Source organism: Solea senegalensis, linkage group LG1 (assembly GCF_019176455.1).
Source record: "Solea senegalensis isolate Sse05_10M linkage group LG1, IFAPA_SoseM_1, whole genome shotgun sequence".
Taxonomy (NCBI): domain Eukaryota; kingdom Metazoa; phylum Chordata; class Actinopteri; order Pleuronectiformes; family Soleidae; genus Solea; species Solea senegalensis.
In genome coordinates, this window is record NC_058021.1 from 11,926,166 (window position 1) to 12,066,044 (window position 139,879).

The 139,879-nt window shown below is 40.9% G+C and overlaps 12 protein-coding genes across 20 annotated transcripts in view; 4 read left to right on the top strand and 8 right to left on the bottom strand.

Annotated features, from left to right (window-relative positions):
• Positions 1 to 1,291: 1,291 nt before the first annotated feature.
• Positions 1,292 to 7,215, bottom strand: tal1 (T-cell acute lymphocytic leukemia 1). 2 transcript variants are annotated; one of them, XM_044043002.1, is made up of 4 exons: positions 7,076 to 7,215; positions 5,024 to 5,569; positions 4,119 to 4,237; positions 1,292 to 3,270 (listed from the first exon to the last, which is right to left on the bottom strand). In XM_044043002.1, exons 1-4 carry the CDS (start codon positions 7,132 to 7,134, stop codon positions 2,747 to 2,749), a joined length of 1,248 nt encoding a protein of 415 aa, XP_043898937.1. In that variant the 5' UTR covers positions 7,135 to 7,215; the 3' UTR covers positions 1,292 to 2,746. The 2 variants fall into 2 exon arrangements, with proteins under 2 accessions (XP_043898937.1, XP_043898945.1); XM_044043010.1 differs by having other exon boundaries at positions 4,149 to 4,237; positions 7,076 to 7,214.
• Positions 7,216 to 8,443: 1,228 nt separating this feature from the next.
• Positions 8,444 to 18,181, bottom strand: si:ch211-13f8.1. 2 transcript variants are annotated; one of them, XM_044042965.1, is made up of 10 exons: positions 17,794 to 18,181; positions 16,130 to 17,301; positions 14,660 to 14,732; positions 13,669 to 13,818; positions 11,623 to 12,791; positions 11,415 to 11,559; positions 10,903 to 11,122; positions 10,209 to 10,321; positions 9,921 to 10,111; positions 8,444 to 9,173 (listed from the first exon to the last, which is right to left on the bottom strand). In XM_044042965.1, the coding sequence occupies exons 2-10, from the start codon at positions 17,265 to 17,267 to the stop codon at positions 8,980 to 8,982; spliced, it is 3,393 nt and encodes a 1,130-aa protein (XP_043898900.1). In that variant the 5' UTR covers positions 17,268 to 17,301; positions 17,794 to 18,181; the 3' UTR covers positions 8,444 to 8,979. The 2 variants fall into 2 exon arrangements, with proteins under 2 accessions (XP_043898900.1, XP_043898892.1); XM_044042957.1 differs by having other exon boundaries at positions 11,415 to 11,562.
• Positions 18,182 to 19,705: 1,524 nt separating this feature from the next.
• Positions 19,706 to 34,281, top strand: rc3h1b (ring finger and CCCH-type domains 1b). Of its 3 annotated transcripts, none has more exons than XM_044042929.1 (20): positions 19,706 to 19,849; positions 21,105 to 21,534; positions 22,932 to 23,052; positions 23,476 to 23,715; positions 23,843 to 24,018; positions 24,363 to 24,563; positions 24,754 to 24,886; positions 25,003 to 25,121; positions 25,477 to 25,589; positions 25,727 to 25,972; positions 26,464 to 26,675; positions 26,782 to 27,194; positions 28,222 to 28,377; positions 28,541 to 28,696; positions 29,012 to 29,234; positions 30,352 to 30,448; positions 30,661 to 30,751; positions 31,034 to 31,252; positions 31,450 to 31,553; positions 32,214 to 34,281. In XM_044042929.1, exons 2-20 carry the CDS (start codon positions 21,304 to 21,306, stop codon positions 32,368 to 32,370), a joined length of 3,408 nt encoding a protein of 1,135 aa, XP_043898864.1. In that variant the 5' UTR covers positions 19,706 to 19,849; positions 21,105 to 21,303; the 3' UTR covers positions 32,371 to 34,281. The 3 variants fall into 3 exon arrangements, with proteins under 3 accessions (XP_043898864.1, XP_043898872.1, XP_043898880.1); XM_044042937.1 differs by having other exon boundaries at positions 30,355 to 30,448; XM_044042945.1 differs by having other exon boundaries at positions 31,450 to 31,557; positions 32,214 to 32,275.
• A 1,975-nt stretch (positions 34,282 to 36,256) lies between these two features.
• Positions 36,257 to 38,250, bottom strand: LOC122780219 (uncharacterized oxidoreductase ZK1290.5-like). The gene is made up of 7 exons (XM_044043083.1): positions 37,825 to 38,250; positions 37,286 to 37,534; positions 37,102 to 37,203; positions 36,897 to 36,988; positions 36,646 to 36,828; positions 36,462 to 36,521; positions 36,257 to 36,371 (listed from the first exon to the last, which is right to left on the bottom strand). Exons 1-7 carry the CDS (start codon positions 37,898 to 37,900, stop codon positions 36,276 to 36,278), a joined length of 858 nt encoding a protein of 285 aa, XP_043899018.1. The 5' UTR covers positions 37,901 to 38,250; the 3' UTR covers positions 36,257 to 36,275.
• A 61-nt stretch (positions 38,251 to 38,311) lies between these two features.
• LOC122780211 (glyoxal reductase-like) lies at positions 38,312 to 42,434 on the bottom strand. Its single transcript, XM_044043071.1, has 7 exons — positions 42,225 to 42,434; positions 41,220 to 41,468; positions 41,041 to 41,142; positions 40,838 to 40,929; positions 40,089 to 40,271; positions 39,906 to 39,965; positions 38,312 to 39,338 (listed from the first exon to the last, which is right to left on the bottom strand). Exons 1-7 carry the CDS (start codon positions 42,298 to 42,300, stop codon positions 39,243 to 39,245), a joined length of 858 nt encoding a protein of 285 aa, XP_043899006.1. The 5' UTR covers positions 42,301 to 42,434; the 3' UTR covers positions 38,312 to 39,242.
• A 283-nt stretch (positions 42,435 to 42,717) lies between these two features.
• Positions 42,718 to 47,283, top strand: extl2 (exostosin-like glycosyltransferase 2). Of its 2 annotated transcripts, none has more exons than XM_044043060.1 (5): positions 42,718 to 42,798; positions 43,838 to 44,283; positions 44,407 to 44,477; positions 44,773 to 44,888; positions 45,231 to 47,283. In XM_044043060.1, exons 1-5 carry the CDS (start codon positions 42,794 to 42,796, stop codon positions 45,634 to 45,636), a joined length of 1,044 nt encoding a protein of 347 aa, XP_043898995.1. In that variant the 5' UTR covers positions 42,718 to 42,793; the 3' UTR covers positions 45,637 to 47,283. The 2 variants fall into 2 exon arrangements, with proteins under 2 accessions (XP_043898995.1, XP_043898987.1); XM_044043052.1 differs by lacking the exon at positions 42,718 to 42,798 and adding an exon at positions 42,819 to 43,153.
• parla (presenilin associated, rhomboid-like a) lies at positions 46,396 to 49,963 on the bottom strand. The gene is made up of 10 exons (XM_044043032.1): positions 49,730 to 49,963; positions 48,843 to 49,026; positions 48,654 to 48,758; positions 48,430 to 48,562; positions 47,932 to 48,027; positions 47,660 to 47,809; positions 47,512 to 47,582; positions 47,314 to 47,415; positions 47,030 to 47,127; positions 46,396 to 46,839 (listed from the first exon to the last, which is right to left on the bottom strand). Exons 1-10 carry the CDS (start codon positions 49,810 to 49,812, stop codon positions 46,686 to 46,688), a joined length of 1,176 nt encoding a protein of 391 aa, XP_043898967.1. The 5' UTR covers positions 49,813 to 49,963; the 3' UTR covers positions 46,396 to 46,685.
• Positions 49,964 to 60,687: 10,724 nt separating this feature from the next.
• fgf12a (fibroblast growth factor 12a) lies at positions 60,688 to 84,825 on the top strand. Of its 3 annotated transcripts, XM_044043093.1 has the most exons (6): positions 67,256 to 67,495; positions 68,734 to 68,781; positions 71,142 to 71,252; positions 75,531 to 75,634; positions 82,168 to 82,366; positions 83,502 to 84,825. In XM_044043093.1, the coding sequence occupies exons 1-6, from the start codon at positions 67,300 to 67,302 to the stop codon at positions 83,615 to 83,617; spliced, it is 774 nt and encodes a 257-aa protein (XP_043899028.1). In that variant the 5' UTR covers positions 67,256 to 67,299; the 3' UTR covers positions 83,618 to 84,825. The 3 variants fall into 3 exon arrangements, with proteins under 3 accessions (XP_043899045.1, XP_043899028.1, XP_043899036.1); XM_044043110.1 differs by lacking the exons at positions 67,256 to 67,495; positions 68,734 to 68,781 and adding an exon at positions 60,688 to 61,041; XM_044043101.1 differs by lacking the exon at positions 68,734 to 68,781.
• A 6,853-nt stretch (positions 84,826 to 91,678) lies between these two features.
• LOC122780259 (somatostatin-1-like) lies at positions 91,679 to 93,512 on the bottom strand. Its single transcript, XM_044043127.1, has 2 exons — positions 93,024 to 93,512; positions 91,679 to 92,839 (listed from the first exon to the last, which is right to left on the bottom strand). Exons 1-2 carry the CDS (start codon positions 93,237 to 93,239, stop codon positions 92,651 to 92,653), a joined length of 405 nt encoding a protein of 134 aa, XP_043899062.1. The 5' UTR covers positions 93,240 to 93,512; the 3' UTR covers positions 91,679 to 92,650.
• A 1,986-nt stretch (positions 93,513 to 95,498) lies between these two features.
• On the bottom strand, positions 95,499 to 118,648 carry LOC122780103 (collagen alpha-5(IV) chain-like). Its single transcript, XM_044042906.1, has 52 exons — positions 118,375 to 118,648; positions 116,892 to 116,945; positions 115,579 to 115,668; positions 115,465 to 115,509; positions 115,314 to 115,358; positions 114,207 to 114,269; positions 113,658 to 113,711; positions 113,513 to 113,539; positions 112,556 to 112,621; positions 112,334 to 112,396; positions 112,210 to 112,245; positions 111,735 to 111,779; positions 111,536 to 111,616; positions 110,927 to 110,980; positions 110,731 to 110,796; positions 110,212 to 110,256; positions 110,078 to 110,131; positions 109,944 to 109,985; positions 108,492 to 108,576; positions 108,090 to 108,125; positions 107,804 to 107,980; positions 107,052 to 107,141; positions 106,865 to 106,948; positions 106,454 to 106,524; positions 106,191 to 106,379; positions 105,929 to 106,100; positions 105,742 to 105,831; positions 105,534 to 105,641; positions 105,308 to 105,402; positions 104,152 to 104,302; positions 103,965 to 104,075; positions 103,670 to 103,834; positions 103,294 to 103,380; positions 102,816 to 102,956; positions 102,233 to 102,331; positions 102,014 to 102,112; positions 101,681 to 101,820; positions 101,455 to 101,581; positions 101,291 to 101,371; positions 100,991 to 101,086; positions 100,493 to 100,540; positions 99,948 to 100,130; positions 99,512 to 99,642; positions 99,187 to 99,259; positions 98,818 to 98,892; positions 98,467 to 98,592; positions 98,172 to 98,267; positions 97,834 to 98,043; positions 97,568 to 97,745; positions 96,791 to 96,905; positions 96,523 to 96,695; positions 95,499 to 96,208 (listed from the first exon to the last, which is right to left on the bottom strand). Exons 1-52 carry the CDS (start codon positions 118,444 to 118,446, stop codon positions 96,088 to 96,090), a joined length of 5,025 nt encoding a protein of 1,674 aa, XP_043898841.1. The 5' UTR covers positions 118,447 to 118,648; the 3' UTR covers positions 95,499 to 96,087.
• Positions 115,616 to 136,091, top strand: LOC122780110 (collagen alpha-4(IV) chain-like). The gene is made up of 49 exons (XM_044042919.1): positions 115,616 to 115,680; positions 118,751 to 118,880; positions 119,058 to 119,151; positions 119,614 to 119,656; positions 121,406 to 121,477; positions 121,742 to 121,876; positions 122,042 to 122,086; positions 122,369 to 122,485; positions 122,710 to 122,775; positions 122,923 to 122,958; positions 123,150 to 123,212; positions 123,323 to 123,358; positions 123,448 to 123,489; positions 123,584 to 123,667; positions 124,063 to 124,107; positions 124,185 to 124,256; positions 124,346 to 124,390; positions 124,473 to 124,526; positions 124,605 to 124,668; positions 124,873 to 124,977; positions 125,110 to 125,268; positions 125,445 to 125,453; positions 125,543 to 125,632; positions 125,788 to 125,939; positions 126,030 to 126,102; positions 126,484 to 126,590; positions 126,710 to 126,893; positions 126,986 to 127,057; positions 127,290 to 127,397; positions 127,564 to 127,782; positions 127,894 to 128,058; positions 128,168 to 128,335; positions 128,513 to 128,656; positions 129,469 to 129,579; positions 129,742 to 129,920; positions 130,159 to 130,222; positions 130,381 to 130,455; positions 130,584 to 130,691; positions 131,493 to 131,600; positions 131,694 to 131,765; positions 132,787 to 132,915; positions 133,379 to 133,486; positions 133,587 to 133,742; positions 133,820 to 133,927; positions 134,113 to 134,250; positions 134,385 to 134,501; positions 134,767 to 134,955; positions 135,058 to 135,341; positions 135,425 to 136,091. The coding sequence occupies exons 3-49, from the start codon at positions 119,111 to 119,113 to the stop codon at positions 135,683 to 135,685; spliced, it is 5,022 nt and encodes a 1,673-aa protein (XP_043898854.1). The 5' UTR covers positions 115,616 to 115,680; positions 118,751 to 118,880; positions 119,058 to 119,110; the 3' UTR covers positions 135,686 to 136,091.
• Positions 135,998 to 139,879, bottom strand: part of nyap2b (neuronal tyrosine-phosphorylated phosphoinositide-3-kinase adaptor 2b) — a 17,683-nt gene continuing 13,801 nt past the window's right edge. For both annotated transcript variants that reach the window (XM_044042986.1, XM_044042977.1), the window contains exons 5-7: positions 139,385 to 139,879; positions 138,890 to 138,993; positions 135,998 to 138,370 (exon numbers count right to left, since the gene is read on the bottom strand). The exon at positions 139,385 to 139,879 is cut by the window's right edge and continues 870 nt beyond it. In XM_044042986.1, the coding sequence (XP_043898921.1) occupies positions 138,083 to 138,370; positions 138,890 to 138,993; positions 139,385 to 139,879 (887 nt within the window). In that variant the 3' untranslated portion in view covers positions 135,998 to 138,082. The remainder of the gene's footprint in view (positions 138,371 to 138,889; positions 138,994 to 139,384) is intronic.

The window sequence follows — 139,879 nt, forward strand, 5'->3', positions numbered from 1 at the left end:
GTGTGTGTGTGTGTGCGCGCGTGTGTATGTTAAAATGTTGTTTTTGCTTGTTTGTTTATAGGCCTATCAGTGGATGTGTGTGCATGTGTGTGCGTGCATTTATGTATTTTCTACTACTCTGTGAAAATATAAATAACTACCTTGGCGGTGTGTGCAGTGTAATCTGCTCCCAGCAGGCTGGGTTCCCACTGTGAGAAAGACAGTATATTGTTCCTGCAGCACCACAGATAACAACTCATTAGCATACTGAATCATTTGGCTGCAAGAGCCACTCTGCCACCCATCTGCACTGAGCTGATAAACACACACACACACGCGCCAGCTCAACAACACACACATACATAAAGATCTACCATACCCACACACACACACAGGCACAAGCCTCCTCTCATTCCCTCTCTTTCACTCCCTCCCTGCATCCCTCTCTTTCTGTGAGTCAGTGTCTTTTCGAGAGTCGGAAACACTGAGGCAGGTAAATGTTTGGCAGGCATTAACCTAAAGAGGCCCTCAGAGGCATCCCAGCACAGCCAGAGCAGAGCACACAGCAGAGGTCTCCAAACACCTGGATGTCTCTGATCCTCCCTGGAAGCAATTATAGGGCTTTTTTTTGCTTTTTTTTTTGTTAGAAATGTCCAAGAGCTGAAGCTGTTTTCATAATGGTACACGGTGGCAAATTCTGCTGTGTAAACAGTGACGATAAAGAAGTAGACTTCCAAGAAAGTTGCTGCAAGTAACGCTGCTAATTTCTTATTAATGACCACAAGATTTAGCTTTTCCACCACACATGGCAGTGGGAGACTGGATGAGTATGGCGGTTTTACAGTGTGTACAGACACACTGTAAAACCCACAATACAGTGTGTATAGACATAACAGTGAGCAAGCGAGTGCAGTGGAGGCTCTGAAAACCACTTTCACAATGGCAGGATATCCTGTAGGTCACAGAGCCACGTAAACCTCTGGGGGAAGTTGTCACTTGTGGGTAGGAAGTGAGGATTCCATCGTCTACTGGGGGACTTGTGGAGGAGCTTGTGGTTAATACTGCAGCTAAGGTGGGAAACAGCTGTATCATATGTCCTAGTCTATAGAGGAATGTGTGCATAATGGAGACCCTTATATGTGGGGGCAAAAGTACATTTTTCACTTTGAATCAAGTCATAGAAGTGAAGTGAGCTGCATTGGACCATGCCAAACTTGGGTGGATTAAATGTAATTGAGCTCAACACAACGCTAAATTCAAATAAACTGAAATTAATGCCACAGTATGCTCGAATAAAATCCAATACAAGGCGTTGTCTTCCGTGAGTTTTATTCGGTGGTTTTGTATAAAATTCATTGATTTGAACACTGGATATATTTATAGATACAACTATCTTACAACAAATATGTCATTACCAAACGTACAATGTCCCTTTACTGCAATCCATAAAATACCATAGTTACCAAAGGTACCAATAGAGACTACTGAGTCCTGCTGAAAAAGCAGAATAACCACCAACAGCGAGAAAGACTTGACTGTCTTTGACATAAAACCGCTGGTGTTGTTATTATTTGAACAGTGTGTGTGCATGTGTGTGCGCGTGTGTGTGTGTGTGCATGCCTGCGTGTCTCTGTTTAAATGCGTATTTGTGAAAAGCGGCAATGAAGGGATTTGTTTGTGTACCTTACTAAACTACAACTGCAATACAGTTTTTTTTGTTTTTTTTAAAAACACACTGAAAGAGACATTCATATCAAAAGGACTGTTCGGGTCACCTCATTATTTCATGTGACCCATATTTTGTACACTTTAAGAAACACACTCCATGTCTTGTACCTCCACAGCAATTTGAAATAGATATAATAACTAGTCTTTCCAGGCAGTGACATTGTTCAAATGCCTGCTCTCAATGCTGCATTTAGTGAAATGTCACCAAAGTGTAAAATAATTAAATGGTACCACATTTGATGTACGAGGTTTGGCTGCTTTTTATTCTCATTCCCTCTCGTTTATTCTCATTTCCTGTCCCAAAAAGACAGTTTTGCTAGTAAACCCATTGACAAACACACTACGGTACATCTTTAACCACATGACTTGAACTTGAGTCACTGTCATTACATTGTGCTGTGGAAATACGATGCTATTTACAATACATACGTAATAACTACGCAAATAGTCTAGTCTATTCATTTACAGCCTCCAACTGAGGCAAACGTATTTTGTGTCATTGTTCTAACACATTCAATTTGGGGGGGGGGACAAATCCATGTTTATTCAGGGCCATGCTATTATTTACCTGCAGCACTCTGCTAGCATGTTAGCTTGATTCTGTCCGCATTCTTAAATAATCAGTGGTGTCATATTACATCTTGGTGAAGCGTCTTTTGTTCGTTTTTGTGTCGTATGCTTATTGTTTCATAGTGTGTTTCGTAGCGTATCGGGTCTTTGGACTTTCAAAACATGGAAAGTTATAACCCACAGTTCAGTCAAAGACATTAGACATGCAGAATTTACAAGGATCTAAGTCAATTGAACCCCAATCGAACCAAGCTATATTCATCAGTGCTACCTCAGATGAATTGCAGAGACGGGAATGTACTCATGATCCATTGTGGACTCCACTATCTCACCACATGGTGCTTGATTCTCCTTCCTACTCTAACATCTCAAATCTTACAGGTCCTGAGCATATCCATCTCTGTTTTAGACGTTCTCATTGTTCTCTTTCAGCCTCAGGTAATGTGTCAGTGGTAGGACGGCATCAGCATCATCGGCGGCTGGAGCCGTCCAATGGGCGTCCATTGCGCCTCAGATCTCTAGCGCCGAGATGCAGCGCAGTCCCACGAGAAGCTGTTAAAGTCCTTGGAGCTGGAGGTGAGTCCTGGTCCTCCATGAAGCTCTCAGGACTGCCCTCAGCATCGCCATCAGGCAGGCTTCCACAGCTGGAGCCTGGCGACATTGTTTCCAGAAGGTCATCCCTGGCCAGACCCACCACTGTGTCCTGATGTGGTCCACTCGGAGGGCCCCCCTCATGGGATCCAACCAACAGCCCATTTTCCCCATCAGTTGTGCTGCTAACGTTCCTCCCTCCATCTTGGTCCTCGAGGAGGTTTGAGAGGAAGCTGATGTACTTCATCGCAAGGCGAAGGATCTCGTTCTTACTCAGCTTCTTGTCTGGAGGGTGAGTGGGGATGAGTTTGCGGAGCTCCGCAAATGCCCCGTTGACGTTCTGCTGTCGCCAACGTTCACGACTGTTGGTGAAGATGCGACGGACAATCTTGGGCTGTCCAGCTATAGTCGAGGAAAAGGGGAAGAGGATGGAAATGAAAAGAGTGAGAAAGAGAGAGGCACCAATGTCAAAATACACACAATAAAATGCTGAGTGGAAAGAGGAAAATGCGGTTAGTAACAAAAAGCCATTGAAAAACCAGACTTTAGCAGCAGGGGATGCATGAAATTATTCAGAAAAAAACTGTTCATAGATTATTATTATTATTTTAAAACCATGGCTTTTTAAATGACAGTATAGAATCTACAGAGCCTTGCAAAAAATAAATATTAGGCATGTTGCCAAGTACAAAGATACATGTTTGGGTTAACCTAACCCCATGTAAAGGCTGTCTGGCCCCCCTCATATGCTTTTTTTTTTTTACTTGAGGTATAATTCTTAAATATACCCTGATGCAGGTATAGTCACATCCCTCCACCCCCTACAATGGTGTCTTCCAGTCTATTGTCATCCTTGGAACACACCCAGTCTATCTTAATCCTTCAGCCCACTCTGCAGTAAAACCTTGGCATGGAGGCAGCAGCACCTCCATCCTCCACCCCTGCATGTGGCAGTGAGTGGGCACCAGTGGGAAGGAAGTGAAATAACCCCACAATCTTCCTGGAAAGATGCCATGCAGGTATATACATAGTTGACATATATTATAGGCACTCATTTATGCCATGAGCTATGGTGCATTTGTTCCTTCTTGGATGAAACTCTTATGCCGAGTGATCTTTGTTGCAAGACATCTTCTGCGACACTCAGATTAGCTATAGTACGGATCCATGTCAATGGATGGATGACAATGGAGATGAGGAGGAAGGGATATTTAGGAGCAGAAGGAGGACACAGCAGAAGTGCGTCTTACCATACTTATAAAGATCTAAAATGCGCCTACCCTCGTCGAGTTCAACCTCATATGGCGCCGGGCGGCGCTTTACCCTGTTGCTGGGGTACATGCTGTACTGTTCCGACTCCCCTCCAAGACTGTACAGTAACAGGGAAGAGAAGGAGGTGCACAAGTGTGTTAGAAGACATGGGGTCCAGCATGCATCATTTCATTTATGGCACATAATCTGCAGAACACCAACCATTCCTTGCACACACACACACATTTGTGCAGAGATTATTATGAGAACACTGCATTGACTTCCATTCATTTGTACAGCAAAAACCTAACAGTATCCCTAATCTTAACCGTAACCTTTACCTTAATAATCTAACCACATTTCAAATATTAGCCCTAAACTTAACTAGTTACATAGAAACTTCGTACTGTGTAGTGGTTTAGACCAGAAAATGCCCTACTGAATGAACAAATACAAGGATACAGAGAGGTTTGCATTCTTGTCAGGATTTTGCATTGACTTTGCATTGACTTTCATTTGGACAGCCTATAACCAAACCTTATCTTAACCATAAACAGCTATTAACCTGACAATTCACATCTTCAGTCTGACTTTGACCAGAGCCTCACAAATGAAGTTCTGCCTCATTAAACCCAGGCTTTGGTCTTCATGAGGACTGCTGGTCCTGTCAAGGTCAGTGTTACCAGAAAAGGTAACACAAACGACTGCACACACACACACACACGAATACACTAAAAAAAAAAGACCAGACAATCATCGTTTCACTGTCTCTTATAGGCTACAATAGAGCAACATCAAACTCGTGAATTCCACTGGTGAACACTCACAGTGATCAAAGAAATTGTGCATTCATTAGTAAAACGCTGTAATTTTTTTTTTCTCGATGCTCTTCGTCCACCTTTACCTGTTGATGGCGGCGAGAGGCTGCGCCAGGTTGTAGAGCATCGCCCGGGCCGGGACAGGAAACGCGTTTGGACTCAGTTGGACCATTCGAGCGTCGTCTCGGTGCGGCGGAGGCAGCGGCAGCGGTGGAGGTCTGCGAAGTTCCGTGATCGGCACCAAATGGCTTTCAGTCCTGCGCTCCACCGCTTTTATAGCGTCCCTCCTGGAGAGCTCGATCACCGGCACTTCCCTTTTCAGGTCAAGGGCGTTGTGAGAGGCAGTTTCCTTGGCAACGCCATTGATGATGATGCTGATGTTGGTCCCGTTGCTCGAGTTCTGCAGCGGAACGTCATCCGTCTCTTCTATCCTCTTGAAGCACCCTCCCCTTGCCTCCTCCCCCCTCTCCTCCCTCTTCGGCTTCGTGTCCTCCTTGCAGCCGTTCTGCCTGGAGATGATGGAGCGGTCCTCCCGCATTCCAGGACCGGACTCTGCATCGGGACTTCCAGGACCAGGACGTAGCTCCGGCTTCCGTTTTTCCATCATTTTCACCCGCTTCAGTCTTCTACTCCTGCAGAAGATTTTTTTCATTCGATGGATTTACAGCTCAAAAACAATTTGTTATATTTTAATACACCAATCTCATGTCTGCTTATACCAATAATTGTCCGATTCTTGAAAAACAACTTGCTTTTAAATACCGTGCTTTTCAAGAACTGGAGGAAACATGCACAACTGGACAAGTTGATCCCTCTCCACTCAGTTCAAACACCTTTAGTGTGTGAATGTGTGTGACTGTTTCTTGTCTGTCGGGTGTTTTTTTTTTTGTTTGTTTTACTGTTTTGATAATTCCATATAACGTGCATTATTCTATTTATTTTTTTTGTCTGGTTTTAATCGTCTTTATGTTGTATGTAATTTTGCAGGACGACCTTGAAGAAGATAGCTTGGCCCTTTCGTGTTTTAAATAAAGAATGATGATTTGCTTTGTTTGCATGATATGTGATAGGGAATAAATATTCAATTAGGCTATTATTATTATTGTTATTGCAGTCAAACTGAGCATCAATTATATTGTATTTTCTTTCAACTAAGATATCATCATTATTGAAGTGAACCAGTATTATTGTCAACTGCAACTTCAAATTTACAAAACAAAGAATGTCAAATATAAAATAAATACAGTTTTTGACTAGATACATTCTCATTTCTTTTACCAAATCAACGAATATTGTTTAATATTTTTACACTCCATTATAACTATTATGGCAGATACAATTATAGTAAAAAAAAATAGTACATGTAGGGATTTTATACAGGGTGTTTTACGTTATGGCTTCACTCTGGTGTGTTTTTTTCCCCTCTTTCTTTCTGTGAATCTCTTATCTACAGCCTGCTTGGCCCTCAGGACCGTTGAGGTCCGTTAAACCACACTTGAGATTCACATTGGATGTTGTGGAATAAACAAGTTAATTTCGACTGCGCCTTTTCAATTATTGGTGAAGCTGTCGTGTTACAGAGATGTTGTGAATGGACCAAGTATGGAGCCATTCTTTGCTCGAAATAACATATCTGATCATTTCATCCTATATCCACACAAAAACATCTAAAAAAAAACAACTGGAATTATTCATTGTCAAAGCCACAGATGTTAGAGAGATGGGTGTGATTTTTTTTCGTTATTATTGTGCGTGTTTTACGCGCGGTGAGGGCCATAATGCCGAACATCAAAGTCTTGTCATATTGAAGCCCAATAACATTCTGATGTTATTACCTGTGCGTTTCACTCAATACGTCGATAAATAAAACATCCTCACATGATCAGACCAACCACAGACCCCACCGTTGACAAAAACGGGCACTTTAATTTCTGTGAATTCTCCCAACAGGCCTCGCATCCGTTACTATATCCCGCACAGTCTCACCCACACGATCGGACAATGGCAGAAATATGTGCTAAATAATTCGCACACCGCACCAACGAAATGTAGACCATAGCAACCCGATCGCGGTCTCAATCGGAATAATGGATGTGCTGTTTTAAATAAAAGAAATGTATTATTTTGTGTGCACTTACCGATCCAGCCGTGTTGTTGATGTTACTGTGTAAGTGGAGCCATTTTGTGAGTGGGTCATCCATGTCTGAGCTTTTTCTTTTTTTTTTTTCCTGCCAGTTGTTGAGCGCTGTGTGTGTATGTGTGTGTGTATGTGTGTGTGTGTGTGTGTGTGTAGCCGAGTTATTTCTCGCCGCATCCAGTGCTCTCCCTCAGTATGGGGAGCGGAACACAGGCCGCAATGTGGCCGAGTGAGATAAGCGCACGGCAGCGGCCTCTTCATTCCCGATAAGCCCCTAAACCCATTATTTATGAAATGATTCATTATTATTTGGTTGTCGTAGGCTATACAGGCGTGTGGAGGGCAAAGCATTAAAAAAAAAGAAAAAAAAAAGCAAACAGCCACAGCGCAACGGCCTGTAACAACGTAAGGTGGTTTACTGTATCCTGAGCTCTGTGAGGTGTTTTTTTTTTTTTAATGTTGATGAAGAAAACAAAAGCTAAGGTTAAGCCTTTGACCCGTTGCTATTCTCAACAAAGCCCGTTTAAAATAAGATAAAAAAAACATTTATTTATTTATTTATCATCATTATTTTTTTTTAAGTTAAGTAGACTAAATCAATTAATATATCTGAGCCTTGAGATTAGATGTCACTATTACTAAGGAAGGGGAAACTACTAATTAACTTTAATTGGATGCATCAAATAAATAAATAAATAATAGAAGAAATTATGCTTCTGCTTGTCATTGTTTGTGTCAGAGGCTTTGGTCGGCGGTTCCCTCCGGGTCCGTGGGGAGTCATGGCTGCGGGAGATAAAAGAGCGCATCGGCTTCTGGTCCATCAGATAAACGCAGCAGCAGCAGCAGCATCATCATCAACGGTGACACGCTATCAGAGCACATCCAAGACACACTAAACGGTAACAGGTACACCCCATAACAGCGGGTTTCCCACACTGCTTTTCTTTTCCTTTTTTTTCCCTTGTCGACAGTGAAATGTACACATCTGACAAATAATAATTGCTCCAATTCCAACAACCAATTTCCCTAATTCGGTCAAATAAACCACCAAATGTGCACATTTAAGCACGTTTAAAAAAAAAAAACATCAAGTCACGAGTCACAATAGTCACGACCTTTAAGCAGCAGTCACGACCCTGATGCTACATCCTGTGCTGATACTCTGACCTTCTATAAATCTTCTTTATCCAGTGACGCCACTCACCAAAGCACTGACGTTAATGATTTTAAATGTGCACACTCAGCCAAGATGGATTGGACATTTAATAATAACTTACACAGCTTGAAATTAATTATGTTATTTCAAATCATGTTCATGATGTGACACAATTTCATTAGTGACACCAAATAAAAATAAAAGATAAAAAGGTTTGACAAAAGAAAACCATTTATTTTTTTTAGGCAGACATTAGCAATTGATGTTGCAGTACAAGTAAAGTAAAATGACCATGTAGTGCTTCATGCAGGACGATCTGATCTATAACAGCAAGGGATCATTTTGTTGCATTAAAGAGAAGGGCACTAATGCATAGCATATGTGTGATAAAGCTCTTCAGGGTCTCATGTGACCCTCCTTACACATGCCCGTCATATGAAATCCTCTATGTACAGTATATAATCATTTGTATTGTGAAGAGCAAAACCACAAAAAAAGCAAAAGCAGAGTTGGTAAATTCAAATTGTGTAAATTTGATCTCATAAAAAACCCCCAATATGCACAGAAACAAGTTGTGCTGAAAGAATCATCGTGAATGAATTCAGTGCATCACTACAACAGGCAACTTTCTGACCCTGTAATTTCATACTGTATAGCCATTATGCATAATAAAGTACTTTATAGCTATAGGTTCTAGTCCATCGGCAGTGTTTGCAGAGTAGCCAGGATTATGTCTGCCATGTGTCTGTCTAGCGCTGGCTGCGTCGCGCCGGCATGATCCGAAGTGAAGCAGTGCTTTCCCGGGTCATGAGCCGCGTCACCTGGTCCAGGCTGAGTCCAGCCACTGCTTCTCCGTTCACCTCCAGAATTTCATCGCCGACACCAAGGAGACCGACATAGGGCCCTTCGTCACTGCCGTCAACCACTTTCTCTATGTAAACACCTGTGAGAGGGAGACAATGGAGGGAGATGGGCAGAGAAAGGAGAGAGGGGATGGAGCTGTGTTTGGTGAGCTATCTGTAAATATACCACACAGTAATTATATCTGACTGTCAGCAAATTACTGTGTTTAAAATAAATAGCTTTCTCTTACTTTCATTGAAGGTTCCTGTATCATGTAATAGTAAAATGAGATTTACAGTGACTCCACATTTATGCCATCTATTGCAGTGGTTTAGCAGTATTTTTCTTAATAAAAACTGCATGTTACTGTAGTATTTACAGTAATTATACAATAGAGTGCCTGTATTATGAATAGTAAATTGACAGCTGTTTACTGTTAACTTCACAGTCATGCCATATATTATTGTGATTTAGTAGTGTTTTGTCTTTGTAAATACATGTATCATTTTATTTTACTGTAATCTCACTGTATTTTTCTGTATTAGTACTGTCTTAATTCATTAATTGTAAAATACCCACTTTAGATGAGTTGCCTGAAATAGCCACACTTAGGGCAACACAAAATCTAGCAATTATTTTGTGAATTATCACCATTAAAGCTGGTGAAAAGCCTGGAAGTCATTTACAGCACAGGCTATAATTACAGCAGCTTTACCACGATGAAAATCAATTTATACCATTTCACAAACTTGAATAGGGGAATTTGTGCTTAGTTATTGCTTAATGTGTTTTAATACATTTGCCTATAGTATATAATATAATGTATAATATGAAAATGATTTGTTACCTGTGTCTGGTCGACCTTTGCCTCTCGAGATGACAAAACCAAAAGGACCATTCGGGGGTCTGGTGAGCTCCAGGAGGAGGGTTCCATCAGGGAAAGCCTGGGTGACTCGGCCCACTGGACGCACTATTCTGGAGGCAAGTACATCGTCAACTCTCAGGGCTCTGTCCAGTTCGAGCTGAGGGCTATCAGGGCTATAGAAGCAGAAAACCACCAACTTGTCATTGCTTTAGTAAATAAAGGATTACAGTGTAATTCTTTCTCTTTACCTTACTTCTCCTCGACACTTACCTGGGCGCCAAGCCGTACGGTATCTGTACCTCTCCCAGTATTGTTAAACGCTCTGTTCTTCTCTCTAAACTCTGCACTGAAGAGGCTTTGCGAAGTTGGGCCAGTGGCAACACCTAGTGGCAAATATACGGAACTGTAACAAACAGTATATTTTCTTTGTATTTTCTAAGCATTTGGCTGCTTAACAAGCTCCAAACAATGCTATGGTTTTATGATGTGATTGTCATGGTTTGTACAGTGAGCGAGGTCTTTTATGAGTTATGTTTTTCAATGTTTTATGCTCTCAAAGCAAGATTAAAGCTAAATTACACGTTGAGTGTAATTTGTAACAAAGGTTTAATTTATTTCTATTGGATGAAATGGTCCACTTATAACTTTTAGGGCTCTAACAACCCAGTAATAATAACAAGGCAAACTTTGTTGCAGCAAACAACAACAATAATAATAATAGGTTCTCGACACTCAGCTGGCCACCACAGAAAATGTAAGGAAGCATGAAATTTGGAACTCAAATATTATATGACATGTAAATAAGATTTTTTTTCTCCCTGCATTCTTAAATTTTACAGGTAAAACATCTCATGTCAATGAGATGTGGTGAAATAAAACAAAAAAATAGAAAGAATAATATAAAGACTATTAATATAAAGGGTTACATAGTGGTCCATGAATTAACATGGTATCAATTGCTCACTGTGTGCAGGGCCTGCAGCGAGGGTGTCCTCTGTATGCGGATGGTCGGCTGTGGTCTGCGTGTGGGGCTTGGGGAAGCAGAGCTGGCACGGCCGGCAGTGGGGACACTGAGCTGCTCCATGCTGTTGGATCGGCCTCCTTTAACAAGTCTACCGACGCTGTTCAGACCAATGGAGGAAAAGAAGCGGCGCAGGAAAAGCTTTGGCCGTCCATCCAGCTTTCTGTTGAAAAAAAGGTTGAATGTATATTATTGTCAATTGTAAAACAGAATTACATAACTAACTGAAATGCAACATAGACACAGCTGTTGGTGCTTTTAACTTCCAGAAGAGGGCAGGATTGATTTATTATTCATAGAACACATTTAATAACATGGGAACTTGTAGGTCAGGGCTATAATCTCCTACCTGCTACCACAGGGATATTCAAGCCATTTTGGAAACAGCACTGGTGGAGGCAAGGAACCTTTTATTATTTAAGGTATAAGACAAGAGCGTTGTTGCCTTGTCTTACCTGGACCCATCAGAGTTTTCCTCCCACAAGGCCTCTGCTTTCAGATGTTCTGCTCTCAGCAGCTCAGCTCTGAGGTCCTCAGCCCGGGACAGGCCTCTTAGAGCTGAACGGCACTCAGGACCAGAACCAGAGTCTCCACTTAAACCTGCTGGTAGAAAATAATGTAATGGACTGATGTCATGAAGTAATTCATGTAGTCACCACTCACCAGTTCCATCTGAAGTGACATCCCAGTGTTCAGCTGCCGGCAGGTCCGTGTTGAGTCGGGCTGGCGAGTACCTCAGAGTGAACGGCCTGATACAAGGCGCCGGGTTGCTCGTTGCTGGTGTCCCTTGTGTCAGAGACACCAGACACTCCCTTCTTGCATCTGGAGAGTCCAGAAGAGCTGGATGCTGTACCCCAACCTCTTCACCTTGATTTGAAATAGTCTGGAATTGAACTGTGGACTGACCAGCGGCAGAGCGATTCCTTGAACTTGACTTTAAGGCTGACTTTATGGGGAGTGACTGTGCTGGTGATTCCCTCGCTCCACCAGATGCCAGCAAACATGGCTCAAGAGTGACGGGGCTGCCTGGATCAAATGAAACAGCTCTGCATGTGTTGATCCTGTTCCTGGGATTGGAGTTACGACGTTGAGCCCATGATGGACCGTAAGGACCATGGCCAGACTCCAGTCGACTTTCTCCTTTCCTGCTCCTTCTTCTAAGTTTCCCAAAACCTGATGACTTCCATCCTGTGCTACTCTCCTTATCTTCCCCCAGCACGTAGGCTCCAGCAAAAGTGACAGTTAGAGAAGCTTTCGGACGTGTACTTCCTTCTGGCTTGTTTGAAGGGACACAGCGAGGAGCAGATTTTCCCTGTGGGTCCTCAGGGTTTCCAGGCTGCTGTGGCTCAGTGTTCTGTGGATCTACTGGTGATAAGACTGGCTGAGGTTCCCTGACTACAGAACCACATGCCTCACATTTCTTCACCAGCACTATTATCTCTTTGATCACTGTTGTGGTCTCTGTGGCGTCTTCTTTCCTTTGTGGGGCCGGCATGGAGACACTTCTCTGGCTTCTGCTCCACTCTGAACCACTGCTACTAGAATCTGCATTGCTTTCTTTACTATTGGACATAGGGAACCCTGTCCTGCCGCGGTGTCGGACTCTGTCCAAGTACCGAGACTCTGCTTCTTTCTCGGATTCATCCTCAAAGCGTACCCGTGTGGGTGAACAACCGTATCGTCTCGATCGACCTCCATGGTCAACAGGGGAAGTGTCTCTTTGAGTGGGGACAAGAAGGGGACCGGACGCAGTTTGAGCTGAGGCATCTTCATTGGTTTGAACAGCTTTCTGCTCCATCACTGGGTTGGGAGATTTGATTTGCTGCTTCTTTCTGCAATAAGTACCAGAGCAGAAAATGACAATGAAAAGAAATTGTGAATATGAAATTAAGAACTCTCAAGTCAACAACAGATTGTAATTCATCAATCACAAAGGCGAGAGAGAGTTGCCTGAAGGATTTGCACATTTATTTCCACTTGCCGTACATCCAAGTTACCTTTCTATCCACATGTATCCAAGCTTCTCAAGTCAACAACACATGGAAATATTCCCTTGATGTTCAGTTTGTGAATGTAAGACAACACAACCTGCCGGTCAAAAAACCTTGTTACACCAAGTACAGCTTCTAAAACGGACACACCATTCCAACTGCTAGATCATTTTCAGTACATATCTTCCAATTCCTTTAACTATCATAGCCGTCAAAGATATCAAAGTGTCCATGGTAGCTTTTATCTAAAGAACAAAACAACATCAAGAAAGGCCACAAAGCCACGTTCCTTTCCTTGCGAGAATATTTAATTTAATCAAAGGCTTAAGGCCAACAGTTAACTACTTCAACTGTTAATAAATGACATTGTAACAAGTGTCAAATCTTGCATCAACCACCCGGCCTAACCCTGAACTGAATTAACTTAACTCTGGCTCCTACACTCCTGTTTGTAAATTTAGTAAATGCATCCAGCTAATAAAGGCCTACAGGAATTCCAGGAAGAAAAGTTTCAGTAAGGTTTCAGTCACATAGTGAGAGAAGGACAAAGCAGAAAGATAGATTGTTGAGAAGCAAAGGGAGACAAAGGAACAGAAAACAGGGAAATATTCAACCAAATACCTAAATAGTAAATGGAGCGACTGCATATATTGCTCTTATGTAACTTGTGAAGATGTCAAAGACGCCACAGCTCATGTAAGCATTGTAGACGACTTACACTGCGGATCTGTGATCAGAATGAACGCGTCTGCAGGGGCCGTCGCCTTTAACGTGATTGGAGCGAGCCTTGAGTCGCGCGCGCTCCAGGAGAAGCTTGGCTTGCTCATGTCTTGGGCTCAGAGAAAGATCGTCACTGATTATAAGTGACCTGAAAATCAAGAGAAAGACAACGAAAGATGCTTTGGTACGTGGATTATTCACTGAGATGACAAAATCAGAAAGGGAATGGACAGGTTAAAATCCCATCATATCTTCAAATGTGTTCTGTGAAATGTCTGCAACACATATTGAGGTAATGTGGTGGAGTGAGTGGATCAAGCTATGTTTCCAAAGCTGTCTTATGTAATATTGGACAGATATACTGAGGGGAGGGGCACCAGCGTTGAGCAGCAGAAACGTCATCCATCTATCCATCCTTACACTCAACAGATAAGCTGCTCTGCATTGTGCTTCATCGTCTGTACTTGTCTTTATCCCCTGGCCCAGTGATAAAGATAGCATGATACACCAGTCATGTGGATTATCCTTGTAGTGGACTGGGTGTGATTCATTCTCTCCTGTGTGTCAAGAGGAGAATACATGGTGTTTCAGTAGATTACAATTTGTCATGTTAGTGTTTCACCCCAACAGACAAATATAATAATGTATAATTAGCCATCTGTTTTGGTGCCTTGCAGCTGCTTCCTTTTGCAGTTTCTAATGATTATGAGCACAATACACATTGAAATCATCATCATAATAATGTCTGTAATCTAATAATAATCTAAAGCAATTTTAATTGTATATATTGAAAACATGAGAAATATGTTTTTAGTGCTGGCTCAAAAAAAACACATTGTTAAATGAATGTACCAAATTATTTATTTTTGGTACATCAGCTTTATCAGTTTATTTTTGTACTACAAGAAAAAGTGGGGATATTAATAGTGTATGGGAGTGGTGTGTCATCTAGCCTGCTCAAGTGCATGAAGAAGAATAGTGTTGCTCACCTCAAATAGGGTTCAAGTTCCTGAGCAACAATGGCTGTGTCTGAGCCGTCCAATATCCCATGGACACTTGCAACTGTCACAAAACAAAGGAGGGGAAAGAATGAACCTCAGCAGATGTGCTGATGCACTGAGCTGAAATCAAATCACCATATGGTGTAATTGAGGCAGCAATAACGTTACATTTTGTGAATCAAAAACCTTTAGATAGAAATGCTTCGAAAAGGGCTCTGTTTTACTGTAGGTCCACAGGGCATGTTTGGTTTCTAGTAGTCTTTTGCCATGTACATTGTAACCAGTGTATATTGTGCTATTAGAGTTCAGTTTAAATCTAATTCTGTGTCTTAAAAACCAAATTGGTGACATCTCATGTTGAGACTGCAAATTGTAACAAACGGAGGACACCTCCGCTCATTCTTCTCATTTCCGAGCACTTTGCTCAGGCTGTTGATTGTTGACATGGCAACGTAAGATGGCGGCATCCACAGAACAATGCCCTTGTGCATGTAAATGTACAATCTTTATCTTTAAGTGATTATACATGTATGCGAGCAATCTTATAGGCAGTCAATTATAAGTCAGTCCTAAATATTACACGCTAGACACTTTAAAGACAACAGTCAAAACATTCATCAGCCAAATTGTGACATTTTTGTGCGATCATAAGTATTTTCCTGACTCTTAACAACATAAGTTTTAGTGACAGTCTCTGTTATCTCTGACTGATCCTTAATGTGGTGAAAAAAACATAAATTATTCAACCACTGAGGCAGTGACCAAGACAAAAGGGAACATTCGCTTACTTCATGTCTTGCACTGACCTGCTAATACACAGCAGACAAACTATTACTGAAAAACAGCATGGGAAGCCTCGATGCACACAGACATCCATCAGCACACAGAGATACAAAGGCAGGGACACTTCCCCCACTGCTGATTACTAATAATAGCAACATGCTCTTGCACATCTGCACATATGACATCTGTTTAACACTGAGAATCAGCATGAGGTTTCAGTCAACTTTTCAAAATACTGCAGTGGGCTATATATGCCCAATTTATGACAGCCACCTTCACTACACAACATCAGCGACAAAATAACTGTGCCACAAATTATTCATTTAGCATGTATGATGAACAGTGGTCAACAGTTCTATTACAGACTAATATGTTACAGATAAACCAAAGCAGACTGAATAGTCAGTGTCATCTTTTCAATAACTTCTTAAGCAGAAAGAAAGTTTATTAAAAGTGTGGAAGACCAAAGATTTCGTTTCAAAGTCACACAAGATCCAACTTCGTCAGATATAAAATCCTTTCATCAACAAACTAATTATAAACCCAGTGCAGATGGAGCTAGTTCAAGATACTGCCTGTGATCCATTTCCAAGGTGATCGCTGAAACCCTTACATTTTCCTGTACAAAATACTGTATCAATATAAAATAATAATATTTTCTTTCAGTAGACTTACCTTTACTCTCCACTGTTGTGTAACTGTAACAGCTGGATCGCTCTTCTCCACTCTGCTCTCGCTCCTCCCTGCAGTGTTGCTGTCTTTCCCTTAACTTTGCATAGGCTCTCTGCTTCACCTTCAGCTTCTCATCAGCGGAGAGAAAATCACTCTGTGAAGACGTGCTCTCCCAACTGTCTGAACTGCACAGTCCTTTGTCACCAGCGTCTGCCTCCTTCTGCTCACACCTGTCCAGGAAATGCTCCACACTGTCATTGTGCTTGAATACTGGGGCTGAATTGCTGTCATCCACCTCCTGTCCGACAATGTTCATGGCACCTGATTCTGGTTTCGTCTGAAGCTCTTCCAGGGCCTGCACTTGAGTATAGTCCTTCAGTGGAACTGTGGAGGGTATTTTTTGAGGGCCTACGCCATTTAGAGGCAATGTTTCTGGTCGCACCACTCTCCAGAAGCCCTTGGGTGGTGCCCAGTGTCTGGTGGACATGGAAGGTGTCGAGGAAGATGATGTAGAATTAGAGATGGCAGCTGATCTCTTGGACAGCACTGGTGGAGAAGGAGTGGATGGTTCATCCTTACTATTGTTCGAGTTATCGGACAAAAGATTCTCCAACCTGGAGCCTTCCCTAAGGCCACAAGACTGGTCTGTCATAAAACTATCCTGGCCTTCCTTTCTTTCTGACAACTCTTTGTCAGTTTCCTCTCCACCTTGGAACACCTGTTCCCCCTGTGTTTCAGCTGGAGGACTGTGGATCTGCAACTTGACTTGCACTTCTACCTCCTCCCCTTCATCACTACTGCTCAGGTTCTTTGCAGCCCTCGATTGCCAGGAGGGAGGAGGCAGAGACACCTGACCTATTCCTCTGGGCCTCTGTCTCAGAGAGACTTCAGAGGAAATTCGCCCTATGGGACTGCTGACCAGCACCCCTTTTTCTGACCTCTCTACTTCCTTCTCTCTGTTCCTCCCTCTTGTCCTTCTCAATTTGAATGACTTCACATCTGTCTGTAGTGAGGGCACAGAGGTTGCATGCAAAACAGGCTCTGGGACAGGGCCTGTGATGAGTGCCCAGTTAATAGGAGCCCCAGTGGGTAGAGGGGAACTGGATTTTTCCTGGGTATTATCCACCCTCTTCTCCTCCATTGGCTGATCATGCACAGAGAAGTCCAAATATATCCTATAGAAGCAAAAAAAACCACAAGTATTCATTTAAATATATGCAGTCAAAACCATGTCTCTTACATCTGTTAAACATCTCTGTTATCAGCTTTTATCTGATCTGCAGGGAGAAGTGATATGTAATGTGGTCAGTCACGTTGCCTTATCCACTGATTACTTTGCAGTGGACAGGATAATCCTTTAGAATGAGAATAAGCAACTGCCGCCTGCAACTGAGCCCCCACTTGAATAAACAATATTACATGCTGAATCATTTGACAAGCAAAAATCATTGTCACTTCTTCAATTAAATATGCTTTTTCCCCCCAATGATTCGCTATTCAACATTCATAAATTCTAAATGAAATGAGTTGACTGAGCTGACAGAGTCAAATTATATTATATAATTGACAATTTATCAAATCTAATTCACATTCTGATCAAATTAGCACATTCAAAGCCTATACTTTCAAGTACACATCTAACACATACAGCAAATGGGTGTTCCTACCTGGCTATTTAGGGAAGATTTGTCTTTTAAAACCCGATTCCTGCGATGAACATCACGAGAAAGTTCACAAAAATTGTGAAGTGCAGCTGCACAAATGTACCATCCACGCGCGACCCACATGCAGATTGCATCGCCATGTCTCCGGCCAGAACAAGCGAGAATATGGAGCAACTTTCACCTCCGCATAAAAGAGACACTGAGAGTAAAGCTGTCACAGTGTTTAATGTTGTGCCTTCACTCACTCACTCAGCTCCCTCACAGGCAGAGGCAGGCGAACCAGTGGTCACTCAATCACGGTAGGTCCGGTAATCCCTTCAGAAATCAGTGGGATTAGACAAAAATGGAATACAAAAATGCCTGCTTTAATTTCGTCCTCGTCGAATGAAGCTCCCTGTTGCATAAGTACAGAGCGCGCGCGCACACACACAAACTTGTTTTGGGGTCTTAGTGAGGACACATCATAGACATAATGCATTCCCTAGTCCCTTAACTTAATCTTAACCATCACAACAAAGTGCCTGACCCTTAACCTAAACTAATCCTAAACATAACCCCTAAAACCAGGTCTTAACCCTGCACTACTTTAAAGTTGTAGGGATCAGACAAAGGACAAAGACAAAGATAGGTTTTTAATTTGTTGGACCTCATTGGATCTTTACTTGTCAATATACAGCTGACTCCCACCCCAATTAATGCCTAACCCTAACATTGACCTAACCACTATCTTAAATCTCAGCCCTAAACTTAACCAGTTCATCAGAAATTACATTCTGCAGTGTGTATGTGTCTGTCAGTGTGTATGTCAAAAACTTCTTTTCTACAGCCCTACAGAGGTAACAAATACAACTCACACACACAGTACATACACTTTACTTACGTTTTTAAATGTGCTGTAGAAATACATTTGGATTGGACTGTATTAACAACACTGATGAATAGTCAAAAATATGCCAAAGGTTTTGCCTAATAAAAAGGAAATAAATATAAGCACACACACATACACACACTGTCATTTTGGACAGTCTCTAACCATATCAGCCTATCCCCAACATTAACGATTAGTTAGTACCATTGTGGTACTGTTGTTTTCCTGTTTAATTCATTATTATTATTGTTATTATTATTATTATTATTGTTGTTGCTGTTGATATTATTATTAGTATTATTATTGTTGTTGTTTATATTATTGTTATTATTATTATTATTATTGTTATTAGTAGTAGGAGTAGTATAGTCAGTGTGTTTAAGACATTTGCAACTCTTAATATATATTTGTAGAAAAGTTTTACATTTTCTGTATTTTTTCTCTAGGAAATGAACTGAGATTGCAGATCAAAGGCAGCAGCATGAGAACTTATCTTTTTTGCTTTCACTCATCTATCGTCTATTTCAGCTCCCACATCTCTTACCACAACTGCACAATTTAGTGTTTTTTATTTAGAGTTTAAAGGTTTTTTTTAAAAAAACAAAATGTGTCCTCTTTCACACAGAGTGCTTTTTGTAGCTGTTAGGCATACACTGTTTTTGACTGTGCCACCTCAAGCGTACTGATGTCACCCTTTATTCCTCAAACACTCCCATGCTAATTTTGCTCACTGAGTATGAGAGAAACCTTAGAGGAGGGACATTCTTTCAGTCATGTTTCATAGTAGGTAGGTACACAAAATACACAAAGACAAAGTTACGCATCCTTTCCCTGGCCGATGGATACCTAAAAAAAGTGAGTGGAGTAATATACATCTAAAAAAAAAAAGTTGTGTTAATATGTTGTGGCATATTAACACAGAAATACATCCATCCATACAAATACAAAATAGCGTCAGTGACAGAAGTAGACACTAGAGGGTGCCACTGAAAACACAACACAGACACACAAGAACACACACACACACACACACACCGTGCTCAGCTAGCTGTAACCGGCTAACGAGCCTGTTTTCGAGTCGACACCCTCCCCAAACCTCGGCAGCAGCTAAGCTGCACAGTCGACATGGCAAGAAAATATGGCAACCGTTTTCTGAAAAAGGATGAAAATCTTCCAAGTGTTTTGGAATGAGTGAGTAGCATCGGCAACATATACATATTTTTCGGCTCGGGAAGTAACGGTGGATATTGTATATTTTGTTTTAGTCACATCGAATTGACGCATAGCTATGGCGATACTAGATGTTGCTAACACGATAGGTAGCTAAGCTAACAAGCTAACCGCTGCTACAGGGAGGAGTACGGTTACTTTGCTATCCTGTTAGCCCTCTGTGCTCAGTCCGGCGATGGTAGTATATATGTGGACTGCCTCTTACACTGTGATCAAAACACAATCATACTTTGATCTCGAACATTTAATTAATAACGGTACGACATTACTGCACCATGGGACAGAAATACATGTGAAGATACTTGGTTTGCTTTGTAGTTTCGGACGCTAGCGTTACATAATCTCAAGTCAAATGGCTACACTTCGCTGTCTCTTCTCAAGCTATGTTTTTTCTTGACCAAGAGACGGTATCGGATGTAATTCTTTGTCAGTGTAATGATTTCAAGTTCACGTTAACGTTCACAATACTAACATTTTCAACACTCAAAAATCATTGGTGTGATATTAGGCAGTAGTTTGTTTTAATCAAGCGACGTTTTGCTCGCTAACCAGTCTCGCAAACTAGCCACCCATAGCTTAGCTTGGTAAAAGTGAGCTAATGCTACCTACAAATTGATTGCAAAAGCTAATTTTAGATACATCAGTGATGTTTGTACAACGAAACGTCAGAGCGATAACAACCATGATTGCAAACCAAGTACCATACAGATAATCGGTGCTTTAGAACAATATTAGCACATTTATAACTATATTAGCTTCATAACAAGTTAGCGCGGAGGGACTTGTTCGTTAGCCTCCACAGGACCCTTTGTCCACAGTCATAGTGGTAACCAGCTCTTTTAAGTAGGCCACACATCAGTTGTTTTGGTTTTTCTTAATCGCTTGTTTTATCCATGTAATTTGGGAAATATGAGCTTCACATGGTTTAAATCTGATTTCGCTTTTTACTTTGTTGTTTCGATTGAAGAACGCTCAGCGTCGAGTAGCCAACGTCAAAATATACGTTGTAATACAAACCGTTTTGTTTTCATGTATCAGTGAGTGAGTAATCGGCAACTGCTGATGTACTCGTTCACACCACATCCACGTTTTGTTGATACAATCAGATACTGGCAGAGTATTAAACTCAGCACTTTGAAACTTCATGTCGACTTGCATGTAAAAATGTGAATGTGGCACAATTTTAATTAATGTTCTCCTTCTCTTTCCCCCACAGTATTCATCACGCAATGTGATCCAAAATCCACAATGTGTGAGGACATTTAAGAACGATTAAGTTCGGAAGAAAAATCTTGATTCCAGTGGAATCTTCCATATATATATATATATATATATACATATATATTATTATATTTTTTTCCTCTGTGTAAAAGCTTACATATATTTACACGCAGTCGTCCCATCAACATAAAACCATGCCAGTGCAAGCACCACAATGGACAGAGTTCCTGCTGTGTCCAATCTGCACACAGACATTTGAAGAGACTGTTCGCAGGCCCATCAGTTTAGGTTGTGGACATACTGTCTGCAAGATGTGCCTGAACAAGTTGCACCGCAAGGCCTGTCCCTTTGACCAGACAGCCATCAACACAGACATTGAGCAGCTACCTGTCAACACAGCCCTGTTGCAGCTGGTGGGAGGCCAGGTAAGCCACATGTTTCTGTTTATTTATACACATGTTTGGCAGTTAATGACAAGAGGTCTCAGTTGATAACATTTATATGGTACTTTTGTGAATGCTTGGCTTGGTTAGGAGTAACGGCTCATTGATAAATTTAGGCAAGATGATGATTTCCAATTATTATGTTGATAAATATTGCAATTAATGTCCATTAAAGACTGGTTTTAGTCCCTAAGCCCTGGGAACCCACAGCAACCAGTCAACTGTGGTTTTAGACTAATTTATTAGCAGGAAATGACAAAAAAAAAGAAATCAAAGAAATTTGTGGACCAAACAAGACGTTTAAGAACATCATCATTGTGATGTTTGGGAAAGGGCAATCAACATTTTCTGATATTTTTTGGACTAAACAATTAATCAGTAATTAAAACAATTCAATGATCAACAAATTATTTCATTATTAAGGTAATTGTTAGTTGCAGCCCTATTACCCGGCCCTGCATGTGTTTTGAGTCGTGACATTTTTCGGATTTATTCTTATCTTGACCTTATCTTATGTTGGTTTCTTTGATTACTGTTGAATTAGAGTGTTACACAAGTAATTCTACATGGTGTGCACAAAGCTCGGGAATTCCTTTTATGAGTCACACTCCCAACATTGAGCAATACATTCTGTATATTCTGGATGTTACAGCTGAATCTTTCCGAGTCAGTATTTGACCAACAGGGTGAGGCTCAGCTAATGGTGTTTTGTCTTTGAGGTCAAGTTTCCAGGCATATACCACATAATGGATAATGGCATCAATTATAACTGTTGTTTTTCTGATATGGGCTTGTCTTTCAGCACATTGCCTTGCATGTATGTGCACATCTTGGTTTGTAGGGTATACTATTTTTTCATCTGAGGGAGATGTTAGTCATTACAGTTTTATTACACTGTTAGGGTATTAGGGGTTAGGGGTCATTGTCTGTTACCTCTTATATCTCATGACAGGCCTCAGAGCTGCAGTTTATTTAGATGATGGTATGGTAGATTTACACTAGTAGTGACATTTATTGTCTGCTGGTTATTTGAATTTGCCTTTGCAAACCTTGAAAGGTATTACTTATTGCTACTAAATATGATAAAGCATAGTGTGTGTAATGATTTTGCTATTTCTTTTATTGCCATTTGTGTGTTGGCAGTTCAGCAAGTCAGCATGACCGATGAAGTTGTAATTGTGTTTATTTTTGTTCTGAGTTTCATATAAACTTGAGAAAAAAGCAGAGTGCTGTGTCATCATACATGGCATATGTAATTGAGAGGGTAGTTGTCTTAGTGAAAAGAACATTAAAACTTTGTTGAGACATAATTGTATTAAATCGTTTCAGCGTTTGCCATCTGTTGTCCTAATTTGTCCCTCATCTTTGTTTTGTTACAGGTTCCTAAGGCTCAACCAGTTGCCTTGATTACCAGTCCAGAAGACTCACAGCATTATGAGGAGGCCAGGCAGTGTGTGGAGGAGCTGGCCCTCTACCTCAAACCCCTCAGCAACACCCGAGGTATTTATACACGTATGAGTAGCACCCCTAGTTCTACCTTCTATTGTTATTCTTTGCCTTCAGAATAAACCCAGATGGTTGTTTACTACAAGTACTCAGTTGTCTGGGATTTTCAAGTGGCCTTAGATGTGAGAATACGGTTGCTATGGTGACCACTAATGGACATGGCCTTGCTTCCTTTTCAGATATGCTTTCAGTTAGTTTTTTCTGCATGTTGTTCTCATGTACAAAGGTAAAAGGAGAAGTAAAGAAAGAAAAGAAAAGTAAAGCAATCAATTAAGAACAGAATTGTTCATTACTCACTGGGGATGCAACTATGATATTCAACATTAATTAACTTCTTCATTATTTTCTGAATTTATCAAATAGTGGTTTGGTTCATGCAATGTCAGAATTAAAAATTAAAATTTAATTTCTCACCAGGTGTGGGTCTGAGCAGCACAGCCCAGAGCATGCTGAGTCGCCCCATGCAGAGGAAACTGGTTACCTTAGTCCACTGCCAGCTGGTGGAGGAGGAGGGCCGAGTTAGAGCCATGAGAGCTGCCCGCTCTCTTGGTGAGCGAACTGTTACCGAGCTCATCTTGCAGCACCAGAATCCACAGCAACTTTCCTCCAATCTGTGGGCTGCTGTTCGTGCACGGGGATGTCAGTTTCTTGGCCCAGGTTAAATGCTTTCCATTACTCTGCAAAGTGAAATTGACCTGTCATCTGTCTATATGCTCTTGTTAAATACATGCAAGTGTATTCATATTCATTTATTTGTGTTTGTTTTGTTTTTTTTCTCTACCAGCAATGCAAGAGGAAGCTCTAAAGTTGGTTCTCCTTGCTCTGGAGGATGGTTCTGCTCTGTCTAGGAAGGTGTTGGTTCTCTTTGTAGTCCAGAGGCTTGAGCCACGTTTCCCACAGGCCTCTAAAACTAGTATAGGTCATGTGGTGCAGCTGCTTTACAGAGCTTCCTGCTTCAAGGTAGGTCTCTGGCTCAGACCCAGAAGATACTTCCTTAATGAAATAGGTTCTAGCTGTTGTTGCTGCTTTACACTGGAACACATTGCTCTAACATTTAAGTTACCCTAACCTCACAGAGATAACTATCTTTGAATATGTATACAATTATATTATAGTAATTAAATTAACGGTATGAGGTGCCATTCAAGTAACTATGTCGGTTTGCATTATTGTTGACAATTACATACAGGACTAATATGTAATTTAAACTTAATTGAAAATGTTCCTTATTTTTATGGATGCAAAAGAAGTGACAAGTGTTTTTACTAAAAATGTAACGCATTTCTGCATTTATGGCTACCTAGGTAACCAAGCGCGATGAAGATTCATCCCTGATGCAGCTGAAAGAGGAGTTTCGCACTTATGAGGCTCTACGGCGTGAGCACGACTCTCAGATTGTTCAGATCGCCATGGAGGGAGGGCTGCGCATTGCACCTGACCAGTGGTCTTCTCTGTTGTATGGAGATCAGTCTCACAAGTCACACATGCAGTCTATTATAGATAAGGTGTGTACGAAAAGTAAATATTAGTTATTGTTAGTATCCCAGGTGTTCTTTCCCCGTTGTACACTCTGCATTAGTTCTGCTTTTTCATATATTAAACGCAGGTTCCTACATATTATTCATAATGTGGTCACCCATCAACCTACCAAAACATTAACTGTCCAATCTCAATCGCTCTGCCTCCCTGGCATAGCTGCAGACCCCAGCATCTTTCGCTCAGAGTGTCCAGGAGCTGACGATTGCACTGCAGAGGACCGGCGACCCAGCTAACCTCAACAGACTGCGACCACACCTGGAACTACTGGCCAACATTGATCCCAGTCCTGGTAACGATGATACTGATTTTAAAAAATTGACTTAAGGGCTAAGGCTGATATACTGTGTACAGTGTTTCTTTTTGAAATCTATAATCTTTGTTCATTCCATTTTTTCTTTCCTGCAGATGCCCCCCCTCCTACATGGGAGCAGCTTGAGAAGGGCTTGGTTGCAGTGAAGACAGTGGTGCACGGCTTGGTGGACTTCATCCAGAACCACAGCAAGAAAGGAGCTGATCCTCAACAGGTCAGTTTTTCCATCTTAACTTGAAAAGTGCAGAGAGTATAAATGTTGTTCTTCCATCCTATAGTTTCAGAGATATGTTACTACTGTTTACTTTTTTTCATTCACTCTCACAGTCCCACCTACAGTCAATTTAGAGTGTCCATTTAGCTGACCTTCTTGGTGACCTTCTTGCTGTGAGGCCAGAATGCTAACCACTGCCCTGCTGTGTGACCCCACAACACAATTTCGAAATATTTGATAAATTATATTGATACTGATACAGTATCAGCTATAATTGTATTTTAAACAGTATTGACTGTTGGACACAAACCTTTGAGTATTTTCTAATTCATTAACACACCGCGTCTCTTTTTAGCCTCCTCAGCACAGCAAGTACAAGACATACATGTGTCGCGACATGAAGCAGAAAGGAGGCTGTCCTCGTGGAGCCAGCTGCACCTTTGCTCACTCTCAGGAAGAACTGGAGAAGTGAGTTTGACAAATAACAACATAAAACACAACAATCATTTGTATTACATTTGACTTTAAACCCTGCTATTTTCTCTCTTGAATATATGAATATTTTAGCTTTTTTTTAACACCATGCACTGTGTTTTATGCTTCAGGTATCGTAAAATGAACAAGCGTCTGGCAGCTCGCCTCCCCGGCCAAGGAGGTCTCATGCCAGATGATGGCCTTCCTCTTGATGTGGCTGTGACCCGGAAGCCTTCACCCCTCCCCAATGGCAGTGTTGCGCCCTCTTTGCCCCAACTCATTGCTCGTGGCACTGACACGGTTCCATATGAGCTGTTGCGTAAACCTGTTAAGATGGATGGAGTGAATTCCAGTACCCCCGGATCACCACCTGATGTGTGAGTATGGTGTATTGATTTCATTTCCAGAAGAGGCTGCAATTAATTGAAATTGCATAAATATCATCAATAACACTTCTATAGTGATCTAGTCACTTGTTGCTTGTAAAAAAAGTAAGCCCCTGTTCTGTTTTACCCGACATTAACCACCAGCCAATACATCGAAAACTGAGTTTTGGAAATTGCCACATGCACATATTGCAATATATTTGATTAAACAAGAACATAATACCTAGTAAGTACAAAAATGGCATTGGAAATTTAACAAATGTCAGAATCACTTGACATTAAATAATTTATTCTATTCTATTCATCAGCTGTATTTCACAACACTTGAGCCTTGATTGCACTGTATTTCTTCCAACATAATTCTTTCCTTCATCTATTGAATAATACTAACGAAAGTATCCGTAAGAACAGGCTGGGATGCATCTTGAAATTCTGACCCTGAAGTATTTTAATCAGGGAATATGAAATTCTCATTCCAACAGTCTGGACTCTGTGCCGAAATCTGGTATGCCACTGCCACCTCATTCTCTGGGCCACAGCAGGATGCCAACTGACCACCTGTCTGGTGTGAAGCACATGCCTGTGGTACCTAGAAGTTCTCCTGTGTACTCACAGCAACAGCTCCCTGAGATGTGCTATGACCCTCGCCCACCACCTTCTGCTTCTCAGTATGAGCCACCGCAATACCCCACAGGTCAGAGTCTAGTGCAAAGAGCAATGCATATTGTTAGATGGTGAAAAAAATATTGCGTTTTTAAATTTTCTTTCACATAAATAATAACTTGCTGTTTATTTCTCAGGTTATCCCTACCAACCACCACCACAGTATGTTTCACGGGATTACATGCGTAATCCTCCTCCCCCAAGTGATTCAGGACCCCCCTACCAAGATCCCTACTCTGGTTATGGCCCCCCAGAGCGCTCATACCAGGCCCCTCACTCTGGCCCATCCTTCTCTTACCCCCATCCTCCTCACTACGACCGGGGGCGCCATGGGACCTACAGCGGTCCACCGCCTCCTCCACAGCCTTACCCATCTCAGAGGGACAACCTGGTCAGAATGAGTCCTGCACCATTAGATGTTCCTCCACCATCAGGTGGTCAGGCAAATTCACTGTACCACCAGGAGCCCAGTGCTAGAGATAGATACCCACCAGACAGCTACTATCCACCAGGTGCCCAGGCTCCACCCATGAGGGCTTATGTCAGCAGGGTGAGTTTGTTTGTGTGTTTTTTTATTTGCCTTCCAGCTCATTGTGTCATCCTTCTCGATGCAATAGTATTGTCATGATACTAGAGTTTCAAACTCGACACTGATACCCAGAGAAATACTCGATACCACAGTTCATATCACAACATGACATAAGACAGCACTGTAGTATTGATACTGCTAAATGAATATACACTGCCGGGCCAAAAAAGTCAGGTAAGAAGAGAGGCAGATGAAGAGATGCACCCATCATGAATGACCAGATTATTCCATCAATGGATTTTTTCTTCCCTGATGGTACGGGCATATTCCAAGATGACAATGCCAGGATTCATCAGGCTCAAATTGTGAAAGAGTGGTTCAGGGAGCATTTCACACATGAATTGGTCCACCATAGAGTCTAGACCTTAACCCCATTTTCCAGGTGGTCCAACTATCCCATCATCCATTCAAGATATTGGTGAAAAATGAATGCAGCACTCAACAGAAATAAATCTTGTGACATTGCGGAAGCTTATCGAAACAATGCCACAGCGAATGAGTGCCGTAATCAAAGCTAAAGGCGGTCCAACGAAATATCAAAGTGTGTGACCCTTTTTTTTTTAGACATTTTTGTTGTGGCCAGGCAGTGTATAATCCAGGGGTGTCAAACTCATTTTTGTTCAGAAGGATATTTTTACCAAACATGAAGTTTCTTGAGAAATATAAGTGCAGTTTCAACAATATCGTGCCCAAATGTACTATTTACACATCACTCTGGCTCTATAAAGGCACAAACATTTAGTCACAGGTACTGTATCTGGAAGAGATTTAGATTGTAATCGTAGTGTGAAATTTTAACAAATTCATCCTGTGGGCCGGATTGGACCCTCTGGCGGGCCGTATGTTTGACACCCCTGGTATAATCCAATACATGTTTGTATCATCTAATAATATCTAAGCAAGTCTTTAAACCTGAGTTACAAAACTATAGAAGATACATAATAAAAAATTAAGCGTATCAATATGTCTCTGTGTTTGACTGTTTTAGGGGCCATCATATAGTGGTCCACAACCCAGCCTGGACTACCTACACCGACGTCGGCAGGAGCTTTTGTCCCAGCTGGAGGAAAGGAAGGTCATCTCCCCTCCACCATTCGCTGCCTCTCCAACTCTTTCCCATTCCTTCCCCAGTGACTACCCTGAGGTGAACACACAACCAACTTCATATGTTTACTCAGATCGTACTCAAGCATTTAAAATCTCACATACAATTCAGGAAGCGCACTTGATGCTACTCTTATTAAATATTGGTCGACTGTGAATGTGTGTTAGTAATGCTTTTTATTCTTTCAATGTTGTGTCTGCAGTATGGTGATGAAAACTCCAAAACCATTTTGAAAGGCAGAGAGCCCGATTATACGGGGCAGTACTCACCCTGGTCTTGTGAGACCATTGGCTCCTACATTGGCACGAAGGATGCCAAACCCAAAGATGTTATGGTTTCTGGTACCATGGAAATAATGGTGAGTTCTAATGCTTCAGTCCATTTCCTGTGTCAACATTAAGGGTGGGAACACATGAGACTCCTGATTGGATTATTATTCTGTTCTAAATGCAACACAGTATAGTAACTGATTTAGGGGATGTTAAATTGCATAAGAACTGACATGTTGTTTGTTCATCTTTATTCATTATTCTACTGACAAAACAGTGTTCTTTTCCTCAGCATGCCAGGTGATAAAAAGAACATGTTGCTCCCCCCACATTTTTTTTTCCTGAGATCTGCCCACATCATAACCTCTTCTCTCTGCACGCTTCCCTCTCCCCATGTCTGTCAGAACGTGGAGGCAAAGAGTCTGAGGGAACCGTCGCTGGAGGCTCCTCGGAGGAGTGCAGAAGTGAAGGATGATGACCCCATTATCCCATTTGGCCCGCAGCCCACTGTATCACGTTTCGGTGCCATCTCCCGCACCTCAAAGACAGGCTATCAGACCGCTGGCCCTGTGCAGGCAATGGTCACCACTTCTCAGAACCCAAACTCTAAACACATGGCCATGCCAGGTAAGAAAGTGCCCGACAAATTATTAATAAATGATAAACACTGTTATTCTATTAGTATCAGAAGATACAGATAGTTACTCCAAACACACACATCCTATCCGGGACTTCTTGATGTTTCAGTGACAGTTTGTATAATTTTACTTAAGTAGAGCATGATATATAGAGTATATATGAAGATAGATTAGATAGTCCTTTATTAGGGGGGGGAAATTTATGTTGTCACAGCAGCAAGACAGTAAAGATAAATAATAAACATGCATTTACAAGAAAGCACACTATAGAAAGATATCAAGTACAACCTGAGGCACAGCAGAGCGGACAGCATCATAACACACAGAACTCGCTTTTTTAACAGCTTTTTCACGGCCACAGTCAGACTGATGGCAAATCAAATCCACTGAACTCTCTGTAAAATAACCAGACATTACCTCACCTTAACCATGTGTAATATTGGGCAATACACCCCAGTGCAATACTACATAATCTGCTGTATATCTGTATATTTTTTATTTTTATTTTTTTCCACATCTTCTCCATTTTTATTATTTTTTATACTCTGTATAGATTTTAATTTGAGGTCTACTTTTATACTTTTATATTTATGTTTATACTTAAGTTTGTGTTTCTGTCTCCTACAACTGACTCGTAGAACCCGCACAAGATTTCCAATGTGCCTGGACTGTCTGTTTAAGCACAAATGGCAAATAAAAACCTTGAACCTTGAACCTTGATATCAACAAGATAACAAAAAATTCAGAAAAAGACCAAGTTTTAAGGAAAAAGCTAGAAAATATCAAAGAACTGGCTGCCACACGGGAGGCCCCCATCTTGCATCAAAGCCGGATTTAATTAAAGTGACCCTCCATTAGCTCTTTAAAATATTAATATTGTATGATAAATCTTTTTTTGTCTCATGTCAAAAGTTATCAACATATTATGTGGTTCAGCCTATTTACTTAATACTTTAATTATAAAACCTTCAAGAATACTGACATGTTCATATGGGATATTAACATTTATTTGATCTGCATATGTTTTCACATATCTTTGGTTTTAAATCGTCTCAGTTTGACATAAAAACTTTTCTTACAACTAATGCCCCCACCCCCTTCACTAGCAGCAGAATATACGTATGGAAGCCATGGAGGATGGGGTGGAGCTCCATACCCCTCCCACCAGACTGCCACCTCCTCTCAGGGACACTTCAGTGAGCGGTGAGTTTTTTTTTCTTGTTTTTGTTTTTTTTTAATTCCATCATCACTATTAATATGAATATAAATAAGTCAAAGTTTTCCACACAACAAACAGTTGAATTAGAGATGTGTGTGATGGTTGTGAAGCCAAGGTCAATATTGTGACTTTGAGTGAAAGGTTAATGACTTTGAATACATTTTTTAACATCTCTTATTTTATGTCATCCTCACAGCCTCCCCCTGGCAGACAGAGAACAGTTGAAAATTGAGCTGCAGCAGGTCAACCAGCAGATCAACCAACAGACCCAGATGCACAGCATGGAGGTTTGTATTCTCTCTCGACGACATTGAAATGTGTCTTTCCTACCGTTACCATCACAACAATGAACACAAATTCAACTTATACTTGTCGTTTATAGTTGTAAAGATGCACATGTGTATTTCAAATTTGCAAACAAGATGACTTCATTTGTGTGCTGTCCTTCTAAATGATAATTGTAACAAAACCAGTATTTTCTATTTCACTAGTGTATTTCTCGGTTTCTCCGATTGATGCCAGAAATCACAAAATTGTGCACACATTCACGTCCGGTTTCACGGTTGCAGGCTGCCAGTAATTCTTTAATGCTGCAGAGGGAGGCCAATGCATTGGCAGGGCAGCCTGTGCAGCCCTGCCAGGCCCAGGCTGCAGTAGTAGCTCAGCAGCAACAACCCAAGTGGCCAACAGGGGGAGCAGGTGCTACTCCCGTCTCCAGTGAACAGCTAAGCCTTGAGCTCCACCAGGTGGAGAGAGAGATTGGAAAAAGGACCCGTGAAATGGCTATGGTAAGAAGATGCTTGGCTATACATTCTGGAAGTTGTATGAGGGAATTAGTATAGTTTCTTTAAGCTTTCTTTTCAACCCCTCCTTGAATCCCCTGTTAACCCTCCCAATGTCCTTTTCATAAACCACAAATTAAATCTATACAAATGCTTTTTCGGAATAATGACAATTCATTTCGTTTTACTCATTTCCAAACCAGGAAAACCAAGTAGCACATGATGTTCAGCAGTACAAGATGAAACCTACAGAGAATGGACAACCGGACCACAAGAGTCAGCTGGAAGAAATCTCCCTGGCTCTTGGGTGAGTATGTACATAATTTGAATTTAGGCTAAATCTGTCTGACTGAATTTTCATTTGAAAACCAAGATTTTCTGAGGGGGGGAAAAAAAAAACCATCTGTGTCTAGTCAAGCATCTACCAGAAGTCATTTGCATCCACATCAACACCCCACGTGACACTTCTGGTGCACTGTACATGCTAGTGTGAAGAGGAAGCTGTTTTTCTCCTCTGTGGTTGTGTACTCATATTGTGGAAAGTACTACTCACGAGACACCACACTTTTCGTTCACGGCTGATGAGAACCAATCAGAAATCAAATGAGGGGAAATGTGTCATTGTTTCCAAAGGTCTCCATTTTTTGCGCATCTAGTTTTTATTCGGTGCAGAATTGATGTGTTTCTAAATGAAAAATAAGTTGCATGGTTGTGGTCTCACTGTATGTTAACATTTCCTGATGATTGTATTCCCTAAATGCCTTTTTGTTGTACTCGGCATACAGTGGCATCTATGGTTAGGCAGCGTACAGTGAAAATGTCTGCATAAGCAGGAAGTGTTTGTCTATAGATACAGTAAACTCTACAGCAGTATAAGAGGTGTGTGTGTGATAGAAGTGGCAAGTGGGCTTAATTTCGCTGTCCTCTGTTTCTAATTCTCCCTCTCTCACTTTTGTCCCCATTACAGCGAGGTGTCAAATGGCTCCAGCAGTCTGCAAGAAAGTGCAGTAGGCGGGTCCATGCTGTCACTGACCAATAAGACGTCTGCATTGAGTCTGTGCTCTGATCCAGGTGCCACTGGTTCGGAGATGCAGAAGAATGGCGTTGTCCATTCCTGCTCTTAGGGCAGTATACACTTTTACACACACACACACACACACACACGATGCTCGATTGAAAAGCATGCACACATACACCCATTCGATTTAGAAGATGAGCAGTATCTGCCGTGATATGAATTTTCTTTCTTTTTGTTCTGTGAATGAGCTTTTTTAATGACTTTCCTTGCCTGGAAACCAGGGCATATGATAACATTTCTTGTGTGTTTCTTTTGCTTTTTTTTTTTTGTACTGGGATAATAAATTAACAAGGCTCACAATACAAGAGAATACCAGGAAGAGAAAATGGTTGTGATGTTGATGGTATTGTAGTAACGTCTTTCAAAAAGAAAAAAAAGGGAAATAACAATTTCCATCCTTTTTATGAATAACAAAAGTGTATTTTTGCATTTCATTTATTCCCCCTAAGTCCTCTTGACTTCTAGACGTGATGAAAATTGTCCCAGCATACATTGCAAATGAACGGTTAAACACAGAGGAGCAAAGTAATCGAGCACCCTTACATCACATGCCTTCTCATGTCGTGTGACTGTGCTGTAGGGAACAGCAGAGGTGTGTCGCTTGGTTCTCCCCCGCCCTCCCCAGAATCGTGAAAAGAAAAGTGGTTGCTCAGATGTAGATGGTCCAAGGAGGGAAAAAGCAGCTCGATGTCCCACAGTATTCATCACAAATGGAGATGCAATGTGTTCGATATCCCCTTTGCACCACATGCACTTCTTCACCTGCCTTTTTTTCTTTTTTTTTTTTATCAGTGCATTTTATGAACACACCATAAATCAGTTTCACAGGCGAAATCAGTACATTATATATTTATTTGAAGCATTCTGTTTTAAAGATTGTACCAGGTTTTTTTGATAACATTGAATTATTTTATTTTATTTTTTACACACAAGGGAATCTACTAGTGCTTCTCTTGGTTATTATGCGACCTGATGTGGTTTTGATTACGAAGCCTTTTGACCGTGCTCCAAAAGCATGACGCTCAGTCAGTCCCAGCTTGTCGTGTTGTGAGATATTTCACAACATACTCCTGAAGTGGTTTTTTTTTAGGGAGGCGGGGTCTTTCTGTTTGCTTCTTGAGTCCTGTGAAAGAGCGTAACCTTGACTTAATAACACCACGGTGACAAAAAAACAAATTCGGATTGGATTTCCCTCCTTAGAGCGTCTCATCTAGCCACACAAAAGGCCTCCCCATTGGGATTATCTTGTCATTTTTTTCTCCTTAACTTCTATGAAGTTGCCTTCCCTTGTGTCTTTTGTTGAATTCTGTTTAATTTTTTCATGCTTTACATTGTTGCGATTTTGGGGGCGGGGGCACCCAGAGCTTGACATCTCCGCCTTGTTGATGGCTGCATTCGGAACAAAATGTCGATTCATCATTTATACTGTCAGAAACGTAACTGTCGTGCTTTCAGTGACACAGTTCACGTCTTGTTTACAGCTGAGGATAATGAATAGCAAGTCGGTTACTGAGGGGTAAAGGAAATAAAGTCGAGATTAGGTGTTTATAATTCGATCGTTTATCAGTGTCATCAATATTCTGCTCACATTTTTTCCCCATCACAACGTCCCGTCAGCATCACCACCATTACCACTGTCATAGCTCTCTCTCTATCCGTCATGTGAATTGTTTACTGCTGATGCTCACACATGGAGCTCTTTGCCTTCTGTAAACGATAAGCTTGATGGACAACACTTTTTAGAGCAAAAGAGCCCTTGTTTGTGCTTGAACGGTTGAAGGATAGAGGAGACATTCTGGGTCAAGTCATATATTTAATGTTGAGCCTCTGTTATAGCCAGATGAGATGTACTGAGGAACTGACAAAGCCCTTGTAATCTGGTGAGCGAGTTCAGTAAACGACACAAATGATTTTGTGTCTTAAATCCTCAGCTTGTTTGGCATCTCTTCCAATTTGTCAGCACATTAATAGCGGCTTTGTTTGTTTTGTTTTTTTCCTTTCCTTATTTTTCTTTTTTTTGCAACCACACCTCAAGCCTCTGGTTTTTCTCGCTACATTTATTGTTTAGGTACACAGCTCACTTATACATATGAGTATGTATACATACATTAATATACTAAAGCACTATTAATGTGCCACCTCTTATTCTACTCGCTCAGCATTTATATTAAATGATCTCTACTTAGAATCAGCAAAATGGTTGTTTGTTTGTTTTGATTTGTGTTCTGTCCACTGGTTGCCAACACAGACTTTATCCTTTCCCAGGCGAAGGACCTCTGTGCGCATTGTGTTTTCACTTAATCGTTTGTGTTCAAACAAAGATATTCTTTACAGACTATGCTTCCAAAGAAGACAAATTTCTGTAACTTTGGAAAATTATGGAGAAGTTTTGTGTGTGCTAGATTGTATTGTAGAAAATGTACCCTAAGTTTTTTCTCCCTCCTGAGTGTGTTGTACTGGGTGATAGTGTTGAGGTATTAGAAAAGTGTTGGGGTTTTTTTTCCCCATCCCCAGCGATATTCAGGAAGTCTTTAATGAAAGGTTGGCCTTAAAATTCTCTTGTAATGCTCCTTTTATTTTGTTTGCATTAGGAGCATGAGATGACCTCCAAAATTGTACTAACACTGAATTGGCATGATTTACAGTCACACAGACGAACTAGCCACCACCCCCATCATCAGTTATACAACGCAGCAACAACGCAGGTTTGCAAATGTCAAGGTTTGTTTAAATTTTGTCAAAAGAGATGTTGTCGAACTAGGTGAGTTTATAGTTGTTTGGGGCTTTTTTTTCTTTCTGTAATAGGCAAGTGAATTTACTGACCTGAAAGTCTTGAATGCATCATCTGACATGGTGTGTAGTAGAGTAGTGAGTGTGATACGTGAGTGTCTGAGTGACACAATAGTTTTTTTTTTGACAACTTTTCATACAAAGTTTGCAAGCTTGTGATAAAAGAATCTCAGTATGTAATGACTTTTGCATTGAGGAAATGGGGTTCGCTATGAATTGGCTTTTATTGGCGTTAATTCAGTACGTCGTTTCTCATTCTCGTCGTCGTGCAGGTCAACAAAATCTGACTCAAATGACTTACGTTTACAAAAAAAAAAATTGTTAGCAAAAGCAACTCCCGTGTGACCTGCCCGCCTCTTCCTCTCATTTAAATGACCAGTTAATCCCTCCACTCCCACCCATGACCACTGAACTCTGTTACTGCTGTTTGAGACTCACATTTTATTCCCTGACTTTCTGGGGAAATTCGCAAATGGCTTTTTTATATAATTACTCCCTTGTAAAATATCTCTTAAATTAAGGTACAGGTTTGATTTCAGCAAGAAAAAAAAGTTTTTATATGTATATTATACTCCATTAAGGAATGTCTACAATTATCTTCCTCCAATGTGGATGTAGCCATTATTACGCCATTTTATGACTTTGTAAGAGAATTCACTGTGTGAAAATTGGTTTGCATTTTTGTATAATACAATCTGCTTTTTTGTTTGATACGAGAGGGAGGTCAAACTGGAAGTTTGAAGAGAAAAAAAAATTAACCTGTGAAATTGAGAAAACAAATGTAACTTATGTACAACAGTGATTCTAAGCTGAGGGGGAAAGATTAAATGATATTGCTAACTCTGAGTGTTTGTGTCATTGTTTTAATTTTTTTAAGGATGATGAAAAAACAGTCTTGTATAATTCCCGATCTCTACAGTTTACAAGTGATGCATTAACCACTAATCACATTAGAATATACACACTGCCTTTATCAGCAGACTCTACAATTGTATGTATATTTGTTTCATGTATTCAGTCACTGATGAAGCACTCAAAGGCATATTATGTAATATTTTCTTGTCATCCATTGATGGAGAATTTCACAGACGCAACTTCTGAATCTCCAACAGTAAACAAAAAGATAAAGAGATGCCGTGAATGTTGCAGCAAATACACCGGTTACTCCACATGAGTTGGATCCCAGGCAACGTGCCGTCCATCGTGCAGCTTATTTATGGCTTCCATGTCTTCCTCGTCCAGCTGGAAATCAAACACCTTAAAAGCATGGACGATACGATAATGACTTTAACAGTTATTGATTGTTCCAGTGTCTTAATGTTTTGTTTTTGTTGTGTTTTTCCTCACCTGACAGTTCTCAGCCACACGCTCCCTTTTGGTTGACTTTGGTATCGTAATGACTTCGTTCTAAGAGGGAAAAAAAAACGACATTCTCTGTACAAATTTGACTTAATCTAAATCTGGTTATAGATGGGTAAATCTGAATTGTGATTGTTTATAAATTTCCAATGGATGTTTCATTTTGTATCACCTGAATACTCCAGCGTATGCAGATCTGTGCAGGTGTATGTCCATACTTTTGTGCCACCTGGATAATTGTGGGGTTGTTCAGGGCTTGACCTTTGGCCAGAGGACAGTAACCCTGAAATGTGATGCCCTCATGACGGCAGTACTCGATCAGCTCATTAGGCTGCTGGAACGGATGATACTCCACCTGACAATGGACGTTATTAGTTTGTGTAAAACGTGTATGGAAGCATCAGGCATGTTCCCACTGCCTACCTGGTTAACATGTGGCACGACCGTGCAGTCTTGCTTTAACTGTTCCAGGTGGTGAACCATGAAGTTGCTGACCCCGATAGAACGACACAACCCTGTGGGAACACGGAGAAACCACGGTGTCTGTGAAGTCTTCTCAGTACCTGAGTGTGAATTCAGGTGAGTGGACTTGATTTGGTTGGTACTGAGTTCAAAGAGTATATTTTACCCTCTTCATACAGGTCCTCTAAAGCTCTCCATGCTTCAGCTCTCAGTTGCCTGTTGGAGTGACCCGGTTGCATTGAATCTGGCCAGTGCAACATGTAGAGGTCTAAAAGTTGTGAGACAGACAAGTGAGAAGGTGCGCAGGAAAACAGACTGCAAACATGTGGTAACAAATCGAGCTAAAGTACCAAGATACTTCACTCCCATGTGAGAGCAAGACTTGTGAAAGGCTGACAGGGCAGTTTCATATCCATAGTCCTCTGGCCAGAGTTTGTTGGTGAGCCACAGGTGACCTCGTGCTATCCCACAATCTCTGATCGCTTCAGCCAGCTGTGCCTCAAAGCCATTGTACTTTGATGTGTCAGTGAGGCGTATGCCGCAGTCGCGCAGTGCATGCAGAACAGCGTCCTGAGAGAAGCCCCCTATCTGTGATGTGCCTTAGTGAGAGAAAATGTTTGGCTTTTTATGCAAAAACTGAAAGAAAACACACTAAATACTTATGAATGATTGCTTGAAAACTGCAAAGATCTTTATGTGTGATTACTTATTTCTGTTCATGAAAAATCTTTTAGGTCCCTTTGTACTACTTGTTAAAGTAATATCAATAAGATGAAACAAATCATTAAAGAGACAGAGGATTCTGCAGCATGATCTCTTTTCAAATCCAAAAATCAGATCTAAGATCTGTACAGAGTCCATGGAAGGAGCTTTGACTGTATACACTTACCTATTCCTAGTATTGGCATTTGCATCCCATTTGAAAGTGTTACTGTGGGAGAAGTCCAACCTTGTGCAGAAGACATGATTTCTTACTATCCAGATCCCTCTGCCTGTGAGGTTTTTCTGTCAGAAACTCCAAATCATGGACCTGGTTAGCCCCGCCCAGCTCGCCCAGCTCACACAGCGGACAACCAGAATGAGCTGCTGTCATTCCACTGAACACAAGCTTGACCTCCTCTTGCAAAGTTCTATGAGCCACTTTCTTAAAAACTGTCAGTGAGTATTTACTTTCAATGAACTTCATTAATGTTTTCTTCCATGAATAGTGTCACCCCATTTCCATGTACACCTATATTTTGCATAAACTGGATTGGTAGCAATAGATGACTTGTGATCCAACTGGTTAAACCAGCTTTGTACTCAATTCCTCAAGTCTCTTCTTCTCCTCTCGTGATGCTCTGTTACTTTAATGATCCACATGGTATTAATGTTACTACATGGTGATTAGAAAACATGGTTTAATTATACAATCACACAACACAACACAGAGGCCTCAAACATGCCACATGTGCCCCCCCATCAATTTAATGCAGCCCGCCACTTTATATTATGTTGAAATGGAAACTGGCCCATGACCTCCTCTACCTGTAGCTAGATTATAACTAGAATATAATACTAAATATGATATGTAATATGACCTATTGTCAAACAATGAGCAACATTTCATGAATTATAATAATACATTAGGTTATACATATTACACTTTTAAATGCATTACATTTAACGTAATATATATATGAGCTTGTTTAGTGGTTTTATTACAGTTGTCCATATGTTATTTAGTTGAAATTCTGTGAAATATCATGAATGTCATTGATTTTAAAATAATTTCCCACTTTTTTTCCCCCCCACATGACCAGACTGGATGCTCATTGGCCCCCCGAGTTCATTTGGAGTTTGAGACCCCTGCCTAATGCACATTTTAACAGTACAGTTCAATTTTTCATCTTCATTTGTATATTTCGATTATATTTTTAATATCCAATGCCTTGTCTATGATGCTGTAACACTGCAATTAATTAATATTAATAATAAATAATAATACATCGTATTTTTATAGCGCTTTTCTTAACACTCAAAGACGCTTGACAAAACAAAAACAAAAACAAAAGAATTAACCTCTCTTTATCTTTTAGGAAACACACTGGGGAAAAGAATCTAGCTCTGCCTTGAACAGCGTCCCCGATCGTGTGGCTGTCAAACCAGTGGAGTGGAGCTCTCGGTCTTGACTTGACGACCAGTCCTAAATTCTCCTCCAAGCCACGTGTGGCAACTATCAAGCATTAACTTTTCCTGTAATCTCATCATCAGCTGCTGACAAAACCCAATTCAGGAGAAACACACGGTGTACTGTCCAACACGTCATTACTCCACATTTGTTGGGTCCCAAGTGACATGTCTCCCGTCATGTAATCCTCGCAGCATGGCCATGTCCTCGTCCTCCAGCTGGAAATCAAACACCTGTGTGTACAGAGGCAGAGAAGGAGAAAGAGGTAATGATGATAAACCTAATTTTCACACCCAAAAAAACCTAAACAATGACACTTTCACATTTTCTTGTCTTTACATGTCAAGATACTCTACTTTTTTTTTTTTTTTGAAAGAAATAGGTGTATAGAACTCAGAAAACTCAATAGAACCTGGTTACAGTGACCTCCAGTGGCATGAGCTCACATATGCAGAAAATCTTGCCAAAATATGTTCTTTCAGACAAATGTTGGGGAAATTATAACTTCCGTGGCAGAAGAAGTAAAAAAAAAAGGAAAATAATAAATTTTAAAAATCCAGTCTACTGTATTAAGAGCGTTTTGCTTATTTTTTAAGTAAGCAGGAAATTGGGTTAACATTTAAATGTACAGTATATTGTGAACTAGTGCCTGCAAAAAAAAAAGACCAGTTAAATAAACTTCTTAATAGACAGGAAACATTATTTGAATGAATAATTCCCAGCATTAGTGCCTACAACATACTATAATTAATTTAATATTTCGTTTTTAAAGACTGCACAAAAGAAAGTGACAAACTCACGTTGAAGTTTTCTTGGATCCTCTCCTTTTTGGTGGACTTTGGTATTGTGACAACTCCATTCTGAGAAAAACGAGCAATGACATTACAGCTGAAAGGCGTTCGCTCAAAGAAGCAGAGTGTTCTGTGTCAGGCCAACTCAGCTTAAGACAAAGACAGAGACAACATTCAAAATAGTGTGACAACCTGAATACTCCAGCGAATGCAGATCTGAGCAGGCGTACGTCGGTGCTTTGCTGCGATGTGGAGGACAGTGGGATTGTTCAGGACTTGACCCTTGGCCAAAGGACTGTATCCTTCAAACACGATCCCTTCCTGTTGACAGTACTCCATCAGGTGACTGTGCTGCTGGAAAGGATGGTACTCCACCTAATAAAGTCATGTCAAGGTAGACTTTAATATAGTCATGTACAGAGTACTTACTTTTTTACTTTTTGATTATTATTTAATCTGGAAATAAATACTTATTTAAGTTTTCAGAAATTGAAAGACTAAGATTAGCTTATTATTTACCTTTTTGCATGTATTCAATATTCAGTTTATACCTTATTTTTAGTCAAAATGTGCACTGCAATGCAGATTGTAGAGACATCATGTATAATGTTAAATAAATGTTTATTTAAGTCAAGAGGGAAAAAGAAAATTGACTGAAAGAAGTGGCATCATATATATGTTCATAGAGCAGTGAAGAAAAAAGAAAAACATAATGTTAACAAGCACATACTGGAAATGTGTGTAAACTTGCAAGAGGTATGAATGTACTGTGTATATATAAGCAAACATGATTTCTAAAGAATGGGATCAGCATCTGCTGAAGAAAAACTCATATGGGTCGACTTCTCAAAGGAAAGTTAATGCATCATATCATAACCCTCTTCCTTTTCGGTTAAAAAATACAAATTCAATCTATTTATCTAAGTGAAGAAAACCCCCACCTGGTTAACGTGTGGAATCACACTGCAGTCTTCCTTTAGCTGCTCCAAGTGGTGCACCATAAAGTTGCTCACTCCAATGGCTCGGCACACTCCTATAGAAACAGAGAATCCCCACACTTTGACTTCTACTGTGTATGGCAATAAGGCTGCGGTCAATTTTTGAATATTTTTTCCCTGTTGTCATGTTTATCCATGTTCAGTACCTTCTTCATGAAGTTCTTCCAAAGCTCTCCATGTCTCTGCTCTCATTTCTCTGTTAGAGCAACCAGGTTTCTGTGACCCAGGCCAGTGCATCAGGTACAGATCTAGAAACAGATCATTTTGAGGCAAGGACGTGCAAATGAAGAACTTTTAACAACAACAACAACACAGCAGCCCATACCAAAATATTTCACCCCCATCTTTGAGCAGGAATCAAGGCAGGCCTTCTTTGCTGCTTTGTATCCATGGTCTTCTAGCCACAGCTTGTCGGTGAGCCACAGGTCACTTCGTGCTAGCCCACTTTCTTCAATGGCTTTGCCCAGTTCCTCCTCACAACCATAGCGTTTGGCTGTGTCAAGGTGGCGCACACCACACTCAGTGAGTGCATACACAATGGCATCATAGGAGAATCCACCATCATGTGATGTACCTGGTATAGAGAGAGAGAGATTATCAGGTTATAAGGAAGTGACTGTTTTGAGTGACAAGTGGTGACAAGTGGACATTTACTCACAGGCCACTTTATTAGGTAAACCTGCTTAACTTCTGTAAATATCTAATCACATGGCATCAATGCAATAAATGTAGGCATGTGAAGTTTAAACAGAGCGTGAGAATGAGGGAAAAATGGTGATTTAAGGCTGAGTTTCTTAATCCTGGTCCTGGGGACCAGGTGTGTTGGAATAGGGAAACATCTAAAACTTGCAGGGCACTGGGCGTGGTTGTTAGTGCCAGACAAACTGGTTTGAATTTTTCAAATACTGCAATGTTCACTTACAACCATCTCAAAGGTTTGCAGAGATTCGTCTGAAAAAGGGAAAATAGCCAGTGAGCAACAGGGTAAACAAAATGCCTTGTTGAGGTCAGGGGAGAATGGTCGCATTTACAATACAGTAACTCAAATGACCACTCTTACCACCAAGGTACACAGACGATCACTGTTTATCTTATCGTCTGAATGCACAATTAGTCATTTTCCAGGATGTATTGAATGCTGAGTTAAAGGGGAAAAAATTTATAAATACACATATAATACTTATCAAGTTACATGTTAAAGTGAAACAAACACAAAGTAAAAACTGTAAACTTCTAATTAGAGTTCCACTAGATAATGCATTTAGACTGCATTTGAGAACTTTCACTTTTACAGCACGTCACATCGGATAAATAAAAAAATAAAACGTACCTAGTCCACAAATGGGGATCTGCAGACCACAGGACAGTGGGACAGTAGAACTGGTGCTCAGTGGTGATAGTGCCATCCTCTCGCTACGCAGTAATGATCAAAATGACTTAATTTCTTTAAAATCTCGACGAGATTGTTACGACACTGCTGTGATTTGCAGCTTGCTTACAACTTCTAACTGCACATACACAGTGTTAAACAAGTTTGACTTCGCCTCTGACGACAGATGTTAGCATCTCTGGAGACAGAGAAGATTTGCCACCAGCGGAAAGTTAGTTTAAGGTTGGACATTTAAGACGGCACTATTTTTAAAATTCCGAACTATAACTCACTTTACCATTGTAGTTGGACTACAAAGTGAAATGAATTGTTAATAAAAACTATCAAACTACACAAACTAACTGAGGTTTTGGTCAAAATAAACACATGGGGGTTAGTTTTATAGCATGTGCCTGTATTTTTATTCGGTTGTGGCTAACGCTAGTTTGCGACAGGTCTCATTCATTTCAGGCTCTTTGGTTTGAGCCAACATGGCGACCATGTAAAGTCAGCGAGTTGTTTACGACAAAATGAGGTCAGTTCTGTCAAGACTTGCAATGAAAACGAATGTAGCAAATCGTATAATGTGTAGCATTATGTATAGAATAACTCTATCGCGAATAAGCATGGCGGTTTTAGGGTATTAGGTAATATAGACGGGAGACAATACTGAGTCCCAGTATTGTGTGTGTGTTAAACGGAACATACTGGTTTTATTAAACAATGCAGGCGTTCTTTTTCTCTGAACGAAGTTTTAATAAATGGATTTTATTTGAGAATAATTGCAGTGCGTAGGGGGATGCAGCGAAGGTGCAGCTGTAGCATCATGGCTGCATTGATTTCACACCCGTGAAGTGTGGGCCCCCTAGTGTTCAGTGAATGTACTGCAGGTGAGCAGTGAGCAGTAATTTGAAATTATACAAATAGTAGAACTGTTTCTATGTTGTTTTTTTGTTTTAAATTAGCGTAACATTTCTTGACTTTTGACAAAGGTTGCGTTACAAATGTTTGTTTATGTGGATTCATTAATTTAAAGATTGCTTTTTTATTGACTGGAGTGTGCAATGGCTAGTACTTTCACACATTTTTAATTAACTGGAGTACTTCAGGTACCCTTTAAATGTGTGCAAAACAATAGTTGTATAAATGTAGCTTTACTTGTAAACTGGCTTGTTGGATAGTGCCTCTACACTGGCACCTCTATCAAGGTATGAGCATCATAGAAGAATTTATTTCATTTACAAACATCCAAAGTTTACCACTTGGCATTTGAATCTAAGACAATTTTGTAGCTTGGAAATGAATGAAAGGTATATAAGTGAAAAGCAATACATTCTATAAACTAACTATAAATAATTTTTGTTAACCCCGTACAATCCATGATTATGTAGTAATTTTCCATTAGACCTAGTTTGTACAAAAAAACTTACTTGGACGCGCAGTCATTAGTTGAATCTAGTAAACTGTTCTAGTTGCAGGTCTAACACAAATTAAGTGCAAAACATACTTTGCCAGGTGTTTACTAGTTTAAAAAAAAGGACGTCCTTTGTATCTTTGTTTCTCATTTGTTGCAGGGTCCTGCGTTGCTGCGTTGGGCTCCGGCGAACCTATTTGGTTTGGCCAATCATATTGATCCTCATAGTTGGCGCAGCCTTGACAGCTCTGCTGCCTCCTGCAGAGGAACAAGGGGCCCTTGATGTCCTGGGAGTACTACGCCGGGCAACATCTAAGGAGAATCCTCCACAGGATCACCATGGTGACAGCACCGACAGGGAGAACAAGTTTACCCTCATCATTCAAACATACAATCGCACAGACATTCTTCTCAAACTGCTCAACCATTACCAGGCTGTTCCTCATCTTCAGCGGATTATCATAGTCTGGAACAATGTACAGGAGGAGACGCCACGTAAATTATGGAACTCCTTGGGTCCTCATCCCGTTCCTGTCGTCTTCAAAGAGCAGGCAAGCAATCGAATGCGGAACAGACTACAACCGTTTGCTGAGATTGACACTGATGGTCAGTATGTTTTTCATGCATAATGCACATGATTTCTGACATTTAAAGATAATAATGTAGACCTATTTTTTGTGTTTAAAATGTTTAATTTTAATGCAGTCTGTTTCTTTTTCTAATCTTTAGCTGTGCTGCTGCTGGACGATGACACGCTGGTCAGTGTTCCTGATACCAGTTTTGCATTCTCAGTCTGGAAGGTAAATATACTTGAGAAACAAAGTGAATGAGACTGATTCGGAATCTGTGCTGAATTGTCTGTGAACGTCTGAGAACTAATACTGATTCAGGTTGCATTTTTTTATAGTGGTTGAGTTATGTTTATACTGTGCGTTATACAAAATGACATTAGTAGATCACTGTCAGTTGTGTAGCACACCTCTCCCCCTCCAAAATATGACAACTGCGGTCCGATCCCAGAAGTCAAAAAGGTTGGAAACCCCTGCATTAAACTTGTAATTGCACCATGCACATATTTTATGCTTGGCTCCACAGCAATTTCCAGACCAGATTGTTGGTTTTGTGCCACGGAAACATGTCTCAACACCAAGTGGAGTGTACAGCTATGGCAGCTTTGAACTGCAGGATCCAGAAACAGCTGGAGGTGACAAGTAAGTTATGCTTTTTATTCAAACTCAATATATCACGTCTCATATTCATGTATCACGTTTTGTGTCAGCCACACCCCATGTCTTGTTTGGTGTTCATTTACAGTATATTCCACATATACCTCAATTTGCAACGCATGTAAATACCAGCACAGTTCTTTTTCTATTTCGGAGTGATTGCACTGACCATGCTGCCGTCCTGATATAAGATCAACTGTATCCCTTAAATCATTTGCATCGTATGTAAATACTCTCTGTGTGATTTATGTTTAACTCATTTACAACTTCTGCTCTCTGTACCTCCAAAAAATTGAAATTTCATTGATCTCTATCCACTCACTGCAGATACTCCATGGTATTAATTGGCGCTGCTTTTTTCCACCACCGCTACCTGCAGCTCTTCCAGGAACAACCTGTAGCAGTACATGCACTGGTGGATGAAACACAGAATTGTGATGACATTGCAATGAACTTTGTTGTCTCTCTGTATTTGAGGAAACACTTGAAGTCCATAGGCAGAATCAACAGACCCTCTGGGGTCTTTGTAAAACCCGTGGACCTTCGCAACCTGGAAAAGGAGGCCAGCAGCGGGTACCAGGGCATGTGGCATCGTCCTGAGCACCTTCTTCAGAGGTCCTACTGTCTGAACAGGCTTACACAGATTTATGGCTTCATGCCTCTGTGCTTCTCCAACCTGATGGTCTCACAGTTTGGCTTCCCCAGTTATGCTAACCATAAGAGTAGAGGCTGAGGATGTGCAGCATCGCTGACGGACTTCGAATGAAAGAAAACAAAACTCAAGTTGCCATCTGCTGATTCGTCTGAGCTGAGGATTTGGTTAGTTACCCACAGTCCTCATATGTCCATGTATGTGTGATCTGTCTTGTTATGTGTCCACATTTGAAAAAGGTAAACTGCATTGTTGCCAAAGCTGCCTCTTCCCTCATTAATGACACCTCTCTCAATAGATTGTCCTGAAATTAGACACAGCAGTTGGTGATCTTAGATTTGCATTTCCCGTTTTTTCTTTTTCTTTTACATTAAGTAGAGATTATGTGCAGTTTGAAACCCGATAGACTGAATCATGTTGTGTTAATTAAAGTCAACACTGTTTGTAAAGATCGCATCTGTGGAAGAACTCATAATAACTATGTCTAGAATCAAGTGAATATAGATCCTAAGTGTCAAAAGTGTGGGGGTACAGTAAGTGTCCTTACTCTCAGTTTTTCTGTACAAGTCTGTCATAGATTCAGAGCTTCTAGGCAAAATGACTGATCTTAACAGAATTGCAACTTTTACTTAAAGCAAACTGTATTTTCCCTAAGGCAGAAGTTAACCTGCACAGATGTGCATGTATTTTCAACCAAAGCAAATGATTGACAACATAACCTTATTGTTTAAAACCATAGGATTGATGTCTGAGGAACATTTATGGTTTATTGTCAAACCATTAGTTTTTTTAGGAGCAGTAGTTAAATAACAATGATTTTTTTTCACAAAATAAAAATAATAAATAGCAACATAAGCAGATTTAATTAAATGACCAGTAGAAAGCTAACACAAAGGATGAAGGTTAAAGAGCTTTACATTATGAAGAGGTAGGACAGTCATACTGTTAGTTTGAAGGGGTGACTTGTCACCGTCACTAAACATCGGGAAAGTGAAACGAGAGGTATGAAGACCTGTTTTCCAAAACTATATTTACTGATAAACGATAAACCTCCTCCATCCCAACGGTTAAAATGTCTTTGCATATACTGAGGTAACTGTAGACTTTTACACGGGGGACCATGTCAAGAATTATTGTGGTCTTGGTCCTCCACCATCACCACCGGCTCCAGATCCGCCTCCAGGCCTGGATCCCCCGCCTCCAGGTGAACGTATGTCATGCCATAACTTTACAAACAGCTCCCTCTTTCGCCAGATGAGTTTGTGACCATATGCCACATACCACCTGTAGGACAGATATACAAAGACAGATTCAAAAAAACAAGACCCAACAGCATCCACGTGTTAAAGGATTTAGGATTTAGTTATAAGTAATTCATTTCTTGCAGAAAAAGGGTTTTGTCATGACCCACCATTTTGAAGGAATTTGTTACTTGTTGCTGCTAGAGGAAATGATTTAACAGCACGATACTCACACTCCAAAGAGGGCTCCGCCGAGGTGAGCTGCGTGGTCAAAGAGCCGCCATCCCAGTAAAAGCCCTGCTGCATCTACGGCAACAAGTGCTTTCAGAGCCTGCAATACAATTAACAGGAATGTGGTTACAAACAATGCAGTGAAATCTAGACATGCACACACACACAATCTTGTAAATACTGTATATTCATTACCAAAAAGAGGTGTAGTGTGTATTTACAGGACCATGAGTGCAAATTAAAACCCGTAAATGGACTTGCATGTACTATCAAGTGTCTTTCTTACACTTCCTGCTGTTAAAGTCACCATGGGGAGGAAGATAATGCCAAGTTTAGCCTCTGGCACTTTTGTACAGACTGCGGCCAGCACTGCCATCACAGCACCAGACTACAGAACAAAACACACAGACAGATCAAAATGCTTGAATTACTGTATTTCATCTGTGTGTTTCAGGCTTTGTGACAGTTTTATCGAATATCTTACAGCTCCTAATGATGGATAGAGACGTCCAGAGGCTGCTTTACACACGTAACTAACCATGGTGGAAATCACACCTGAAAAAAAGACAGAATGAGATATTACATAACATTCTCTTTGATTACATTCCCATTCAGGTGACCAGTTAACTCACCGGCAGACAGGTAGACAGCGAGAAACTGCTCCTTCCCCAAGAGTGAGACAATTCCAGAGGAGAATGTCCACAGGACATACATGTTAGCCACCATGTGGATGATGGAGTAATGGCTGAAGGAGGACAGTACCATGGGAAGGCAGCGTGTTTCTGGCGGAGACAGAAGTGGACAGACACATTGAATGTGTGCTTGCTAACATGCCAGGTACCCCAGTTCCAAATATTACAAGAACATGAATGGCACTATTGTCCCTTTGAACAGGCATACTCACTGGAGGCTGGGTTGGAAGTGAAATACTTAATCATGCTTCTCTGCATTGACGGGATTCGCCACAAACACAGGACCACAGCATTCACTGCAATGATGCCTAGAAAACATTAATAGAGAAAGATCCTATGAAGAAATGTGAGGTGACAAAAACATTACAATGCTAGTCTTGTTCTCCCTGTGTGTGCGTGGGTTTTCTCCAGGTTCTATGGTTTCCTCCCACAGTCCAAAAACATTCAAATTTGGGGATTAGGCGAATTGGACACTTTAAATTGACCTAAGGTGTGAATGTGAGAGTGGATGGTCATTTGTCTCTCTGTGGCCCTGTGATGGACTTGCGACCTGTCCAGGGTGTACCCCGCATTTCGCTCCATGTCATCTGGGATTGTCACCAGTGCCCGCTGCGACCCTCACATGGAGGATAAATCGGTAGAAGATGAATGGATGGAATGCTAGTCATCGCCATCTTTCAACATGAGTCTGTGTTTGCTAAATAAACTACCTGTGACAGTCTTCTGTCCCTCTGTGAGGCTGCTCCAGAAGTCATCCATCATGGACACGAGGAGGATGAGCTGCCGCTGCATGCCTGACAACTGGTTCCACCAGTCATGCCAGTATGCCATGTCCTGGGAACCCTAATAATATAAGAAAGGAAAAGCTTAAGCACGGCAAGCAGCCAATTTATTACAGTGGTGAGACAACAGCTTTTTACCAATAAAACCTCACTTGTAAGAGTTGTTCTGTCTCCTCTTTATCTTTTGCAGTCTGAATCCTTGACCTCAGGTTCTCGTACTGCAGAATGGCAGCAGCACCAAAGGAGCAACCTGTAAACTGACATGGAGTCAGACATCCAGCACACTCACGCTGTCCAATTGAATAAGGTAAATCATTCAAGTATCAAAGGAGCGGACCTACCCCTATGGTGAACATTAGCGGTTTGAAGAGGGTAATCCTGGGGGTCACGGGACGAGGTGGTGGACCTGGTGTGCTAGCTTCATGCGGTGAAGGGTTTGTTTCCTTACTGACATTGTCCTTCTTTGTCTCCGGCCTTTTGGCCTCGCGACGAAAACCACATCTCTGTTGGTTGCAGAGATTGAGTCTGCAGACACATTAAAATGGATTTAATCCTAATGCACAACTTGCAACAATGAACCTTTCTTAGTGTTAAAGTTCATTTCAAATGATTAAGGGATGAGGCAATCCAATACAGAGTAAGACTGATACTGGTCAAAATCTAGGTAGACATCAGCTGTGTGTGTCTATTTAAGTGTATTTTTTTTAAGCAACTTGTGTCATCTTGTGGCAATTTGATGTCCTGGTAAAGTACTTTTTTTTCCCCATTCTCTGTAAACCCTAGAAACACAGAATGTGTCACAAATATGCCACATTCAAAGCCACTTAAATCTCCTTTCTTCACCATTCTGATGCTCAATTTCAACTTCAGTGACAACTTCTTTGTCACTGAATCTGTGTGTTGTCAGTTTTCCTAGTGAGATGCGCTCATTTTCCTATACTTTACAGAACTACTACAAGCAAAAGTATATAGTTCAGTAAGTACAGTAGGCATTACATTACAGTAAAATATACTGAAGTGTTGCTATTACTTAAAAGTTCGGTTCCTAATACTTTGACCAGGAACTAAAGTTATTTCATATTTAACAGGGTTGTAGCAGGAAAATAACGCCACAGATGAACAACTGTCCTCAGAGCCGTGACAACAATGACAGTTGGGTAATAACATATGTCCGTCAGTGTAATTTGTTTGTTTTAACGTTTGTTTGGGGGAAAACGTCTCAGCTCACCTGCAGCTTTGTGACGCAGTGTTTCTGGTTCTGACCAAGTCTGTTCTGGTCCAGTTCATCATCACACAAGCTCTCCACGCCATTTTTGTGATGTTTATGAAACAAACTTCCGGTCTAAGTCCCTCCCACTGCCTTACTGGTGAGTTTGATGACTCGTTCAAAAGGTCGGACTTTTGAGTTTCACCCGTGAGGTGGAGGATGACAAACCGGCAGTGTTTATCTCATTTATATAAACTATATGAACTACATCAGAATACAAAATGAAAACTCAGTGACCATTCTTTTCAATATGAAACTTTTAATCAAAAATAAAAAAAAACTATATAGGCCTATTTACACCATGATTTACAATATTTGGTGGACAAATCTGGACACTTTGAACCTTGCCAGTGTGCCATGGACCCCCATTTGAGAACCACATGTTCTTGTTTACATGCATGTAACAATGTAGAAATATGCAAAATAACACATGAGATTATCCATATAATATGGTTTGTTATGTCACTTTCTTTGAATTATAACACCACCTTGTACCATTTCTTGCCCTGTAGTGTGTCCACAGTTCACAGTGTTTATTTTTACCTTTTTTTCTTAATTTTTTCCAATAATGCAGTATTCCCCAAACTGCCAGCTAAATCCCTGATGTGGTTAAGGTTATTCCAAGTGTTCCAACCCTGAAACAGTTAGTTATTGTACTGGTAAGTGGGGGACATTCATAGGGTGTTCTTCACTCCCCTCTAGTGGTAGATTGAGGTAATTGTATGGTCACAGATGGCAATGGGGAGTAAAGTTTGAATGTATGTTTAATTGTATGTTCTATACTGTCAGTGCTAACTGAGACACATACACAGAGCAGACACACTTGTGTTTTCTACACTAAGCCAAAGATATGTGTGTAAAAAAAAAGATTATTGCTATAAATCACCCATAATTATAAAGCATTTAAATCATACATTAAAGTGTGGATATATATACTGTAGGTATGTACAATACATACTGTATGTATATATAAGTATATATTATGTACAATACACATTGTTCAATATTAGAATGTATGTTATTTTAGATTTGACACACAGTAATTTACTTCAATCCAAAATACCACCATGTCAGATCAATTTCCTGGACGACAGAGCAAATATTGAATAAATGAAATAAATGAAAAATAAAACTGTAAGTAAGTAAGTGGAAGCACTGTAATCCTGCATGCAATGATATACAAGGCTTACATTGTTAAGAATATCCAAATGATAAAAATACAAGTGATCATTCTAATTTTTATTCTCCCTCTTATTACTAAAACACTTATTAAGCACAAGTCTAAAAAACTCAGAAATCTGGTCAGAAAGTCGTGGAATCTGAGCAGTATTGATATCATTAGCTGTTGCTGTTGGCATCTGGACAAGTTCCACAAACTTCTCACAAGCTTGCCAGTGACTCCACAAATAAGCGAAGAAGGTAGAATTTACCATTAGAGGCTGCACTGCAGTGTCTGCAGAGGAACTAGGCCTCTCCTCCAGTGCATTTGACTCCATGCACTACTTTAGCTGTGGACAATTTCCCTCCATGAAATGCTGTAATATAGAGGTGGAGCAATTTTTTTTTTCCTGAAGAAGAAGTGCTGTTGCAGCTATATAGGTGATTAATAATGACTGAAGCGGACGGTGCATACCACAGGGACAATCGCGTCTCTGTGAGAAAATTTGTCATTATGCAGAAAAGAGGGGGTGTTGATTCAGGGCAAGAAACACAGTGGACAAAGAAGGGAGAGCAATATGCCTTTGTCACTGTAGGAACCCAAGGACACAATGCCAAGTTAGGTGATATCCTTTGGGTACAGGTCTGGGGCAGGTGAGGACAAAGTGATGAGGGAGAGCAGGAATACAAGGAGGAGTGAAGACAAGAGGAAAAGGAGGGATTACAGTTACAGGAACAAGCACAGGACAGATTGAGGTGGGGAGGCCAGTAAAAAAAAAAGGGGGAGAATCATTAATATTTATGTGGCAACCAGAGTTAACTAAGGTAAAAGCTGTTTGTGTTGTACATGCTGCAACCCTGCTGTGAAACAGCACAACCTTGTCACACACACTCATGCACACACAATATTCTCTCTGAATCTATAGATGACTTTAGGTATCTTTCTGATCAATGCAGTGCATTTTTTCCCAGCAGAGGTGTCCTCTTTCAGGTCCTCTCATCGATCTGCTGTGAACCGACGCCAACCAAATTCCGCCTGTGTCGGCAAAAGGGCCCGCGGGGTCTGTGTCACACGGAAGGAAGTGCAATATGTGAAATTTAGAACAACTGTCGTTAAATTGGTTCCATTAGTCATTCCACTGCAATGATAGCAACTCTGATGATGCATCTGTGCTGTGGTTTGGAGCTGATGCTGAACGTCATTTGGCCTTGAGGCTTCTGTTTCAACACAAAGGGTAGACACATCTTATACCAGCAGCACATTCTTTTTATACCATCAGAGGAAACTCTAGCTGTTACCATAGCGTCCCATCAGAGTGCTGACAAGGAGCTTTCTACGACACTGATCAATGGACCACTTCGATAATATCACACTGTCATTTGTTTGCCTGATGATTTTTAAGACTGTGGCGTTATCATACAGTGTAAAGTAGAGAGTGAGTGGGATTTCAGATATTTTGTGAGGTTTATTTACCCAGAATGACCACAGTGTAGTGCACAGCATAATAGCATAACTACAAAGACACTCTTAATTTAATAAAGAACATTTTACTTTTCAAAATGTTTTCGAGGAGTGACTTGAATCAATGAGGGAGCTCTGGGAGTTCGCGGCCATATGATTTGTTCACACAACACTTTAACAAGATACTCAAGAGCTTTTTGCACAAACCCATTACACTGGCGCAGCCGGCTTATCCTGAATGCACAGACTGATGTTTTTACACCTATCAGAATCAGAATTCTGCTGCAGGATAATCAAAGAACAGGCACAATATGGAATCAGATGCTCAGGACATGACTATTGATCTGTGATTCACTCATTAAATATTGATGCTTCTGGGCAAAATATCATCTGCCTGTGGGGAACCGTAGTTTAGAGGTGGAAATTATTATTAATTTAGCAGAAAATAGTTGAAATAATAATAATAATAATCAAAGTACCCTTGCACCCTTGGTGCATTTCAAAGATTTAGTTCCATTCAGAATCTTTAGGAGGACCACACTGCTCTGTTGTGTGAGTGGATCATGTTGCTCTTTTTATAGACACACAGACATAGAAGCTATTGATATTGATATATAATATCCATATAGTCAGTGGGAATGGAAGCCATTGAAAAAGTAATCATCTCTATATATTAATCTTCATATACTATATAATAAATGTTAAACATCTAATAAAAGCAAGTGTTTTTTTTATTCATCTGGGCTCTGTGATAAAAATGATTTTGAGCCAGCAGGTCACATGACATGGACGTTATTGAAATAAATGCAATGAGCTCTGGAGTGAATGTCTGTGGAATAGACAGATTAAATTCACAACATTTAAAAAAAATAATCCTTTAAAAATGTAGATTTATTTAAAAAAAATAGACATGTTAGTACACGATGAGATGATGGAATTTAAGGAGGAAGATGGAATAAAGAACCAGTAGAACCATAAGGGATGAAGTTAGATGATTATGGGAAACAGAGAATCCTCTGCTTATACTACAGTGAGAATGCTGATTGAACAACATGTGGTAAATAACTATATCTAGCATGTTTGTGTTGCAGTGTGTGTAATTGTTTGGTTTATCTGATTGGAAATTGGTTGGTATATCGAAATAACTGGAAGTCTATACTCGATGTATGATTTAGATGTGTTTTTAATGTAAGCATCACAGAAACACAATGGATTTATTTAGATTCTGGTTGACAAATCCTAAAGTCATCCCTTTAATATGAGCAGCCAAGTAAAGAGGAGCAGGATAAGGAGAAGTGTGACAGATGCATACAGATGATCAGATAGATATTTTTATGTCCTTTTTTAGTCATGTTTATGTCTCAAAGGTCTGAAAAGAAAGAAAAAAGATCAATTAGTTTAATGCAATTATCAAATGTCATTAAACATCAAACATTAATTGAATGTGAACACTGATGGTGGTCTTTAGGGATTGTCATTATCAAGCTATTACAGGGTTATTACACATATTACATATTTATTTATTATCTTATCTTGTTGTAAGCTGGAAATTGCAATCGAAATAAGATGGTAGTGAAATAATATTACAAATCATTATATGTCCTTTACTGTTATGTTATCAATTAAAATTTAGTTTGCTCTACAGTTTCAGCACCAGAGTGGAAGAACAGCTCCTGACAAAACTCGCTGTACTCCCGCATCAAGGATCAAGAGACACTGTAACTGCACTGTAGCCTACACTCTGCAGCAAAACACACACACACACACACACACACACACACACACACACACACACACACACACGCACGCACGCACACGCAAACAGTCCCACCCCTCTGTGGTTCTTTACCTTTACCTCGTCAGTCCACCTGACTCAGAAACTCCGCGAGAGGGCCATTAAGCACGAGCTCCTCACTGTAGTGAAGCCCACGCCACATGAGCAGAATCCCAGGGGGAGCTCGTGTTACAGTTCATGACTTAAAACTTGCCTCCGTCGTGTGCTGTCCTCTGTGTTCTGCTCTGTGCTCTGCTCTGTGCTCTGCTGTGCTGTCTGTGCCCGGCTCACTGTCCCAGGCTCACTGTCCCAGGCTCGACTCGAGCGCGCTCGTGCTCCAGGCGCATTCCCTCACCTCACAGCGGCTGTGTCTCCAACTTCTGCACCGCAAAGGGACATGGGTGACAAAAACGCCGGTAAGTCAACTTCCACGTGTCCAAGTTAAACGCACATTTTCTTTTATTTGTTCATCAGCAAATGATTTATCATTGTTTTTACCATTATCATCATCATCATCATCATTATTATTATTATTATGATGATGATGCGCTGCTGGGTTGTGTGTATTCTTGCAAACACACACTGCGGAACACAGTCAGGGAGCCTTGTATCTAACTTTGTCTGCTGCTGTATTTGCCTACATGCAGTTTACCTACTGTAATGATAAAGGACAGAAGTTGCTGCTGGTGATTCTGTGCATGTGTGGAGCACTGACCACGCATCAGCACATGTCTCGCTGCTGCAGCGCGATGCTGCTGCTGTATCCTTACATAGGTCTGCGCTCTCCCTTTAAGCATATCTTCCATACATCTGGCGCGAGGTGAAATTATCACCATTAGTCCACATGTACTGAAAAGCACGAGAGCTTTGACTTAAATATCAAGGCTGCACAGTGTTTCCAGCCCCGGTGTTGCGCATGGTAAACGACCGAGCTTTCCTTGACTCCATCAGTGTTGTCAGCTGATTTAGACAAAAAAGTGCTGGCTCTCCACTTCTTTTTCGGTGAGATGAATGTACACTGCTGTTCCCAGAGCAGCAGCGGTGACATGGCCTCAGAGCTCTTTTCAACTCTGCCAGTAATGGACTTTATACATGCAGTTTTACGAGCTGTATAATCTCGTGGTTACATTTCACTGCACATGTAAACATACATAACTTAGTCCTAAAGAGCATGTGGGGTTGGTTGTATTTGCAGGGAAGCGTATAGGGAACCTTGTGCTTTAAAGCACAAAATAAGCACATCCCCCACAATATATTCGGATAAGGTGCCCTTGTTAAAGTAGGTTAACCTTTCCCTCTCAGTGTCACCCTGTCCTATTTTACTCTGCGTTTTCTTCAGGCAAAAAGCACTTGGGTGTATAGAACAAATTAAACTGGACATGGGGATTGTGCTCTGCAGAGTTTTCACACCCTCGCAACCAGACATGAACTTTTCTTGAAACAACACTGGGATTTGTACAGGTTTTGTTCATTAATCACACTCATGGAAGCTGAAATGGTATCTACCACAAACAGGAAATGCTTTATATTTTTCTGCATGACATAACTGATGTTGTCTTGTTGTTTCAGTAACACTCTCTGCCACAGCAAATTATCGGTCACCTTGAATTGCATTTCAGGAGAGGGTGTAAAGTTGCTTTTTGATTCATGTCATCTCATTGGACCTTGTGGGTCTTTTCTTTCACCTCTGCTCTGTGGAAGTTTTTTATTTTTTTGTTCATGCCACATGTGCAGTTAAACATCAGAACAAAGCTGACAATGCAAATCAGTTGGTCATTTTAGTTGAGTTTGCTATGTTTCTACTCTTTGCTGTGACTCTGGCAGCCCATCTTATTTATTTACTCATTTATTCGGTATTTATTTCCAGTTTCCCTTTTAGGTGCATCACAGGTTAGCTTTTTATTTCTCATTTAATCAATTATCAGTTAATTGTCAGTTAACAGTATAATTGTTTTTTTCTGTGCTGTTGTAGTAGTTTCTGCCAGACCTGTCTCCTCTGTAAACATGGATTACAGAAGTAGTTTTTCTCTGAGAATTAATAGTTTCCTATATAATTAAAAGCTCCAGATTATTGGTTTGTGATCATTTTTTTGTGGCATATGGGAATGTGCACCATCTGATCCTGAGCTGTTAAAAGTTGACGCTCATAGTATACTCTCTTTACAGAGTGCATATTTCTAAATTACAATGTGTTTAGTTAAGAGAAAATCATGTAAAAACTGTTATTTTCCACACTAAGAGAGGGAGGAATGGGAGGGCTGATAGTTCATCCTTTACTCTTGAGCACTTTAAGCTCACTAATCATGAGAGACAGCCGTTTGTGTTGCAGTTGACGGATATTTAGTGACAATAACAACTTTTCCATGCTGTGCAAACAAATTATGTAAAGATGATCATCAGTAATTATCGGTCATGCATGCTCTGCAAAGAAAGAACACATGTACACGAGTGGTGCTCCTGATTCGAGATTTTCCTTTCCTCTTTGCCCTCTCACTCTCCTCATCCGTTACATCCACAGTTTCTCAGTCATGCACATTATTTGCAGTTTTGACTATTTTGATTCCTCCTCCTCTCCCCCCTCTCTTTGTCTTTTGGCCTTTTCTCACCGACACCAAAACAGCTGTAGTGATCTTGTGAATTCACCCGAAACTTTGGAATGGGTGTTAATATGCTCTGCAAGATGTCTTGTCATTCATATCTGCACATACATTATTAGTGACATTAGTGAATACTGCTATATGCAGTAACATTTTTGCAATAACATGTAGCCGCAATTGCCCTACAGTTGGTGTAGTGGTTTGCACTCTTGCCTTTGCAGCAAGAAGACCCAGGTCTGTGGAGTTTGCATGTTTTCTGTGTGTGTGTGTGTGGGTTTTGTCCGTGTTCTCTGGTTTCCTCCCACAGTCCATAAACATGCAGATTTGGGGATTAGGTCAATTTGACACTCTAAATTGACCATAGGTGTGAGAGTGAATGGTTGTTTGTCTCTATGTGGCCCTGTGATGGTCTGGTCACTGGTGGGATTGGAACTGCCACCCCTCATGTGGAGGATAAAGCGGGGGTTAGGTGAGTGAGTGAGAGTATAGCCATCATATGTAGCATTAATTAGTTTCAATGACTACTGTATACACAGCAGTGTTCCCACACCAGAAATTAAACATGTAGTTGTGCCTTTGATATTGAGAGCGTGAACATCTCTAACTCTTATCTTATCTGTGACAAGTATCTTGTTGCTGTGTTGTCGTGTAATCTCTCTGAGTACCTAACCTCAAGTTTACACACTTGCCATTTTTGTACAAGGTTGTTGGCAGCTTCACTTATTGCTACCATGACCAGTTTTGTTGTACAATGCAGAGCTTGCTTTTGCTTTGCAGAATATGAGAATGCTCTCGGGCATTTCAGCAAATGCTCTGTTACCATCGGCAGTGACTCAGTGTTATTGGTATATTCCCCCCCCCCCACACACATTGCGGGGTCATCATCTCTGCACAGCCTGTTGTTGATGTCATACCCCCCAAAATTAAAAAGTTGAAGCTATGTTTACAATGTTTCTGACAAATATATATGTGCAAAGCTTGGCAGCTTTAGCTGCAGGACTGCAAAGGCGACAGCTGACAAAAATAGACGCTGTCATGTGGATTCTTATGCTTCACAGCTCTATATGTTCTTTTTTTGTCTAAACTTACAAACGTAAGCAATCAGTGGTCATATGTAATCACAATTAATGGATTGTATGTGAATAACACCATACTTTAGAGAAAGATAGCAAACATTAAACCATAGAATACTGTAAAAAGGAAAATCAACATATTCTGCATGACATGACTCTCATGTGCCAGGTTGTAAAAGTTTTTTTATTTAAAAATGTACTGTTACGTTAAAAAAACACAAATACAAATATACAGATCTAAAATAAAACTTGAATGGTCTGGTCCACTGTATTGCATGTATGAGGTATGTAAGTATGAATGTAGCAGCTCATCTCTCAAATCACTTGGTGTGGCACATTATGGTAACTAAATGAAGTATATTGACTTTAATCAGAGTAAATGACTGATGGTGTCTTTGAATATCCTCTCACAATGTGAACATTTGAACTGTTCTTCTGTTGACAAATCAAAGAAGGTGAAAGGGAAGCTGCCATGTCGAGCATCTTTTTGCAAAGTCACCTCAGGCAGGTCTGAGTACACGTAAATATAGACGGGACAAGGCAGTCCTGACACAATCCAGGGGGCATGAAGGCACATGGATGAGGAAGTGTCACATCGGCCCTGTGATGGACTGGTGACCTTTCACCCTTTGTCAGCTGATAAAGCGGTAGAAAGATGGATAGATGTATGAATTGCATATTTACACCATAAATATATCCAAAAAAGACCGACTTTCCCTGTATTTATCTTACTCTATAAAATGCTGACGTTTGAAAGTGGATGCTTCCAAAATCTACCTTACCATACTGAATTGGAAATTCCTTTTAATTCTTTTCTTTTTTGTTGTGTACAGCTTCATTTTCTTTTTCATCATCTCATTTGATTTAGTGAAAATGAGGTAAATAAACATAGCATTCTGACATAACTACACATGTCTGTGAAACGATAATAAACCGGACATTTATTGTTCAGCATGAATCCAAACACACTTTGTTTTGCTCACAAATATGCTGCAAGTAAATTCAGTTCAGTTCAATCTACTTGTGTTTTAGTTTGCCCTATATCCTCTGTGCCACAGCCCTCATTTCTACTGTACTCCTGTATATTCTGTGTACAGTGCTACATCACTGTCCTACATATCATAGTGATTGGCTTTGCAGTGAGTCAGAGCACTGCTGATTATACAGCACCGTCACCATATCTGTGACTCCATGAATGCCAGCTCACTCACTCCCTCCCTCGCTGCCACCTTTTTTACTCCTCTCTGACCTTCCTAATTTGCATGGATGCTGGCGTTGAATCCTTTTGCTGACGCAAAAACTAATTCATGTACATGATGTATATTATGTATATTATATATGCATGTTCTCAAGGTAGGCGAGGTCGTACTGTGTGTTGTCCCTGTGGTGTTTGATGAGAAACAAAGCAGTGGTGAGGTGTAAAAACTCCTGGAATGCAGCAGTATGTAAAACCAGTGCTGCAGTTGAGCAGTAATGTCACTGAGTATAACAAAATCAATCCTTTGTGTTTAGTCTGGTCATTTGTCTCTTGTGTCACAGCACCCCCTAGAGTTAGAAGTTGCACATTGTACTGCCTTCAGTTTCACAACTCAGTCCCAGTGCTCGTCATTGTGCAGGTCAATGCAGAAATGAGATCTAGAATCTTGGACTTTTGGATCCTGATTCATCAACGCATAAATAATGTGTAATTACTGCTGTTTCTAGTGTTTCGAGTTATTGCAACTTTCACTTTCAATATGCACAACATATTAGTGTCTGATGCTTCATACATACAGAGAAAAAGGGAAGATGTACATAAGGAAAATTGTGACTTTCACATGATAAGATATATAATATAAATTAATAATTCTGTAGTAAATAGCAAAATACAACCAAATATACTAAACTGTGAAATACAGTGAAAAAATTGTGAATGACTCTGTCCTTTCTGTAGTAATTCAGCAGCAAAGTATCTATTACTTTTATTTTACAACATCTGGTAAACTGCTTGTTGTTATAATTGTCATTGCATTATAAAGTGCAACTTGAGCCAAATCACTGGTCTAACAACAGACCTCCAACATCACACATTAACACTTTCATACCCTTTTACTTACCAAAGTAGTGTTTACATCAGAATTCAATAAATATTACTCTGTGAAAAGGAAAAAACAGACAAAGAAACTAGAAAATGCCACTTTTAGTAAGTTTTAGTCAGTTCTGTGTAACTTATTTAACAAAAAAGTTTTCAAAATGTTTATTTTGTTTATATTTCATTTCATTTAAGTCCCTATCATCTATTTAAGTCATTTTTCTCTAAATTTGAACATTTCTTTCATCACTTCCTTCTTTATCATTAACTTAAATCAGTCTCACAAAATCACGCGACTACTTTATGTAAATCAGGATGTACACGTGGCCTCATGTATGCACATAAACTGTGATTTATAGTACTTGTTACTACAACTGGCCCACATCCAGTGACAGACATAACATGTGATCATGCAGTGACGTGGGCTGTGTCTTGTCCACAGTGGATTTTGAAAAAAACAAACCAAAAAACTTTTATCTCAACCCAGCATTTTGTGCAAACAGCAATATGTTGTCTGCCACTTGGTACCTCTGCAGTTCAACTTCGGGCTGCATGTCACAATTTAAACCCTCCTTCCTACCTACCTTCCTTTCTTCCTTTCTTCCTTTTTAGTCCGCAGAGAAAGGTGTGTGTGTATGTGGGCGTGTGTGTGCCGCGCGCGCGCGTAGGGGGCGCACAATTAAGAGCACATTGTAACGTCCTTGCGTTGCCTGCCGTGGCGGAAGAGGGGCGTGCAGACAACACGAATGACAAGAAGAGGATAGACACACACACACACACACACACAGAGGGAGCCACGGAGAGAGAGAGAGAGCGAGAGCGGGGGAATCACTCAAGATGCCTCGTTTTAGCGTGATTTGTCCTGCAGACTGTGCCCTTCCGGCGTTTTGAGGGCTGCTGTGCGCCTGGAGAGAGAGAGATAGAGATAGAGAGGCAGTGAGAGAGAGAGATGCTGGACGGCTACGCTATATGCTGCCTGACCCTGCTGTGTTGTGATAGCGTTGTCCGATTGTTTGGATTGAGGAAGGCTCCCATCAAGCCAAATCAATGAGGATTCTGAGGCCATTCCTTCAGAAAGGAGCGCATATGCTGCAGTGTTTCTGTGGACAACGATCGAAGTCGACCACTATCACCAACGGTGAGGAGACACACACACACACACACACACACACAGCAACAGCAACAGCAACATATAGCTACCTCTGCATGCTTTCTCTCTTGAGTGATGTAAAATGGGAAAGAAAGAAACAGGGGGGAGACTGGCATAGGAGGGAGAGGGGATGAGTGGTTTCATTGGCCACTGAATGTGTGAGTAACATCTTCCGAGTCTGCAGTGGAGAGAGAGCCTCTCTCTCCCTCTTTCTCTCCATCTCTCCCTCTCTGTGCTCCCGAGCATCTGTCCCGAGTTATGTGCCGCGGGTATCTGCTGGCAGTCACAGCATCACTAAACTGAGGAGTGAAGAAGAGGAGAGGGAAAGGGCTCCAGATCATCAGACCGCGCTATATTTTGCAGAGTGTTCTAGTGCTGCATCCGAAGCGGGCCAAAAATGGGACAATGCAGGCACTAGTAAGTCATTAAAGTTCAGGGGCCTGGAGAGAAGGAAGCCTGCGTTCTTTTAGGGCCCCAAACACAGACGCCATGACTGAAGTGGGTTAGGGAACAGGCTCCTATAAACTTTTCATGATGAGATTTCACTTAATTCATCGTTATTCAATCTAATTTAAACCAGAGATTGGTACAGTCCTGGCACCAGGATGATAACTTTTTTTTCCCCCATACAAAAATATTAATTTAACCTTTGAACAGCTGGCCAAACAACAACAAACTACTGTTTAAGTAGCCATTAACTGGAGGACAGGCTGTCTACAAGAGGACATAACTGTAACACGGCATCACTGAAAAAACTAACTGCTAAACAAGAAGTATGAGGGTCACTTACTTTAGTTTGAAAGAACTTCAATTCATTTAGGTGTTATTGTTAATTGAAATACTACATTAAGTTCTTATTTGTAAAGTATATGTTGTTTCAGTGAAAATCAGAAGTTGCAACTTTTCTCTCCTGAAGATGAAGTTTTCCTCTACACAGGCCTTTAGTGTGGTGACATATCATCAAAGTAGCCATTCAACATTCCTAACAACCCACCAGTGGACAATTGAATCATCATTAGTGTTCCTGGACGTTCCCTAAACGGCGCCTGTAATCGAGACACAGTTCCAATACTACTTCCTGTAAGTGTTTAGTCTCACTAACACACCAACTTGTGCACAAAGCCTCTGGACATGATCCTCTAAAACATGTCGTCCTGTCACAAACAGTTCCAGCATTTCTCTGCATTGCTGTTGTTCGCTCGTATTCCAATAAACAGAAAACTTCAGAGTGAAATCAAACGCTGTTCTTACTCCTGTCATGGAAGCAAGTCTCAGTATAAACTGGTGTCCCTCCCTCCCTCCCTCCCCGTCACTTTCAGTTTGTACAATCTCTGCTGTGGAGCAGCTCTCAAATTCAGGGCAGACAATTAGAAACTCCATTAAGCACAGTTGATTCCTCAGAGGAAGTTGGACCAAAAGCAGCGTGCACAGTGGGATCATGCAGATATAAAGCTCCATCAGTCCTTATCCTGCATCTCTGCTCACTTACATGAACCTTATGACCTCAATCTAAACTCTGCGACTCAGCTCATTTGTGATCCCAAACCCCAACACATAAATCTACAGTCGTTGAAGGTGTTTGATATGAAGCTGTGTTGCTTTTTTCTCTATATATTTTTTGATTTTTTGATTCTCTTTTATGCTTGTTTTTTTACTGGCAGTAAATATACACGTATAGCACATATTATGCAAACAATCAGACAGTTCAGACAACAGACGACACTTTGAAATGTTATTATTATGGAATCCTGTTGCTGCCACACCAGCAAACTAAAAGTTTATTGTTCGAACAATATTTGTTTATGCTTTCCACGATATATTATGATACTGATCTGTGACTAAATTGAAGCAGGTGTCATGCTTTTGTTTTTCTTACAAATTCCAGATGAAACCAGTATTTGTTGGATTTTAAAGAGACACTACTTTGTCCACGGATGAAACAAGCGATTGCAACTTTTGTCCGAGCTTGATGGTAGACTACTACTACTACTACTACTACTTCTAATAATAATAATAATAGTAATGATTTTACTCCTGTTGGTGCTTGCATCTTTGGTTCATGATTCATGATTTTATTTATCAAACATCTTTCAAGAAACTCAGTATAGCATTTTACAACAAACAAAGAAATATTAAACAAATAATGACAAACCAACTGATCAATATAAAATAGTCAACACTTGAGTGACGTGTGGGTGAGAGTCAGGTCTTAACAGGTGGGTTGAGTGGCAGGATTTAGCTAGACGAGATAAGATATGATAAGATAGTCATCTGTTAGTCCCACAGTGGGGACATTTACATTGTCACAGCAGCAAAGACAGCAAAGATGAAGTAATAAACATGCATTTCCACATTATGTGAAAGTACAATATAGAAAGATATTAACAATACCACTATAAAAGGTTAAAGTAGAATGTACATTAGACCAGATATTACCAGATATTGCAACTAACCATGGAAGCAGACACTGGTCAAACCAAACAGAAAGGGTATACACACTTAACATTTCCTGACGCGTTAATGAAAACCCTTGGCTTCCTGCACCACCCACTGCTCCAGGATAAGGAGCTTTAATATGAAATGTGCTTTAAATGTTTGCACCTGTTCTCCTTTTGTCGTGGTTACATATTGCAATACACCTGTGTAGTACATGGCATTATGTAGAAAAGCAGGAACACCGAAAAACAAAGCATTACACCTGTTTCTTGGCATGCTATGTTTTGTTGGTGTAATGGAATCGCTGATGAATGTATGTCTTATAAGATGTGCATGCAGTTTTGGTTGTAAGTCATAGGACTTTGTGTCTATGCATCAGTATACAGGACAGCCATTGCCCTCTGGGTCCTATAGTGTGACAGTGATCCATGGCTCTGTGGAGGATGACAACTATACTTTCAGCTTTTGTGAGTCAACAAATCTGTATGGTATCTCAAGGACACATTGAAGAGTTTGGAAATGGCCACGTGTGTCTTGTCTGAACACCTGTGGTTGATTGTTTCTCCACAAGGGGGCAGCATATATTAAGACTTTCCTCCTGCACGTCAGGAAACTCCTGTGGGTGCTTGCACTCTCTTTGGATCATTTATCTCACTTTATCGAGACGTTTAGTTGCTGCTGGTACAACTTTTCATGATAAGATCTGCTACATGAGACCAAGTACATCGCACTCTGATTAAACAGCAACTGGATACTGTAATTGTTCATTATTTTATAAAAATATTGAACAATAACTGTTTCCTGTCATTGGCATACATTTTATTTATAGCAGCAGTGTTTCCTCACGTGTGTGGTCCTATCTCTGCTGGAATGAATTGATCATCAATTGTCTGTGGTGGTAGAGGGAGGAAGCCTCGCAGACTCTCATTGGGGGGAATACTTAATCTTTTCCTGACACAGTCATACGTCTCATGTCTCTCTGCGGCTGCTCGACAGAGTCCCTTCCATTTCTGAGAAAAGCTCACTTCATATTGAAGCAGCACTTATCATTTTTATTCCTGCATATCATTAACCATTGGAATGATGAAATGTTATAGTGGACACAGTATTTATGCTGCAGTGTCATATATTTATTTATTTCGCGACCATCTGTCACACACACACACACACACACACACACCTCTCTATAGTTGTGAGAACCCTGGGCATACTGTAGATCACAGGTGTCAAACTCAAGGACCGTGGGCCACATCCGGCCCACCATGCAATAGTATTCGGCCCTTATTGCCGTAAAAAAATATTAGCGAAGATACATGTGACTACAGGACTGTTAGTGCTGTTCTACTGAAATACAGCGAGGAAATCAGGCAAGACAGATGGAAAATTATTTGTCTGTTTGAAAGTTTTTGTGATATGACCTCATTGGCCCAAGACTAGGACACAGTTTTTAATTTCAGCCCCCTCTGTTATTGAGTTTGACATCCCTGCTCAAGATCCTTACCCGTACCTTAATCTAAGACTAATTCTAACCCTAAAACCAAGTCTTAATCCCTAAGAATCCTAGAGATGTGAGGACCAGCCAAGATGTCCTCACAATGAAGCATCATATGTCTTTGGAGACTAAGACACACACACACACACACACATTCTTGCTCAGCATTCACATGAGGACGCTCATAACCCCTTACCCTAACCTTAACCATCACAACTAAATGCCTTACCCTAACCCAAACTCTTAAAGTCTTAACCCACAAAAAGCTATTTTAATGGGTGATAGAACATGAGGACCAGCCAAAATGTCCTCACTCCCTATGTGGTTTCTAAGTTTTTCTCACAAAGATACACACACAAGAACACACACACCTACACCATCCTGTAAGAGGGAGACACACACACACACACACACACACGAGCTTGTAACCGAAAGGTTTCCGGTTGGGGTGCCCCCTTTGTAAGGCACTTCATCCCTCATTGGCCCGCACCTGTCTGGGGGCAGATAAGTGTGTGGGTTAGATGCAGAGTTACAATTCGCTATCACTAATTGGAGTAGGGTATGTGCAAAAATGGCAAATTCTAATCCTAAAATACTGTCAGCTCTCACGTCTGATATGAAATCTTTTGTGACAGTGTGGAGAGAGAATGTCAAACCGAGTCCCAGAAAAAGCCTGTAAATATTTCATGCTATTTCATCAGGGAGGGTGTGCTGCTGTGTGTGTGTGTGTGTGTGTGTGTGTGTGTGTGTGTGTGTGTGTGAGTGAGTTAATGAAAGCATTAGGCATGGTGACATGAACTCTCACACAGGCGTACTTGCAGGTCATTGTGGGGCCTTTGCACTGATTAAACATATCCATGAGTGATAGTTATCTCCGCGTATACTTTTGCTGAATTTCAGTGTCATCTTTGACAGAAAGTTCTGGTGCACTCTGAAATGTCACTGTGCTGATGTTGGTGGTGTTATTCATCATTTGATGTGCCATATTTCCATTTCCATGGTCTCTGTGCATGTGCATAATCATACTCTCTGTGATGATGACACCTGTGGCAGGCAAATCATTCTTTATGGCATGTGCGACCAGGTGGTTTTTAGAAAAAAGAAAACATACTAAGCTGTGGGAAGAAGAACACAGTTCCTTCACTAACCTGCTCCTTGTGAAAACTGGTTGGCTGTCTAGAATTAAAGTGTAATTCACTTTAGTGCACATTATCCCAAATCGTGTATATATTTGTATTTTATTTTATTTTTCACATCTTCTCTATATTCAGATCATCTACCTTTCCTAATACGAACCGCAATCACGTATGATTGCGTTGAAAGAATTGGAGAGAGAGAGAGGGAGAGAGAGAGGGAGGGAGAGAGAGAGAGAGAGTCGTCGTCGATGTAACACACCGACAGCATCCATTCAGGACACACTGGGGAGAAAATGCTCAGGCTACTTTATTATTTGTGCGCTACGACGAAAAGCACTCGGGCGCGCGCCCGCATCAACTAATTGTTGCTTTCAGATGAGATTCCCTCCCTGGAGACTTCAGTCACATCTCTGCAGCATCCTTGCTGAATAAAGCCTCTGCTGCCGATTCATTTTTTTCCCCCTCTTCCCTCGGCTGCATTCGGTGCCATCGACGGAACCGGACGCATGGGCTCAGATATGTGCACATCTGCACAGCATCCGAGATCAGCCATGGACGCTGTCATTCATCCCCCGGAGTCATTTATCAATAGGGGTTAAAAAAGAAAAAAAAAAGTTAGGATCCGTTTACGCTCGAGCGTCTTGTGCATGGATTCGGGTTGATGCGTAAGAATTCAGCGGCGTCAGACTGAGGAGGAAGAGAGTGAAGAGGCTGATGTGTGTGTGCGGATGAGGATCATTCCGGCGTCGTGCTCGCCAGACGCGGCGGCGCTGTTCACCTGGAATACCTGAAGCTCTCTCCAAAGACGCGCGGATCGGATGCATCAACTTACCGACACTGTTGCACATTTTTCACGTCGCTCCTGACATGTGGGCTTCCCCGTAGATTTGTGTCACGGACCAGTTGGGTGTTTGTGCACAAACCGCTGAATTCCACGCCGCGGTCCCGCGAAGAGGATGCAGCTTACCTGAAGCGCGATGATGCACGGGACTCGCATCAGGATTTCGTGATCAGGATGACATTTGGTTAAAAACACTCGTGGGCCGAACACACAGACACAAAGTCTCCTGTTTGTCTTGCAGCAAGAAGCTGCTGCACCAAGACCCGACATCTGCCGAACTAGACTCTCGGGTTTTTTAGTTTTTTATTTTTTAAATTTTTTTTTAGTCTCGGTTCGGGGAGATGGCTGCGATCGCCAGCTCCCTGATCCGTCAGAAGCGCCAGGCGAGGGAATCGAACAGCGACCGGGTCTCAACTTCGAAACGTCGCCCCAGCCCCAGCAAAGACCCCCGCTCTCTGTGCGAGAGGCATTTCCTGGGGGTTTTCAGCAAAGTCCGCTTCTGCAGCGGCAAGAAAAGACCCGTCCGGAGGCGACCAGGTCAGTGCAGTCGAGTCTTTTTACCGATGTGTGTTATGTGTGCGTATATGGACGCGGTCCCCACTCCAAACCCCCACCACACCCCGCCCCTCTTCAGAACAGCAGAGGCATTATACCGCAGTCAAAAGCTTCACTCAGATCCGAAGGAGAAGCTATAGATTTTCCTCCGCGGTGTATAGATAGCTATATATATATATAAATCCACCTGTTCCTTTATAGGTCTCATTGTTGTCTGGTCTGTCGACCCACCAACACCCCAATAACAGGAGCAGGACACCGTCTATATAGTGACGTCCCCCCCACCACCTTTATTTATTGTGATGCTGCTTTGACCAGAATAATCAATTACTCTGAAACAAAAACTGATGGCACACACTGTAATCCCACTCGTATCCACACACATATGTTCATGCACACTTACTCAGACATGTTCCAAAAAAAAAAAAAAGGCTGCCTCAAGTATCCATAATTCAATATTAATGCAGATTGGAGTAGAGAGCGCGGGACAAGTTGCACCGCAGTGCACCAAGGCTCTTTTGAGATTAAATGTTTTAATGGTAAATGTTTATTGCAGTGAGGGAGTCTTACTGCAATGGAGGGAGGTGCGGGGTGGGGGGGGGGTTATAGCTTCAGTGATTAAGAGCCACTCTCACTGTGCTGAGAGACAGTACATGTATAGGCTCACTTATAAGACGGAGGTGTCTCCTTCCATCCAGACCATTCTGCTGTGTGATGAACAGCAGTAATATCCACTCACAACAACAGTGCCCCCCGAACACACTGACAAGGAGTGAGGCGGGCAGGTGGACAGACAGACATTAATTTTTAAGGCAGAGGGGGGAGGACAACGGAGACACACACACACACACAGTCAGCCATTCAAGATTAAATTAAAAACCCTGTCATTGTGCAGCCTCATCACACAGACAAACAATCTTGGTGCCAAAGAACGCTGCATAAACAGACAGACAGACAGACACTGAGGGGCAGGTGGGTAACTTCTTCCCCCTGACGTATGGCCTGACAGAACGTCTCACAGCTCAGACAGACAGACAGACAGACAGATGCTCTATGTCCTCTAGTCAACCATTCTCATTATTTTCACTGATGCCTTGCCATATATTTGTATATATATATATATAATCAGCCAAGTACACTGGAGAATTTATGAGTTCTGCCTGTTTAAAAGACTGTTGTTTTTCCTTCTGTCCCCCCCTCCCTCCCCCCCCCTTCATAAGATGCACCCTCGAAACCTCCACAGGTGTCCCATAAGGGCTGCAGGCTAGGTCAGTAGCTCAGCCTCCACATCCATGTGTGCTGTGTTTCTTCTTCTCGTCTCCACCCCCATCTCGCGCCCGTGTTGGCTCCCCCTTGGCCAGGGAGTGTGGGGTGGGGGGTTGGTGGAGAGGGAGGCTGGGGAGGCTGGGGAGGACGGTACAGGGTTAGGGCTGGGGGCTTCAACACATGTCTGACAGCCGACGACCCTGTCTCTCTTGTTGATCTCTCTAGTCTCTCTGTCATCCCTTCCCCCGTGTGGCTTTCTTCTTCAAGCTTCCCGTATTTCCGTCTATAGCCGAAGCTCTCCCGCAACTGGTCGTTTGTTGCTCCTCTCTGTCTCTTTTCTCTCCCCCTCTCTCTCCGTCTCTGCCTCCTCTCATTTTGTATCTGCCTCATTCTCTTTGTCAGTCAATGTCGGATCAGTCTTTATCCCCGCCGCTCGTTCAGTGTCTGTAAATATGTGTCAAGTACTACTGTGTAAGTGTAGTAGAGGTTGTCGTATATTAGTGGATATGTTGTGCTTCTTCCTCCTTGTCAAACACTTTATCAGAGCAGGTGATCATTCACCATTTCATTTGGTCATGACGCCATTTGTTCGACATATTCTGAACGTGTGTTTGTCCTCCTGTATTAGTATGATGTGAACTTATTGACTTCAAATGGCCAGTATAGACACACAGGGTGATGATCTTTGTGTTACCAGTGAGAGACCCACACGTGCACGCTCACTCCCATCAACACACGCTCTGCTAAACGATTGGAACAGATGAGGTTTCAGCAATTGCCCGGGGGCCCACTGTGACTCCTTAACTTATGGACATGAAGATGTCACATGTGATTTACTGATGTGTGCTCGTTCCCGTGTGCTTTCACAAACATGCACATACTATAAGCGCGCACACACACACACACATTCTCCTCGCTCAGCCTGTGATGAAGGGTTTGTCCCATGACTCGATGGCCCAACCCCAAGAGTAGGTGAGTGGGGGATCAATAGTTGTGCGATGTACAGTTGAGCAGACATGAACCCACTGTAACCGGGGGTTCACTGCCCGGCTAAGTCTCTATGTGGGCTCTTTTCTCCAAACTTTAAATGAAAAGAGAACTGGAAATCGGTTCTGGATGTGCTCTGTCTGTCCAGACACCAAGTTTGAATTTTCTTTCTGTGGTATGTGGTGATATAACCTCTTGCTTGCTTACATACCCTTATTATATTAGTCATATATTTAATAAAAAAAAAGAAATCATGATCCTGCAAAACAAGCATTTTCAGTTCATATTTATTTAGGAACACACTGATTAAAATGACAAAAATGCATAATTAGTTTCTTCTGTCTGGCAGAGAATAAACAAATGATTAATAACATCCACCATCTGATTTCAGTTTCAACAAACAGCGACATAAAAACAACACAGCTTCTTTCCTTTTATTTGCAGTTAAAATGACACTCCAGTATTTACCTGTTTAAAGTAAAAAAGCCAGACTTGTTTGCTCCCATGGTGCTATTTGTCTCCGCCTTTACAAAATAAACTGCCGGACATAACATAGGCTGTAGAGACCACACGCTTTTCTTTCCCTTCAGTTATTTTCACATAGGTATCTTTTCTATCCTGGCAATGCCTGAGGCCAAGAGACTTTCTCTGCCATGAGCCGATCCTTATTTCTACCTGCCCCCCTTCAAGCAGAACCGTGGCCCAGTATCACAGCCTCAAAGCTGGAGGTTGGTTCAGGGATAATTGTAATAAGTAAAAAAAACAAACTGGAACACATTTAAGTCAGCTTTGTTTAGGTCAATAATTATTCCCTGTGTGTGAACCCTTTGCCAGGAAATACTATAGATTATAGCAGTGTTATGATGTGATGCATAAATCTGTCTGTTGTTGTTTTTCACCTGCAGGTAAGATAATTTTAGCACAGTACGTTTATTTGAAGGCCACATTGTGCTGAAAATAACGTGTAGCATTTGATACATTTTTTCCACGACAGTGAATGTTAAAATGTATTCATTATGCTAATGTGAACTGTGGGAAAAAAAAGTATATAAATAAGTGATACAGTTGGATAAATGACGTTAATGCACTCCATCTCCCACAGACCACTGTTCTCGCTCTGAATTAGCACTGTGCACTTTGTGCTCGCAAACCATTTCTTTGTGATCATTTGAAATTGCTTGTGTCAACTCTGAGCTGAAAGCAGAGGTATTTATTTATTTCTTTATTTGTTTGTTTATTTATTTATCCATTCATTTTTGTCACAATTATGAGACTGTTATTCTGTGGGGATGGGGCTGCGGCTTGGCTTTTCTGTGTGTGCGTATGTGTGTGTGTTGTGTGTGTGTGTGTGTGTGTGTGCATATGTGTGTTTCAGAGCCGCAGCTGAAAGGCATCGTGACACGACTGTTCAGCCAGCAGGGCTTCTACCTGCAGATGCAGCCGGATGGAACCATCGACGGCAGCAAGGACGAGAACAGTGACCACAGTGAGTGGAGCATGACCGAGGCTACAACTTCCTGCATGAAACATTCAATGGCAGTGACTCATTTGGTTATGTAATGCAGTCTATCACCACATTTTATATTTATCGTTTTTAATTCTTATGTAACCGATGCCACTTTGGCAGCCTTGAAGCACTCCACAATTAGTTTAAGAAGCCCCCACTGACTGGGATTATCTATTTAACCCTTAGAACACAGAGCATTTTGGCTGCTTTCTTCCATTACTATGTGGCTATAAGAATGTGCACTATAGAGTGTCTATATCCTTTTTTTCAGCACAACCGACGCAATTTAATGACATTTTTTTCCCTGTACCTGAGTAAAGTACTCGCAGGTCAAAGGTCTTTTTTTGTGACTTCTTGCACAATTATTGCTACTTTATATCACTACTAAAAATGTGATATGAAATTAATCATAACTTTGAATTAACAGCACATAAGAATATAAAAAAAAAAAACAAATTGTTAGCCTGATAAGGAGTTTATTCCCACGGCAAATTACATGGGTACACCTGTAGCAGAGATCCGTAAGCACTAAGGGTTAAATACAATAATATCCAGTGATATGAGCCTACTCAAGTGGTTTATGTATATATAGTTTGGATTCCAAAGTAATTTTGACCACTTAAGCCCTGAAAAGTTATATTATTGTGATTAACAATGGCCACTCTTCTTGTTACAAAGCTGCTTCCCCGAGCCACTTCTTGCAATATTTGACCACATATCAACTTCTCATAGAGGACTGCTAGCGGAGAAACAGTCTCCGGGGTAAAGGCCTTTACACGCTTGCTGCCCACATTTGAAAAGGGCAAAGGAAAATACTTTGTGAAACTGTAAAAATCCTTTTATATTTAATCATTGCGGCGTTTGTGACAATTTCCCCCAAGAAGTGAAGCATCAGAGAAGAGACAAACTGATCAAGAGTGGCTGATCGGTGTCGATGTCAGGGAGGCGTGTTCATGAAGAGCAATAATGACAACACTCCCAGTGTGGAGCGAGGCCAGACAGGAAGACCATTCGTGACCTTTCTTTTTTCCATGCCAATCTTTAAGGAAGCAGGAGCCAAACCTGCTGGACCAGAGCAATCGTGCAGAACAGAAAAGAACAGTCTCTCTCTGTCGCTCGCCATTTTATATTTTATGAGGAGATAGTTCTTCTGCAAGAACTACTTAGAGCATAAGGGGCTTCCGGACCAAAAAGGATTACTGCACAAAGGGGGAACAATTATAATGTCCACATAGCAATTGCACTATTTTTTTATGGCATGAACTGTTTTTTGGCCTCCTTTGTATGCAAAGGTTTTGACTGAAGGGGTTTTATTCGTTGAATGTGAGGGTTTCCCCAAACACCTCAAGGAAATCCTCTTCTAATACAGCCCTGCAGGTCCAGGGATGGAGGAGTTCAGTGAATAATTCAGCTAGTGGAAACTAAAAATACCACCCTCTGTGTTTGTACCAATGAATAATTCTTTGTATGAGATGCCTCAAGCTCAGACAGTCCAAAGTGAGAGAGAGAGGATAAGCAGAGATGTGCACAAGGTGCAAATTTGAAGGGTTTATTTTTTTTTTCTTGTAGAAAAATATAAACTGATATAATAAAAGTAAAAGAGAGAAATGTTACAAATGCTAGAGATAATGATTTGGTATTCAGGTCTCGCACTGAACTATTGCTTGCCTGGCTGGAATATTAGAATAGATTAGCCCCACCCTTGAACCACACCACCCTCTGACCTGTAAGATCCTCTGCAGCAGCCGGAAAAGTACCATCATTTATTTCGATGTCGCATCCATACAAGGTTTTATTATTCATACTTTCTGCGCTGAATACCAAAAAGGTCTGGTAAAAGTGCACAGGGGAACTGAAAGTAGTTTTAGTTGCATGCACGGTACCTGTCGTGCTGACCTGTGATGACATCATCGTGATATTATTGTCTTGTTAACCACCAAAAAAAAAACTGATGGGTGTCATCGGCAACAAACCTGAACAATGAATCATTTTCAAATCTAAAACTCAGCTTGAAACAACACAATGGAATTCGTTTATTGTTCTATCCAAGTTCAAAACATGTCCCAAGACACAAGTCATATCTTTATCACCTTGCTTTTCGATAGAGTGGTTAATATTTTCATTCTGTCCTGTATTATTAATGCTCCATCGTGTTTTAAAATATTTTACACAGTGAATTTTGAAGTGAAACTTGCCAAGTCTGTAGTTGAATAATTGGTTGTAGAGGGAAAAAAACCCAAAATGCAGACAAATAGACAGAGACACGGGATCACATGTCTTTCAGTGGTAATAGTAAATCATGCTAGAAATGAAGAGGTTGTTACTGTCGTGTGTAAAAACTGATTTAGTGGTAAGTATCGCCGACTGACGGAAGTACACTTAACTAACTGCTGTAGCCGTGGAACGCCGTTCCATTAATTAACGCCCGTGTTCCAATTTGTGCAGTTATTAATTTGTCTCCAGTTGATTGCCCTCAGTAATTATCTCCGCACACGGAGGCTTCCGAGAGATATCGCCGGGTATTATTATGAGATACCTGCAGTATCAAGCGTTCACACGCACCATCTGTGCATCTACTCTGGGTTTGATTGATGATTTTAAGCAAGACGTCAACCACCGTCACTAATTCCAGTCATCAACTTTGGGACAAAGAAGGACAAATGTGGGGAAAATGGCCGTAAACACCGCTCATGAGGACATTTATACGCGTACGTCGGTGCTGTATATCAACCTTCTTAGACTCCGGATTAGATTTTGAGACGTGCCCTTGGCATTTAAAGTTTGGCTCAGTGTTTCTCTAAACCTTTTCCGCAGGGTTTATTTTCTGCTGTGCCAGTGTTCTTCACATCAAATACACTTCCTTTACCCTAGCCACCGGATCTGCTTGCAGCCGATTACCGCCCCACTGAAAGACTTGCTGTTTCATGGATTTTTGCTTTATTGGGTTTTTAGAACCAATGTTATGTAGTTTAACAATAGAAGATTCAAATCAGCTGTAATTATGGGGTCAATCTACTCCTGGAGCTGCAAATAGGAGAGCCCGACATTGAGAATGTGTATTAATGACAGCTCCTGTAAGCTTTAATTTCTTTGGGAGACAAAAAAGAGCAGAGTTGAGACTTTTTGGAGACCGTGGCTTTTTGAGTATATAGTAAATAGACAGTGGAGTGGGGTGAACAGAAGTGTGATAACATCAAAAATCAGATGCCTGTGACAACATGATTTCAGGTGGCAATGGACTAACATTATGCATTCATACCCTAACCTCAAGCCCTCAAGGGTATACTAAGTGGAAGTGGGGTCAGTGTGTATTAGCCACACCAGTGGCCCAAGGGCAGGTTGAAACCACTGGCAGGCAAAAGCAGCGCGTCGATATTTATCAGGTGAAATTGAATCTGCTCAGAGGACAGACCTATGTTGGCACGTTTCCTCTCATCTCTCCAGCTTTATCTGATCGTCCCCATCACCACTCCCAACAACAATCATGCCAACAGCACAGATTACATAGTGCAGAACAGTTAAAAAGGGCCGAGCGTCTTCACATCTTCGTCCAACCACGGCCTATAAAAGTCACAAGTCACTCAAGAGGAGGTGACGGCAACTCGTACATCTACACATACTGAGCTGATTGGAACTGGACTTAATAAATTCCCCCATCCCCGATTCCTGTCTTGACATGACTGCGTCACTGTTAGGGTGCATTCACACCAGGGTAGTCTGGGGGATTTCGATTGGGCGGGGGAATGCCGGAAAAATTCACACCTTCATTTGGTTTGGTTCACTTTCACACTGCACTTTTCTAAGTGGACCAAACCGCCTGAACAGCGTCACACAGTTAAAACAGCCGCACTGACCAGGAAGAAAAAAAGTGTAAATAAATCATTTAAATGATTTATGCAGTGGTTTCTGTTTTTACTTACTGTTCTAAACCTAATTGGTCTTTGACAAGAAGCTGAGCTGCAGGCGAGGCAGCGAGCTATCCTCACTCGCTTCTCACACCTGCCCAAACGAAGCGGACTAAACAGCTGTGGTGTGAAAGCGCCCTCACAGGTGCCTCGGTGTTGCTGTTGTCCATGTACTTTACTGCTCGACACTGTGATCAGAGGCTCAGATGTCTACTGGGGTACTGGGGTAGAAAACTGGATTGTCCTTTTCTGTCCTTTCAGTCTGATGTGTGTCTTTTGTCTCTCTCTCTCTCTTTGTATATCTGTCTGTCCCCCCCCTCCCTCCCTCCCTCCCTCTCTGTCTGCTCTGCAGCCTTGTTCAATCTTATTCCTGTGGGTCTGAGAGTGGTGGCGATCCAGGGGTTAAAGAGTGGCTTCTACATTGCAATGAATGGCGAGGGCATGCTCTACAGCTCGGTAAGATACAGCCCTTATGGTTGTGTACCTTTGCTGTCAGTGTGTGTATGAGTTCATTTACACGTGTTGTGTTTTGCCCTGTTTGCTGTCTCTTTTAATATCCCACTGCAGCAAAGACTCAGCCCAAACCCCTTCATCTCTGCTCTGTTTCGAGAGCCCTTCAGATGTTCTTTCACTCCTTCTCCCCTTTGTTATTGAAGCAACACCGCACGTGTTCTATTTAACATCAAGTTCACTGCTGAGTCCTTTTTAAATATGCTTTCTATTCCTTTACTGGCTACTAAAGGAGGCTAATTATGTAGATATAAACAGAACGGAATTGCATGGTCTTTTGATGTGAAGGATCATGAATCTTTGTTTAACTTTCACGCTGTGTTCCATCCAGCATCCCCGCTGTCATGAAAGGATGCTACACACCAAAACCTCCTTTTTAGATTACCGCTATCTTTGTTTTGGACAATAATTTTGATTAATTATTTTTAAACTCTGCATATGCAGAAAAAAATATATATTTAGTAGGGGGAATAAATATTGTAATGAGGAGCATTTGCTGTAAGATAAGTATACAGGCTGTGGGCAGCAGAATGAGTGGGAGTGGATGCAGTCACAGATGTGAGTTGGGGAGAACACTGATTCATAGCTTTTGCATGGGGATGAAGACATGGTTCTGCAGCATGTTTGTGGAAATGAGGTGCAGAGGAAGGCAGAGTGTGTGTGTGTGTGTGTGTGTGTGTGTGTGTGTGTGTGTGTGTGTGTGTGTGTGAGAGAGAGAGAGGACTAAAGAAATTGTGTGGGGACACAGAGATATCTCTAGTCAACGTCGTTATATAACCTCCAGTCTTACATTTTCCAATCTAGTTGAGGGTAGTGTTACTGAAGAAGAGTAAATTGGAGGCTGCATTAAACCTCTGCTGAGGGACTTGGCAGCCATGGTGAATAATGAGTGAGAGCCGGAATTCAAAAAGCTGCCCATCAATTCGTTTTTTGTTCTCAAAAAAAAAGAAAGAAAAGAATGAAGGACACAGTGAGGCTAGTATCTGCACAGCAGAGACTGGAGAAATTTTTTTTTAATTAGACCAACAGTGTACATGATTTATTTTTCCTTTTTTTCTTCTTCTTCTTCTTGTAAATCCAGTGCCAGAAGAACAAGCGTACTCACTCTGAGCGTCACAGATGTCTCTCTGAGCGCTTAGAGGTTCAGGGAAGGACAAAGAGTAAATGCATACATTTGTGTCAGGTATACGCACCCATTAACAAGTGCACATTCCTACTATGATTCATATAATAACTCTCCGCCCACCTATGTGTAATTAATGTTTAGCGCAGGCCAGGCAGCAATTTTTGTATTTGTTAAATTGACTGAGTTGAGTGCACCGTGTGACCCTTCTCTGTTCATGATGACATCACCATGTGCATCCAAGTACGTTGGACTATATTATTATTCATTCCAAATGATTCAGAGGCTCACTGTCAGACGCTGACAATCATGACCGGCTGCGTGCCATTTTTATCGTTATGTTTTTCGGCACAGGAACAAATGTCAAAAAGGCAAGACATTTCAGTGGTAACCTTCTGAGGGGATACGGTATTTAGCCGTATGGTGTGGATTCTACTCTGGCGAGGCATGGGAAATGACCATGCATTGGTAAGCATAACGTGGGTGGCACGCTGGAACACAGGGGGACTTTTTAGCCTTGGAGAGTCACAGAGAGCTCATAAAACGGCTAATTTAAGATGCAAACCTTTGCATGAGAACACAGATGGCCTTGGCTTCCCTCTCTAATTCCCATTATTTACCTGTTTAATTTACCAGTTGAGAATAATGAGACAGGAAGTGGAGGTGTTTCAGGGGGACAGTAAAGTGCGACATGTCTGGTGATTAGTTTAACACTTTAATGAAATCTCTGAAAACAAACAACATCCTTTACTTTCATTCAGTTTAAGTACTCATATTTACTTTTATTATTGTTCACCTTTGCCTTTATGTATATGCAACACCCGCCCTCCCTCTCTCTGCACTTTCTCATTTATGGTCATTTTTTTGCCTCTGCAGATGATCGAGTTTTCATCTTGTTTTGTTTTCCTAACATCAGAGAGCAAAGATGCTCAGCCTCCTCCGCCCCCATCACTGCTTGTAGGGAGATAATTACTGAGCGATGTCCTCCTACCTCGCCAACGCTCTCTACCCTTTACTTTTCCCCCCTCGCCACTTCTTTGCACTGTCATGTTAGTGAGGGAAAGTGACAGGCTTTAACTCCTCTGCGTGTTAGAGATTAGATGTTGCTGAGTTGCTACTTTGTGAAAGCCTTTCCCCCGGCCTTTAATGCAGGTGTCCCACACCCAGCTAGATTTTAATGGTCAGTTTAATATTGCTATTGATCGCTTAAGTGGGGAGGACGTGGCCTTTAGTGGTCACATATATGCCGGGTGCTGGTCGGTACCTATGAAGCTGAAATGCAGAACTTGCAGCTGAGCCTGTTGGGGATGGGAAGCGAACGATAACCAGGGTGATAATGCTGGTGTGTAATGTTTAGTGGGGAAGTGCGTGGGAGCTGAATATCTACAACAAAGAGTTCCCTTCCATTATTTATAACACTTCTGAATATGACCTAGTTTACTGCACAGCAGAAACCACCATTCTCTGTTTTCTCCCTCTCATGTCTATCTATCTATCTATCTATCTATCTATCTATCTATCTATATGTTGCAGTAGACACAATAGTTTTTGATTTCTGGGAATCGTTTGGGGTTTGAATTTAGCCGTCGGCCATCAATCTCTCTCTGTACCTTTTAGAAGGGCAGAACAGGGTCTTGCTTCAGAGTGACTGAATCACAGAGTGAGGCAGGGAGAGAAAAAGATAAACATTGAACAGAGAACAAGAACAGGAAAAGTTCTTTTTAAGTTTAAGTAATGTCTAGACAATTCCCGACCTGAATCTCTCCTAGAATAGTAATGAGCTCCCTGGGACATCCATGCAAGGCTGGGATCCTCACCCAGTCCAAATCTCTCACACACTGGCAACTCAGTTCCATATTTAAATGGAGCCATTCTCCATATTCTCCCCTTTATCCAGCATTTAAGGACATTTATCAGTGGTGCAGAGCTCCCACTCTTTTCATACTGAATACAGACTGATTTACATTCAGGATGCATTCAGCCCATTTCTGTTGGCAACCCAGTTTTATATCCATTACAAACTGCTCTCCTGCTTCATGTTCCATTAACTTCCTGCACCTGTACCCCCATCAGCTTTCAGCACACACATTTCATCTCTCTCAGGCCTGTGTGAATGCAGTCTCTGGTGTTTTTGTTTGACATTGTGTGGCAACAAGCTCCCAGATTAAAATATGATGACACCCGCTATTACAAATAACGTATGCCGTAAAAAACCCTCATAATTACTCATGGTGGAGCAGCATTTCAGTGACCCCAATCTCCGTTCACATCCAGTGTGTCACAGCACAGTTTATAGAGTCTCATGAATGCACTGAATGCATTTTCATTTCCATGAAATGGTTGTGAAAGTCAATACTGTTAACGTTCATGTTTATGCTGGCTATCAGTCCTTTTCCTCCAGCTTGATAGTTGGTGCATTGCTGCATCTGTATGGGCCTTAATGCCACAACTATCTATCAGTTGAATAGCCTCCCTTATCACCTCCTTTTGATAGACACAGCCATTTGCCGAACTAATTTGCCATTTACCATCACACTGGTTGATTGATGTGCGAGTGTAACTGGCTACTGATTTCACTGAATGACCCCTCTCCACGTCTTGTTTCACTTATTTTGCTTGTCTCATGTGTGTGTTACGGCCCGTATTTGCTGTTTATTTGTTTTACTACACTGGATCTGTATATTGCATCACACTAAAAGTCTGTATCATGATTATGTGCCTGTAAAATCCCATTTTCTGTCAGTTTTCTTCGCTCGTGTGTTTGTGTGGTTTACATACGTCCATTAAGGGCATCCCATTACTCACAAGAGACTGTGACCCTGTTTCGTCACCTCTTATTTGCTCGTAGTCTTCCTCAAACAAGGTACTTTACTGAAGACTTCCAAGCCACTTACATTCCACCCCATCTCTCCCAAGCCGTGGTGCTTTTTAAACTGATGAGGACGGGTTTGTGTCCTTTCAGTGAAGGGTGTAGGGTGCATGTAATGTATCGCTGTCTCGCCCTGCCCACTCAGACACATACTGTACGATCACACACAGCGCCAGACAGGGTCAACGTGACCCCCAGTGCCTCAGCAGAGGGTGGAACGTCTGCTCTTGGACAGTGTGTCAGCAGGCCCAGATAAACACTACCACTCCTCCGCAGAACCTGTCCACTCTCCTGCAGCCAGCGAGACGTTTCCACACTGCCAACCATGTTTGCTTCCCCGAGTGTCTTATAAATGAGCACTCACACACACACACACACACACACTGTGGCTCATTATCTGATGTGTGGTGTGGAGGGCAACCAAAGCTTCAGAGTCTAAAAACAGCATTTATTTTCACTGGGGAACTTGTTAATATTTTATGATAAAACAGCTGTGTTATGTTGCTGTAGTATCAACAAAGCCACATAAAATAACTACTGCGCTCTGTAGACTTCCTCCGCTCTCCGTCACTGCTCGTATCTGTGCTGTTGTAATTTGGATTCGTCACTCAACAACCTTGTCTTCGGGCCACAGAAAACATTGTAGCGCAGATTATTTCCCTGTATTCCACTACTGTAGTCCAGCAACAACTGGTATCACGCAGAAGAGTAGTTCGAGAAATATGTAGCTGCTACAAGGAGCCAACTAAAGAACAAAACAAACATAAAGGATGAATTAATATTAAAGACTCTGCCACATATGTAATAGTTTTTTACTCCATAAAAAAAACACCCACCATGCTTACACAAAAAAAGCAGTTTCACAAACTTACAAACAGGCACATTTTCTTAGTGACTAAGTTTAGATAAGGTTGAGTCTAATCCAGGTTTTGAGGTATTTTCTGAGATCCAAAACACAGCAGTCAGTTTCACTTTTTCTTTGCACTTACTCATACTCTCTCATTTTCATCTGTACAAACTATAGCTACAAATTGTTGGTGCATTTTGTTATCTAGAATTATACAAATCTCAATTTAAGTGAAGTATTGTTTTTATTGTTTTGAGCTTCATAAACATAATTGGGATTTAACATTTCATTTGAATGAAGAGCAGGCAGAGAGTGTAAAGACTGATGTCTCCAAACATGGTTAGATAAAATCTAAACTATTTACATAGACCCGTTAACATAACATTTTGCTCCTCAGCCTCTACTCTCATTATTGTTTATCCTTTGCTCTTTCAAGGGCTCGCCCACTCTCAATCTTGCTACACGCACACACATATAAAGTCACCTTCAGCAGGAAGCAGAATTGGGCTGTCAGTCAAGTGGACAACCTTAAAAAGGGCACAGTATCCTGCAGATATTACTGAATGACATACAGCACCAACACACACACACAGGTTTGTGCAGCTATTCTTCTTAGGACACTGCGTTAACATTGTACAGTTGTTTGAACAGCCTAAACAAAACTTTATCCCTAACCATAACCACATCCAGCTGACAACAATGCAAATGTTACTCCTTAATTTAACCAGTTCCTTAGAAATGAGGTTCTGCCTCATTAGGACCAACTTTTAGTCTCCATGGTGACTACTGGTTCTGACAAGGTCAGTGTTTATGCCAGAAGAGGTCCCAAAGAGCTAACAAATACAGACATACACAAACACACGCACACACAGTGTGCAAACTCCACCCAAACTGATGCAACCCAGCATCCGCCAGGCCAGCTGTTCCACTTCACCTGTATCTATTTTGGACACATGCGTCTTTACAGTCCTTCAAGCTGATTGGTGTTCGTTTTTAATTGCACCTTTTGCAGTCAGGAGATAAGGTTTGACACCCACCGTGTCATTGCACATTTTATTCTTCATGTATGACAAAAAAAAAAAAAAATCAAAGACCTACTTTTCCGTGTGTCTTAAGATTTGACAAATGACCCTATGCTGCAGCTTAGATGTCTCAAGATTACAGTAATAAACTAAGAACATCGCTTCCCCTCTTGCACTCTCATGGCAAAAATTGGGCACTGCTCTCTCTTCAGAGGATCCATCATCTTTCCTCACATTCCCCTCCACCTTCTTTTTTGTCCTTGACTTCCTCCTTGATTGATCACTTCAATAATGAAGCCAAAGGGATACAGATCTCCCATTGATTATTGTTATTCTCATAAGACTATCATTCTAATTATTCCAAGTGTGTGTGTGTGTGCCGTATGTTTGCTGAACTTGGCACAGTGTGTCTGCTGGTGATGAAAGCCAATATTGGCTGAGTGAAGCAGACACTTTGTCTTCATTGAAAATCTTAAATCTGTCTGTTATGTTGCTTGTTTTTTTTTTTTTGGCAAGTGTCCATTATATTTATGTGGAGGCAAATTAATTTTCGCTGTGATTTATACCGACTGCATGCACTCCTTAATGTTTCGCATCTGTGTCGTCCCCCCCCCACAGGAAATGTTCACACCAGAGTGTAGGTTCAAGGAGTCTGTTTTCGAGAACTACTACGTGATCTACTCATCCACTGTGTACCGTCAGCAGGAGTCGGGTCGAGCCTGGTTCCTTGGCCTCACCAAGGAGGGGCAAGTCATGAAGGGTAATCGGGTCAAGAAGACTAAGCCCTCATCTCACTTTGTTCCCCGGCCCATTGAAGGTATGAGAAAGCATTAGAAACTGCTTTTAAATGTTGTTTAATACTCCATCTGTGGCAATGAAAGTTTTATCCCATAAACTGTGTGCGTCCTGGCCTGGTAATTGCTTCGGAAGGCCTGTCATAAAAACCTGGACGATTGTAAAAGCTATTGTATATAATCCATCACATAAGCATTTTGTGCTTCACCATCTTCCCATAGCATTGCTGAGGTTTAACAACCGTACGGCACGAAAGGCTTTTGTTGTTGCAGGTAATATATGTTGCTGTTTGTTTAGTTTAGACGTGCAGTCCCCCTGACATTGAAATGACCTCTTCAGTGCTTATAAAATATGTATAAAAAATGTTGCGTGAAATGTCACCAACATGCTCATATAAAACGCAAAGCCGTTTCTCAAGTATTCTTATTGAATTTTAGAGGTTGCTATGCCCAGAAATCTGCTTTAAAGATTATTGATGACTCATCTTCTACTTGGGAGAGTACAGTGAGTCACATCCAATCGAGTGCTGTGAAATTCTTTTACTGCCACACTTAACCCAAAGTACCAACTCCTTTGCAAGGGATGAGCATGTATTCCTCCGGTCAGCAGCTCCCAGAATCGCGCATCGGTTTAAACATATGGACATGCCCAGTACATTTCCTCCTTATACGTTCAGCTTCCTCCTTCCTCATTTAAAACGGCAGACATTGGTGACAGTGGTGAGGAGAAGTCCTCCACAACAGAGCAGTAGCCTCTCTTCCTCGTATAGCCATGTCGTCATGCTGTGTTGCAGCTGTAACGCCCATTCAGCACTATTGGCTACTCTCATCGCCAATCGATGCGTTGACAGGACCCTCCCTAGCAGCTCATTTTAACCGTAAATAACCCCAACACAATTTACCACGGGTGCATCGGTGGCACGGGTCTGTGCCGCATGAGCACTAAGGGTTAATCATGACTAGATGTGCTGACTTGGCCCTAAATTCTTGTTTTTGTCCCTCCCAGCCTGGAATAATCGTCCCTGCAGCCTCACACCTGACCTTGTCTCCTTCTGCACATCCATCTCTTCAATCTCCTCTGTCCCCTTTCTAAAAACTCCTCCTTTCTTTGTCCCCCCTCCTCTCCTCTCTCCTCTCTCCTCTGCACTTTCTCTACAGTTTGTATGTACAGGGAGCCGTCTATGCATGAGATAGAGGACAAGCACCGCTCCAGAAAGAGCTCAGGGACTCCCACCATGAACGGAGGGAAAGCTGTCAATCAGGACTCCACATAGCAGTGATGGCAGAGGCTTCCATTAGGGGTGTGGTCTCCCCCGACTCAATGGGAGGGGCCATCGGAAAACTCACTTTCCCCTGGATACAAACCACCTTCCCCTCTGAAAAACAGAGGGCATTGTGATGACAACGAGGAGCTACATATTACTGTACAAGACAAGAAAAACAAAAACTGAACACTTGCCTGTGAAATACTTTTAGACAAATTACTATGAAACCAGAGGATATATATATATATATGTGTATATATATATGTAAAAAATATTTTCAATCAGGACTTGACCGACATTTTATGCAAAAAAAAAAGAAGCTGTGATAAACAAACAAAGAACGGTGGTCTCTCTTCACACAAATACAAATATTTATCATTTCCAATTTATGCTGTGAAAAACAAGCTTTAATACACGTTCGATTTTCATATATTGATTTTCTTTCCCCCCCCAAATTGCTGCTGCACTCTCATATGCTTTACTGCTCTTTGTCACGATATCATCATCATTTCTAATCAATTTTTATCACCACACTTACAATCATGGTTATTCAGGCTTTTTTTTGTTGTTGATTTTTTTTTTAGACAAAAATATTTATTTATTCATTTATTTATTTTTAATTACTCCTGTTTTTTTTCTCTCTTTCTCGCAGTTTGATCTTGACTGCACTGTCACACTACCTGCTCTGGTGTGAGGGTAAGAGCGAATGTATTTGGTAGTTCTCTGGGTTGGACTCCAACTGAGTCCTTATAGGGTGGGATGTACTTTACTCAGGTGTGTAATGTATGTTAGACTAATGAGACTGAATGGACATGTTGTGGAAAATGTGGACATAAACTGTCCCTGTGTTGTCCCTGCTGCGATGGGACGGAGCTGAAACAAGCAATATAATAGGGTGCAGTCCGGTATGTCCCTGAAATAATTGTAATAAAGTGACAACACATCTCTGTGATTGGTGTATGAAGATAGACCGACAGTGAAAGTTGCTTAAAGAGGTAAAAGTTTGTTTTGATATAGCATCGTTTGCAAGAATTATCAGGGTTTTAGTGAAAGAGACGTCCAAACTTGTTGAAAATGAAAGAAACAACAACAACAACACTATTCTCTCCAGAACTTGTTGAAAATCATGACCAGCATCAGCACTGTATGAGCCATGGCCATAAATGGTCACTTCACTTTTGCACCTCAAGAAACACAGACCCCCCCCCATCTGACGACAGCTAAAACAACAACTCCCCAAGTGTATCTATATGACAGTATTCATGCTTTTGAAGTGTATGGGTCACATGATTCTTGATTTAAAAAATGTCTGCTGGTTTTTTTAAGGAAGAGAGGAGGGAAGTTGTTTCGACTGGCCTGTCAGTTTTCAAGACGTTCTTTCATTTTACCGTTTATTGTGAAAGTAGTAGCGATTCCTCAGAAATGGTCTGACTGACTGACTGTTCAATCATCCACCAACTCAACCTGTTGATATTTCCATAATGGAAGCGGCGTTCCTTGACTGAGGAGCCAGCTCATCTGGATTTAACTAGGAAGGGTTGCCATCTCTGAAAGAGCATCTCACCATGTGTGTCCCCATGACTTTAAAGCTCACTTTCTGTTCCTCTTGGTTTTTTGTCACCCGTGAAACGAGCCCTTTGACCCACTGTGTAGGCGAAAGCTTTTCTTTTGAGCGCTGTACAGACAAGGTGAATTAACTTGGTATACCGCGAACTCTGTGTACAGCACACACTGCATAATTCCGTCTTAATCCCCAGTTAGTTTGTCTAACTCAGGAAGTCGTACAATTGTTCCACAAAAGGGGCAAGATATACAGCAAAGGCTGACCACTTGTTGTCCAGCGCACAAAGCATGGTCACCGGTGTGGTGTTTAATGAGGCTGGGGTAGTGATTTTTGTCACTAAAAGTGGTGTACAGTTAAGTCTAGGTTAGAAAGTTTGAAGATGGGTATTCGAGGAGTCCTGACAAAGCATGAAACCTGCATGATTGTAACACTGGATTCACATGTAGGTGACACTTGACGGCAGATGGGTTGAGTTTAGCAAACCAGTGTCCGTCATGGCCTATGACATGGCAAAAGTGACGGCGGTGTTGGGGGCACTTTAACAAAAACATCGACACTGAGGAGAACAACAGACCCACAACGCAGTTCAGCCACTCTCTACGCGGCTTCATTCCGACTGAATGAGAAACATTTCACTTGACGCCTCGACCATATACCTGTGAGTCCAGCATCAAAAATTTATGTAAGCCTTTGTTTGATTTTGATGTGAGAGCAGCTAAAGGGTTGTTTCAAATTAAGGGAAAGAATGGGTCCAAGACATTTTACTGGAATATTTTGATCAATCATGTATTTTCAGTGGGAGTTTATACAGCTCTCTTACAAATGGTTGGTGGTAAGTACAGTAAATAGCACATGTTTAGTTGCACAGAGCAAACTGCAGTGATTTATCATTACGGATCTGGGCATGTCTTCCACTTGGGGCCCAGGTCTACAGCTGGTGCAACTAGCCTGCAAGAGCTAATGGTAGATTAGTTCACCTTCCACAGCACCTACAGTACACAACATAACAGTGATGCATACATGTATAGTATGTTTGATGACTCTGTCAAAGTCAAATAGGCAAGACCAGCATATATCACAATCCTTTTTTTTATAGAGGTTTATATTGTTGCAAATGAGATACATGTTGGACTTAAATCAATGCATGAAACTGGATGTACTCTTGACATCAGAATGAGAGGATTTGGGAAACGGATGAATAAAACATGGAGGTGAAAATAGTCGATGTGAGAAAGCAGCAAAGACGAGCACTTTTGTGCGACAGGGTCAAAGAATGTAGTCGTACGTGTTATCAATTTATGATTTACTTTTACGTTCGCAGATGATTTCACTGCATCAGAACACGCTCATATATGCATTATGAATTGTGAGATGAAATTAAAAATATGCATTGATAATAAAAAAAATCAGAATGAAGTTAGTGATTGTTTAAAAAAAAGAAAAGAAATAAAGACTATGTTATCAAAAACATTCATTTCTCACGCAGTGATTGATTCGGTGTGTCTGTGTGTATCATGAGTGACAGCCTGTGCGGGTCTAGCTGTCAATCTTTGCATCAACAGCATCGATGAATTCACAAACTAAAATCCAACAGCATTGGGTTTGGATTCACAAAATCTCATCTGTCTCCTCTATCAATTCACCAGGGCTGATTTATCATCTCACATAACCCCTAAATCCGTTGTGTCGTTTTGGGATGGCGAGCCATCACCCCTTTATTCTCCCGTTGTCATGGAAACAGACCTTTCATGCTGTCTGCAAGGAGAATGAGGAGGAGGATGACGGCTCCACTGACTTTCAGGCCATGGCTTGTGTTCTCTCCTTGCTGCCTGGTGGCTGCAGCACACAGAACAGCAGAATTGGAGGAGGGGTAGGGAGGCAGAGGGTAGTTTGTTCTGGCTTTCCTTTTTTGGCATTTCCTTTATTACAGGGAGCAGCAAAGATGAGAGCAACACTGCAACCTTGGGAAAATGTACCCATGACAAGTGAAAGGTAGAGAAACTGCTGTGACTTTTTGCTGTTTTTCCTAAGAACACTGTGTTTGTTTCCTCATCATCTTCATACAAATGTAGGACTCTCCGAGGATTTTCTTTGGCACAGTGGTGCTTTGAGATGACCAAATAAGGGTGTACAAAGTACAGCTGAAACTGATGGAGAGGTGTTAACAGCTAGAGGTTAACGTTAGACTGCAGCCAAAATAAAATCGGCAATATACAGAGTACATTTATCTTGTGAAACATCACTGGGTTAGTGAATATGACAAGATTATTTGATGTAGATCAAACATAACAGGATCTGGAAAGTTTTTATCAAGTGTCCAGACCCAATTAATTGGAATCCAATCCAAAACACCTGCCAACCGCAAAGTAGTCGCAAGCTGGCCCAGTAAATACATTTTTTTCCCCCCAAAATTATGCAAGCCACTACATGCTTCAAGTCACAGTATTGTGGGTCTTAAAACTATACACTTTGTATTTGAATTAGGGTGCTTTTGTTGTTGTTTTCGGCCAATCAGCTGCTCCTCACAGAGAAAACACTACTTAATATGCAGCTGCTGCTGCTGCGCTCCTCACTGTGACTGCTGCTTATTACTGTGACTGCTGAATGAAGATGGACAAGGAAACACACAAGGAAACACACATTGCAGAACAACTAAATAGTGGCTGTACGTCTTAACGAAGACAGAGGCTCCCGGTCAGGCCGACGCCGATCTCACTTCTGCTGTGCTCGAGGACTTTATGCTAACGCGTTAGCATTTAAGCTAGTGGACTTTCTCCAGAGTTTATACACACATGGACGGATTATATTGCGGCCAAAAGAGAGTGGCAGGAGCCGCAGGACATGACACCAGCGATTAAAAGAAAGCACCTATTATTAACCTTCTATCTTCTTATGGGGTGAGTTTTCATTAAAGTCGTTAATCTACATTACGTTAGTGTTCATTCAAGTCACATACAGAGATTATCTTGTCTTTTAATAATCCACCGTGCATTTCAGTTATGTGGCTAGCTCAGTATTGTTTTTTTAAAATGCAATGTTATGCACATCGAAACTTGTGTTTGATCAGATGATGGTATTATAAGACGTAAAGGGAGCATGAGAGCATCTGCTATTAATATGATCAACAAACCAACCTGATGTGCAGGGCCGCTGCTAAGCTTTTGGGGGCCCTAAGCATAATTGGTCAGAGGTATGCGGTGGCTCTGCTGATGTGCTTGAATAATGTGTGAATGACACAGCTTTGTGTATGAAGTATGGGGGTGTGTGTGTGTGTTATGATTGTGTGTTGTATGTGTTGGTGGCAGATTTTGAGGCCTTCAGGACGTGGTTAGGGGCCAGACATCTTTGAAACAGACAATGCAACGATTAATATATGCATGGAACCAATAATGTAATAATTTTGTCAGTTTTAAATGTAATAAAGCCAATAACTTCCCAATAATTAATGACGTTTTCATGTTATTAGCCAAATAATATTCCTCAATGCATGAAATGATGTCAGGACATGTGGTGGTGATATTCAGTAATATTCATGTGGGATGTCTGTACAACATTTCAACTTAATCCATTACATTTAATATCATTTTCTATTTAGTCTGGATTAAAGTAGTGGACCAACTCACCAACTCACTCAGGCAGACATCCATGCTGCTAAAATAATTTTAAAATGTGTTCAGATTACAATTTCACAATTAAAAATTACAATTAAAATTCCATCACAAAATACTATATAATATGCTGCTTCCCAAAATGTGTAATCACAAAACCACTAATTAAAAGCAGCACATTTCATCACAATTAATATGCTTTTCTGCTCACTGCATCCACAACTTTGATAAGATTTTACAGAGAACAGAATAAAGTCAAGGTAAGCGATGTAGAGACCCATGGGACCTGCTAAGGGTTATCCGTTTAGAGACGAGGAGGAAGGGCAAGGGCTGCAAACAGCTGAAAGGCCATTTTCTTCTCATTTCTGCCATCCTTGCTGCTTCTCTTCCATCCTCCTGTCCTTCCATCCTCCTGTCCTTCCACCTCTCTCCTTCGTTTCTCATTTGTGGCAAACGACCTTGACCTTGATGGCAGTTTTCAATTTGTGTCTCGAGTACAAATGAAATGATAATCAGAGTAAACATTATATATCACTTAACTCGGATGTAAAAAAAACAAACAAACAATAGAATGTGCATAATGTACTGTAAATCGGGAGATTACATTATCAAAAATAAAACGTTTTGGTAGTTTTATTGCAATTTTGTTCCTCTGTTTTTGTCTTTTTTTTGCATTTTGTGATATTGAGTTGGCAAAAAACATCCATTTGTCGAATCCTACAGACATGATAAGAAAACTGGAGCTTAAAACAACAAAAAATGGCACATTATCAGTTTCAAACTGTTGTTCAATATCCACAGATTACGACATATGAAAAAAGAATATAGGTGGACTTAAGTGCAAGGAAACTGTACAACAAATGGCTTTTCGTGATTTGGTTAAGACTTGGTCTCTCAATCCTGGTCCTGGCGACTTTCCTTGCTCCAACACACCTGATTCAAATAAATGGCTCGTTATCAGGCATTTCTTAATCGTTAATGAGCTGATTCTAATCAGGTGTGTTGGACCAGGGAAACATCTAAGACATGCAGGGCAGTGGGTCCTCAGGACCAGGAGTGAGAAACTCTCCCCTAAAATTTCACTGCTGTAATGATGATGTAACTGTTGAAAATGTTTGGCCATAAATGTAACACAAAGTTTCTTTTTTTTTTTGTTAAATGGAGCCATGATTTCACACCATTCACTTTAAAGAGAACATCATTGTCTGGACCAATTTCTATGTTCCACTCCAACTAAAGTCGGGTGAGGGCATTAGTCCGTTTGTTACATTCTCTTTGGATGAATGTGTTTTTTGAGCTCTCACATCTCAGTGGCCAACACAGCTCATGAGGAGAATAATCATCCCGGCAGTTTACCTGTGAATACACTAAGCATTTGATTGAACAGCCTTTCAATTTCTCTGGAATACAAAAAATGTTGCCAGGGTTAATGTCAAATTAAATCTGTGTTGTTGGTACCTGCTGTGTATCATTTTGGCTTAGTAAACAAGTACAGATTTGACAATAATGGAGGCATGTTTTATTATTTTATTATTATTATTATTATTATTATTATAATAATAATTATTATTATTATTATATTATTCCATGTAGCTCCATCTGCAAAACAGTCACCTAATTGTGTCCAGTACTTTCATTCAGTTTCACTCACACATGACTTTGTCTTCTTCCAGAGAGTAAAAATATTCTTGATCCTTCTCCTATACCCGGGTTCTTTCTTCCCTCGCTGCTTTCCTCTTTTTGGTCTATTCTTATGGTGTAAGCCTGTGCCACTGGGACTCCACTTATTTCTCTTTGCTCATCTTCTCAAGGAGAGAATAAGGGAACTCTGACTTAGAAGTGGGGTTTTCAGCTCTACTTATTAAAAATAATTGGTCTCTATTCAATTAAGGGCTTAGTGATGCTCCTTTGATGCAGGCGGTGCAGTGTTACTGTGTCTTTAACACTAAAATGAACAAGTATTGGCTAATGTGTAAACTTCCGAGAGAGTGGAGGAATGAAAGTGGAGCCACTTCTGGATTATTATGGACATTTATACGCAATGAGCTTTGATGGTTGAAGAGACGTCCTGTCCCAGGACGTCAAAGATGGATGAATCCACCTTCCTCCTCTGCTCACCTTCTCACCGTTCCTGTTTGCAGATGAATACTGTGAGGGATACTGCCAGTGAACACCATGATTCTTAAGAGACACAAGGTTGTACAGTGCACTCGCTTCCACATACAGTGTAAACCCACTCACACATAGTATTTCCTGGTCTCACTGACTGTCGCTTGATTTGAAGAAACAATGCAGTATGAGCATGCTAATGTGCTGGCAGAGGTTCCTGATACAGAGGGAAGATGTTCTATTGAATCTCAATTGACTGTGGCCACAAAGCCGAGCCTTGACTGCAGTTATGGTCCAACGCAAAATTCCTCTCTCATCCTCTCTCTTTTCCTCCCTTCCTTTTACGGTCTTGCTTACGTAACTTCCACCTCCTCTCCACCCCTCTGTTCCGCTATTCTCAGTCTCTGAAGCATTTTACTTTTCCTCTTAAACACTGACTATTTGACCTGCTTGAAGTTCACATACCTCAGTTGTACCTGCATGTATAATACTATATGTACATTCAGTGGATATCAATGCATCTGTGAAGAAAAACAAAATCAATTCTCTTTGCATCTTTGGCATACATAGGTATGTATCTGTGAAAAAGTTGTTGATTAATGAAATGCCACACAATGCAGACTGCAGAGCAAAGATGGGGGAATACATATGCTCCAGCCGATGCTACTACAACTGTAGGAACATCGGTCATATACAGAAGATGATGAATTGTTTAGCTGGTCTACCATGAAGATCACAGGGAAATATTGAACACACTGCAGACATTTATTTCATTTCAAGTCTGTGTGGATTTAACCGAGAGCAGCACAGAACATTCCTGTGAGAGGGAGAATAATATGACACATTTGAAAAAAGTGAGTGTCCATACAGAAACAAATGCTTTTCTGTATGATTGATTGAATTCAATTTTATTGGTACGGCGCCAAATCACAACATATACATTATCCCAAGGCACTCAACATAGAAAGATAGAAACCTTTACAAAATTAAACCGAGAAGAAGAAATGAGGGAGAGAAAGGGAAAGAGGGAGGCGAGGAGCAGATATAAAACAGTTGTATCAAGTTATATGATCTATAAACATGTGGCCAAATAAAACAGGACAGTGGGGGACAGTTGTGTTCAAAGGAAGCCTGCTGAGTTTCTCCTGCTCTCTGCAGGGATTATTCAACCATCTTGTTGACAAGCAGGGTTTTTTTCCAGTGTCATTTCATTTACTTGTCATTAAATATTCAGGGCCCACTTCATTTTGAAGAAGACGTTCGGGTGCATTGAATAATGCATCCATTTAGAGCGGGAGAGTTATCTATTGTTCGGCTAGCCGCGAGAATGAAAAGTGGCCGAGGTGATTTTACACTGATGTAAACTTTGGTCAAGTTCCAAGTCTCTTCACTGCCCCAGGAACAGCCAGTACGGTTCACATTGAATAGTGGACTAGTAGTGGACAGTCATTACTTTTATTTGGAGTGAGACATATAACTTTGGCTCTGACCTTTTACAGGATGAGGATGAATGCAGGGTGTAACAGCAGCACGAGTCAGAGAGTCAAAAAACTGGCATTGAACTTGAATTGAGCATATTTGTGATTCAGTCTTTATGAGTTATTTTCTTTGTTTGTGAGAGGAAAGCTGTGTTAAACCATCAAATGTTAATAGTGTCACTTTGAGATAATTCAGTTATGTCATAATTGTAGCACAAGAGGAGTAAAACTAAAACAGATTTGAGATACGACTCGCCAATCTCGCACTTGAGTGGAAACAAAGTTAGCAGGAGGTCCAGGATTTCCAGAAGAAGACTCGACATCCGGCTTTGCGGGTTGTCAGTCTGCCACTCAGCTCACGTCGATTCTTCTCCTGCTTCTCTGTGTCTTTAGACTCATGGAGGATTATTCCATTTTCAGGTTTAAAAATGTCACTGAGTAGTTCGACAATCTTCCATGTCTTTGTTGACTCCTATGGAACAAAACAATAGCAATAATGTAATGAAATGCAGACTTCTAAATGTTGCAAAATGGGAAATCTTTACTTCACATGTGTATTGTTTTAGACATTACGCGCAGCACCCTGGATAGTCGGTGATCGGCAAATCAAGGAAATTAAAATATAAGAGCAATTAAGGAAGATGAACACTTCTTACCCGTTTGTCTTGTAATCTCTTGAGCCATGACATGGAGTCTTGCTGAAGTTGCAGGTCTTTAAATGCCTGCTCAGTCTCTGTGTTTTCGGCAACACACGATGCAAAACACAGAAGTGCCAAGATGCAGAAGATGTGGGACATCCTTGGATTAAAAGGAAATCTTGCTTGATTGTGTTTCTTGATGTGGAGATTTGTCTTGGTGTGACACCACAGCATCCTCTGATGTATGCCTTAACAGAATAATGCTGAGCTGCTTTATAACTGGTACCAAGGCCCCAAAAAAGGGAGGAGTATCCGGTGGTTATCTGCGTAATGGCTATTCCCAGTTTTGTGTTTGTCCCCCATCAGGTCACTGAAGCATGTATCATCTAATTTACAGCGGTCATTAGGGGTGAAACAGAAGGTCTAAATAAAGATGTTTCCCCCAACCTGATCTTTCCTGGTGTCACCATGAAAATAAACACACTAATCAGGTTGTAAAACAGGAGGTCACTGTGATGCTGTCATTAATGTGACCCCCCCCCGGCCTCTTTTGTTTACGCTAAATCCCACTAAAAATGAAATGTGCTTTCATGTTAAATGAAACATTAATGGCACAGACATTAGGAAAACAATCCTTTTATTAAACTTGCTGTACCATAACGTTGAATCAATGTGTAGTGAGGAGACACTGGGATGCTCCACGGTTCATGAAGGTCAACGTATCATTTGTTACACCCTTGTGAGTTTGGTCCATGCATCTCTTTAATGAGATTTCTGCTCTGTTTAACTTAACAATTCTCCTGCATCTGAATTAAGGAGTATTTATCACAGGCTGTAAAGATTTTGCAATGTACATGCTGTAAATGCGCAACTGCATTTCATGACTGGAAATTTATGAACACTTGCTGTTTTAAGGTTTATAAGGCAAATATAAGGGTTATTACATGTCTTCTTTTATTCGGGTAATGCAAAGGGAAATCAGTCGATAGAGTTGAGTATTTAGTCTCCGTCGCAGCAAAGTTCATATCCAATGATTAGATTAAGTTTTCAAGGAGAAAAAAACATATCAGAAAATTATTATTTGCAAGCGAATCTTGACTATAGCATCACACAAGTTATTAACTGGTTTTAGGGAAAGCACCTGAAGGTTCAACAGCAACAAAAATCCTTTACCATTCATATCTAATGTCTTAAAGTGATGTGAAGAAATGTCAGTTAAACCTTCCCTGCAAAGTTTCCCTCAGAAATTTATAGTAACTCCAGTTTCTCTGCAGTTGGTAAATTGCTTCATAAACCTTTAATAATATGTTTATGATGAAAAGTTACAAGGAATCCCAGGTCGATAAAGATCAGCACATAATAGAGAATAAGTCTGTTTAACAAAGACACAGTATATCTGCCAATAATCTTAAAATGTATTAGTATTAATGCCGGGTCACATGGCGGGGTATTGGCTAGCGCTATTACCTCACAACAAGAAGATCGCTGGTTTGAATTCCGGTTTGACTGACCTTTCTGCGTGGAGTTTGCATGTGTGGCGTTTCTCTGGGTACTCCAGCTTCCTCCCGCAGTCCGATAACATGCAGATTAAGTTAATTGGACACTCTAAACTGACCTAGGTGTGAGTGTGAGAGTGAATGTTTCTTTGTCTTTATGCATTTGCCCTACAATGGATAGGCGACTTTGTGTCCCCTATGGATAAAACTAAAAGGATGCACCCTTCTAAAATCTGAGGTAACCTTGAAGCATGTCAACCTCCTCAACAAATTGGCATTTTAAACCAATTAGAAAGGTGTGGAAGCCTGACATAGCTGCATGAACAATTAGTAAGTGCATTGTTGAGAGCAGAATAATCCTTTTAACAAGGCTACGGAGAGCACTTTACAGCAAGAGCGTTTCTATACATGCAGACAGCTGTCTGCACCAGGTCATGTAAGACATATTTAATTAAAGTTGGCATTATTTGAGTGGCTGCTTCTTACTGCAGGACTCAAGGATTGGAACAAGACAAATGTCAAAAACGATTAGTGTAATTTCTGTGAAACTGGTTACATCACAGCTTTTTTAATTCATACAAGAGAGTCTTTTTGTCTGTAACTTGCCAACTTTGTTACATAAGCACACAGGGTTGTGTTTTTTTATTTGACTCTCTCAGCAGTCGATATCTTGGAATATCTGCGTGCCAAAAAGAAACAGTATTTCAAACACTGTTTTGTTTGCGGGTGTTCTGCTCTGTGCATCTTTGCATCCAGCTCCACAGTGCATTTGCATCTATTGATCACAGTGGCAGAAATGGATGAGTGAGCTCAGAGTAAATGACTGTTCTTTTAGGGTGCGTTGCAAATACTATTTTAGTAACCGCTTCTTTCAAGTGTGGGCTCACATTTAGAATCAGTGACAATGTTACATAGGTGATTTCTCTTGATAAAAATTCCTCTCTAATAATGTTTCCTCAAACTGTTCATTTAGAAATGGGTCAGAGGAGGCTGCAGGCAGTATGAGTCATAGAGTTTAATCTTTTCCATGCACCATTTAACATTTAGAATTCGAAGAGATGTTTTTTTTTTAGAGTGAGGGCACTGATGACTCAGTGTTTGCATGTGAAAATAGAATTTTACAATTTTAAAGCAAGAGCAAGTCACATTTACAACATCCTTCCTGATTGTCTGACCTAATGCCGTCATTTACTGCCTTTACTGCTCCTTGGTTATTTCTCAGTAGTAACGCTGTCACATGCACAAAACAGGACATTTGGTGTTTGCTCTTTTTCCAAAAATAGATAGAAATAAAAATAAAAAAGCTGTTACTATAGTTATTATGTCTCCTGAATAATTTATTTATACTCTGGTGGTACAATATAGGATCCATAAAATATAATGGATCACTAAATGTTTAATTAAGTTTAAAACCGTTTCAGAGCACATACAACTGCCATCATAGATGACTGACAATGTGGCAGATTGGTGTTTCTTTTTTCATTTTGACATATAACAATATACAGATCCCCGGCAGATATGCACACGTTACACTAAAAAGACTGGCTCAATAATTTAAACAACACTGAAATATGAAATACTCGGTGTTAAAAACTGTCCCCACGTCCGCCACCTGAACCAGGCGAATGGAAAGGTTTTCTACAGACCCGACAGCGGCTGATGACGTTTGGTAGCAAAGGTCCCTTCACTGTCTGAGGAACAGGTTTACTAGAGGGGAGAACAGAATACACAGATGCATGGTTACAGGTGCAGCTACAAGACTCTCACATATCAATATGTAGTGCAGTTGTGTAGTAACATGTAAACATTTAAATGATTTGTATGTGGACAAGTATGTATCAGGGTGGATACAAATCTGAATCACTAAACTTGAATGTTAAGGATTAGCAGGGATTTCTGGGTTTGTAACTGTTTTATATTGGAAATTACATATTATATATGGTCCAGCGTGCAGATGACTTAATTCAAAATACCTTTGGCATGCACCCACCACTGCTTTAATAGATAAATGAACAGTTTACCTGAACATGTTGTTGGGGTCGAGGGAGGCCAGCCAGTAGCTATAGGAGTCAGGATAGTAGTTACATGTTCCCCTGCCATGACACTCAACGAAGGGCACTTGGCGGAACATTTCCAGACATGAGCCAGGAGAAGCCAAAGGCTGAGAGGAGCCACCTGCACCAGCACCTGTTTGCTAGAATGGACGAAGGTCAAGAGAAGGAATTTACTTGGAAAATGGCACATGAGAAGAATCAGCAAATCAGAAGCAAGAAACACTGGTTTCTTTACCATGACAAAAGAGTAGCCAGCCCACAGGGACTCCCATCCTTGGGGACACTGAGGTATCCGAGCTGTCTGGCTATGGATGGCTATGACATTGGAGGTGGTTTCACACACCGTGCACCTTAGACCACACATGCATACAGACACTTGTATATTAGTACTCAAGTCATATAAAAATAGCAAGAAGTCACTTTAATTAAATGAAAATCAAAGTCATGCATGATTTGACATCGTTTGATTAATGTACTGTGTTGTAATTACTACATGCAACTCGAGATGCACCACAAACACATGACACGCCTCACTCACCGTACCACATATCAAACACAGTCTTCCAATTTGGTGGTCTATTTAACCCGTGACACTTCCCTCTAGGGCTGAATGATTTTGAATAAATATCTAATTGTGATTATTTTAACAGGATTTGCGATTGCAATATGATTTCGAGATATCAGAGGGAATGCTGATTTTTACATCATTATTCTCGTTTTCCTTCGAAAAACATATTTTAAAGGATTACTGAGTGATATTTATGCAGATCTGTGAGAAACGAAGATGTTCTTTCCAGTCTGTAGAATAAGATGTGTATGGATCAAGACAATAATTAATCTAAAATGATATTTTGACACACATTTGGCTTTAAGAATCATTGTACAATGAACTTCGATTAATTGTTCAGCCCTACGTCACACCCATATCTCTCTGCTTCAGGTGTCCTTATTGTATATCAGTCTGTATTTATATTATTGCTAAATATAAACGTGTGGGTGCATGTGTGTGCACCTGCTAATGTAGGAGGCCAGCTTATCCCCTGTGATGGAAACCATGTTGGCAGGCATAGGAGTGTCAGTCGACAACCAGTATGAATAGTCATTACGAGAAGCATAGCGACAGTTACTCTCTGTGTCACAGAACAGGAAGGGCATGGTGGAGAAACGAGGGAGGCAGCTTCCCATTGTGCCTGAGAGACAGTTTGAAGTGTAAGAACAACGTCATAAAACAAACAAAGACACCGGTATTCTGTTTATCAAACGTTTCTATGCTCTTACCAAGGTCCTGACCATGAGTCCGTTTATTTCCGTTGATGAAGAGAAGGGAGTAACCAGAGTAGATGAAAGTAGAGCCACGAGGACAGTCAGGAACATGGATGCTCTGACTGTGTCTGGCTATCATGAAACTGTCAACATCACATGGAAAAGCTGTACCGGGCAACCCTGGAAGACCCTTGCGGCCTGGGTCCCCAGATCTACCATCTAGACCTGCAGAGTAAGGTTGATTGATGATGAACAAAATGTATTAAATGAAATCATGTGGGCAAGGTATCATACAATATCAAGATGGCACTGGTAAGACTAATTTATCTCCATCCACAAATACATGGACTCACCTGGAAGTCCTGCTCTTCCTTTCTCTCCTTTAACGCCAGGAAAACCAGGAAGGCCGATTGGGCTGGAACCTCGCACTCCTTTTATGCCTGGCTTGCCTGGACAGAAAGATCCAGTGACACACATGAACAGCAGCAGGATCAAGAGCTTTAGCATTTCCTGTTCATGTGTGATATTAATCATCAAGATATAATAATTACGATTGCAAACAGACATAGTAAAACGAAGAGTGCAAACTCAATTCAAGATCTTCAATTGACCGTTAGCAAATCTGAAATTTCAGTAAATATGTCAAACCTGGAAAGCCTGTTGGTCCTGATGATCCAGTGCTCCCTGGGGCCCCTTGATTACCAGGGGGACCAGGTAAACCAGGAGGTCCTCGCTCATGTATTGCTGCGATGAATACTGGTTCACCCTTACGGCCTATAGTGGATGGCAAGGAATATTGATGAAATTAAAACAAAAACAAAATATAATATCTTTGGTTCATTGTACTATAAGTCTCAGCAACATTAGAGTTATCGATTGATACTCGGTAAAACATTGCATCTCTGCTATTATGAGTGCTTTATGCCAAGAAGCTGTTCATTCAGGGCCCACTGTTACTCATGTTATTGTGAACAAACGTCAGACGAATATTTGACGTACCAGGTTGTCCAGGGAAACCTTTGGGTCCAGGTGGACCAGACGGGCCTGGGGTGTATCCAGGGTCTCCACTGCCACCTAAAAAAATGTCATAAAAAATAGATTACAAGTATATTGGTTTTAATTCAGACACTTTTTCCCCACATCAATTCCATCTTATCCTGTATATCAGAAAATAAGTGAAATATATCCCCATAAATCTTATTTCTACTGTCTCATTTATTACTGGTCCCATTTGTATTCCATCTTAGTTGTTGGAACATAAATCAGTTGAGGACTATTAGTCCTCTGTGGTGACACATCTGCCTTTGTCTGTGGAGAAAGTCATAGAGAGCACCCAATTTATGCACTGAAGTTGGAATGATAGATTACCTGGACGCCCTTGGATTCCAGGAGGACCAGAATAACCTTTTTGCCCTGGGCTGCCAGGTCCGCCTTTTGCACCCTGGGGGGGAGAGAAAGGAACCAATAAAGAGTCAAATATTAGAATTGTATTGTAGTGAGAATCAAGACAAAAGATATCAATATCAGATGTGTATGTAACTGCAGGGGATGCCTGAAATCAAACCAAAATGATATAATATCCCTGGAAAATGGAGAAAATTACACTTTTTTTTTTCTTTTGATTTTTCCTTTGAGAAGATTGTTTTGTTAAGTGTTTGTCAAGTGATCCTTAAAGAAAAGATTGGTCAGTTACTTGTGGTCCTTGAGGTCCTGGATCTCCTGGTGGTCCAATATAACCTGGGCTTCCTGTAAGACCGATGTTCCCTCTGTCTCCTTTAAACCCAGGTACACTGAGGCCTGGAGGGCCAGGTGAACCAGGCCAGCCTACACATACAGCAGGTAAGAGATTACTAAAAAAATCATTTTAGTATAATGAAATTACATTACTGTATGTGACACATAAAAACTGAGCACAGTTAAATAAAATTAGGATCCAATATATCAAAATAGCTTTTCGACTCAGACCAACTGAGAACAAGTAATTGATGTTTGCTGGAAAAACCTATGCCAGGATATTGCTGTATCTTTTTTTTTTAACTTGTATCCCTTCTTAATACATTGTGAAGTACAATATTTGAACTAATGTGTCTGTGTATTGTGTCACTTTCTTTAAAGGTATATCAGATCACCTGGTCTGCCAGGACTCCCAGGACGGCCACGATTTCCTTTTAGACCAGGTACGCATGCCCCCTCTCGTCCAGGTGGTCCTCTTGGACCATTAGCCCCATGTGGACCTGACTGTCCTCTGTCTCCACTTGGACCAGGACTTGCTGTGACAGACACGCCAGGAGGGCCAGGGTTCCCAGGTGGCCCTACAATTCAGATAGAACAGTCCTTGCACTGTTGTCTACAACAGTATAAAGCAGTTGTGAATAACTTGTACAGTGGATCCAGAGCAGTGGATATTTACGACATGGCCTGTACGATCAATTTCATGATTTTATTACTGTTTATTTGTTGTGTCACACTTTGTTTGGATCCACTGATGAACTACTGCATAAACAGGCAGGTGTCAAAAGCTTTCACCAGCTGTGACAGAACCTTCCAAGGAGAATAGACACTTCTAAGTCATGAGAATGTTCAAAAGATGAAATGAACAAATCAAATATCTTGCCAAAAGAAGTAAATTGACCCAAGTCCTGAAAAAGGATAACCTCATCTACCTGTGACTCACCTGGTTGGCCTGTGTCACCACGTCGCCCTGGAGTCACTTCTGTTATGACTACAGAAGACATATAGAGGGATAGGTGAGCTTTGGCTTCCTCCATTATGTTGTATAACAAGGAGACAATTGTTCAATAAAAGAGCAGAACAACTAACAACAGTGAGGCCTGGGTCTAACATCTCATGTTCACGTGTCCACAAAAGTCCATGTGTTGCAAAGTAAATCATCTGTCTGTATTCGCGGTGGTGTGCAAGGAGCCTACACAGATGAATATGAGCACATCTACAGTTGGATTCCACGTGGACTGTACTGTATGTGCCAACTGCACATGCTCCTAGTAGCACAGCACTTCCAATTGGTGGCACCGCTTTTTTTGCCACTACTGATATGGACGTGAGATTGACTATGACATAATGCTATACTGATGCAGACCTGCATGTGCATGCCTGTGAAACAGGGCAGGATGTGTGCGAGTGTATTGGGCCACAAATGCAAGATTTCACTTACTATCGCCTTTCTGTCCTGGTGGTCCAGGGATCCCATCCCGGCCCTGGTTGCCTTTAGGACCTGGATAACCACGGGCACCGGGTGGACCTGGGTTTCCTGAGGGAAAAGAGAAATGGAAAATATCAGGCTCAGTTCACACATAAAATACATTCCAATTAAATATAACAGTTTCAAACATAAAACATTATAATCTTTTTTAGTAAGCACAATAGTTTGCACTTTTAAAACATGTGTTTAATTATTTTTTAGCTTTTATGGTAATGCTAAATGGTGGAAAACTTTTATTTCAAGGGACTTTGCCTAATGGTCCATTAGGTCCTGGTTGTCCTTTTTGTCCTGGTGGTCCATCTGATCCTTTAGGCCCTTGATAGCCTGGTGGACCTGGAGCAGATGGTGTGGAGAGGTAAATAAAATGAGTAAATAAATATTGCAGTATATAAATATTCTATTAACACTGTAGTAACCATTTTCTCCAACAGGTCCTGGGTTTCCTTTGACTCCACGGCTTCCTGGTACTCCTACTGTTCCACTGATACCAGGCTCTCCTTTCTGACCCTTCATTTCATAAGTGTTGGCTAATCCTGGTTCACCCTAAGGAAGGTAAGAATAATAAAGAGATGAAGAGACAAATTAACACATATTTTCAAGTTGTACTCTGCTCTGCTGTATGTTTGGATCACTCTTCATTACCTTTTGTCCTACTGGTCCAGGTAGTCCATGTTCGCAGTCGCATGGTTCTCCCTCAATTCCCTTGTATCCATTTGAACCAGGTGCACCAGATGGACCTGTAGCTCCCACAATTCCTTGATCTCCTTTAAAACCTTTTAGGCCTGTGAAGGATAAAGCAAAAAAATAGAACTAGATTATTACTAGATATTAAAAACAAACACTTTGCTCTGATATCACTTACTGACTGACCGTCAAATAAGCTTTGAAGAGTGAAGAAAGTAAATAGTCATTTAGATTCAGATTCAAGTGTTCTCACTTGTAAGGTTAGTCAAGCAAAAGGTGTTTATGTCTTACCTTTAGGCCCTCTGACTCCTGGGTCTCCTGGGTCTCCAGCAGGTCCTTGAGTTCCTTTTGAGAACACTGGTCCATCAATACCTGGATCACCTGGAGGACCTGGACACAGATAATGAACCGGCACAAATGCAAGGGAAATAAACTGTTAATCTAGCTAGAATGATTTGGTGGGTCAAAATTCTAATTATTGTGGTTACAAATGTGACGCTAATTTCAAACCTCTTAGTCCAGGAACACCTACTGCGCCTTCTCTCCCTCTTAGTCCTTTTGCTCCAGTAATTCCAGGATCTCCAGTGGGACCACTTTTACCGGGATCGCCTTGCAAAGTACACTTAGACAGTCTTACTATTTCATTATGTACTGTATGTATTATTATGTACTGATTGACTAAGACAACGACGACAAAAAAACAAAACAAAAACAAAACAAAAAGGGAAGCACTTACTTGTACATCACACTTATTACTAGCACTTAATAGTTTGGCTTACTTGAAGCACTAACTTACTTCTAGCTCTTGTTTGTACCCAAATGTTGAAATGCACTTATTGTAAGTCGCTTTTGATAAAAGTGTCTGCCAAATGACATGTAATGTTATGATTTGCATACTGTTCACTGACAGTATGTTGCCTGGCTTCTCCTATTTAGACAAATCTTTATACTAAAATATGGCCGGCTTATTATGATGACTGAATGAAGAATGCATGACATTGTCACTATTGTGACAAAATTAAACAAACTAGATAATTTTTTTTCAACAAGAACAGCACAAGTTCTTTGAAATAGTTTACTCTGAAGGGCATACCTGGAGTGCCAGGGTCTCCTTGGGGCCCAATAAGGTCTGCGGGTGCTGGTGATGGAGGGCCTGTAGGACCTCTCAAACCTGGTTCTCCATTCATGCCTGTAGGACCCCGGGAACCTTTGGCTCCGGCTGGCCCAGGGGAACCTGTGTGGGTAATAGTCATGGGGGGAATTAACTCAATCCTACCTGTGGGCCATCTGCCCGTTCTCATTCCAAGAGCGTCATATACTACCACTCTGTCACGTTTCTCGGCATTACAAGGTATCCTTCCACATCTGACGGGGTGGTGTACATGACACTCTCATGATGAGAACAGGTTGGGACCATACATACAATCTTCAACAAAGGAAAGAAGCTATGACATTATGACATATCTTTCGCAGGGTGTTGTATTTTGTACTTGTTGTATTATGTTTAACAGACACACAGTGTTTTACTTAACCCTAACCCTTGAAATATGCAGGTTGTATTTGTGGGTTACCTATTTGGCCTGGTGGCCCTATAGGTCCAGGCAATCCATCTGGTCCATATCCTGGTAATCCGTCTGGTCCAGGATCTCCCCTCAGTCCTGCAGAGATCCAGTATGTAAAGTATGTCACATTAAAAGACAAACTCTAAATACGATTCTCACTTGGAATCATTAATATTTACTTTATGCGGTTGGATTTGGATTTTGAAAACTGATTTAATCGTGTGTCTGTATGTACTGTATATGTGTGTATGTATGTGTGTGTGTGTATATATATATATATATATATATATATATACATATACATATACATATACATAATAGTGTTAAGTATTGTGTATAATAGTGTAGTGTAATATTGCAGCCTGTCAGAGCAACAATGCCATACCTTGCTGACCAGACAAGCCATTTTGTCCCTTTATTCCTTTTTGTCCAGGAAGCCCATATGAACCTGGAACTGATGGCCCAGGGAAACCAGGCTCTCCAGGGGGACCAGAATGGCCTGACCCTGGCAACCCTTGATCTCCCTTCTCACCAGGAAATCCATTACGCCCTGGGAGGAAGTTGATGAGCAGAAAAATAGGTTAGACAAAAAATCTTTTCTCATCTTTCACCTTTTAATTTTGATTGTGTTTCTGGGGTTGCCATCAAAGTATATCACATAACATCAAACAAAAACCAACCTGGAACTCCTGGCAAACCATCTGGTCCTGCTGGTCCTGCAGGTCCAGGTAAATCTGTACATGAACCCTTGCTACCAGGTAGTCCTGGGGGCCCTACAGAACCTTTACTTCCTGCATACATTTTAGAACAGTGCAGTAAATGTGACATATGTTTTCATTTATTATGTGTAAAAGAAAAAGTTACTACCTTTTTCTCCTGGGAAACCAGGGTTGCCAGTTGGCCCTGTTTTCCCAGGTAGACCAGGAGTCCCTGGATCACCTATAGTCCCCTGAGCTCCAGGTTCACCCATAGGCCCTGGGAGGCCCGGGGGTCCAGTTTTGCCAGGGCCACTATTACCCTATTAATCAAACACATAGAAATAATTAATTCATCAATTTCACTAATTCCTCTGTGCCTACAACATAACACTGTGTTAAGCTTGTGCTAGGACAGTTAACTACCATGATTTTTCACCTTTCACCAATTCACAAAAAGGTCAACTGCACTGAATAATCTCAGATGTTGATGACCTTATACAGAGGTTATGGCCACAAAAATAATTATTACAAAAGTACCTATTTTACAGACTGTGGCTTTCCTGAAAACATAGTTCCCATTCTAAATAAAAGTTCCAATCAATAGTCCAATCAAACCCACTTGTAAGTGGTAAATGGCATTGTAAATGGTCAGTATTTACATAGCACTTTTCTAGTCATGATGATTCTTCTAAACTGCTTTATGCTACAGCTTTGCCTATCACCCATTCAAATCTTGTATACCCATTCACATACTGTCGGCACAGTCGTCAGGTGTTACTTGGGGTTGAGTTTCTTGCCCAGGCTCACATTGGCATAGTTTGAAAGACTCACTCTGTCAACGATCCACCATCGCTTGTCCCAATAAATTGCACGACCCAACTGGGTAGAATTGTATATGAGCAATACACTTACATGATTTCCTGTTGTGAGAATAACAACAATATCATTGCCGGTGGCTAGTTAGCTTAGTTTGGCTTAGAAAGGAAACAGTAGATATGATTTGAGTCAACTGTATAGTGCCTAACCTACGATAATTAATTTTTGTGTTTCCGGACCTGAGTATGGATGGTAGCTGGTGTAAATAAGGTGTAAGGTGTTAATAATCAAATTACAGAGTTCCATTTAGCTTCCTCAGTTTCACGGTTCATTCTGATTTCACTGTCCTGACTTTTATGAACTGACCACACTCACTGTGATCAATAACAGCTGTGCCTTACCCGCGCAAGATGGCTGCTCTGCAAAGGGCCTATTCTGCATCTTTTATTTGGTTTTCTACATCATAGCGAACAAACTACCCAAAATGCATATGATTTTATGTCCCTGACCTTCAGTCCTGGAGCACCGGGAGGGCCTTGAGGCCCAGGCTGGCCAGGCAAACCTCTACCTGGATAACCTGGGAGACCTGGCTTTCCTTTTTCACCTGAACAACACACACACACACGGTCAATTTTTCAAAGCAATGTCAAAACAACTTCCAGAACAACCAATGACACAGCTGTGAATATACAGTACAAGGTATACATTCCTTGACATAAATAGCGCTTTCATCACCTTTTCCTCCTTGGGTCCCCTGCTCTCCAGGAAATGACAGATGTCCTCTTTCGCCTTTCTGTCCTAGTGCTCCTGGTGCTCCTGGGGAGCCTGGAACTCCTGGATAACCTTGTTTTGTGAGTATAAAAAATTATGAGTAAAAGCAGTTATTCCATTCATTGTCTATTGCATGTATAGACCATCCACCCATTCATCCATCCATCCATACCTGGGTTTCCAGGTGATCCTGGCAGACCTCTAAATCCTTGTGGTCCTGGGGGGCCTTTAGCATGAAAGTGGCTAGGTTCCCCTTTCTGGCCTACCAAACCAGGGGGACACACATCAGTTGTTAGTCCTTTTGTCGGTCTATGTAAATATATTTAGTTTGTCCAATAATTGTCAGTGTGTTTCCTCACCTGGAATTCCAGGCTGTCCTGGCAAACCAGGAACACCAACATCTCCCTTACTCCCTGATAGTCCAGGAGGCCCATATCCTACTGGCCCAGGGAGGCCAACTGGCCCTGGTCTACCTGAAAGCCCTGGTGCACCTGTTAATCCGCGGTCTCCCTCAACACCAGGAGAAGGATACTAGATAGAAGAAAGAAACCTATGAAAAATGTTGATGCCATAAAACAAAGACTCAGTTGTTGACTCAAACCAGTACCAAGTCGCGCTTACCAAATCCCCTGGAGGGCCTTGGTTTCCTTTGTGACCTGGTAAACCATGCAACCCAGGTAAACCATTTGCACCAGGCTGGCCAGGTTGTCCTGGTTCCCCTCTCTCTCCCTTTATCCCTGGGGTGTTATATGAATGAGCATCTCCTTTTCGTCCTGGGGCACCTGGAAGTCCAGTTTCACCAATAGGACCCTTGAATGAGAATTATTTTAACTGCTTGTAAAACCAGCAAAAACACTTCACTTTTTAAAGTGGGAAATGCTTACTGGTCTTCCAGGTAAACCACTAGGTCCTGGGAATCCTGGATCACCTTTGGTACCTGGTCCTTGATTGTAGCCTGAACAACAGACATGATAATATATGGTCCTGTTCAGACCTGATATTAATGTCTAACCTCAGGGATGTGATCACAGCCAGGTCATGCTTAGTATGACTGTTCACACCTTGCATAAAAATGTATCCTGGATGTGTCATTTCTTCATAAAGCTCAGAAATGTGAACAAAGGCCTCCTCAAACTACCTCCAAATGTGATTTCTGTGTTTGGATCTTAGGATGTGTTTAGGGCACATTAGGACCATTCAGAACTAAACCTGAGGATGGATGTTAGTAAAAATCTAAAACATACACGTAAAAATGCATTTGCATGTAGAAGGAAATGGTAATGGGGTGGTTTTACCAGGAATGCCAGGTGGACCAGGAGGACCTGGTGATCCGGGGAGTCCTGGTACTATACACTCATAACAAGGCTCCCCCTTCAGTCCTGTACCGAACAAAATAGTGAGAACTTTTATTACACAGTATCATATATTATAACACAACTTTTTTTTTTGCTCTCTGTGTTGGATGGTCAAACTATTTTTCACCTTTCATTCCAAATGTCCCATCATACCCGATGGGTCCAGGTATACCCTTCATTCCTTTTATACCAGGAAGACCTTTGGTTATCCTGTTGTCTATGAGCAACACAAACAGTAAAGTACATTATTTCAGTTATTATGTTTTCCTAATACTCTCACAATACATTAATATATATACAAAAAACTTTTATTTCCATCACATGGATTAGGAAATCATTGTCCAAACACCATAAGCCTGGCAATAAAATCAAATATCTGCTATAAAACAGTCACAGTCAGAATAGAGAAGTGGTAGTACTTCATTTTTGTACATACAGAAGCAATCCATTATTTTTCTTGTCTTGTCAAAATTACTGACACATTCTATTGCATATAAAAATATTTTTATGCTTTACTGTAAAGGAACTGCAGACATTTTATTCTACAGAATAAAAGAGAATAGAATGCAAATGAGCTTTGACAGGGATATACAATATAAATACTCTCTGTTTCTCTGAATGTGAGATGTTGAGAAAAAAATGTTCTAAATGTGGCTCATATAAAAGTGGAAGAAGTATATAATATAATATAACAATGGTTACAGGCTGCAAAGACATAGAACAGGACATAGAATAACCTAAAATAGTATCCAATGCAATCATAAGGCAAGAGCTGTATTAAATTAATCTTTTAAAAAAAAAACTATCCACATGGAAAATGATACCAGTCAGTGTTATTATAAAAAGGAGAAACTGCAGAGGGAAGACATTTATACATACTTAGGTCTTCTGGTGGTCCAGGTGGGCCCTGATCTCCAAGAGGCCCTTGATCACCAGGGTCCCCATCTAGACCTGGGAGTCCAGTATAAATATGCCCAGGCTCCCCAGGTTCTCCCTTGGGGCCTGGAAAGCCACTGGGACCGCGTGGACCTGGTATATCAATCCCAGATGCACGGCCTGTGGAATATACAATGAGTGACTGTGAGCAATATTATTAAATTTAAAAGTAATACTTTTTTACTCTCTACCTTAAAAATGCAACAGTTAAAGAGATATATAGATTCACCTGGAAGGCCATCTGGCCCAGGAAAGCCCACAAAACCTAAGAGAAGAGAAATAGCTTATTTTATTGTCTATTTTTTAAATTCTGGGTCACATGCAGAGTAGTGGTTAGCACTGTTGCCTTGCAGCAAAAAGACTTGAGTTCACGAGTTTGCATGTTCTCCATGTGTGTGCATGGGTTTTCCCCGGGTTCTCTGGTTTCCTTCCACAGCCCAAAAACATACAGAGATTAATTGGTCACTCTAAATTGACCGTAGGTATAAATGTTTGCCAGTGCCAACCCTCATTGGTTGTAACTGTTACTACAACAGTTGGTTCTACTATAAAGGGAATGTGTTAAATGTAAACTTAGCCTTTATTGTATTGATCTATTTGTCAGCTCACTGTCATGAAGCTGCTTATCTACCTCTACTCCCAGGAAGTCCAGGTGGACCAGGGAGACCAGGATCTCCACGGTATCCTTTCGGTGGCTCAGTCACATGGCTAATTATCTGTAAACAAAACCACACTGGTCAAAAGACAATGTCAAATTGCAATGTAAAATTGTCTCTCTTGATTTAAAGCCACAGGCAGTATAGCCATAAAGATCTTCCCTTGAAAAAAAAAAAAAGTGAAATGATTGACCGTAACCCATCAAAGTCCTGTATTCTCCACCCTGCCAGATGTAGACAACCAATCACTGATAATTGATCATTTTAATCTTTGCAATAATAATCTTTGCACAGTTTGGCCTGTGACATCCTTGGGGTCTCATATATCTGCATTATGTGCTGCTAGTTTGTTTTTCCCAGACAACATTGTGTGTATACTCATCAATCAGTTCTGTGTCTCAGATAGATTTTCTTCCAAAAATATGTTGTTGTTTTTTTATTGCGATTTAAACCACTTTTTAAATGTCCCGGATTCCTGTGCGGCCATGTTATCATCCATCATTCTTTCAAAAGTGAAGCAGCTCTCGGGCAGTAAAGCAGAGGCAGAGCCACTGAAATCTGAGAAAAGAGGCAAAATCAACCAGGAACAGAAACAATAAAATAGGAGCAATGTGAAATTCCGTGTTTTTTTTACAAATAAATATGAGTAAGAATGATGGCATTACGTACCATTACCAATGGAAGGTCATATTCCTTTGATCAAAATAACACCCCATCGCAAATAATAATAATAATAATTAAATAGGTTATTTCATCCTAAACCTAAAGCATCAGTTGACACTACAGGAAATAATCGTACCAAACAAACTGAGTTAGTGATAACCAAAAAGTTATCCTTTGGGTCACTCCGATGGTGCCAAAACTGTATATTGCCATTTTAGTATTAAATGTTTATAATATCCCTTGCCTTCTATACCTGCTTCTTAACTGTGTCTGTTTAACTGGAAATATTTTAAACCTCTATCCCATCATGCTCGGTGGCTGACAGATGTGTTGTTTAATCTAAAGCTAGTAAAGATTAAATGTGTCCTAAGGGGAGAGAAGGCTGAACAAAGTAAAATGTGGGTTCCATTTATATCTTATTTCTTCCACTGTGACTGGAATAACAAATTGACACGACTCATGGTGTAGAAATGCCAGAGTGCGTTGAACAGGTATTCCTATATTTAAGATTATCTTTTCTCTCTCTGTCTCTCTCGCTCGTGTAGGCTTTATTTTTGTTGTTGTTCCTTTCTTTCCTATCAAGGACACCAAACTAGATAAAAATAAACACTGCTGGTGTGGGACTGAGGACACATTGTGTGGTGGAATAGATTCAGGGGATGACTAGGAGAGTTGGTATAAGAAAAAATGCTTTTCTTTTTCATACATACCAATAAAATATTTTTGGTAAGTACTGATTTGAAAGTAAAAAATTAAAAACTCACCTCTCCAGGTGGACCAGGTGGACCTATATTTCCTTTTTCACCCTAAAATGACAGTTTACAAAGAAGGCGTAAGACAAAGAATTTAGACATACCAAACAACTAGATATTGATTATGACAGTGACAGATCACGTACTGTCCATCCTGGTGTCCCTGGAAAACCTGGATCGCCACTGTGGCCAGTATTTCCCTGAAGAAAACTAGATTGTAATCAAAAGCCATATAATGAAGAACGACACACACACGATTTCGACGTGTGTAGGTTGGCACCTTATATCCAAGTTGTCCAGGATCACCGTCCTTCCCTGGCTTTCCCTGTAGGTAAAATGAAAAACAATGGCAAAGGTCCAATAGAAAGACGATACCCCACCAGGGGCCCTGGGAATTAGGCCCAAGTTTCCACATTTTTTTTCAATTCAAAGGTTTAAAATTAAAGACGTCATAGCCTTATAAAACAGTGCCTCTGCTCAGGTTTACGTCACAGGCCACTATAATTTGACATATAATAATCTCAATTTCTGGATGGTATTGTCCCATGGTACCTGGAAAAAGTTTTTTCCAATGAAATTATAAACAGTGTACACGTCAGTGTTTAGAATCTCCTTTCCTGCTCATGTTTAATTGCAAATAACACTGACTGTGATGTAATATTGCATCACTGCCCTCTGCTGTTCAGCTTTTCTTGTACTACTCCCAAAGTATCACTGGTTACCCCCCAAATGCAAAGTGGTAGAAGTAGTCTGTCTCGACTGGATGAAAGATATGTATGCACATGTGGTAGTATCTTACTTCTGGGCCTTCCACTCCTCTGTCTCCCTTAGACCCCTTGATGTGAAAACTGTAACCATTTCCTCCCTGAGAAAATGAGCACAGGAAAAGCAGAGTAAGTAGTGGTATCTTTTGAAATGAATAGAAAATTGCTACTTTTCGAAATATGTATATCGTAATTAGATCAGAGTGTCATTAATTGTATAGGAAAACCTACTGGTTCGCCCTTGCAGCCTTTTTCTCCACCATCTCCTTTATTTCCTTTTAGACCCTGGATAGACAATAAATCCCACATGAATGGCTTAACACTTACACTGACAGCACTGGCAGTTTTTTTTTGGTTCATTTTGGTCCCAATATTAGAAAATGATGCCAATGGCCACATTGGCACACCCAGGCCACAACACAAGAAACCTTAGATATACTATCATGACCTATAATCATTATAGGGATATAAAGCATCGTTATCATACAATTTAATTTGTAATCTTGGTGAATGTTTCGCCTTGAAACAGGGCTTTATTTTCTTCATTCTAAAATAGTATGGTATAAAATGGGTCAGGTGCACATTGACGTTACTAGTGGTGTTGACATTTAGGGTATTTGCAACCCAAGCCCAACCACCCATAAAATGCAACGCGATTGACAAAAGTTGATAATAAAGTAAAAAGAAATTATATACTGTCATCATATTGCATTATAGTTATCCTTATCCTTATAGTTATACATACATGAAACTGAACTTTATACACATATATGTATGTTTGTATTTATTATATTTAGTTTGCGCTATATAATTAGATGATAGTTGTTACAGTGCTCTCACCTCAATCAGTGGCTGTATCTCAGTGAAAAACTCTTTTATTCGACCCGGTGGCCCCGGCACTCCTTGTGGTCCTGGTCTCCCCTACATCACCCAAATTGAGATTTACCAGAGATGCTGTCTAATCTAAATTTTCTTCAGTTTAATTGAATGTAACATTATTAACACATATTATGAGTGGATTAAAAAAATCAAAAACTACCTTTGGTCCACGTAGTCCTGGGATACCACCTACGCCTCCTTGACCCTGAAGTGTGGGATAGCCTGTGTAAGTTAACTTGTTTGTATCCCAATCTTTGACAAACAGAACTCTATTTTGCATTTCTCATGGCCTTGTTTCTGGAACATGAACCCTGGGAAAGTAAAGTCCTGTCCATTCCCTGATACTCAAGATGTAAAATGGAATTCATGTAGATGCTCCACTCTAAAATGCTGTCCTACTGATTAATAAACGCCATAGATAACCAGTAGCAACATCCAGGAAACTTCCTGAGGTTGTGTGAACACTGCCAGTTCCAATAATTAACAAATAACAAACCATAAAAAATCCCTGAAGCTGGGCTTTTCAAGTGTTTTTCCTTCACTGTCACGTGTCCACTCAGTAAATACTCACATTCACAAGCGCAGATATACAGAACGTGTACACAAATCTCCAGATATTTATTAATTAGCAGTACCTTAGGTCCCTGAGCCCCTGGATTGCCAGGATGACCCTGTTCACAAAAAAAAAGGCAGACAGTGACATCACATAATTATTTCCTATGGTGCCAAAATGTACAACAGTAAAATAACTTCACTCACAATAGAGCCTCTTGGTCCATGGTCCCCAGGTGGTCCAGTCTCCCCAGGGAGACCTTGGTCTCCCTTAAAATATGAAACAAGGCAATTTATATTAAGTGACATTAACTGTATCTCGGAATAGATTACATTACATGTCATTTAGCAGGCGCTTTTATCCAAAGCGACTTACAATACATATAAATACAAATACAAGCAAACAAATAAAAAAATCAATATGGTTACCGGTTCTCCATCCCACCCTGGTGGCCCAGGGTGCCCTACTACATTTTCTGACACCCGAGATTCACCCTGTAAAATACAGGAAGTAAGTTCAAATAACATTTGAGTCTCAAACACTCAAGCATGGAGTAACAACAGTTACATTTGGAAATATAGTTAAGCTCATAGTCTTCATCACTCATATTTATTTAGCCATGCATTTGCCATGCACACATGTGCTCAGAATTATAACCACCTCATTCAGTATCTTGGGAGTTGCCTCACTCTGTGAATTGATCACATAAACCCTCGTTCACCACATCTTCAGCTCCAGAATCGATATTGAGAGGATTCTAGCTGTGTTCATTGAACAAGGGTAACAAATGCCAGCGTGTTTCACATAAGCTTTTCCTTCTCAAGGGTTTCGACAAGCTTAAGGTGCAAAACCATTTAAGATGCATGTGCTATAATGATCCAGACAAGACAACGCAGGATTACAAATGTAAAAGGTAATCTCTCAGTAATCTCTCAATCTCAGGACATGTCACCACTATGGTAGTCGTCATCCAGATAAAACAGCCTGCTCAATCCCAGCAATCCCAGCTTTATCAGTCTCCACAGGAGTGGGGACTAAGGGCTATTCAGAGTTCTCTCCTAGTGAAAAATGCAAAAAAAAACTCTAAGTTGACTTTCAGGGAGAGCAGGCACTTTTACCCAGGAAATCATGCAGGCATTAAAGGGTCTCTTAATAATAAGTACATCATGATGATACACTGTTTAAGTAGAGTGATATTGTGCTAATGAGTGACAGTTCTGAGAAACTTTTTTAAATTTTTTATACTTGTATGCATATCCGAAAAAAACAGTGTCCAGTGGTCGAGCTATAGTATCACTATAGTCTGGGATTACTGTGTTGAAGACTGCATCATTGCAAAGTGAATCTGCAGCCACACCTTCATGTGTTTATATGCAGTTCATTACCTTAGGTCCAGGCAGACCTGGTGGACCCTGGAAGATAAAGACAAAAGTTGTATTTTGTGCCATACAAAAATGTTGATGAGAGATGTAGACAGACACAAGACTTAAATTATGCACATTATAATGTTAAATATTGTTTTAGTCTTACTGAATGTCCTCGAAAGCCATCAGTACCAGGAATACCAGGAGGTCCATCCTCACCCTAGAAGTAGTGAAAGTATTCAAAACATGCAAAGTTACAAATATCATAAACATACTGTATGAGAGAAGAGTGTAATTGAAAAGCTGTGCACTCTTCTTTCAGTGAATCTTAGTAGGATTTGTCAGGTCCTTGTTCTCTATCAGCCCAATCTGGTCTCATCCAATCAATCGGATTCATTTGACTTTTTAATTCCTCAGCTGTGGATGTTTACTCCCATGCAGGGATTGCAACCAATTTCGTATCATCACCACCAATATCTAACCTGTGGGAAACTTTTGCTACATATTGAAGAACCTAATTTACAAGACGTCCTATCAGTTTTTATCATCCCCCAAGTTGTTTCATTCTGTTCATAATAAATCAAATTGAATTTTAATAATTCTTATTTTTCTCTTTTCTTTCTTCAAAAGTCCCATTTGACTTAAATATAATTTCTAGTCAAGCTGTCACAAATTTAAAAAAGCTACAACAGATGACACAGTTCCATTTCCTCACATCAGTTCCATTGCATCCTGGGGCACCTGGAGAGCCTGGAAGTCCTTGTAAACCTGGGATACCCTGTAAGGAAATATCCACAGAAGTTACAAAAAAAACCATGCCAGGAATCAGGAAGAAGCACTTGATGACCACCAGGTATTGTCATTTTGACGTTTCCTCTCATCATGTGATAATTCTCTGCTGCTGTGACTCGGCACACTTTTGTTGTTTTTTTGTCTGTCGCTAACACGTGTAATTAACCAAATAGGTTCAATGAAAATGAACTAGGCTTTAGTACACTTATGAATGTGTATGTGCATGAACACAGTGTAACACCGGGTATAAACACACCTCAGTGTTCTTGTATTTCAGAAACTTTCTGTTGGCAGAAGCCCCACACTCTCCTCTCTAAATGCTATAGCTATAGCTAAATGCTATATGCTATTCCCTTTACCTCCCCTGCTAGTCGCACATTTCCTCATGGACTTCTCGAGATATAACACAGCAAAAATGTGATTCCTAATATCACAGTGATATTTAACTATACATACTTCTTTCTGAAGTCCAGGTGAATATGTGTGCCAAATGAAAGGTTTCCCCACTGATGTGTTTGCATGGGACAGCCACAGTCTTGTATAAAGTACCATAAAGGGATACTTGAGTAAAAAGTACAAGTATCTTACCTGAAAATGAAATTAGTAGAAGTCCTTTTTTATTAAGTTACTTAAGTAAAAGTCTTGAAGTATATGACATTTGCTTTACTAGTATCAAAAGTAATTTTCTGATATAAAATGTACTATTAAAAAAGTGAGGAGTAAGGATTGAGCCATGGTAGCTCAGTGGTAGGGCGAGTTGTCTTTCAACTGGAAGGTTGTGGGTTAAATTTCTGGCCCTATGTGTGTCCGAGAGCAAGACACTTAACCCCATATTGTGTGAGAATGGGTGAATGGCAAAACTCTAGTGTAAAGCTCATCATATACTGGATATATATATACTATATAAATACAAACCATTACCAACTCTTCTTCTTCTGATTTCATTTGGTAGTAACAAGTAAAAGTAAAAGTTGCTAGAAATATAAATAAAGTACAGAAATAAATGAATTTGGTACTTGATACAACTCACCGGTAAACCGTGAGACCCAGCAAATCCTTCTTTACCTTGAGGTCCCTGTAATAACATGTGAAAACAGTTCACTTATGCAACAGACAGATGAAACAAAATGGATTCCTGTTTTACCACAGGAAATGTTTGCTGGAAAGTACAGTTACATTACCGGATCTCCTTTTGGTCCCATAGGTCCAGCAGGCCCGTTGTTTCCCTGTGAAAGACAACAACCTCATTGATATGATGCAGAAAGCTAAGGAGCCGAAAGAGCCTGCAACTCTACCTTTGGCCCTTTTGGCCCTACGTGGCCATCTGGTCCTGGACGACCCTCTAGTCCTGGGGGACCTTGGATTCCTGCATAACCTTTGTCTCCCTGTGTGAAAAGGTATACATTTATTAGCTGTTTATAAATTGAGATTTGATGGGGCGTGAGGAGTTTTCTTGATATTTTACCATGGTGAGACTGAACGACAAATACGCCTGCAGCTGTTTAATATACACTGCAGGTCTCTGAGTGTGATTGCCATATAAAGTTACCTTAATTTACATTTGTTTATTCATATTTGTAGAGCAGCACATGCCTGTTTACCCCAGCTTGAGTAAACATTAAGGCTTAAGTTGTTGTCACTGAAAACTTTAGAATGTGATAGCAAGTTCATGTGGACGATGCTTGTAACTTGATGTTTTTTTTGTCAGTGACTCTAACATTAATGAAACATTCAAATACAAGCACTGTCTTTCGTTCTCAGCCAGAGGGTTACTAAAGAAATGTAATTATTATTACAGATAGTTATAATTCATGTTTTGAAATGAAAATCTAAATTTTAAATTCAGGGTTTCATTTATTCATTTTTATTTGACCTACATGTGTGAATTTAACATTTGTCACACAGACAGAATTGCTTAAAAACAGACCCAGACACAGGAAAACACTGTGTATAAGATAATCACAAGGGTCTGATTGATATCCTGAGTGAATAAAGTCCTCAGTTGTCAAAAACAGACAAAAATCAAATAAACATGAGCAACAACATGAAAGACTGCTGGAACGTACAGATGGAAATGAGAATACACCTTATTTACACCAGGTGGGGGACACAATGAGACAGATGCAAGACATTAGGGCAGATAACAGCAATCACACAGGTGGGAAACCTGCCAGGAAATGACACAAAAACCCTGAAACTAAATAGTTTGAATGTTTTGTAGCATAAAAATGTCTGTTTGTTGCTGCTTAGTATAATGAAGTCTCATCTGTTTTATTTTGAAGTTGTTTTTTGTTTTAGCTCTGTGCTTGGAGCTCAAAGTAAATTGATTTATAATCAAATAGTTAAACGTGACAGATGTTAAAACAATATTGAAGCTATTTGCCCTTTGAGCAGCAGCACAGTAGGAAAATCACGGGTGTAAATAATCAAATGAATGATGGCTGCTTTCCATATAACTTCCTCAGTTTTGGTCAGCTAAGAATTTGAGAGGGGTTTACAGTTTGTACACCGAGGCATATTTAATACAACAAAAGCCAGAATGCATCCTTGTTAAACTTAGGCACAGATTTTATTGGACTTTTGTACAGACAACACATCATCAACTCACCCTGTTGCCTTTCACTCCTTCACAACGGCACCTGGATCTTCCATTGCACACACACTAAAAAAGAAATGACAACACTATTCACTTCTGTGTCAATGGGAAACGTGATGTCCATAACTGCAGCTGTTTTTAGTGTATCCTGTCATTCAATTTTAAAAACCTAACCATTTTAAAGCGAACAGAACAAGAGCTTCTTCCAACCTGCATGTCCTGAAGGGAGGAGATTGTTTTGAGTGATTTAAGTTGTTGCATTATCATGTGCAACGCTGATTCTGCTGATTACTAATCTGAAACTGTGGACATTATCAAATAGAGGGGAAAATAAGTTGATGGGATAGAAAGGTAAAATATTAAAGTAGAGCTACAATGATGAAGTGCCTGGAGGATAATTAATATTTCAATTATAAGCTCCTGGGACAATAAATAATTATCAGTCAACTCCAATATTACAGAATACATTTAATTATGATTGATGGTCGTGTTGTGGAGACCCAGCTATACATCAAAGTGCACGGGGAGGGTGGGGGGTGGATACCATTTATTGTATACCTTGAAAGTGTCTCAGTGAATATAGCCTGTGTGGGAATATTTTCAAAGAACTCAAACTTGACATACCTGCTGTGTTAAGTTGGACCTCTCATTTATCATGTGTCAAATACAGTAGCTCTCTAAGCACATGACATCCAACATCCTTCTACCTTTTGCTCCCATTAGCCACTCCAGCATAATTGCAAACGGTGGAGCTGAAATGCTTAATCCACTTAAAACGTTCCCCTTTGTATTCTTCCAAGCTTTTTTGTCCATGCTCTTGCATTAAAAGACTCTCCAGTGAAGAATACTCTGCACACACTGAACGAAAGTGCAAAGCAACCGCAAACAAAATGTGTTTTATCGACTTGGGATATGTCGATGTTTGCAGATAAGATAAGCATGCACACCGCAGTTACAAACAGACCATAATGTTGTATATCAGAGTTGAGGCAGCGATGAATAAATGATGCTCACGATATATATACACCAGAAATAAACCAGGAGAACAGTGTTGTGGAAATATTCTACACTCCATATATTGTGATTTTTTTGTATGTTTTGTGTGAGGTCTGCAAGGAAAGTTAGTTGAAGTTAGTTCAAACTAACTAAACAGTATTAGTATGATTTAAAATGAAGATTGCAGTTGTAATGCAGGGCAATGTAGTTTTCCTTGAAAAACTCTCCAGAACCACCAGAACTCTGCAACTAACTCAGTCTCCTAAGTCTACTTATAAAGTAATAAGAAGCAACAGTATGATCCTGAACATTAAGAGAAACACTAAAACTGCCCCACTGTATGAGGTACAACCCCACAGTTGGTACAAGCAACTGCACAAAGGTTAGTACAATGTTTTTTATTTAGTTTCCTGTGCAGCTTGTGTGTATATGCTGCCAGATTAATGAAATCACATCCGTTTATAATGCTCTGTCAGTAATGGAAAAAGGAACACCTTACATTTTTGGCCCTGGTGCCCATCAGCATCACAGCAAACAAGAGCAGAGGAACTACGAGCACCGGCCTTCCCATGGCTTTCCTTGCTTTAGTCAAATCAGAGGCTCAGGAGTATCCGCAGACAACCCAGAGGTGATGAGAGGGTTTCTAAGCATCCTCCTCAGCAACCAGCGTTCAAAGTACACTCGAACACTGCTGCACTGTAAATGATCTTAGATCATTGCTTCAGTTGGATCAAAGTTCCCCTTGTGGGTTTCAGTGCCTTGATAGGCAAAACAGCCTAGAGAAGTTGTTTAACTTAATCTGGAGAGGTAGGAGGTCTGAACTTACAGATGCAGCCAACCACAGTCCTCATCCTTTTCTCCTCATCTCACCCCAGACACTAGCAATCAGCGGCAGTCACTCAGTTTGGTTGTTGCTGATACTGAGGCCGGAGATCAGTTTGAATCTTTCCCTTTGAATGCAAAAAGAAAACTTTTCATGAAGATAACCTCAGCCTCCAAATTTGGGTGAGTTATAAATTTTTTGTTTGCAAGGTTTGCAGATCATTATTTGCTGATTTTAATGTTTTCGATATCACAGTTGTACTCTATTTCACTTAAAAGGAGTCATTATTTTTGTAATGTTAAATGGTACATGGCTCGCAGGTGACCTTGTTGCATCGTATTTTCTTTTATCCACCACAGGGGGCAGCACTGATTCCAACACCCACCTGTGAAGCAGACAGATCACATGAGAGATGAGATCCTCATTTAGTGTCATAAGTTTGTCCCCCCTCATGTGAGTATCAATATTGATATACTTTATTATTGGACAATAGTAGTGCACTATATACTGTGGCTTTTCTTTTCTTTTTTTTTGGTGCAGAATGCTAAATAGCCAATGTGTGATGCGTCCTGCTGCACTAAAACAAATTAAAATGAGTAAACATGATAAGCTGTCCCTTATAAAGAGAAACAAACTCCATGTCTGTTTACTCTGAACACTTGCAGTGCAATGGGAAAATGAGTAGACAAAAATGCTGGTTGTTTCTCTCTTCTAATCGCACCACAGATTTTTCTTGCCACAGTTCGTGTGGATTATTGTTTTATGCTGACAGTAAACCAAAAATAAGGAGGTCACCATCAAACATTATAGGGTCTCTTTATTACATATAGTTACTGTTATGTATAAGTAATTCAGTAGCTGCCTGGAGCTAAAATAAGACCACAAATAAATCTATTACCATTATTACCTTCACAGGTGGATCCTTGTGCTGACCATCTTTGTGCAGCAGGTCAAAGCAGTAAGTCTTCTCTACCTGGTCTCTTGATGAAGAAACAAAATAAAAGCTATGTGATTTACTTAAGACATTTAGTATTGAAGGGTACAATTTATGGTCGTTTACGCTCAAAAACATCAGTATATGCTGTCCTTGGTGTAGGTTTCTTTTAACGTAATCACCACAGTTACTTAGTTGATCACACTGTGTACACTGCGAGAGCTAATGCAATGCAATGCATCAGTGCATTGTGAGACTTGTCACGTTCACTTTTTGTTGACACCCCTGGTTTGTCGTTTTAATAAATTTGGAATTGGGGGTGGAACAAAAGCGTTAGAATATGATGAATTCTAATGAAATTAGTAGTAGTAGAAGTAGTTACTGAACAACTATGGTGAGAACTTTCTATAGAAACCTATAGAAACCCAAAAGGAAGACTTTTCAAATTCTGCTGATACAGTATCCAAGAAAGTTGTCTGGCCCTGTCACGAACAGCAGTCACTCAGTGTGAACCCTTCACAGAACAGGAACTGATGCTTTCACAGTCACTGCGCTCACAAGGCCTCGGGGTGAACATGGTTCTCTGTATACTGTACCAATGCTCTTGTCACATTTTACTCTTAAAATTATGAAGTGTCTCCCAGTAAAGTTGCTTGATGTAAACGATGCACCCGTATTGCTCCACTTATGTTTCACCGACTGCTTGGCCTGTCTATCTTAGATGCAGTCATGTGTTGTTGTAGATAAATAACACAGCTGGACCAAAACAGAAAATGGGACAAGCCTATTAGCAGATTTACATAAGAATACTATTTTTATATCCTGTTTAAAACAGTTTTAAGTATTCAGTAAATATCGGCAAATATTTGTGACATATCTACGTAGTACACACACACACAAACAGGTTTGAGCAGCTATTCTTCTTAGGACACGTCCATTCATTTGGACAGCCTAAACAAAGTGTTTTCCACCGACTGTCTGACCCTAACCTTAACTTAACCACAATTTACATCTTAGCCCTACACTTAACCAGCTCCAGAAATGAGGTTGGGACCAGGTTTTGGTCTCCATGAGGACTACTGGTCATGACAAGATCAGTGTCTATACCAGAAAGTGTCCTGAAGAGGTAAACAGTACAAGCACATGCGTGCGCACACACACACACACGAGTATTTGTGGAAATTCTCAGTATCTGGAGGCGTGAGAGTGAGAGTGTGAGAAAGAACACAATCTAATCAGCACTGGGAAATGTGTGAATTCCCATGGCTTTTACCATTTGGGAATGGCAGATGTGCACTATCCCTGCTCTGGACTTACTTATCTTACTGCCTCAGTTCTCAAACCGTGTTATGTGTACCACCAGTGCTACGTGAGCTTCCTCTGGTGGTTCTTGGAGGAGAATCAGAAATACTGTTCTACTGTATAGGCTCGGGTATGTGAATCGGAGTGGAGCTGAGGAATTTTGAGTGTGTAGAAAATGAAACAAATAATACATTAAATTAGTAACCTTATATCTTGCTCCATCTTAATCTTTCACTAGAGCAGTCTCTGAAGTATATGTGAGGAAGAGGAGGATGATGAGAGAGCAAAATGATCTCACTGGGAATAAATCTGCCTCCTGTGAAAAGTCTGAGGCTGACTTTGCTCGGCCTATTCACGCCACTGTATTTTAACATTGCAGATGATATTTTCTCAGTATTAGGTATAAAATGTTTGAGAACCACTGTCTTAGTGCATTTACAGCCTATGATTTATGTCTGTGTGTTGTTCCAGGGGCAAACTGAGGGGCCATGTCAAGGTAGAAACTGCTCCGTATGCCAGTGTCTTCCTGCCAAAGGTGCACGGGTACAAACACTTTTCTAATTTTTGTTGAAAACATTCCTAATATCCTTTATATCCTTAAATTGTGATGACAGTATTGTATGTGTTCCCGCTCTAAATTAGGCTAGCAGGAGATAATTGTGAAAGGGAATACAATTAAAAAAATAGAAATCAGTAATGGTCAGATTCTGTTATTTGATCAGTACTCAATCTAGCAATAAAAAGTACAGAGAAATGTATTAAGTTTAAATTAAGATAGTGTATTATGCTTGACTTTTCTATTTGCAGGGGGCTCCAGGGAAGCCAGGTGTACAAGGCTCCAATGGACCAATGGGCCCATGGGGACATAAAGGGCCACCAGGAGAAAAAGGCAGGAGGGGATCAGAGGGATTACAAGGCTCAGATGGACTTAAAGGAGACCGTGTTAGTGCAAATGTTGCTGTGCATGTTTTATTTGAGTATAATGTCACTAATCATCACATTTAGACTAAACTAAGTCTGTACCAATGACTCAAAATAAGAAGTAACAATAAAATTAGAAAATAACTGATGAACTTTTCTTTTCTTTTCTTTTTTTTTACATTTCAGGGCGAGATTGGTGCTCCTGGTTTCCCTGGTAATGATGGCTCGTTAGTGAGTAATTCTTTGTACATTTAAAACAAATATAAATAAACATGAAAATCTCTCCAAAGGAATTCAGATATGCTGATTAAAAAGTGTAAAGTTATTTCACATAGAAATGGCATACTCCACAGAGGATGATGCAATGATTTGAATTATGTGTCTAATATGCCCTCTAGTGGACATATCAAGTTACACTGACTTTTTTCTTCTTCTATTTTTTTTTCTTTCTTGCATGTCAGGTACAATACTGTGCAAATGCATCACCATCTGTAACTGTTCACTGTTGTTCAGGGTCATCCTGGAGCAGGTGGGGAGCCTGGTGTGCCAGGACTGGATGGCTGTAATGGGACACGGGGTCAAAATGGAGTCCCTGGCTTTCCTGGTTTGGACGGCTTTCATGGGTCACCGGTGAGTAAATGACTGTTTACAAGAACCGCATAAATCCATGGACTCAGGACATTGTTGTTCATGTTAACTCTGTCTTAATAATGGCTGTCCTACACTAATTTCATAGCCAGGAAAACAAGCTCAATGTAGAGCACCTTTAGATAGTAGAATGGGGAAACTGGCAGCATGAAGGTGCAGATAGGAATCATGAATAATGACATTTTTAACTGTTTCTTTTTTGTCAGGGATTACCTGGTTCTAAAGGAATTAAAGGAGAACCTATATATGGCACTGTCTCTCCAGGACTTCCTGTAAGTCCCCCACCCACTAGAGAAATCCACATTATCACAATGAACAAATTAGTCATTAGCAATAATTGTCGTAATAAATAATCCAAAAAATACAGATTTTCTTTTTTGCATTTCATCTTCATGTCACATTTTTTTTGTTTTATGCAGGGGGAGCGCGGCAGACATGGAGACCCTGGTTTACCTGTATGTTTTTTTTTGAGAGCTGTTCTTTGTGTACTCTTATTGTGTTCTTATACATGGATTAAATATTTTCAATCCTCTACTATTAACCTATACTTAGAGCTGCTTCATTCGTGTTTACTCTTTTAAATATAATTGCCATTCCATTTTAATTGTGTATTATTTCAAATATAATTGAATTGTTTTCTTTCTAGGGAGGAAAAGGACACATTGGACCTAAAGGGAGTGTTGGACTCCCTGGCCATCCTGGACCAAAGGTGATTATTGTAGATGCAACATATTACACCTCTAAAATTCTTCATATACATCATTAGAAAAGCAGTGATTTGAACAATGAAAAGATGTACTATTGTATGTTTCTGTTTAGGGCTTGAAAGGACCTAGAGGTGTTAGAGGACCATCAGTGAGTCAATTGTATCATAGTCTTTGCCAGTGCTGCATTTAATCATTTACTATGACTAAAACTTCACCAATCTTTTGTTTCCTGTTTAGGGCAACCCTGGAGGATCACAAGCAGGTGATAAAGGTGACGATGTAAGAAACCATTTTTGACTTTGGACAGCTTTGAACTATGTGTGTGTGTGTATCATTGCGTCCAATTACTGTACATCAATATTCCATATTTCAGGGTGAACAAGGCCCACCTGGCCTTCCAGGACCAGAAGAAGTCATCGAATTTCCTCCAGACTTTCTTCCACTCAAAGGCTACAAGGTGAAGACAAAGCCCAAGCATCAACTGCACAGTACCACGCCAGCAGTGAAGCATTAGGATGTAGTATCCTGCTGTGAGAGTTTATATCAATGGGGTCAGGAAGGGAGAACTGACTCTGTTCTGCAATGTACTTGCACAATACTCGTTTATACAATATTTTATACATATATATATATATATATATATATATATATATATATATATATATATATATATATATATATGCTTACTCATTTGCTGGTGCTGCCTGCCAGCTCCAAACACACGGATGCTTTCTGTATTCTTTTTTTTACTTTTGCCCACACAAGCCTGGTAATTACTCAAAATAAATGCCATACTTTTCCATGCTACATTGGAGCCGTAATACATTATGTCTCCTCTCCTGTGATTCTCAGGGAGACAAAGGTCTGCCCGGACCATGCGGCCCAAAAGGCGAAACCGTGAGTTTCATCTGACATGTATGCATACAACGTGTGTCAAAAAGAGAGACAGTGCATTAAAATTTGTTTCTTTTCAGAGGGATATAGAGGACTATAGCAGACAAGGAATTAAGGGAGAGCAAGGAATCATTGGATTTCCTGGACTTAGGGTATGTGAATTAATCTGACTTCATAATTTTGTAATAATAACATAATTTCAGACAAACACACATATACACACACACTGTTTCTGCTATAGGGTCTTCCAGGAAGGTCTGGTAGGGAAGGACAACCAGGACCTGAGGTGTGTTTCCTTCCTGGTTTTAGTATAGTTAGCCTATACTAAAACAATTTGTGTCAAGTAAAATACAATGGTACATTTTCAGGGTGTTCGTGGAGAGCAAGGGCTTCCAGGTCTCATTGGAAGAACTGGACCAAAGGTAAACTCTCCTGCTCCTTGCCCTTTTGTAATTGGTCAATGGATCAACAACATTTAATTGACAATAGTTTCCTTACAGGGTTACCCAGGAGACCCAGGTGTCCCCGGTCCCCTACTCTTCCAAAATGGGAGCGATGCCAGAGGTAAAAACACAGTCATTTACTTTCTCTCCTCCCTGGTCCCTGCTTGAGATCAGATTTGTCACTTTAACCGTATTGTATTTTCTATTGTTTTCTATTTGTTTTATTTTTCTTCCTTTGTCATTTGTTTTATAATAGCTGACTTTAGACTAAGAGACAACAAAAATTGCTCTTACAGACTATTTTATAGTTTTGTGTATGTTCCAGGTGCTAAAGGTGAGCGGGGGTATCCAGGAACATCTGGACTGCCAGGTGACCATGGATATCAGGGTCTGCCAGGACCACCTGGCCCACCAGGGTTAACAGTACCAGGTCAGAGTTGGACCCTCATCTCAGTTCTCTGAATTAAACTCTTAGGTTTTCTTCTGTCTTTAAGCATGTGACTACATGGTTGCGATGCACACTTACACTTAAAATGGCACATTATCACTCACACCTTTGTAGAAGAGCCAGGTCTCCCTGGTCCACGAGGGCGCCTCGGTCCAAAGGGCTACAAAGGAGAACCAGGAAGATTCAATTTTGAAATCAAACCATTGACAGGACCAATGGGACCTAAAGGACTTCCTGGTCCTAAAGGTGTCAGAGGCCTCCCTGGTCGTCCAGGTATCTATGTTCCCAAATGCATGTATAGCACAAGAGTGTGTTTAATAATAGCGCTATCATAATAATAGTTTTGCATGTTCATTTCAATAAGTCAAATGTATTTCTGTATGTTGACTTGAATAATACTTGTGGTTTTGTTTGTTTATGGTATGTCATACTTTATTGGATCTGATTAGGATGCGGAGGTAAGTTCTCTCATTTATTTTTGTTGTTGTTATTGATTTAATTTGTATCCAATTTTGTATTGAAATTACTTGTTTGCTTGATCCTACAGATTATTACTGTGAGCCTGGTGACCCAGGTGAACCTGGTGACCCAGGATCCATAGGGACTCTTGGAAACCCAGGGCCCAAAGGAATTAAAGGTGATCTCTGACAATTATTGTGCATTATCTGATGATCCCACTGTCAACGAATGTGTCTATCTCTGTGCCAAAGGACTTTTGGTAGAATATAAAATCAAACAGACAGGTTTGGATTTGAATGTATTTGCAGCACATGACATCCTTGTCTCCTTAAGGGTGCCCTGGGGATTGTGAATGTAGGGTTGATGGGGGAAACATAGGGCTACCTGGTCCACCAGGTTATCCAGGACCTCCAGGGTTACCTGGATCTCAAGGACTTAAAGGTGACCCTGGATTGAGAGGAGCTGAGGGTTCACAAGGACCACAAGTAAAGAGATCCTAACTCTTGCCTCATAAACTAATGCCATTTCTAAGGCCAAAAATGTTTATTTAGTGTTTGACTTTGTTTTTTTCTTAGGGCTTTCAAGGAAATGCTGGTTTAAAAGGACTGAAGGGTCAGAAAGGTGACTCTTTTGCGGTTGGTGGTAAAGGTGAGCACTCATATACAATATATTGTAATATTAGTGTTTCAAAAAACAAAGAACAACTTTACAGAGGAGTGGATATGATTCTATTGTTATGTTGTACCCACTGATTTGATCCTTCAATACATTTTATGATTTTGTTATCAACTACACAGTTAATTGGCATTATCAATAGTTTAAAAAAGCTTGCTAAACAATACTACAGGTATACGACTATATACTATACTAAAATATGTGTCACATACCTAGCCTGCAAGCTAAATGGTCTCAACTGTATCTAAATTGGTAAATAAATTGGATTTGTCTATTAGCCATAAGCTGTGGCCAGATAAAAAAAGGCACAAAGAGTAACCTGGCCAGTTTAATATCTACTCTTGTTATTGAAAGGTGCCAAGGGTGACCAAGGTGTGCCTGGGTATGCTGGTCCCACTGGGGCAACAGGTTCACCAGGACAGGATGGACACCGTGGCCCTACAGGGGACCCTGGACCACCAGTGAGTGTGTATTATTTAAAAGCTGTAAATGTAATTCATGAAAGAGATGTATGATTAAATGATTCTAGGTTAATTACAATTTTAATAAGTTGTTCCTCTATGCTACTATCATTTTTCAGGGTGCTGGATATGTAGCACTACCTGGCCCTAAAGGTTACCCTGGCTTTCCTGGACCCAAAGGAATTCCAGGAACTGTAGGTCCCCCAGGGCCTGGTTTTCCAGGCATTTCAGAGCCACCAGGACCTAAAGGAAATCAGGGACCTACTGGACTGCCAGGATTTCCTGGGCGTACAGGTTCTCCAGGTCAGAGATATAGACGGAATTCCAGTTGGTTGAAACCCTTTCCCACAGCTAGGTGTCATGCACTCAATAGCATGTTGTGTTTTGGTAACCAGGTGAAATTGAAGTATGCTGCCATGAAGATGAGATTGGATCACCTGGTGCCAAGGGTGAGCCAGGTTCTTCAGGTAAATCTTGCAAGTGCTAGGCAAAAAAACTTAAAAAGTACATCATTACGCAATCTCTATGAAGATGTCTTTTCTAAGGTTTGCAGAAAGTTTGCATACTGTTGTTTCCAGCTGTTTTTAAACTCACATTCCAAGAATGGAATTGGTTTGCCACAGTAAGCCATGTGTTATTTAAAATGCATATTTTATGACCCTTAAAATCACCACTCCATTTGTATTGTGTGCCTGTTAGGGATTCCAGGTATGCCAGGAAGAGATGGTTTCCCCGGTGTTCCAGGACCCCCAGGTCACAAAGGCATGAAAGGAAATGATGGTGATTCTGTAAGAAATGGTCCGCCAGGTAATGACGTTATACTTTTTTTCTGTTCATATTTAAAAATCACAAAGATTTAAGGTTTGTGTTTGGGCTCCAGGATGTGGATAATCAAGCAACCAATTAACAGTTAATTAATAACACACCTTGCAGGGGGATTAGTGTGCTTACATATCTTTCCTACTTATTATAGGAATTCCAGGTTTAAATGGGGATTCAGGTGATCCTGGTCCAAGTGGGATTAGTCTGGAAGGCCCCCCAGGCCCTCCTGGTTTACCAGGACTTCCTGGCAGAAAGGGTCCCACAGGAGATGTTTTCTCTGCCAGTCCAGGTGCTACTGGCCCACCAGGCCCACCTGGAGAGACGGGTAAAAGGGGACCACGTGGCTTTCCTGGAAATTCTGGGTCTTCAGGTAAACTGTACTAGTTTAGGTGACAAAACTGAACCACTGAACAGCTTAGGTATCACACCAAAATCATACACACAGCAAATTGTAACAATAATTGGTGTAATGTAAATACAGGCATACAAGGCTATCCTGGACTGCCAGGTCATAAAGGAAAACCTGGAGTCAATGGTGACCCCGGTGCTACTGGTCTCCCAGGCCCACCTTGTACTGTTTGTGACTTGTATGGAACCATAGGCCCTCCAGGCCCTCCAGGGAACCCTGGAAAGACAGGAGTACCAGGTAGTCATGCAATGGGCAAAATTGTGGGTTTAACTCCTTCCAAACATTTTAAAGCCATCTAACACTCCTTTTAATATAATTTCTTATTTTGTTTTGTAATGTTATGTAGGTTATCCTGGTCAGAAGGGTTTAAAAGGAGATATTGGTCCACCTGGTCATGGACCAAAGGGTGTGAAAGGATTTCCTGGCCTTCCTGGTGTAGCAGGAGCTCCAGGACCAAGTGGCAACACTGGCCCTTTAGGAGATTCTGGGAAAGATGGTTTCCCAGGTCTAAAAGGTTTGTCTTGATTTTAAAAAAAGTTTGTTAAAGGTTGTTAAAAACAAACAAACCGTGTATCTCCACACTTAAGAATGGACATTCACTATCTTGTCCTAAAAGCCAGTATGCATTATATCTGTAAACTGACTGACGTGACTGAAATTCGATTTTTTTTTTTTTTGCCAATTCATCTAGGTGAAACTGGCTACCCTGGAAGGGCTGGGGCAAGAGGTTTACCAGGTCGCCCTGGACCTCCAGGACCCAGAGGTATACAGGGAGAGAGTGGTTTTAATGGTCGAGTAGGTGACCCAGGAGACCCAGGATGGCCTGGTAATAAAGGTAAGGATATGTTGCAGTCACCTTGGCCTTGATCAGGTTGTCCATCACATAGTAGTGGACATAGAGTAACAACAATTGTTAAAAATGATTAAGGAGAGCCATACAACCTAAATGATGCGAGCTTGCAAGCAAGTTCAGGCAGTCAACTCGAGGTGCATTTTATTATCCATAAGACTTGCCTCACATACACTCCCTCTGAATTTGGCGGGGTATTTTAGTTGCAAAATTTCCCATCGCTCCCTCTGTCTGCCACAGCTACCGCTAGCCTGCACTAGTGTTGCTGCTTGTGCTGTAAGTCCCACCTCCACCCTAGCATCCAGCAAGCTCCAACTGGGGGGTGTTATCACCTCAGTTTCATTATTCAAAAACAAAGTGAACAAAGGAAAAGGGTTGGGGATCCCAGCAAAAAGTAACAAGAGGTGGGTAGCGTCTTGACTAACCCAGTAATGGGCCGTTGGACCCAGCACATCCCCAGAATGTAAACAAAAACAAATTAAATAAACAAAGCCTGACAACAGGACTGCTGGTAATCTCCAAGCAATTTAAGCACCAAATTAAGAAGACTGAGGGAAAATCAGTCACTAAATGTCTAAATTACGGAAGGAACAAAAAAAGAAAGAAAGAGCCCTCACACTCGCTGCCCAGTGGGAAGTGATTAAGTCGGAGCCTGGACTCCAAAAGGAAACCATTTGTATTGTGATGCAATCAACAATCTAACATTTAAACTGGAGTTGTCTGACTGAACTGCTATTACTTAGTTTCTTTGTCTTTGTGTTGCGTCCAAATCAGACTCATCTTTGCAATCTATCCAGGTTTACGTGGTCTACCAGGATTATTAGGCCCATCGATGGTTGTGACAGTGACTAAAGGCCCAGCAGGACTACCAGGAAGGAGGGGGCAGCCAGGCCAACAAGGATTAGCAGGCATGAAGATTTCACTTTACTTATGCATCTATTTAAACACAACTATGTTTTTGTTAAATAAAATGTTACCAACATTGTTTAATTTACTAGATTTACTAGTTTAATCTACTACACATTGTAAAAATTGTAACGTAACTTTTGGTTTGTTTTTGTCCCTTACAGGCTTAAAGGGTGTAAGAGGAATACCAGGTGACGTGGGGCCTGATGGATGGCCTGGTCCTCCGGGGTTTAAGGGCAGTGTTGGTACCCCAGGTGGTGCAGGAATCCCAGGGCTTCCTGGTCACCCTGGAATCAAAGGTTTCCCTGGTCCAAGAGGATATCCTGGACAGGCTGGAGATCCGGTACACATTTAACTGAATTTAACTAAATGTATTTTAATTCAGTGAGAAGTTGCAGTTTCTAGTGTATGTCCAGTCGATACCGAGGCACATTAAAAAAGTAAATGCCATTTGAGTCATATTTAAGAAAATCACAAAGCATGCTAACAATAAAACCATTCATTATTTCTTTTGAATAATGACAAAATTATTATTATTATAACACTCAAAGACAACACTCAAACACTAATGTCTGATACAGGGAGATCCAGGACTTATGGGCCATAGGGGGGTACCAGGGCTACCAGGATTCCCTGGTACTAAGGGTGAGTAAGAGTGTGTAATATGTTTTGCATACTGGTGAATGTGCTCATGGTATATGTGATATTTTAAGATGCATGTAAGGACAATGCACTCTCACACTCTCAAACATGCATCATTTAGTTGGATGTAACCTGCTGAAACCTCTATAAATCTGCTAAAGGTGATCCGGGAATGTCAAACCAACTGCCTGGTCCACCTGGACCCAAAGGATTGCCTGGGGAGAATGGGTCATGTGGTAAGATAATGCCACACTGAACAGAACATTTGCTTTACAAAAACACTTCAAACGATGAACAGGAAACTAGGATATTTTGAAGGAGGGGTGGTAGTTTCCAAGACTATGTACTACACAATTACTTCTAGCTTCAAGAGGGCGACCAGGAGACCCAGGTGACCCAGGATCCAGGGGAAGACCGGGACCACCTGGACAAGCAGGCATTCCAGGGGAACCAGGAAGAAGAGGAGGATCAGGTGATTTCCCGTTATAGCTGACCTGGAGAACCAGTGCACTGCAGCAATAATTAACTTAATTACAGCAATAATTTGTTTTCCTATACACAAGAGAAGAAAGAACTTGCAATCCATCTTGAGATATTGCAGAGAGTTGTATACGATTACAATGAATTTCCAAGCATGTCGTAAACTGCCGCTCCATCACGTCCCTCGGCATAGCCTTACAGACGCACAGGGTATGTTTCCGCATCTGAAGGAGACATACGGGCTGTGCATTAAGACGCTCAGAGCAGCTGCCCTGAGTGTCCATCCACACTTTAACATCAAGCAATTAAGCAATCACTGACAAAGAAAATATATACATTACTATTTATAATTATTTATGACTTATTATTGGTCATGTAAATGCTCATGATATTAATAAAATAAAAGTATGTCTGAGTGTGAGCATCCTTTTCTTGGCCCTAACCTTAATATCAGTCCTATCCTGGTCCTTTTATCCCAATCTCAAACTCATTATATTTTGCTGCTGCTCTGCTTTGAGTGTCTAAATGTGCCGCCAGTGAGTTTACATCGGAGTCCATTGTGAGCCCGGTGTGTCTCTTTCAGACGCCGAAGGTACATGACAAAGCAATAGTTTATGATGATGTCAGGATGAAAATGGGTTAACTCGCTAACATTTAAATTGAAGAAAACATAAGGTCTTATTAAGTGGTAATGAATCAATACCAGGTTTCACTATTTTTATGTTTCGAATCTGGATTGTTATACATTCATACATCACCATATTTCTGTTCACTTGTGTGTGTGTGTATGTAGGCTTCCCTGGGCCTCGTGGCCTATGGGGTAGTCCAGGTTTGCCAGGTATTCCAGGTGATCATGGAGGTCTGGGACCACCGGGTCCACCAGGCCCATATGGATCCCCAGGTGCTTATGTAACATTCATTGTTTGTCCCATTATCATACAGTTTAGGCAGGGCACACACTCAAGACACTTCTTACATTGTGATCTCATGACAGGGCTTCCTGGGCCACCAGGTCTGAATGGATTGGATGGACTTAGGGGTCCAAAAGGGATGAAGGGATCAAATGGTAAGAGAGATAAAAGGATAAAGTGAAACAATTATTAACTTGTATGTCTCTTATGTTTCTTGTGTGTTGGCTTTTGTTTTCATTAATACAGTTTCAATCACGTAATGATCAGGCCTCATCATACCTCATTCGGTCCCAAAATGCAGGCTTATTTGTGGTTCCCAGAGTCTGTAAGAGCAGAATGGTAGGCAGAGCTTTCAGTGCAGGCTCCTGTGGAATTAGACCCCCTCTCTGCATTTAAAGTTAAACTGCTGGGGAAAGTTCTGTGGTGCACTCACACTCACTCTCTCACACTCAGGGTATGAATATGACATTTATTACAAGTCACTAACCTTGTTCTTTCTCTCTCTACTTCGTGCCTTTCCTTCCACTTCTCTCTCTAATTATGTGGTGCACTCAAAATCACTCTCTTTCACTCACGGTATGAATATGATTTTATTACAAGTCACTAACCTTGTTTTCTCTCGAGTTTGTGCCTTTCCTTCCTCTTCTCTCCCTGTCCTCATCTTGCAGGCTGCAGGATCCAGATCCAGTTTCGAGGCTATTATTATCATTATCAATATATAATAGCAGTTGCAGTATTGCCATCATTATTGTGCTGTGATTAATTTTGTTTTTTTTATCTAATTATATTTAATTTTATTATTATTATGTGCTATGATTGAAATTGATATCAGTTTAATTAGTTATCATTTTATTATTTCTAAATGACACTGTAGTAGTATAAACATGTCATAACCAATTCAAAACTGTCCTACCTGAACCTGATACAACTGTTATATATCTGCTCCTGGTCTCTCTCTCTTCTGTCTCTACCTCACCTTCCTCTTTCCTTTTCCCTCCCCCTTTGTGTCCCCATTTTTCCTTTCAACCCAACCGGTCGATGCAGATAGCTACCCTTTTTTTTTAAGTCTGGTTCTGTCAGATATTTCCTCCTGTTAAAAGGGAACTCCACTGATGCACTGATGGTACAGCGGAAAACTGTGAATTAAACTTTATGTGCTTTTTAATCCCTTGAAAGGCATAGATATACCTGGACCTCAGGGACCAGATGGATATCCTGGAGTCAAAGGCCTGAGGGGCCACCCAGGACCTCCAGGAGTTACATACCCTGGGTCTAAAGGCCTGCAGGGCGCACCTGGTGACCCAGGTATAACCAGGCTTGGGCACCATGCATATGCACTTTTTACACTTTTTTGTGTGTCCATGCTGCTTATTTATTTATATATTATTCTTTTTTTTATCATGTTTTATCTTTACTATTGAGTGCTTCTTTTAATCTGCCCATGATGTTATCTGTTGTTGTCTATCTGTGTATTATGTCTGAATATCTGTATGTGTGCATCTTCCTGGCTGCAAACCTATTTTCCCTGCTTTGGGACAATAAAGATACCTTGACCTTGAGTCTATAAGGATGTGAGAGAAATGAGTGCATATTTCATGTTATTTATTTTCACACTTCCCACTGTGTACTGACACTTGGCAGAGGTTTGCTTTCTTGTGAGAGATGTCATCCAAAACAGCAAGAACGATGATGACCTGGATGAATGAGAATCTACACAGGCGTCTATGTGAGAGAAGCAATTCAACTTTTTTACAATTATATTTTCCAGGTCCTCCAGGCTTCCCAGGAGAACCTGGTTTCCCTGGCATAGAATGTGTCACACCTTCACCAGGACCCCATGGAGACATAGGATATGAAGGACCTTCAGGACTTCCAGGTGTGTGTGACTGTTTATGTTCATGGAATTGAGTACATCTTTATGCTTGTTCTTTTTAAATCTGTCTATCAACATCTGGAATTTTGTGTTTGATTATTAGGTGATCCCGGGGAACCAGGCCCCCCAGGTGTTGGCATTTCCTACAAAGGTGACCCAGGACCAACTGGCCTCCCTGGGTCAGAAGGTCGCAAGGGTGAGAGGGGCTTCCGAGGGACTCCTGGATTTCAGGGCGAACCTGGCTTTATGGGTCCAAAAGGTGCATTACTGTGCAAAACTACTGCCGTTGCTTGTGATCCAGTTGAATGCACTCTAAATACTGCTGCACATTGATAGGTGAGAGAGGTGCCACTGGTCACATGGGTGCTCCAGGACCCAGAGGTCAGCAAGGTCTCCCTGGGCCCAGGGGCTCAAAGGGAGTAACTGGCCCGCCTGGAAATAGGGGTGAGTGTGGGGCTTTGTGGCTAGCCAAGTTAGATCAAGACGGGATAGATTCATAAATCTGATATCTATTTGTTTACTGCCATTCGTTGAAAATTATTCAACGAATGAAATTATTCTCACTGATTCAACTCAACTTAAATGTAGTGCTACAACAACTGGTCACCAGTGTATTATGTTTTTACCAGGTCTTAAAGGTGCTCGTGGTGATTCTGTCAATGGACAGCAAGAGAAGGCTCCCCCCGGGCCTCCAGGTCCATTTGGTTCCACAGGATCTAAGGGATTTCCTGGTGATGTGGGTCCTCCTGGGAGCCCAGGGTATAAAGGCAAGACACTGTAATACATACAGTATGTTTGTGTACTTTTACACGTCCTGGTTAGTCTGAATTGATTTGTGTTGTGTTGTTGGTTGTCTGCATGGGTGCATATTTGTTCTTAATTGTTTTTACCTGTGTTTCAGGACAAAAGGGGTCCATAGGGTCTCTGGGTCTCCCTGGTCCACCAGGTCCTCCTGGCCCAGAAGGTCCTGTTGGAGACCCAGGGGAACATGGTCAGCAAGGATTTGTTGGGGCTCAAGGTGAATATTCAGTCTCGTAAACAATACTTGTCTTCATACCATTGAATCTAGTGTCAGGAAGACCAAGTGTAATAGCATTTGGTCTGTACTACTACTAGAGGCACCTTTGTCTCTCTGAGTAAGACACTAGTTTTAATTCATGTGGCCTTTCTCTCAAGGCTACAGATATATGATTGACTCCCTTAAGACGTTAATTTAATTTGTCTTTTCCCTTTCCCTCCACATCAACCACTCCCTACCCGTTTAAAACGCCTTCAACCACCAGGTTCTCCCGGTCTACCTGGCAATCCAGGCGAGCCAGGTCAAAGGGGGACAGCCAGCTCAGGCTTTCTTTTGGTTATCCACAGCCAGTCGGTTCAGGTACCTCACTGCCCTCAAGGCAGCAGTGAGCTCTGGGTGGGCTACAGCCTGGTGTACCTGGAGGGACAGGAGAAGGCTCACACACAGGACCTGGGTAGCAAACTGCTATAAGTGACTGCTGACATCTTCAAATTAGTTGTATTTATTACAAAAAAACTTCAACTTCCTCTCTCTTTTTTACCTCTTCCCTTTGCAGGCCAGGCTGGCTCCTGCCTCCCTGTTTTCTCCACCATGCCTTTCTCTTACTGCAACAAAGCTGCCTGTCACTACTCCAGTCGCAACGACAAATCCTACTGGCTCTCCACCACTGCTCCCATACCCATGATGCCACTGCTTGGTGAGGAAATCAGAGCTCACATCAGCCGGTGTGTTGTGTGCGAGACAGTTTCACCTGCAGTGGCTTTCCACAGCCAGGATCACACGTTTCCCACGTGCCCACCTGGCTGGAGGAGTCTGTGGACGGGATATTCCTTCCTCCTGGTGAGTGTAAACAAAAGGTTTGTAACTTGAAAACAAACATGTCATTTCCACTGAATATCTTCCTGCTGCCTTTCTGTCCTCAGCACACAGGTGCGGGTGATGAAGGCGGTGGCCAGTCTTTGACCTCCTCTGGCAGCTGCCTTAAAGATTTCAGAACTCACCCCTTCATAGAGTGCCAGGGTGTGCGCGGCTCCTGTCACTACTTTGCCAACCTCTACAGCTTTTGGCTGACTGCTGTGAGTCAGGCAGAGCAGTTTATCACCCCGAGACCCGGCATCATCAAAGCCGCCGACAAACAGCGCGGAAAAAGCAGCCACTGTCATGTCTGCCTCAGAGGGAAATAACTATCCTTTGCAGTATGTTACAGGTCACATGACAAAAAAATAGTTTTACAATGTAAACACTGTTCAATTTTACCTAAACAGCGTGCTTTTATAATGGTGTCACTGTATCTTTTTCTTATTATTTTAATGAGGTGCTTTTTATTATTATAAATGTTTTAATAATTGATAATGTTGTTCCCAAATGTTTGCCAGATAAATGTTACAATCTTGTCCAAATTATACTTTAGGGGTAAAGTTTCACATTCAAAATTCAATAGTTGTGACACTGGTAGAAGAAGGTAGAAGAAAATGAACAATTTCAGCAGGACACAGTTTGCCTTAGTGGGTTTCAAGTCCATATTTATTTATTTCTCTCAACAGAACCCAAGTGACAATCAGAATACAGTACTTTTTTTTTCCTCAAACATGTTTTTTTGTCTTTCCTTTGTTTATTACGCAAAACAAGAGAACACTCAAGTGCAATAGGACAGAGGACTCTGACAGTGCGGTGCTCTCTCTACCTTTTCACAGTGCACATCTATACACAAAAAAGATTGTACATCATCATCATCATCATCATCATCATTATTACATTTCAAACCTCCACCCACCAGTGTTATGGATAGGGTAAATATGTCTTAAAACAATCATTTGTAAAGATTCATCTTGCATACAGTGTAGCTTGGCACACAAACACAGACATGCACAGCTCTCTCCCCAAACATACTCACATACATATACACACACACACGCGCACACGCACACATGGACATACCATACAGAGGGACCTGTGTACAGTTGATTCTCACCAGAGAGGGTTACTGCACTCTAACAGCTTGCTCATTTGTCAAACCCATACTATTTTGGCAATGTTGTCATTGCATTTTAATGTGCAAAGAGAACCAATTTTTGATGATGTAAGCAGAAGGCTGAGGTAGAGGGAGAGCGCTGGGGGAGAAGGACATGTATGTTTCCAGCCTAATTAAATGTAATGGAAGATGATGGGTAGTGCAGTTCTTCTTTTCAAACAAAGCCTCAATCACTCGTAGGCCTTTGTGCAACCCCGGTCCTTATGACTGGGAAGAGCTGTTGCCATGGGATAGGTCCTTATGCAATTTGATCTCTAAAATGGTTGCCCGCCAATTCAGTGGAAAATATCGTCAGAGACAACCAATCACAGATGACTGTGTGCGACACACACACACACAGCCAGTCTCCTGAGCCTTTATTTCCCAGCCAATCATTTAAAACGTCCATGACACAGCTCGCTACTCCTGACATTTTCAAAAAATATATATATAAGCATAATCTTGACAGTTATTTCTTACGCAAGTGCATATGGCTATTATAATCTGCGGTAAAATTAAGAAACGCTCTAAAAGCTCAGGTGTTGATTGTACAGGCTGGTCATTGGCACAGAGCATTCACACTGCTGTGTCATGGTGCTCGCAGTGTTCATGGCAAAGTAAGGGCACTGGTACTTGCCAGCTATTGCCACCGCCCCATTTTAAATAACCAAACGCCGTAAGCGCAACCACACCCATAACTTGCTTTGACAGGCTTTGGCTGGTTTTTGGAAATGATATTGTTTAAAATGTATGCTCATAATTTACTCCCTCCCCATCCCACCCTCATAGTGTATCTTATACGACGGAAACATTTCACACTTTCTTTGTCACCTACAACGATTTGACTGCTTCAAAAGGCTTTGACGTAGTGACGACACAGCTTCTTACTGTAATATACAAACTACAGAGTTTCCCGTCTCTGCGTCCGCAGCAACTGTTGTACATTCTACAACATACTGGAATCTAAAGCACGTTGACGTTGAACTCCTCGACTTACTATACGACAGTAAAAATGTAAAAGTAAATATAGAGACAGAATTGAATAAGTCCATTCACTTAGGTGCTGTTGAGCACTAAAAGAATTGGGCATAAGAAAATGATGCTACTCCGGTACAAGTATTTATAGATTATGCTTTGAAAATGTAAAATAAGCAAAACCAAAATAAATAAATAACTAATAATAATAATAATTAAAAAAAAACCAGTAGATTGCATCTACATCTACTATTCATAATTTAAGATGCTTTTAATCCCCATCTCATTTAAAAAATATCTATTCATCAAATATCTATTCTACTAGTTATATTACAAGAATCCAGTCACAGGAAATAGAAAAATATCAAATATCACCAATGATGATAAGAAAACATGACGACCTGAACGAGCAGAAATATTGCTATGGTAACCACCATTGTCCTTTGACATCATCAGCAAGTGCCATCCCCCTGGTGCTCTTATTGGCTCTCCTGATTGCCCTGATGTTGGAGGAAGGAATCAGCCTGATCCAGAGGGGAGAGGGAGTGGGTAATTTGGGGTTGTGTGGCTGGGAGGTGCAAGTGTGTTGTGACTGTCAGATGGCTGTGTCCCAAAATACAGTTTTCTGTGTGGGGTAGGGGGGGGGACGGATCTTTTTGGCCCCGCTGCTTTTCCCGCAGGCTGGGAGGACAGATGCATTGTCTTGCTTGCACTGATTCCGCTCTTGGTGCCTGTCCTCGTGTCTGTCTGGAAGAGGAGGCCTCTCCAGAAACCTCTGCAGCTGTGGGTGCTGTCTGGAACGGATCTCCGTACACAGGGTGCGCTTCCTCTCAATCTGTTCTAGCATAGTCGTATCCCCACATATCCACGGCATCTGGGGCATCTGAGGGACAGATTTGGTGCATTCAATTAGGTGAATACAGCGTCATGTCACGGTTAATTGGATACTATGAAAGCCCTGAAAATGTAAATACTCACATCGAAACAATTCACAAAGAAAGTAAAAAAAAACTCAAGTGTAAAATGTATTTATAAAGCACGTTTACACAACTGAGGCTGACCAAAGTGCTGTACATAATCACGCCACTAAAACAGCAAAGACATATATATAGAAATGCCATATTATATTATATTATTGTATACTGTATATGCACAATAAAACAAAACATCTTTAACATCACATAAAGAAGAAAAGCTAAATGTTAATAGAAGAAAGAACTAAGCAAACAAGTTAAGACTGCATCAAAGTAATATCAGTATTGGTAGATAAGAATGCACATAAGGATATGACATCACATGAATTCAGTTATTAACTGTGGTAAGAAGCTGACCAAGGAAGTACACTTTCAGAACTTGCTAGAGGCTAAAAACACGTAAACAAGTATAGGCAACATCTGCTCACCTGACTTTGATGTGTCTCTGATACTCTCCTCTGTGGAGTTCCCATTGGCGAGGGGTTGGCGGGGACAGAAGTTGAGCGGCCATATTTAGGTGGTGCTTTCAGATCTACAAAGCGAAATAAAATGTGAAACACACACAGATACGTACATTTTATTCAACTGGGTACTTCATGTTGTATCGTATACTGCAATCCTGGAGGTAACACTTTATATTAGGGAACACATATTCACCTTTAACTACTTACTATCATATATAAGTAGCATACTAGCCCTTTATTAGTAAATATTAAGCACGTATTAACCTTTTTGTACCTCTACTATGACATGAATTAAGATTTTCCCTAAATAAGGTGTTAATACGTGCTTACTATTTACTAATAAAGGGCTAGTATGCTACTTATATGCATGTTAGTAAGCACCTAGTTGATGGTGAATATGTCTTCCCTAATATAAAGTGTTACCATACTGGATCATGAATTTGAGGTCTTGGCTCTCACCATTTCCTGTTCCCATAGTCATTGGTGGGCTACCAGATGACCTCCCATGGTGAGTAGGTGTTGTTGTGGATGAATGCTGCCCTGACATTGTGCTGCCATTTCTCTCTTGTGCTTTTGATTGTTCCATGCTGTAATTTGTTTTGCTTTCTCGTCGAGGCGTGCCCTCTGATCGATAGCCTCTCTCTTTGCCGTCGCACCTGTACTCCATTGCAGCCGAGCCATTCACACTCCTGTCTTTGCTGTCCCTTCTCACCTCAAGGCCAGTTTTACGCACATTTTTACTGTCCTGCTTGGCTAGAGGAGGAGGCGGAATATCTGCTCCATTGTGGCTGCTCCGCTCTCTCTCCTCATTCTTGGATTCACAGCTGAAGACAGCTCTGTCTTTGCCGTTTGTGCTTCTGGAAGCTTCTTGTCGGGGCAGGATCTCTGGTGGCTGGTCTATTCTACCTTCGTGTCTGTGCTCCATGTTGTTCCTTACTCTCTCTTTGCTGTCAG

Excerpts from the sequence above, each read along its gene's own strand:
- tal1 (XM_044043002.1), bottom strand. The coding sequence starts at position 7,134 with ATGACCCACTCACAAAATGGCTCCACTTACACAGTAACATCAACAACA. Across the intron at positions 4,238-5,023 it reads CCTCTCGCCGCCATCAACAG|TCTTGGAGGGGAGTCGGAAC; the intron begins GTAAAGGTGGAC and ends GTTACTGTACAG. Across the intron at positions 3,271-4,118 it reads TTTAGATCTTTATAAGTATG|CTGGACAGCCCAAGATTGTC; the intron begins GTAAGACGCACT and ends CCTCGACTATAG.
- si:ch211-13f8.1 (XM_044042957.1), bottom strand. The coding sequence starts at position 17,267 with ATGGAGGAGAAGAGGGTGGATAATACCCAGGAAAAATCCAGTTCCCCT. Across the intron at positions 13,819-14,659 it reads GAACTTGAACCCTATTTGAG|GTCACTTATAATCAGTGACG; the intron begins GTGAGCAACACT and ends CTTGATTTTCAG. Across the intron at positions 11,123-11,414 it reads GAAAACTCTGATGGGTCCAG|AAAGCTGGATGGACGGCCAA; the intron begins GTAAGACAAGGC and ends TTTTTTCAACAG.
- rc3h1b (XM_044042929.1), top strand. The coding sequence starts at position 21,304 with ATGCCAGTGCAAGCACCACAATGGACAGAGTTCCTGCTGTGTCCAATC. Across the intron at positions 26,676-26,781 it reads GCCACCGCAATACCCCACAG|GTTATCCCTACCAACCACCA; the intron begins GTCAGAGTCTAG and ends TTTATTTCTCAG. Across the intron at positions 27,195-28,221 it reads TGAGGGCTTATGTCAGCAGG|GGGCCATCATATAGTGGTCC; the intron begins GTGAGTTTGTTT and ends TGACTGTTTTAG.
- LOC122780219 (XM_044043083.1), bottom strand. The coding sequence starts at position 37,900 with ATGTCTTCTGCACAAGGTTGGACTTCTCCCACAGTAACACTTTCAAAT. Across the intron at positions 36,989-37,101 it reads AGAGGACCTGTATGAAGAGG|GGTTGTGTCGTTCTATCGGG; the intron begins GTAAAATATACT and ends GTGTTCCCACAG. Across the intron at positions 36,522-36,645 it reads GCATACGCTGGAGTATTCAG|AACGAAGTCATTACGATACC; the intron begins GTGATACAAAAT and ends TTTCCCTCTTAG.
- LOC122780211 (XM_044043071.1), bottom strand. The coding sequence starts at position 42,300 with ATGGCACTATCACCACTGAGCACCAGTTCTACTGTCCCACTGTCCTGT. Across the intron at positions 39,966-40,088 it reads GCATTCGCTGGAGTATTCAG|AATGGAGTTGTCACAATACC; the intron begins GTTGTCACACTA and ends CGTTTTTCTCAG. Across the intron at positions 39,339-39,905 it reads GGATCCAAGAAAACTTCAAC|GTGTTTGATTTCCAGCTGGA; the intron begins GTGAGTTTGTCA and ends CTGTACACACAG.
- extl2 (XM_044043052.1), top strand. Across the intron at positions 44,284-44,406 it reads TGCTGAGATTGACACTGATG|CTGTGCTGCTGCTGGACGAT; the intron begins GTCAGTATGTTT and ends TCTAATCTTTAG. Across the intron at positions 44,478-44,772 it reads TTGCATTCTCAGTCTGGAAG|CAATTTCCAGACCAGATTGT; the intron begins GTAAATATACTT and ends TTGGCTCCACAG.
- parla (XM_044043032.1), bottom strand. The coding sequence starts at position 49,812 with ATGGCGTGGAGAGCTTGTGTGATGATGAACTGGACCAGAACAGACTTG. Across the intron at positions 48,759-48,842 it reads CGCTAATGTTCACCATAGGG|TTTACAGGTTGCTCCTTTGG; the intron begins GTAGGTCCGCTC and ends ACTCCATGTCAG. Across the intron at positions 46,840-47,029 it reads GGCGGAGCCCTCTTTGGAGT|GTGGTATGTGGCATATGGTC; the intron begins GTGAGTATCGTG and ends TCTGTCCTACAG.
- fgf12a (XM_044043093.1), top strand. The coding sequence starts at position 67,300 with ATGGCTGCGATCGCCAGCTCCCTGATCCGTCAGAAGCGCCAGGCGAGG. Across the intron at positions 68,782-71,141 it reads CCATAAGGGCTGCAGGCTAG|AGCCGCAGCTGAAAGGCATC; the intron begins GTCAGTAGCTCA and ends TGTGTGTTTCAG. Across the intron at positions 75,635-82,167 it reads AGGGCATGCTCTACAGCTCG|GAAATGTTCACACCAGAGTG; the intron begins GTAAGATACAGC and ends CCCCCCCCACAG.
- LOC122780259 (XM_044043127.1), bottom strand. The coding sequence starts at position 93,239 with ATGCTGTGGTGTCACACCAAGACAAATCTCCACATCAAGAAACACAAT. Across the intron at positions 92,840-93,023 it reads AGAGATTACAAGACAAACGG|GAGTCAACAAAGACATGGAA; the intron begins GTAAGAAGTGTT and ends TTTGTTCCATAG.
- LOC122780103 (XM_044042906.1), bottom strand. The coding sequence starts at position 118,446 with ATGGGAAGGCCGGTGCTCGTAGTTCCTCTGCTCTTGTTTGCTGTGATG. Across the intron at positions 106,101-106,190 it reads AAGGCCCTCCAGGGGATTTG|TATCCTTCTCCTGGTGTTGA; the intron begins GTAAGCGCGACT and ends TCTTCTATCTAG. Across the intron at positions 105,642-105,741 it reads AGGATCACCTGGAAACCCAG|GTTATCCAGGAGTTCCAGGC; the intron begins GTATGGATGGAT and ends TCACAAAACAAG.
- LOC122780110 (XM_044042919.1), top strand. The coding sequence starts at position 119,111 with ATGAGATCCTCATTTAGTGTCATAAGTTTGTCCCCCCTCAT. Across the intron at positions 121,877-122,041 it reads ATGGACTTAAAGGAGACCGT|GGCGAGATTGGTGCTCCTGG; the intron begins GTTAGTGCAAAT and ends TTTACATTTCAG. Across the intron at positions 130,456-130,583 it reads TGGGGAGAATGGGTCATGTG|CTTCAAGAGGGCGACCAGGA; the intron begins GTAAGATAATGC and ends AATTACTTCTAG.